Source organism: Hyperolius riggenbachi, chromosome 8 (genome assembly GCF_040937935.1).
Source record: "Hyperolius riggenbachi isolate aHypRig1 chromosome 8, aHypRig1.pri, whole genome shotgun sequence".
NCBI lineage: Eukaryota > Metazoa > Chordata > Amphibia > Anura > Hyperoliidae > Hyperolius > Hyperolius riggenbachi.
Genome location: NC_090653.1, coordinates 60420783 through 60555068, shown reverse-complemented (window position 1 = coordinate 60555068; position 134286 = coordinate 60420783). Strand labels below are relative to the sequence as shown.

The 134286-nt window shown below is 45.6% G+C and overlaps 1 protein-coding gene across 4 annotated transcripts; it reads left to right on the top strand.

The window, feature by feature from the left end:
* The first annotated feature begins 12880 nt into the window (after window positions 1-12880).
* Window positions 12881-78535, top strand: SUPT5H (SPT5 homolog, DSIF elongation factor subunit). 4 transcript variants are annotated; one of them, XM_068250459.1, is made up of 30 exons: window positions 12881-12966; window positions 21777-21873; window positions 24505-24670; window positions 25943-26008; window positions 32288-32299; window positions 36540-36609; window positions 36718-36786; window positions 36881-36946; window positions 38273-38303; window positions 38393-38461; window positions 39143-39394; window positions 39594-39683; window positions 41882-41952; window positions 42038-42143; window positions 45142-45235; window positions 45848-45984; window positions 46355-46510; window positions 48146-48292; window positions 48383-48529; window positions 48656-48781; window positions 48864-48945; window positions 50422-50535; window positions 56034-56136; window positions 62096-62226; window positions 63038-63143; window positions 64781-64939; window positions 71356-71524; window positions 72408-72611; window positions 72768-72863; window positions 78063-78535. In XM_068250459.1, exons 2-30 carry the CDS (start codon window positions 21793-21795, stop codon window positions 78201-78203), a joined length of 3261 nt encoding a protein of 1086 aa, XP_068106560.1. In that variant the 5' UTR covers window positions 12881-12966; window positions 21777-21792; the 3' UTR covers window positions 78204-78535. The 4 variants fall into 4 exon arrangements, with proteins under 4 accessions (XP_068106560.1, XP_068106558.1, XP_068106561.1 ...); XM_068250457.1 differs by having other exon boundaries at window positions 32285-32299; XM_068250458.1 differs by lacking the exon at window positions 12881-12966 and adding an exon at window positions 13071-13168 and having other exon boundaries at window positions 32285-32299.
* Window positions 78536-134286: the final 55751 nt, after the last annotated feature.

Genomic DNA, 134286 nt, shown 5'->3' with positions numbered 1-134286 from the left:
TTGTGCCTCCCCAGGGGACAGCCAAGTGACACGGCTGTCCCCAGTACAGCGTTGCCGTAGATTGTTTCGCCGTCTAACAGTCTCCTAGTGGCGATCGCTGCTGGGAAACGGATGAGGGAGCAGAGTGTGCGATCCCCCAGTAATCTCCGCCCCAGGACTTTACGCGTTAGGCGGTCCTGGGGGAGCTGCCACATTCACACCAATTGGTGTGAAGTGGTCGGCAACCAGTTAAAGGAAACCTGAGATAGTACACTGGGCCTGATTTCCATGTGGACCATGGGCTTCCTCACTGTCATCTCCGGCTGCTCCGTTGTCCCTAATTTTGGGCTAGTGAGTGCCCTCGTCACCCTCCCGTGGCCAGGAGTGCGCTGCACAGTAGTTCTGGCTGTGACTGGCCAAATTATTGGAGCTTTCCAAGGGAGAACAGAGCAGCCAAGGAGCATGACGAGTCCACATGGGGCTGGAGGAAGCCTCAAGCAAGTATAAATCAGACACTCCCCTTAGGGAGGCTTCCTAGTCCTCCACGTGGTGTGTGCAGTTGGATTATTACATTTAATTATAAATCAGGCACAGTGTACCATCCAAGGTGTGACATAGAAAAAGATAAAAAAAAACAGGTACTTACTTAAGTAGCGGGAAGCCTCTGGATTTTTCTTGACTCACTGCTGTTGCCTGGGACCCGCTTCTTGTTCGAAGCCACGCTCCCCTTTGAGTACGAGCATTGCCATACTGTGCCTATGCAAGTACAGCCCACATAAGCACAGTAACACAACGCCTCAGTGCACAAGTGTCTTCATGCTACTGTTAAAGCATGGGCCATACTCGTGTAGGCCCGTACTGGACCTAGTTTGGCCCATGATTTAACAGTAGCATGAAGATGTCACGCTCATACGCAGAGGGGAGAACAGCCATGAGAACATTTACAACAATGCTTTTGTTGGAGATATTTATAGGGGCCCTGCATGGGAAAGGTGGGTCTGGAGAGGATCCGGGAAGACTCTAGATTATCCAGAGGCTTCTCCCTACATAGGTACTTAATGTTGTTACAAGTTCCCTTTAAAACACTTTGCGAAGAGTCCAAGAGCTCCAAGAAAAAATACACAAATTTGTAGGCTCTGAGCTTGGTACATATCGTGGCACTTTTCTGTCCTGAAGAAGTTGGCCTACTCACAAAACAAGTTGTCCCAAATGTTTAATAAACTACTTTGTATTGTAATGTATTGTATGTACATTTGCCACAGGACCTGAAACAGTCCAGGTAAGAGAAGACACTAAAATTGATGATTTGCTGCTTCGTTCAGCATTGTCATGCAAGGGGAGTGGCTGATGAGGGGACTAACCAGGTGCACTGCCAACATTTAAAGCGGATCCGAGATGAAAAACTAACTATAACAAGTAACTTGTCTATATATCTTATTTAAAGTTTAGATAGTTTACACAGCATATCTAGCTGCAAACAGCTTTAATAGAAAATTATTATTTCTTCTTGTGATACAATAACAGCAGCCATGTTGTTTGTAAACATTACACAGAGGCAGGCTTATCTGCATCTTGAGCACTCAGCCCCTGTGAAAAAAACCTAAACCTCAGATCAGCTAGTTCTATAAACTTGGTCACTCCCAGAGTGCACCTCAAAAAATCGGGAGATAGAGCCTTCTGTCATGCTGCCCCTACTCTTTGGAACTCCCTGCCACACCCAGTAAAGACAGCACCATCCCTGGAGCTATTCAAATCCAGACTGAAAAGCCACCTGTTTAGCCTGGCATTTCCGGACTTATAAAATTCTTCCTCTGTACCACAATGGTCTGAGCCATGCTTATGCGCTTTGAGTCCTATGGGAGAAAAGCGCTCTACAAATGTTATTTGTTGTTGTTGTTGTAATCCACCTCCCCCACTCCCCTCTGCCTCTGAAATCAATGACTAGTAACACCTCCTCCTCCTCCTCCTGCCCAGACTGAACTCCCATGAGCCCTTGCTACTGCCAAGGCTCTCTGAAAACCTGTGGGCGTGGTTTATTTAGTTTATAGGGAATTAGAGTATTAAAACAAAAACAAAAAAGTATTTGGCTTGAGGAATGTCCTATAAACAATAGGAAAGGAACACAATTATGCAATGAGTAAAAGTTCACCTCGGATTAAGGCCTTTTTACACTGTCAGAATCAGAATCATCTTTATTCGGCAAATATGCAGGTTGACGTACCCGGAATTGGTTGCGGTACACATGGCTATGGCAGTAGTACATGAGACATGAGCCAGAGTAGAACATAAGACATATTTACATAGCATAGGGAAATGTGCATTGATGCAGATCAGGGGGCATTAAAATGTAGTGCGAAGGGGGCACACAGGAACTCAGAATAGAGGAGCAGATATTGCCCAGAGTGGGCGCCTGGGGACTTGAGCTGTACAGGTTATTACAATGCTGCCGGCACCTTTATTTCATGTATGCATGTGAAAGTCCCATAAGAATATTATATTGTATCATGTTGCAATTGGACTTGTAGTTTTTGAGAAAATCAATTTTTAAAAATTCAAAGAAAAAATGGCTTTTAAACTTGTATAAGCAGGTACAGAGGGCAGAGGTGACACAGAGGGGGACACTGGAGGCACAGAGGAGGTACAGGGGACAGAGATGGCACAGTGTTCCGACTTAAGAACAGATTCAGGTTAAGAACTAACCTACAGTCCCTATGACGTTCGTAAACTGGTGCCTACCTGTATTTAAATCTACTTTTTAATTTTTGACTCTTTTATTGGTTTTGCTCAATGACACATTCATTGAAGTATGCCAGAGCTAAAAATCTATGAACTATTGACCCTTTTATCTGTTTCCTGCTCTCAGAAGCCATTTTCTGCTAGGAAAGTGTTTTATAGTTGTAATTTCTTATCAGTGAGGGTCACAATGTAGTCTGACTCAGTCCTGACTCAGACAGGAGCTGCCACTTACATACCTGATGTTTAACTCTTTCAGGCAGAGAAAGAAAAAAAGGAACACAGCATAGATATCTGTGTGCTAGGCACTGTACATACACATGTCTATCTCATCATGCATGGTTGGACTGGGACACTAAGGACGCACCAGGAAAGTTTAAGCCTGGGGCCCACTACCCCCCCCCCCCCCTTCCAATTTGGGCTCACATACGCATGTACTCTAGAAATTTTGCGCAGATGTCAGTGCTATATAATCAATTTGGTAGGACATTAGACTATGGTAGGGAATAGATTGTGAGCACAGTCTGTAACAGGGAGATGGCTACATGCGGCACACAAAGCAAGAAAATGGGAGTGGCCATGCACTGGAACATGAGCGTGGCCATGATGGATCATGGGCAGACCAAAAAATACACAAAATAAGCAGCAATGGTATTCACAAAGAGCGGGTCTGACAAAATAAACTTTACATAAAATAATCAAGTAGTAATATGCCTCATGATAATTCATCAAGTAGTCAAATGCTGCTAGATAAAAATATTAAGTAGTCACACACCTCCAGATAAAATAATTAAGTAGCCAGGTGCCTTACAGTAAACAAAAAAAAATACCCAGGTGCATCAAAATAAAATAATTTAGTAACCAAATGGGCCATGTATACATAAATTAAGTAGCCATGTTCCCCAGAAAACAGAATTAAGTAGCCAGGTGCCCATATATATCAGTATTAGGCAACCAGGGCTGGCTGGGGAGGGCTGGGTGCTTTGCTGGGTGCTACTGCTTAGAGCATGCAGTACCTGAGCCAAGTGTTCTATGAAGAGCCTAGAGCCTGAGTATAGTAGCCCCAACTATAGGTAGCCAGCTATAGGTGTCCACAGTATAGGTAGTTAGATATAGGTGCTCCCGCTATAGGTAACAAGGTATAGGTGTCCCAATTATAGGTAGTTAGCTACAGGCACCCCCAGTATAGGTAGCAAGTTATAGGGGTCCCAAGTATAGGTAGTAAGCTATAGGTGTCCCCAGTATAGGTAGTTATTGGTATCCCCAGTATAGGTTATAGGTAGTTATCTATAGGTGTCCCCAGTATAGGTAGCAAGTTATAGGTGTTCCCAGTATAGGTAGTTGGCTATCGGTGTCCCAGTATAGGCAGTTATAGGTGTCCCCAGTATAGGTAGTTAGCTTTAGATGTCTCCAGTAGTTAGCTATAGGTATCCCCAGTATAGGTAGCTAGCTATAGGTGTCCCCAGTATAGGTACTTGGCTAGCGGTGTCCCAGTATAGGTAGTTAGCTTCAGGTGTCCCCATAGTTAGCTATAGGTGTTCCTAATAGCCTGGAAGGGGGAGCTTGCTGGCACACAGTGGTGGAGAGGGGGCCCAACTCTCCCTTTCCTCATCTGGGCCCCTCCTCCTTCTGTGCTCCCCCTCCAGTTTTTAGTGCAGTGGTGGGCTGGTGGCAGCGGGCGGAGAATGACTCACCTCATCCTGGATCCAGATGCCGGTTTTCTGCTGCAGAGTCTCTGCGTGTCACGTATCTTCCATCTCCAATGCTGCTCTCTGTACTTCACCTAATCAGGAAGTACAGTGAGAGGCATTGGAGACGGAGGACAAGTGACACGCAGTGACATAAATCCCCGGTGCCTGGAACGCAGGAGAAGTAAGTAGTACCCTGGGCGCTGCCATTGTGCGAAATTCTGGAGGGGGGGAGTGTGTAAAGGGGGATCCAGGTGAGGGAGAGACAAGACAAATAACATTTATATCGCGCTTTTTTCCTGGCGGACTCAAAGCGCCAAGGGGAGTTGGGCCCCCTCCCTGCCACTGTGTGCCCAAACCCACCTTTCCTGCCCCTCCTGCTGCTGGGTGCGGGGCCTGGGAGGGCCCATTTAAAGTTAAAGGGGCTAGGCCTACCAGGAAAATTCCTGTGTTCCTGGTGGCCCAGTCCAAGCCTGTCATCATGTCACATTAGTTATCCTTTAATATTAAATGCAGCAGCTCACACTGTTCCCATAGGCCCCAGAAGTGGGTGCTGGGGATTTAATGTAAGGGTGTGGGGGGGTCTGGATTTCCCCCTTTACAATTGTAACAATAGACATCCCACCTAATATCTTCCAATAAGTCCAGTGCCTTTACAATTGACCAGAATAGGAGAGAGGGGTTAATGGTGATTACATGATTGTGAGAAGCAGTCTTAGTGCTAGGAGTCAGAGGGACAGAATGTTTTTCGTTGAGATAAAACCTGTAAAATAAAAACCTGTTGAAATTTTGGCTAGTGTTTTGCTGGAAGCCAATGGGAAAAAAGCTAACGGGGCGCGTAAGGGTAATTTGGGGTTTCCGACAATCGCCGGACCGCGAGTTACTCCCCAAGTTAACACCGCCAGGACTTGAGTAGCAGCAGGGTGAGCTCGCCTCGTTCGGCTCGCCCTGCGCCCAGCTAACTGGCGGCTTACCAATACGTACGCATACCAGGGGACTTGCTTGCTATTTGCTTTCTTATTGGATGAAAAGTGTACTGGTTAAGGCCATCACCTCGGACACAGGAGATCAGGGTTCAAATCTTGGCTCTTCCTGTTCAGTAAGCCAGCACCTATTCAGTAAGGAGATCTTGGGCAAGACCTAACACTGCTACGGCCTATAGAGTGTGCCCTAGTGGCTGCAGCTCTAGCGCTTTGAGTTCACCAGGAGAAAAATGCAATATAAATGTTCTGTGCCTATTATTTGTCGTCTGTGGATTTCCTAATTACTAGTTTTGATCTTTCATAGGTGAACATGAACACGGAACTTCTGTGCCCCAAAGTTCCTTTCCTGATTGTATGCAAGAATGTCTTTTGGGTTCCCTTAAAGGCTTAAACATTTGTTCTCCTTCCAGTTGTCTCTTTTTTTTTTTCTTTACAGTGTCAATTTGAAACTGAAACAAATATGACTGGGTGTTATGGGCAAAGAGCAGAAATCATTTCAACAGCACTGTGCAGCAGTCTCATATATTACGACTGATACCCGATGTTAGAGGTATATGGAGGCTGCCATATTTATTTCCTTTAAGGCTGCTTACACACTAAGACGTTACAGGCGCACGTTAGTGCAGCCTGTAACGCTCCCCCAACGTACCACAATGTAAGGCCCGGTTCACACTTGCGGTTCTCTGCCAAACGGACCGGATGACCTGACCGGATCCGGATCGGAACTGTACGGTTCTGATCCGGATCCGATCCGGTCAGGTTGCATCAGGTGTTCATCAGGATGCGATCCGGATCCGTTTGGCAAAAGATAGTAGAAATAAAATTAAAATGTTGGGGTCTGGGAGGTCAGCAGAAGGTGGACCTGTGGAATCAGGCCCTCCGCTGTTTAGCACTCACCTCCACCTCCGACATACTGCCAACATCTCCAGCACGTTTAAAGTCACTGCTGCTCCACTCCAAAATGCTTGCCCATGTGTCCCCATCCAAAATCGCCGCTACAATACGCATAGGAAGTGGGGTAGAACATCCGGATTTTTAGCCAGTGTGTTGTGCGCTCTCCGGTTCTCATTGGTTTGTATTGGCCGGATGGTGCAGTCCGGCTCCGCTCCGGATACAGCTGCCGGAGGAGCCGGACCAAAAAATAGCGCATGTTGGGTCTTATGCCGGAGTCCGGATCCGGTCCGGACGAAACGGACGCATGTGAACGGACGCATAGGCTTTCATTGCTATGCCGTGCGTCCGTTCCGTCCGTTCTGCATGCGGTCCGGCTCGGCGATTCCGGACGGCGACCGCTAATGTGAACCGGGCCTAACACAAGTGGGCTGTTCACACTGCCCACGTTGCGTTACATGTAACGCTGCACGTTCTTTCGAAAGTGCAGCATGCTACGGCGTTACAGCGGCTTAAGCCGCGTTAGACTGTTTGCACATGCTCAGTCAGGTTGGGGAGGAGGGGAGAGTGGCCAGGCACATGGCTAATTAATATTCACTGCACATTGTGACGTGCAGTGTTTACTTCCTGGTGCGGCCGCTCTGTGCGGCGATTGGCCGGCGGGACCACGTGATGCCGCATGCGTCCAAGAGTACGCATCACGGACGCCAGAGTGAGCTGCACAACGCGGCTCACTCTGATGTCCACATCGAAGAGCACCAGGCCTTGCGTTAGGTGCACGTTATGCGACCTTCACGTAGCACCTAACGCAAAGTCTTGGTGTGCAAGTAGCCTTAAGCATTACCAGTTGCCGTGCAGCCCTGCTGATCCTCTGCCTCTTATGCTGGGAATACACGGTTCGTTTTTGCCTTCGTTTAAACCTTCGTTTCGATTGTGCCTTTTGTCCTTTTCGATCCCGAAATAATCAGTCATACGGTTAATATCACCACCCACGGTTTAGTTTTTTTTTCCGATTCTGATGGTTTCGTTTTTCCAATGATCGAAGGCTGCAAAGAAACGAAACGAAAATCCCTTTTTACAGGGACGGACTAGCATAAACGAATATATAATCGATCTGAACAGCCATCAAGCCTACCAATGGCTCGATTAGATGGATAAAGAGAGATAATATCAAACATGTTCGATCACTAGTCGTTCGTTTTTGGGGTCTATTAATCGAAACTATAATGAGATTATGACTATTTTCACATACGTTTTCAACACTCGATTCGTTTACCGAACGAATCGAAGGTTTAAACGAAGGCAAAAACGAACCGTGTATTCCCAGCATAATACTTTCAGCCATAGACCCTGAACAAGCATGCAGCAGATCAGGTGTTTCTGACAATGTTGTGAGATCTGACAAGATTAGCCGCATGCTTGTTTTTGGTGTTATTTAGACACTACTGCAACCAAATAGGTCAGCAGGACACTCTCACCTTGGGTTCACTTTAATCCTGTCACCGGCATCACACATATATAAGTAGATAAATACTTGCTCTGCTAACATATGTATGGCACTGTCCACGTTTTGATTTTAATGATTTTTCTACAGTAAAAAAAGAGAAAATCCTTCTTAGCATTTCCCATTTTAATTGTGGCTATTTTGAAGCCAATCCTGGTGTCATTTCCTCTCTTACTCTCCTCTGCCTGATCATGTATGCATTGACAGCCCTTTGCTATAGAAAGTGGATTGTCTCAGCATCAGAAATACTGCCCAATCAGAAAGGAACAGAAATGTAGGAGGGGATAACAGGAGGGAAAGTGGCTTCAGCTAATCAGGTTGCATTAGTTAAGTCTGAGGGGGAAGTAGAGAAGCAAAAAAGGACAACCCAGCATGCCCTGCAACTTCCTTTTTGCGTACCAAATTTTGTGTGTACCAAACAAGAGTCAGGTAAACTGGGGAATGATCATTTATCAACAAGAAAAGTGATAGTGATTTTAACTTCTGGATTACCTCATTAACATCCTTATTACTTGTTTACCAGATAAAAATAAAGAATTGATTTTTGATTTCATGTCTGACAGTTACAGTCCTGGCCAAAAGTTTTGAGACTGTCAAAAATATTGGAAATTAGAAAAGTTGGTGCCTACATTTTTATAATAGCAATTTGCATATACACCATATACTCCAGAATGTTATGGAGAGTGTTCAGATGAATTGCATAGGCCTTCATAGCCATGAAAATTAACTGAATCCCAAAAAAAACTTTCCACTGCATTTCACTGCTGTCATTAAAGGACCTGCTGATATCATTTCAGTAATCATATTATTAACTCAGGTGAGAATGTTGACGAGCACAAGGCTGGAGATCATTATGTCAGGCTGATTGGGTTAGAATGGCAGACTTGACATGTTAAAAGGAGGGTGATGCTTGAAATCATTGATAACCATGGTGACCAGCAAAGAAACGCATGCAGCCATCATTGCGTTGCATAAAAATGGCTTCACAGGCAAGGATATTGTGGCTACTAAGATTGCACCTAAATCAACAATTTATAGGATCATCAAGAACTTCAAGAAAACAGGTTCAATTCTTGTTACGAAGGCTTCAGGGCATCTAAGAAAGTCCAGCAAGCGACAAAATCGTCTCCTAAAGAGGATTCAGCTGCGGGATCGGAGTGCAACCAGTGCAGAGGTTGCTCAGGAATGGCAGCAGGCAGGTGTGGGCGCATTTGCACGCACAGTGAGGGGAAGACTTTTGAAAGATGGCCTGGTGTCAAGAAGGGCAGCAAAGAAGCCACTTCTCTCCCAAAAAAACATCAGGGACAGATTGATATTCTGCAGAAAGTATGGTGAATGGACTGCTGAGGACTGGGGCAAAGTCATATTCTCCGATGAAACCCCTTTCCGATTGTTTGGGGCATCTGGAAAAAGGCTTGTCAGGAGAAGAAAAGGTGAGCTCTACCATCAGTCCTGTGTCATGGCAACAGTAAAGCATCCTAAGACCATTCATGTGTGGTATTGCTTCTCATCCAAGGGAGTGGGCTCACTCACAATTTTGACAAAAAAACACAGCCATGAATAAAGAATGGTACCAAAACACTCTCCACCAGCAACTTCTTCCAACAATCCAACAACAGTTTGGTGAAGAACAATGCATTTTCCAGCACGATGGAGCACCGTGTCATGAGGCAAAAGTGATAACTAAGTGGCTTGAGGACCAAAACTTTGAAATTTTGGGTCCATGGCCTGGAAACTCCCCAGATCTTAATCCCATTGAGAACTTCTGGTCATTGTTCAAGTGGTGATTCCCCAAGAATGGGTTGCTATCAGTCAGGATTTGGCCCAGAAGTTGATTGAGAGCATGCCCAGTCGAATTGCAGAGGTCCAAAAAAAGAAGGGCCAACACTGCAAATACTGACTCTTTGTATAAATCTCATGTAATTGTCAATAAAAGCCTTTGAAACGTTTGAAGTGCTTATAATTATATTTCAATACATCACATAAACAACTGAAACAAAGATCTAAAAGCAGTTTAGAAGCAAACTTTTTGAAAACTAATATCTCAAAACCTTTGGCCAGGACTGTACACTTTAAGCTAAAAAAAAAAAGCTTACACTGAAGGCAAATATGGAGAAGATTGACACTGACTTTTAAGACACTCCTGGGAAAGGGTGCCAGAAGTATGGGGGTCTATAGGGTTGATTTGTTTGATCTCTAGACACAGAGAAGATGACAACCTGTAAATTCACAGGTTTTCTATAAAGCACACCTGAACTGAGAGGGTATGGAGGCTACCACATATATTTATTTTAAACATTGCCAATTGCCTGTCAGCTCTGCTGATCTCTTTGGCTGCAGTAGTGTCTGAATCACACCAGAGAAACCAGCATGGGGCTAATGGAGTCAGAAAAATCTTAATGCATGCTTGTTCAGGGTCTATGGCTAAAGATGCCCACTAATTATACAATCCTTGGACAAAAAAGTTTGTATCACAGAGGCTTAGTAGGACAGCCAGGCCATGTGCATTGTTTTAAAGTTAATTTGTATCTAGATAACTAGATTAAAAAAATTAGAAGTCAGACATTTACCTATGAAGAGGGAAAGCTCTGGATGTCAAAGCCTTCCCAGTCTTCTTCTGGTGTCCTTTCAGTGCTGTTCCCGGTTCATATTTGCCACCCCTGAGAGCCGTCAGAAGCCTTCAAAATCACTTGTGTCCCCAAGTACTTCTGAAGCTGGCCAGCTCTGTGTACCGTGCCCCGTCTTCAGAAACACTCGGGGACACGAGTGCTTCTGAAACTTTCCTAGCGTCCCCAAAGGTGTATTTGACCAGCTGAATACGCTTTTGGGGGTAACAGCACTGAAACGAGGGGACCGAGCGAAGACAGGGAATGCTCTATAAGAGCCAGTCTTCCCTCTTCATAGGCGAAATTATTTTTTATTCGCTTCACCTCTACCTTACAGGGAGTCTGAAGCGTAAATAATAAAACGATACTAACCTAAGAAGAGGGAAGGCTCTGGGTCCTACAGAACCTTCCCATTCTCCTCCTGATGTCCGCGTTCCAACGCAGGCTGCTCTGTAAGCAGTCCATGACCAATTAGTTGTGGACAGCTGTCTTCCGGGTTGAGGAGACTTCAGCAGTCTTCAGAAGCACTTGGGCACTCAATACTGCGCAAATATGAGCACCCTCTCTTGCATGTGCGCAGTACAGAGCTGCCGGTCTTCAAAAACCCAAGCACTTCCAAAGACTGCCAAAGTCTCCTGTGGTGGGAGATTAAAACGGAGTCACCTGCGGGGGAACGAGGAGATCGACAGGAGAACAGGAAGGCTCTGTACGACCCAGAGCCTTCCCTCTCCTTAGGTTTTTTCTTTTTATTAAGACTACAGAATCGCTTTAATGCAAACCTGAGCCAGTTAAAAACAAAAAATAGTTAGATATTAGATACTTACCTAAAAAAGAAAAGCCTCCTCCGACGTCCTCCTTGAGACCACCACTGAGGTGGCATATTTTGATTTTGCAACCTATCGGTATCTGCATCCAATAGGAGAAGGTTAGTCACCATACCACTGCTTATTAGAACCCTGAGAATGGGAACACACTAGGCAGCGCGGGAAAGGTAGCTCTTTGCAGCATATGCGTTTGTGCGTTTTCTGTGCTTTTGCGTTTTTTCCATGCACATGCGTTTTTCTTGCTTTTTGCGTGCATTTTAATGCGTTTGCAGTTCGCATATGCATTGTATGCGAGTCAACATGAAGCAAAAATACATAATCAAACTTGTTTTTTTACAAAAACACATACTAAATGCATAACAAAAAACTGCACTAAACCGCAATACCTCTTCATCCCCGTTGACTTTCAAAATGTGCATTTTAGATGCATTTTGTAAAAATATGCAGCAAGACCAGCGTTTTTAAAATTGCACATTGCAGAACGCAAACATGCGTTTTTTTTATGCGGCCTTTGACTTGCATTGTGCGTTTTCCACAACGCTATCGTTTCTGCCTGGTGTGTTCCAACCCTGACAGTTCGCAGATGTGTTCCTCTTTGTGTACGAGCACAGCTGTACCTTGCAAGCACGGCCATGCTCATATATGGCAGGGTGAGCAACCACAAGAACATTTTAAACAAAACTCTAGTCGGATATGTTAAGAGGGCCCCTGTGCAGCAATGGTGAGGTCAAGGGCAGCCTACGGAGGATCCAAAGGCTTCCTTCTACCTGGATATTTCACTTTTTTATTCCCCTCCGGTTCATTAAAAAAAGATATAAATATGTCAGCCTCCATATCATTCTCACTTCAGGTGTCATTTCATCCAGAGACCACAGACACTGGTTTAGTTTAACTTGTGACATTATTATTTAGTACCTATATAGCGCCAACATCTAAAGCAGCGCTATACAGAGAATATATTGTCTCGCCACTAACTGTCCCTCAGAGGGGCTCACAATCTAATCCCTACCATAGACATATGTCTATGTATGTATCGTGCAGTGTATGTATCCTAGTCTAGGGCCAGTTTCAGGGGAAAGACAACTAGCTTATCTGTATGTTTTTGGGATGTGGGAGGAAACCAGAGTGCCCGGAAGAAACCCACACAGACACAGGAAGAACATACAAACTCTTCGCAGATGTTGACCTGGCTGAGAATCAAACTGGGAACCCAGCGCTGCAAGGCTAACCATTACACCGCCATGTAACCAGAGATGAAGATGTAATGGGGCTCTAGGCAAGGTAGATTTGGGTGCCCTTGCTGTCTTTTTGGTAAGCTGAAATGGAGAGAGGTCAGACAAGGTGGCAGGTGGGCCCCTTGTCACCCACTAGGCCCCAAGCACCTGCCTAGGTTGCCTAGTGGATGATCCTGCTCTGCATGTAACAATAGCCCATAATAAGTGCAGCATGGTCAGTGCATCACATAGACAAAGCAGAGAATTCTCCAACTTCAACATTATCGGGATCGCGGCCGTTCTCAAAAATGATCACTCATAGGGAAGACTTGTTCTTGTGACCTAATTTTGTCTGCACTGCACTCTGCACGACCGACCTCTTCCGGGTTACGTGACGTCATTCTCAGCGGACCACTCTGCTGCATCCTTCTACTTCCGGAAAAACCTGGCCCCACGTCACTTCCGCTGCGGGCGAAGCGCTTCCGGTTGGGCTGTAGGCGGCTAGCTGTACTGCAGTTGTCGGTTGTTTTCTGCCGTGATAACGGTGAGTGGAGCGGTTCGTGCTTCTGCATTGCTTGCCTGTGTGCCCAGGCGGGGGAGCCGTGCCGGGGGCTGACACTACAGGGTAGCCAGGGGGGGAGAGGAAGGCCTCCACTGGGACCTGTATATGTCATACAGCCCTCCTGCCAGAGCAGAGGGAGGCTAGCACGTCCAGGCCCATTGGGAAGGGTGAGGGATTAGAACAGGTGAGTGGGTTTGGGTTGGAGGAGCAGCATGCAGCTGTATATGTGTGGGACAGGTGGGCGAGGGAAGTATTGCTGTGGAGCTGAGTAGGGCTGCACATATTGGGCAGGGCTGTGGAGTTGGTACAAAAATCCTCCAACTCTTCAGTTTATGAAACCTCCTACTTCAGGTACCCAATATTACTCCGACTCCTTAGTGTAATACTTACCAGGGCTGCGGAGTTGGTACAAAAATCCTCTGACTCCTCAGTTTATGAAACCTCCTACTTCAGGTACCCAATATTACTCCGACTCCTTAGTGTAATACTTACCAGGGCTGTGGAGTGGGTACAAAAATCACCTGATTCCCGTACCCAAAATTGCTTCAACTCCGACTACACAACCCTGATATTAGAGATGGGTCTTATAAGGAATCGGGGTGGTTGGAGCACATTGGGGATGGACCAGGTTAAAGTGGACCTGAACTCAGATCTTTCTCTCTACTCTAAAAGATAAACAACAGCATAAGCAATGTATTTGTTACAGATACACATCCTGCAATAAATTTGCAGTGTGTCTACTTCCTGCTTTCATGGATGCAGACATATTGTTAACCTCCTGTGTTTACCATTTAGCTATCTGCCGTGGCAGGCAGCTGATACAGCTGAGGGATCAAATAACATCTTCTATCTATTAGATACAGATGAAGAGAAATCAGACAGGCAATACTCTCTAAATACATACAGGGTGCATTTCTCTGTGTTCCTTCTGTCCTGTGCAAGAGTTCAGGTCCACTTTAAACAGAGCACAAGGTGGCAGGGGTTTTACAGGGTAGCAAAATGGGCGTGAGGGGTGACACTATGAGAATGGGGAGGACTGAGGGCAAGGCTTGAGGAAATACAAAGTTGGGATATGAGATAAGTACATAGCGGTGATGAAGACGACAGGGTACCAGGTGGGGTGGATAGGAGGTGGACAAACAGAGGGGCATACAGAGTGGAGAGGAGTAGGACAGGGGACCAGAGTGAGAGGAGCACATAAGAGTTGGAAGGAGAAGGGACTAAGGGCTGGTTTACACTAAGACACTTAAAAAGCATGCTTTTTGGCACTAGTATGGTTTTTGTGACCCAGCTGGAAACGTCATAGGGAAATTCCACGAAGGTGATTGGTTGAATAGCACCCCATAGGACTTTTTGCGCACACTATTTGGCACTAGTCTAGTTTACGGGACCCAGCAGAAAACCTCATAGGGAGCAGTTCTCCAATCACAGCACCCTCTTACAGCATGAAGCGTTGTGAATGGCTGAATAGTGTGGGTGTAGTTTATGACAGCCAATCTGAAACCTAGCAGTCACGCAATCACGTTAGCTGAATTTCCCTATAAGATTTCCTGTTGGGTCCCCTAAACCAGAATAGCTGAATTATGGAGGTGGTTGCAAAAATTGAGCTGATTTCCAGTATAATAAAACTTTGGCCTTCCATGGCTAGTCTGTGATTATTTTCTATTATCCTTTTCTGCACATACTGAATAAATTACAGCTTGCAAAGCTGCGCTATTTATTTATCTTGCTCTTTGGCAGTCACAATGCCATATATTTAGGGACAGTGTACAGGGAATGTCTACTTATTTTTACCACTCCTTAAAGTCAATGGGAACCGTGGGATAAAAAAAAGCCAGCTACTTACCTAAGGAGAGGGAAGGCTCTGTGTCCTGATGAGCCGTCCGTCTTCTCTCCCGGTGCCCTCGGTGCAGTGCTGTCCCCAGGAGCAGTGTTCGACCAATTCAGTCAAATACTGCTCGCTTCGCTGCCGAAGGAGGCTTTGGAAAGTCTTTGGGAGCCTGAGTGCTCCCAAAGACGTGCCGCTCCATACTGCGCACGTGCGAGCACCCACACTAGCTTGTGCACAGCATGAAGCCGCCTTTCTTCGGGAGTACTCAGCTCCGGAAGTCCCCCGCGGCGGGGGATTCAAACACTGGAGCCATCGCTGTACCAGGAGAGGAGAGGGAAGCCTCATTAGGATCCAGAGCCTTCCCCTTAGTAAGTATCTGGCTTTTTTTTTTTTTATCCCACGGTTCCCATTGACTTTAAAGGGACACTTAAGTCAAAAAAAAAAAATGAGTTTTACTCACCTAAGGCTTCCAATAGCCCCCTGCAGCTGTCCGGTGCCCTCGTCGTCTCCCTCCGATCCTCCTGGCCCCGCCAGCAGCCACTTCCTGTTTCGGTGACAGGAGCTGACAGGCTGGGGACGCGAGTGATTCTTCGCGTTCCCAGACACATTAGCACCCTCTATGCTGTTATATGGTGTATGATATATGCTATAGCAGCATAGATGGCGCTATTGTGGCCAGGAACGCGAAGAATCACTCGCGTCCCCAGCCTGTCAGCTCCTGTCACTGAAACAGGAAGTGGCTGCCGGCGGGGCCAGGAGGATCGGAGGGAGACGGCGAGGGCACCGGACAGCTGCAGGGGGCTATTGGAAGCCCCAGGCGAGTAAAACATTTTTTTTTTTTTTTTTACTTAAGTGTTCTTTTAAATCAGGGCTGGATGTCTTTCTGTATTATTCTGTTTTCGCATTATTCCATAATTGTAATAAATAGAATTACCTTCTCAGCTACCTTCCCAACACACTTCTGTGTGCAGCTTACCAAGTGGCACCAATCCAGCTGCTCCATACTTCTTGAGTTACGAGCCTGCATTGGGCATGTGACCACTTCTGCTGAATCTATATAAAAACACCTGTGCATTAGGGTCGGCCAATAAGATGCCAATGATATTGAACGCATACACATTTATGCAGCTTGAAAAGGGGAGAGCAGTGTACCACAACCAGATCGAGAGAATCTGCAAATGGTTCAAGGACAACCAACTGCACAGCAAAATCTATAAAACTAATACAGTATTAGACTTTAGAAAGAACAACCCCACATTTATCCCAGTCTCCATTGAATGCACTGAGGTCACCAAAGTACAACACGTCTGATTTCTGGGCACTACCATCACAAACAATCTGATCAAACAAAGATGAGGAGAGAACACCAGCAAAGTCTGTTTTTCCTGCCCCACCTGAAAACATTTGGAATGCCGTGGGAACTACCGAGCAGCTTCTACTCCTCCACCGTAGCATCAATCTTCTGCTCCTCCATCGCTTTGTGGCACGTTGGAGCTTCCACAAGGGATAGACACAAAGGGTCACTAATGCTGCAGAGAGGATAATTGGAACCTCCCTGTCCCCACTATATCTCCTGCACACGTTAAAGAGGACCTGTACTGTCCGATTTGTACAATAAAAAACATACCAATCAAGTCACTGTGATCTCCTGGATCCCTCTTTGCCGTTTCTGCTGCTCCCTGCCGTGATCCTGGCTTTTAAATTCACCTAATAAAAATGTGTGTGTGTGTGTATATATATGTATATGTGTGTATGTATGTGTATATATATATATATATATATATATATATATATATATATATTTTACATTACACACACACTATACTACGTTTTTATTACATAGTGAATTTTCTGCACTGCAGTCAGGAATTATCACAGTTTCTCTGCATGGGCAGCTCCCTCCCCCCTCAGACAAGCTGATATTGAGAGCAGAGACCTGTCTGTGAGGGATAAACAAAGCACACACACAGCCTTCAGGTGGCATGGAGGGGGCGTGCATAACTTCTCCCTATCACAGCAGAGGCAGCCCATTCCTCCCTGGGTCGACAAAGCTTGACAAAGAAAAGAAGGTTGGATATATTACAGAGACAGTGCAACTAAAAAAGGCTGCAGTAATACAGACCACATTAGAACAGGTATAGGAACTTGTAGGATAGAAGAAATAAGGCTGAAAATGTTGTTACAGAGTCTCTTTAACCTCCTGGGGGATACAATTATATCGCCCAGGAGGTGGCGCAGCACTATTTTTAAATTTTTTTTATTTTTTAAATCATGTAGCGAGCCCAGGGCTCGCTACATGATAGCCGCTGTGCAGCGGCATCCCCCCACCCCCTCCGATCGCCTCCGGCAATCAAAGCAAACAGGAAATCCCGTTCAGAACGGGATTTCCTGTTTGACTTCCCCCGTTGCCATGGCAACGATCGGGATGACGTCATCGACGTCGTGACGTCAGAGGGAGTCCCGATCCACCCCTCAGCGCTGCCTGGCACTGATTGGCCAGGGTGCGCACGGGGTCTTGGGGGGGGGGGGGGGGGGCGGCGCGGCACGTCGGGTAGCGGCGAATCAGCGTGGAGCGGCGGCGATCGGTATATACACGCAGCTAGCAAAGTGCTAGCTGCGTGCAACAAAAAAAAATTATGCAAATCGGCCCACCAGGGCCTGAGAAATCCTCTGTGGCGGCTTACCCCGAGCTCAGCTCGGGATTATCCCCCAGAGGGTTAAGAATGAGGACCAGGGCCATCAGAATAATGAATGACCCCTCCCACCCCAACTGGTGCTACTTCACTCTTGTCTCATCAGGCCCCTGTTACAAAGCTATCCCCAGCAAAACTTCCAGGCACAGGAATACCTTCTTTCCCCAAGCTGTTCAATTTCTAAACTCAGGCCCTCTTCCCACATTATTTCCCTGTATCTCTTGCTTCCCAATTCTCATGCTTGATTGTAAACAATGTCTGTAAATGTTTGTTGGCCCTGACTGTAAACAATATCTGTAAATGTGTAATTACCCTATGGCATTGTTTACAAGGAAATACATATGGCAGCCTCCATATCCCTCTCACCTCTAGTTCCCTTTAACCATCCTTACTCTGTATATCGGTCTGGGCTCAGGCACCATATGGATCTACACACCACCCACAATGAGCCAAAGGTATAGAAGTCCTGGACTGACCTGACTGCTGGGTAGGACACACAGAACTTTATCAGGAAGGCACAGGCAAAGTGGCATATAGACTTATAGAGATGGGCAAAGAGATGCAAGCAATTCCAGCTTGCAGGCAAATGTACAGTGAACCTGAAGGGAGGGCTGCTGCTGCTTTACATGATCAGATGAACATTTGGCTAGGTATTTGTAAAGCCTGGTACACACATCCAAACTTGATTGGCCAGTTTTACGACTTTCGTGAGGGCCAGCAGATTTTGTATTCTTTGAGCAGATTGTGTAGGTAAGCTCTCATACTACATGGTAACCTTTATTTGCCATACACGATTGGATGTGTGTATGCACCTTAATGCTCTGCTCACACTGGGTCTGCTGCTGGACCTGTGCATTCAGATGTCCAATGTATAGTGTCCGGTTTTGTCTATTACATGATCAGAATGAACAAACACAGCAGGTACGTTTTTTTTTTTTATCCAGTCCGTGGATAGAATGCCATCTACTCCTGAGTGTAGCAGACACAATAGAGGGCTACAGCATATCCATACTATACAGATAGGCTACTGGGATCCAAGGATCTGTATTGATGTAGGCTCTCTTATTACAACTGGGCTCAGAAGTATAACCTTGTTCACACTGTGTTAGCACATATGAGTGCACTGCCCACTTAAATAGGCATGTTCACTCTCCTGCATTGCTACAAATTACACCACTGCAGTACTAATGTCCTGCAGGTTCCCCTAATGCTGAAGGCATTGTTGAGGCTCTCATTGATCAAGGCCTGCTGTTCTTCCCCCCATTAACCTGCAATGGTGTAGAGCAGGGATCTCAAACTCGCCGCCCGCGGGCCATTTGCGGCCCTCGATACAATATTTTGTGGCCCTCGCTGGCAAAAACTTCCTTATAGTTCGCTTCAGTGCTCCCAAGTAATCCGCCGCGTCCCTGCCGCTAAACGAGGGCTGCAGAGCCCCCAAATCGCCCGGGGGGCAATCCGCCAGCATTTCCTGGAAGGGGCAGAGCTTTCAGCTTCAGCTCTGCCCCTCCTGACGTCAATCGCCGCCTCTCCTCGCCCCTCTCTGTGAAGGAAGAGTGAGAGGGGCGGGCAGAGGCGGCGATGTGCCACGATTGTGAAATTCCTTATGCGGCCCAGCCTCATCCTGACTTTGCCTCCTGCGGCCCCCCAGGTAAATTGAGTTTGAGACCCCTGGTGTAGAGGCTGGAAGATGGCTCCCCTTGGGATATGTGCACTTTCATGTCACCAGTGGCATGTGCAGCAAGAATGGGCTCCCACAAGGTACAGAGCTCAGGTCATTGTACTTCCTGTCACTATGAGTGAAGGGTGGCATCCCATGGGGGTATGTCTATTCTCGCATCACCCATGGCATGTGCAGCAAGACTGAGCACTGCGTGCAAGATGGCATCCCATGGGGGTATGTTCACATTCATGTCACTAGTGGCATGTGCAGCAAGCATGAGCACCCACACAGTACATAGCTCAGGTCTTTGTACCTACCTGCCACTATGAGTGGGGTATAGCATCCCATATTTACCCTCTCACATCACCCACGGCATGTGCAGCAACAATGGGCACCCACAAGGTACAGAGCTTGGGCCATTGTACCTACCTGCCTCTATGAGTGGGGTATAGCATCCCATGGGGGTATTTCCCCTCTCACATCACCAGTGGCATGTGCAACAAGAATGGGCCCCCATAAGGTACAGAGCTTGGCCATTGTACCAACCTGCCTCTATGAGCGGTGGAAATGGAATGTTAATACTTATATAGCACTTTTCTTCTGTTGTACTCAAAGTGCTTCGGAGCTGCAGCCACACAGGGTGCCCTTAGGTCACCCTGGAGCATTGGGGAGTGTTTCCCATGGACTTGAGTTTCAAAGGATGCATCTTTTTTTTTTTTTTTTTTTCCAACCCAAATAACTATTTAGCTATGACTTATTACTGAATAGGTATTAGCTCCAGCCTGTATTCAAACTTTCTAAGCAATTGTGTTCAACCCCCACACTTTTGGCTTAGGCCAATGGGACATAACAGATGTGCTTGAGCCAAAAGTTTCTGCTGACTAACCGCACCCCTCTATTAGTCTGTACAATACGGCAAGGCTGGAACTTCCTCAATTTTCATATACTTTACTCATGCAGACAGCCAATGTTTTGATACACACAGCTCCCTTCTTCAGGGCAAATAGATTTGTCAAGTACTTCAGTGTGACATTGATCAGGGCATAGCCAGTACACTCGCCAGAAAACAATGTGTTTGAAGTTGTGGAGAGAGGATGTCCCTGATTTGCAGGAGGAGGATTGGATGAACCTATTAGAGTATGGCAACGAGGTGTTGATTTCAGCCAGAGATAAACTGATCCAGACTAAATTTATCTTTAGGGTCTATTATACCCCTCTGAGACTGGCACAAATGTACCCTGGCAGAGTCGTACGATGCTCCCACTGTGCTGAGGCTGTTGGTTATTCTTTACATATGCTGTGGTTATGTCAGACACTAGTTACTTTCTGGTCGCAAGTCAGGGTGGTGCTAAGTAAAGTTTTTGGTGGTTGTCAATTGTTACACCAAAGGCTTGTCTATTGAGGGACACTTATATTATCTCAGGCCAGGGGTTCTTCGGGTTGCACTTTGGAACATACTGTGCTTTTATGCTAAACATCTTTTGATTCTACATTGGATACAAGTGCAACTCCTAATGGTCAATGAATGGGTCAAAATGTTGATTCACTTCATCTTTTTGAACTTACTTATCTAAATAGAAACTGTCCCCAAAAGTTCAGTTAGCTTTGAGGACCACGGCTTGCATAACTTGACTGATAAAGAGTCCTTGTAGCTAATCGATGCGATTGACCTAGGATGGATTGGAGCAGCCATTGGGGCAGGAGTAGCCCTTTGGGCGGGTGGAGGGGGTAGGGAGGGGAGTGTAGGAACTTGTTTCTATTGTATTTGTATGTTTTTCTTGTGGACAAAAATAGATAATAAAAAAGATTTATAAAAAGAAAATGTCAGTCCCGAATACAGTGCTGCAGCTTCCGGAACAAATACATCACTTGCTGGTGATCTAATAATCTAATCTAATCTGATTGATCTCCCACTGATAAACTTGACAGACCTGTTTCCCCTGAAGAAGACACCTGAGTGCCCGAAACAATGACTTTGTGTCTGCTTGAATAAATATATGAAAACTGGGGAAGTACCAGCCTTGTCTTATTTATAAGGATTTGAACCTTGGTCTCCTGTGTCACAGGTGGTCATTTAATCCAACCGGATTTATATTTTTAATTACAAAAGGGGATTTCCATTTTATATTTATTGCTGGATAGTGTACTGGTTAGGGCACTGGCTCTGACAGGTGACCAGGGTTTAAATCTTGTCTCTTCCTGTTCAGTAAGCCAGCACCTTATCAGTAGGGAACCTTGGGCAAGACTCCCTGAGGCCTGGTGTACACCAGTGGAGTTTTTCTGAGCGTTTTGAGTTTTTGAAACATCCTGCTAATGTTATCCTATGTGTCTATGCACACTGGAGCAATGAGGTTTTGTAAAAAACCCCATAGCATTACATTGGGAAGAGCTTTTGAAACCTCTAGCGTTTGGGGAGCTTTTCTGGTGAGTCTCAGCCCTAACACTGCTACTGCCTATAGAGTGCACCTTAGTGGCTGCAGCTCTGGCGCTTTGAGTCCGTCAGGAGAAAAGCGCAATATAAATGTTCTGTGTCCAACAACTGTCCGTTTGGAGCTAGTGTCCCTGTGAGTGATTAAACATTCATGTTGTTATCTTATTCCTGTTTCAGCACTTTGTAGAACAAAATGTCAGACAGCGAGGACAGCAATTTCTCCGAGGAGGAGAGCGAGAGGAGCAGTGAGGCTGAAGAAGCTGAGGACAATGAGGTGGGCAGACACACGAATGAAGTACACACATTTGATGATCTACCTTACCTTGCATTAGGAAAATCAAACATTGCATGTAAAATTGCAGGTTTCCTGAGTCCCAATACAGCAGGTTGACAGGCTTGGGCCTGTTACAAAGATTTGCTCTTTGGCTTCTCGATTTCACTTAAAGATACAGACTTTTTATAGCCTGCAACTTTTAGAGCAACCCTGAACTGAAAATAAACTTGAATTGATTGAATGTGTAATAGCAGTGGTCTATACAGTAGAACTGTCCTAAAGTCTTCCATTGTAATTTTCAATCCAAGGAGTTAAATTTTTACTGTGATGTGCACAGCAGACATGTCAGTGTGTCATAAAATCTGGTTTATTCAGCTCCCCACAAAATGAAATATACTGTAATTAGCTATCCTTTTTTCAGGATTGTTTGTACAGCCAGATAAGCCCTTTGTTTTTATATTCCTGTTCAGTAGAGCTGTCCTTGCATTCCTCTGCAGTTCAGCTGCTTTATTGGGTTTCATAAAGTATTGGTTTGTTAACTATTGCAACTAAAATAATATCTGATCTCAGGCAAATGCTGAAGTAAGCTTATTCCCATTATTATCTCATCATGTCTTGTGTCATTTCAGGTACAGAGGAAATATCTGGGATGTCCAGAGGCTTCCCACTAATGAGTTAAATGACACATCTGAGAAGATTTAAAATAAACAAAAAAATCCACTTACCTGGGGCTTCCTCCAGCCCCTGCCAGCCGTCCTGTGCCCTCGCCGCAGCTCTGCTCCCCGCTGGTGGTCCAGGGTCCTCTCTGGTGCAAGATGTCCACTGCGCAAGCGGCTCTCAGTCGCGCTGATGTCATCCAGACTGCACTGTGCAGGCGCAGTAGTTTTGTGCCTGTGCTGTACAGCCTGGATGACATCAGTGCGACTCAGTGAGCCGCACACTGGAGCGCAGGAAGATGCCAACCTGGCGAGGTCGGCATCTGCACCAGAGGGTACCGGGAACCACCACAGCTGTGGCGAGGGCACAGGTCGGCTGCCAAGGGCTGGAGGAAGCCCGATGTAAGTGAATTTCTTTTTATGGAGGCTGCCATATTTATTTCCTTTTAGGCAATACCAGTTCCCTGAATAATCCTCTGCCATTAATAGCCATAGACCCTGACCAAGCATATGCAGATCAGATTTTCTCACTTTAGATGTCCTTTAAAGCAGGGGTCCCCAACCTTTTCCGGCCCGGGGACCGCTTTCTGACCAAATTTTTCTCCGGGGCCTGCGGGGGAGGGGTGTTATAGGGGACAATGTCGTGCGCGGCGGGTTACGGGGGGGGGGGGGGGTGGTTGTGGAGGCTGGGGTGCGGCGGAATAGCTAGCATAGTTGCCCCAGCATATGGGGTTTAGTACACCCAGTATGGCTAGTTTAGTGCCCAGTATGGGTAGTATAGTGCCCAGTATGGGTAGTGTAGGGCCATGTACAGCTAGTATAGGGCTCAGTATGGCTAGTATAGTGCCCAGTATGGCTAGTATAGTGCCCAGTATGGCTAGTATAGTGCCCAGTATGGGTAGTATAGTGCCCAGTAAGGGTAGTATAGTGCCCAGTATAGCTAGTATAGGGCCCAGTATGGCTAGTATAGTGCCCAGTATGGCTAGTATAGTGCCCAGTATGGCTAGTATAGTGCCCAGTATGGCTAGTATAGTGCCCAGTATGGCTAGTATAGTGCCCAGTATAGCTAGTATAGTGCCCAGTATAGCTAGTATAGTGCCCAGTATAGCTAGTATAGTGCCCAGTATAGCTAGTATAGTGCCCAGTAAGGCTAGGTAGTGCCCCAGTATAGCTGCGGTCCCCGGCAGCGCTGTACGAGATCGCTATCCTCTCATAGGCAGATGCCTATGAGAGGCGAAACAGGACAGATCGCCGTCCTGTTCCAGTTCAGACCACGAAGGGGAGGGAGGGAAAGAGAGCCTATACAGGCTAGGAGAAAAAAAATCAAACGGCCACAGCGATCGGACCCCTCCGGCGGCATGTCCCCTTAGGGACAAAAAAAGAAGGCGAGTCCGATCGCTGGGCATTATAGCTGTGCAGGAGGCTGAAAAGCCTGTTAAACAAGGTGTGTATTGCTGGATACACACCATGAGTTTCCGCGTCGCACGCGGCCGTCGATACGCGTCGATTCGATTATTTCCGAACATTTCCGAACGAATTTCGATGATTTTTAGGTCGAATGCCATGTAAAGTATGTAAAAAAAAAAGTAGAGTAAAAAACGATCCATCGAAGCTGCAATCGGACAGGTCGGAAATAATCGAATCGACGCGTATCGATGGCCGCATCGAACGCGAAAACGCATGGTGTGTATCTAGCATAAGATGATCTGCAGATCTCATAGACTATGAATGCATTTTGCAGGAACGGATCTTTTGCAGATAATGATCTTTTGAATGTGTACGGGCATCTGTGTGTGCAGCATCTCGCAAAGATTTTATCTGATGGGGAGTTCAGCTCCATAGAATAGACTGTGTAGAGTGTGGCTCTCATACTACATGGAAGGGGGTAAAATTGGTCTGTGATCTTTCATTTTCCAAAGACTTTTATCTCAAGTGTGTATGAAGCATTAGTTTCATAATTTGTGTTTGGCTGCAGGAAGCAGAGGAGGAAAAACCCAGCCCACCTGCCAGTGAAAAGGGTGAGGAGGAAGAGGTGGAAGAAGAGGATGAGGAGGAGTATGACGAAGAGGAAGAAGAGGATGAAGATGACGACCGTCGTAGGAAAAAACCCAGACATGGGGGCTTTATCTTAGATGAAGCTGGTTAGTACCATTGATCTAGGGAACGTAAAAAGAAAGATTATCCCCTAGGCCCCTTCCCTACATTCGCATTTTACATGCAGTTTCGGCAACGTGATCCGCAGAAACAGCAGAGGTGCATAGACTCCGCTGCGCGGTGTCCCCATCCATGCGTTGCGATTCAACACAGAAGTCGCAAAGCATAGTTGCTGACAAATACCTGCAAACGCATTGCGATCATAATGATCCGTAACCAGGTCTCAGGACCTGTCCACATTCATGCGCTACATTGCAGCTTTCAGCAAACGCAAATTTGCACCATCTGTAAGGACATCAGGAAGTTTATAGAAAGCACTTTCTGATGTCTCCACCTTAGTGCATTGGAATATTGCACAGAAGGATACATGTACAAACACATGTAATGAAAGTCAGTGCAAGCACCAGAATGCATTGTACTTGTGTTTTGTTTTTTCTCCTAAAATGCATCAAACTCTTCTTTCTCAGTTATTAGGATAAAAAAAGCATCTAAAAACGCATAGAAATGTGTTTTTGTACGTGTTTTTTCTATGTTTTTGACAGCGTTTTTATGTGCTGTTTTTTTAATAAATGAGTGTTTTCAGGGCACTTAGGGTGCCTACACATCACTAGATGTTCAATGTTCTGATTCGATAATTTTATCGAAACGGAAAAGAATCACAACATGGCCGCCTGATCGATCTTCCGATTGATTACCGGCTGAAATGATGGAAAAATCTCGGCCACAAAAGCTTGGTCAGGTGCGCAGCAGTACCAGCTTTCAATATTGTGACGACCAACAGACACCCGGCCGGCGCCTAGACCCAAGTGTAAGGTGTCCTCTCTCCATGCCCGTGCTCTGTGTGTTAAAGTCTCACCTCTCCACCAGCACAACTCCTGGCCTCCTGCGGTGTCCACCATCACCAGGAGCATCTGTAACACGTGGCACTGTTGCATGTGTGGCATCACAATATGTGCTGAGTCACTTGGTACTGGCACTCTGTGACGGCGGACACTGGAGGAGGCCAAGAGTTGCATTGGCAGAGAGAAGAGACTTGAAAACACGGCACTTTACACTTGAGGGGCCACGGCAGGTAGTGTGTAGTGTGTGGGCAGGTGATAGATCCCTCTCTGATCAGATTCCACCAGAAAGGGGTCTCTCTAATGGTCAATCTGGCCATATATTGACTGATCTTTATGGCCCGTTTTAACTCTTATCACGTTACATAATATTGGACCTTATTGATCATTAATCCTTCATGTTCTCTCTCTCTCTCTCAGATGTGGACGATGAGTATGAAGATGAAGATCAGTGGGAGGACGGAGCAGAAGACATCCTGGAGAAAGGTAGTGTCATGCTTAAAGTGCCTCATTCGTCTCTCCTACTCTCTGCTTTGCATGCTTACTCTCCACTCAGACTCCTCTTCTATTAGCAAGTTAAGCTTTGCTTTACTTGGATCACCTGTACAACAAGAAAGCACTGAGATGGTGAAGACAGGATGTGTTCTTTGATGAGTAGGCGGAGTTGTCTAGTGTCTGTTGCTGATTGGATGGCCATGTCTGAGAGCTGTCACAGTGCCAGGGGGCTGTTTTGTTGTTTAGAGATGACTATTATAGGAAGACTCCAGAATGTGATAAATATAAGTATTTCCATAGTTATAGTCTGGCATAATTTACAGTTAAAAACCTTTATTGCCTTTTAGTTATTTTAACTAGCTTTGGCCCAAAATAATATTATCTCTTAAAGGACAACTGAAGCAAGAGGGATATGGCGGCTGCCATGTTTATTTCCTTTTAAGCAGTTTGTCTGACAGTCCTGCTGATCCTCTGCCTCTAATATTTTTGGCCATAGACCCTGAACAAGCATGCAACAGATCAGGTGTTTCTGACATCATTGTCAGATCTGACAAGATTACCTGCATGCTTGTTTCTGGTGCTATTCAGACACTTCTGCAGCCAAATAGATCAGCAGGGCTGCCATGCAACTGGAATTTGTTTAAAAGGAAATAAATATGACAGCCTCCATATTCCTCTCACTTCAGTTGTCCTTTAAATGTAGTAAGCCGTTACCTGTTTTTTATGTTTGAGTACTGGATGCTCCTTTCTGTCGGTCTTGTATACTATGTGACTTTGCTCTGAGTGCTGCCTTTGCCTCTTTCTGGTGCAGAACTTTGATATTATTAGTATTAGAGAGTATGATATGAAAGTTTGCTGACAATTTTTTTTTTCGTTGTACATTGATTGATTTATTTTGGATTCCCTGCATGCCTTCCCCAGCGTCTGGTAATGATCTCTTGTGTGTTGTTTTATCAATTATACGCATCTATTATGCTTTATTGATGTGTTTTGGTTCAAAAGCTGCATTAACTTCCCTTTCCAAACCCGATGTTTTGTGCAGCCCATACATGCGACACACAGACGATCCTGCAGCTATCTTTTTTTACTGTAAAGTCTATTTTTGCTTCATGTGGCTTTGCCTGGCTCTTTGTCCTAGATACGTTTAGGATTAAACTCCCTAAACCAGGGGTCTCAAACTCAATTTACATGGGGGCTGCAGGAGGCAAAGTCAGGATGAGGCTGGGCCGCATAAGGAATTTCACGTGTCCCCGCCGCAAAACGAGGGCTGCAGAGCCCCCAAATCGCCCGGGGGGCAATCCGCCGGCATTTCCTGGAAGAGACAGAGCTTTCAGCTTCCGCTCTGCCCCTCCTGACATCAGTCGCGGCGGATCGCCGCCTCTGCCCGCCCTTCTCACTCTTCCTTCACAGAGAGTGGCGGGGAGAGGCGGTGATCCGTGCGGCGATTGACGTCAGGAGGGGCAGAGCTACAGCTGGAAGCTCTGCCGCTCAGCGCAGTCGTGGATGTTTGCCCGGGGGATTTGGGGGCTCGGCAGCCCTCGTTTAGCGGCGGGGATGTGGCGGATTACTTGGGAGCACTGAAGCGAACTATAAGGTAAAGTAGGCAAAAATAGTTCGCTTCCGTGTCTCTTTTGCTTTTGCCGGCGGGGGCCACAAAATATTGTATCGAGGGCCGCAAATGGCCCGCGGGCCGCGAGTTTGAGACCCCTGCCCTAAACTAAAGCTGAAGTACATGTACCCTGTGTTTACGTTCCATGCAGAGAGCTGTAAAAGTGTGTACTGCTCTGCTAATTTATTCTAATGGGTAAAAGTTATCATTGCTGGCCAGGATAAGCTCTCTATCTGGCCTCTTCACTCTCAACCCCCTCCCGCATCTTTTTTTTCCGTTAGGAATAGGATTGCTCTCCTTGCTTCCGAACTCCTCTTCTCCAGTAGTGATGCTGTCACTCTGATGGATTGTCTGTCCCTCAGCTGCTGAACAGCTTATTGGTAGTTTGTTAGCTCCCCTGTCAATCAAGGCAGCTCCTGCTACTGTCCAATACTGCAGTTTATCAGAAGGGGCATTATACAGCAGCTATTTTGGAGTGGACAGCCTGAAGATGACAGCACTATCCGTGTAGAGGAGAGATTGCGAACAAACAAAAAAATAAGATTCCCACAGAGTTAGTTTGAACTCTGTATCAAGTTCATCTTTTTCTTTGCAGTGGAGTATAGCTAATGCAGTAAACTTGGCTGTCACCCACATTGCGGGACCACTGAACACAGCTCTGGCTCCTTCGAGTATAGCAGGTGGTGCCATGCCAAGGAATCCAGCAGGTGTCACTGCAGAGTCACACCTGTCAGTGTCAAACCAGACAGTAGCTTTGCGGAGGGAAGACGTTTTCCTTATGCTAGGAGGAAGTCGTATGGTCATCACAATTTGCTCTTTTAAGTATGAGGTTTTTTTTCTCTTTCCTAAAGGGAATGCTCTGCCTGGTAATATTCCATGAACGGGATACCATATTACTTTCCTTTTACAGTAAAAAAAAAAAGTCTTAAACATTACATGAGCAAAGTCCCCAGACTTGGGGACTGACAATTGGTTACCACTTTACTCTGTGGATCTGTTGTATTTTACTGCACTGCAGAAAAAGACCATTCTTCTACTCACAAAGCTTGAGGTCGGACCAGGAGCTGGTGGACATATCACATTTTTGTTTGACATTTAGTGATTTCCTGATTAAAGTCCTGCGTAATATAAATTAAAATGACAAAAGAAAACCACTATGCATTTTCCGTGCAAGTATAATCTAATATGATTGCAGTATCTGCCTGGGAGTTACAGCTGTACCTCTGGTGGCATATGTCACTGCTGGAGGAGGTAAGTGGCAGCATTGACTATAGTGACATTTCTGTGGTGGAACATTGCTGTGGTAGCAGACAGTTCTGTTCTGGCTATTTTGGCATTCAAAAACAACAAAGAGCTCTGCATTGTAGACATGTGTGCTGCAGTATATGGGTCTGCAGTAGGTCAGGATCTCTGTGTGCCCACCTTGTATGTGTGTCAGTCCCTATACAGGGGGTTTCCAGTTTAGACAGTCATCACGGAACACATTTGCTTAGTAGTCACTTATCCCGCTGTTCATTACCGGGCTTGGAGGATTGCCACAAAGAGACATTTTCACCTAGTCTGCTTTAACTTTAGAGCATTTTCTGAAGGATTTAATGCACACCTGATGTGAGAGGAATATGGAGGCTGACATAATTTTCTTTCAAAGCAAATGTGAAGAAAGCCTGAAAAGCTAGTCACCTAGGTTGAGGGAAAGGCTCTGGATCCTATCGAGCCTTCCCAGTCCTCTCTCGGTGACCTTGGTCCAGCACTGTTCCCTGTGAAAGGCAGCACGTTCGGGACTCCTCAGAAGGCTTCGGAAGCACTTGTGTCCTGAGCGCTTCAGAAGATGGGTGTATCCGTACTGCGCCTCAGAAGTGTTCGGTGATGAGAGCACTTCCAAGCAGGGCTGTGGAGGCAAGGCCTTCACAAGGACTACTGAAGGCGTGTTCGACCAGATGATCAAGTGACTTTCACAGGAGGTCCAAAGTTGGACTGAGGTTATGGCGAGAGAACTGGGAAGGCTTTATGGGATTCAGAGCTTTCCCTCTACATGCAGGTAGGCTTCAAATGTACTTTAAACAATGCATGTTTGCCTAGCTTTCCTTCCTGCAATGCTTTTAACTGTAGACCCTGAACAAGCATGCAGATCAGATGTTTGATTAGATTAGCTGCATGCTTGTTTCAGGTCTGTGATGCAGACCCTACTGATGCCAGAGAGATCAGCAAAACAGCCAGGTAACTAGTATTGCTTAAGGGATCCAGAGATAAAGGGTAGTTGAAAAATGAAAAAAGATTTTATACATATCTGGGGCTTCCTCCAGCCCCATAAGCCTGGATCGCTCCCACGCCGCACATCTCCACTGCCTCTATTGCTGGTACCGGATCCCGTCACTTCCGCCGGATGCGACCAGTTGTACGCATGCACAGGGGCTCCCTCCGGCTGTGTACGCATGCGCCTGCGCAGTACGGAGGGAGCGCACTGCGCTTGCATCGACTGTCTGAAATTAAGGGACCAGGTACCAGCGGACAGAGGCAGCGGAGGATGGTGGCGTGGGAGCGATCCAGGCTTATGGGGCTGGAGGAAGCCTCAGGTATGTATAAATTTAGTATCATCTTCATCTCTGGGTCTCTTTAAAGAGTACCTAAACCAAATGGAGAAAAAAGAGTGCAACTTACCTGTGGCTTCTACCAGCCCCCTGAAGCCGTCCTGTGCCCGCGCCGCTCCTCAACGATCCTCCGTTCCCCCGCCGTGCCGTGCCTACACGGACGGCAACGCTGACAAGTATACGGATGGCCAGGGCTGCGCAGGCGCAGTGGCCCGCCGACTCACGGTCGAACGAAGACGGAACTTAGCCACGGCGGGGGAACGGAGGATCGGTAGATGACGGCGTGGGCACATGACGGCTTCAGAGGGCTGGTAGAAGCCCCAGGTAAGTGAAAACATCTGGTTTAAGTTCACTTTAAAAGGAAATAAATATGGCAGCTTTCATGTCCCGCTCAGTACAGAGGTACTTTTACATTGAAAAAGTAACGTTTCTGGGTATTTTAAGTGAAAGTGGGCAAAGTGAAAATGTTTCTCTCTATAGCATTTGTCCCCACCCGGTATTGTGGATGCAGCACATTGCCAGATTTCACCAGCAGATGTCGCCACAAGTGAGATATGCAGATGAAATATGGGAGGAGGGGAATCCCTTTATTTTTGCACAAGAGTTCCAAGCAAATGACTGGAAATCCAATTTAAAAAGATTCTCCATTATATTTTTTGCGTGAATCAGAGCAGTGATAAAAACACATCCTTTACCCAGGACTTTTGCATATGAAGCTTTCATTAAAAAAATTGCACGTTCTGAAAAACAGAATCCATGAAGTAGCACAGCAGATTTTCCTAAACCAAGCTCCAGCTGCCTGCTCATGCTTCCAGTTTCTCAGAGATAGGCAGGATAAGCAAAAGAAGCTGTGAGAAGACCATGCCTGGCACACACGATGCAATTATCCGTCACATTGACACTTGAATGGATTTCCAACTGGTCCGATCTGATCTCCCATCGTTTTTCTGATAGATTTTCCGATTGCTTTCGTACAAAGTCAATCAGAAAAAACGATCAGAGTTCAGATCGGACCTGTCAGAAATAATCGATTTGACCGCCAATCTGACAGAAAATTGCATTGTGTACCAGGCATTAGTCACTTCCCCAGCATTGCTGGGGCACAGTGGTGTAAATTTATAGCATCCTGTCAAAGATTAAAAAAAAAAAAAAATTCCATGCTCACCTAAGAAAATGGAAGGCTCTGGATCCCTAAGAACCTTTTTTAGTCCTCTCCGTGTCTTCTCGTTCCATCACTGGGCCCCCATTGCAGTAATCTGACCTTTTTTCCCCAACTGGTCAGGTTGAGGCAGTGTTGAGGCACTGCTCCTGCTTTCCATGCAGAAGGTTGGGGGTTTGACTTCTCTGGACCCGACACACAGCAATCTGACTTTAATGTTGAAGAAGCCTTTGAGTCTCCTCTCAAGGCTTCAGATGAACTCGAGTCTCCCGAGTGCTTCGAAGACAAGCGGCTCTGTACTGTGCATGCTCCAACTCAGGACTTTGCCATTCATATTTTGAAGTACTTGGAGATTTGAGTACTTTTGAAACCTCCTGAGAAGATCCGAAGGAGAACCCGGCAGGGCATTTATATGACTAGATCTAGAGAGGACCAGGAAGGCTCTATAGGACTTTGTTATTTTTCTATGTAGCTATATGTATCCTTTAAGGGAGGACCTGCTTGCAGCTAGGTGTTTCCCTGATCAAAATAAATTGTCTGACAAATCTGATCAATAATGCAAAGGTGAAATTACATTCCAGAAATTATATTTGGAGAATCTTTTTAATGGCAGCTGCGAGTGTCCTCCTCCCTTGTATTTTGCCATATCATAGAGTGCGCAGTCTGTACCTTGTTGCTTTCTCACTTTCCCTTTCACCCTGACTACTGCAACCGCTGGTCACCTTCCCCTCTGCATCCTCTCCATTGTATCCCTGTCTTCTGCCTTCCTGCTTCCGTGACTCATGCTGCTTCTTGTACCACATATTATAATTTCTCCCTTTCCCCATTTCCGGTCCCTCATCTGCGCCTCGTGGTTGATTTTTGCCGCTATGTTTTGCACCATTGTGTCTTGGCATCACCTTGGCTCACAGCAGAAGAAATTGAAGGTAAGTTTATCATACTGTGTGCTCCCACCAATCTCTGGTCTAATCCATGAAATATAGGTTTGCATATTAAGCTCCTTGTAATAGATAAGATCTTCAGGAATTGAGATTGCCTGTAGTTCCCCACCATAAATGAGTCCTACAGACAGAGGTAGTGGGATGTGGGTGTCAAAAACACCCTCTAGTGAAAAGATACAGGAGACAAAAGTGGGAGCCCAATGGTGTAGTATGTCAAAAACAATAGAACGTAATAAAAGTAAGAAACTACTCACAAAGGTGGGTTGCAGAGGGGCAACCGACCACAGGAAGCAGGTGGAGACAACAAACCCGACTCCACTCGGGGTGGTCCTTGGGGACCTGGATGCGGTTGCTCTCCTTGGTAAAAGAAAAGGGACAGATATCCGCCGTGGTCGAAGCCACGTGTGGTCTGTACCCACCCCTCAGACAGGTGAGGTAAGGGGGTATGATTGCACAATAAGGGTATAAGAGGCGCCCTGGTGTAATAAAAGCATCTAAAAGCAGTTTAAAACGGGAAATAAATTTGAGGTAGCATACCTCAATGACGAATTTTTTTTTTTATTTAACAAAAGTTTTTATTAATAGCTATTAATAAAAACCTTTGTTAAATACAAATATTTTTTCGTCATTGAGGTATGCTACCTCAAATTTATTTCCCGTTTTAAACTGCTTTTAGATGCTTTTATTACACCAGGGCACTTCTTATACCCTTATCCTACAGACAGAGGTTATAAATGTTTCTGCTGTGCAGGAATCCTGATCCAGGCAAAGTAATAGAAGATTAGGATTATGGAAAAAGTTCTCTGCAGGCTACCTGAGATATATGTGCTGGAGGGAATATTGTTGTAACTTTAACTCATTATCAGCTTCAATCATTTGAGATAAGTGCACTGCCTGTGACCTCAGTCGGCAGAACTCGTTGCGCTGTACTTTTTTGGAGTGCTTTGATCTCTCTCTCCTAGTAGAGAATATAGAAACTGAAAGCAGAATTCCTTTGTTAATGTCCCACACTGCCCCCTAATGACAAGTGGCCATACATTTAAATTACTGCAGTACTAATTATAAGAAGGGAAATGTAACAACAAATAAGAAACCAAAAAATTGTGCTAAGATAAATTGGCCTGGAGCACTTGCAAGCCTCTAAATAAATTGGCTGCTAAAGGGTTAAAAAGGAGAAAGACCTATAGTAGAATGCAGTAAATTATTCTTATGTATATTAGTTCCCCATTATTTGTTTGTACTATGTACAGCGCCACGGAAGATGTTGGCGCTACATAAAAAAATAATAATAATAATCATTCAGGATACCCACTTTACATTAAATATCCTAGTGTCATCATCAGAACTACTTCTCATAGCCATATATTGCTATATATTGGTATGTACCCCCACCCTCCACTAAGGTTTACCCTAGACTGTTTATTATGCAGAATCCCCCCCAGCATTCCGGGAGACCAGTTATATTTTCTACTGGCTTAAAAACTCTCAGTAAATGAACATTTCGCAGAGATCACCTGCCAGTACTAAAGATATTGCCACCTGTGATAAGAGAGGAAAGCGTTTACAATGGCCAAGCGCTGTCTAAATAATTTATAAATGAACATTGTAAAAAAAAAAAACAAGCAATTTTATTCACTTTTATTTTGACTAGAGTTCCCCTTTACGTCATACTGTGCGTAATTCCCGGCATTTGGTGATGATTTGTCACAGCAATCTAAACTCCATTTTCTCAATAAGGAGAGTGCACACCATAAACCTAGGCCTAGTTCACACTGCAAAACGCTCCTTGGTCGTCTTCTTGGACCGCTTCAGTTGTCCTCTAGCCATCCTGGTAGATCTGGCCAATCGCCTTGCATGTGTGATGGAGCCGGACTGACCAGAAGTAGTGGGGTGGCTAGCGGATTACCGGAGCGGACCATGGAGGCGGCGAGGGAGCCCGCGGACGGAGGGTAAGTATAAATGTTTTGCAAACACTTATTTCAGGTTTCCTTTAAGTTTGCCAGAAAGACAACTTAAAGGATTTGTGAAGCAAGGGCAAAAATTCTGTTTAACATACCTAGGGCTTCTTCCAGCCCCCTGCTGTCTGTCAAGTCCCGCACTGTGGTTCAGATCCACTCCAGTGTCCCACTGCCACCCCCTGAAAGATCTGCACATCCAGGATGCATACCTTATCCATCTCACCCGCATGGCCTGGAGCATTGTGTGCAGTTTAAGTCTTTGTGAACTGCATGCGCAGAGCTCTCCCAGCCGCAGGGGCATGAGCGATTGAGCCCACAGTCAGGGGCGCACGTATGGAAGAAGCCTCGGATAATTTAAACTCCTTGCCCTCACCTCGGTTACCCTTAAAGAAAATCTGTAAGTAAAAAAGTTCCCCTGGGGGGTACTCTCCTCGGGCGGGGGAAGCCTCCGGATCCTATCGGGGTTTCCCCCATCCTCCTGTGTTCCACAGCGGTCTCGCTGTGCCCCTCCGAACAACGAGGATGTAAATACTTACCTTCCCGGCTCCAGCGCCGGCGCAGTATCAGCTCTCCGCTCGGAGATAGGTGGAAATAGCCGATCGCTGTTGGTCCGCTCTACTGCACAGGCGCAAGTCTCCTGTGCCTGCGTAGTAGAGCGGACCCGGCAGAAATCGGCTATTTCCGAGCTGAGAGACGCAACAGCGCCACCCGCTGGAGCCAGGGAAGGTAAATATATTAAGCCTTGTCAAGATTGCGGGGCGATTCAGGGGAGCCAGCGCTGGACTGCCTGCAGCTACAGGGGAGGGGGATGCCTCATTGGGACCCTGAGGCTTCCCTCTCCCGAGGTGAGTTTTTTTTTTTTTTTTTTTTTTACAGAGTCTCTTTAATAGGTAATAGAGTTACTACTGTTATGTTAAGATTTCAGCAGACTTTTTTAATTGGTTTTCTACAGAAGGGTGTCATTTGTTCGAAGGAAGTGGAGAAGGTTGCTTCTCGTTTCTCTGACAGGTGTACTTTAGTGGTTAATTCAGAGTGACATTTAGTTTGATCCTGATTAGTTTAAAGGACAACTATCACAAAAGTGTAACATTTAAAATAAATACATATAAATATACACTTCTCCCAGAGTAAAACGGACGAAGTGTTACTTTTTTCCTATGTCACTGCCACTTACAACAGGTAGCGAAAATTGGACTATTCTATCTCATGGGGGTTCTATGTTATTTCTTTATTTACAAAAGCACTGCAGTTGCTCCGTCTATCTGCCAAAACCGTGCGCAAGGAAGCAACGAGGCTGCCTGGTACCTTTTGTGTGGAGCCATTCCAGGGAGTTCTCTTGTAAAGAATAAACGTAATACTCAGAATCTCCCATGAGGAGATGGCCTGGTCCAAGATCTGTCAGCGTTTTACTACCTGCTTTAAGTGTCAGCAGTATTGGAAAAAGGTAATTTATAGTGCATTTTTCTCTAGGAGAAATGTACATTTTATATATGTATTTTAAATGTTAACCTTTTTTTGTGATAGCAGACCTTTTACCTTTTAGCAGACAAATAAAGTAAGATTTTATTTGGCTGCAGGGACACATTTATTCTACCGCTAGGCAAGTGTGCCTTCCCCAGCCTGGCAGGGTATGCAGAGCGGCGCAGGGAGCTGTTATAGTTACTTACTGTGGACGCTGGACTGACTTCCTCTCCATCCACGCACGGCGCTGCACTCCCAGCATCCTCTTCTGACTTCCAGTAACATATTATTACATGTGATCGGGGCACAGAAGATGTCAGCGGTGCAGCGCCACTCAGTGATGCAAGAGACTTTTCCATTACCCCTCTTCCACCACCGGGTGGTGATGCACCACTGGCACTATCCTCTGAGCCCCAATCACATGTAATAACATATGATCGGGAGTCAGAAGAAAATGCCGGCAGTGCAGTGCCACAGATGGAGGAAGAAGAGAAGCCGGGCCAGAATCAGGAAAAGGTGAGTATATTAAAAAAAAAATGCTCCCTGTGCTGCTCTGCATGACCTCAGTAGGCGGAACGAGTTCTGCCGGCTGAGGTTAAAATGAGTGCAGCATCTTCAAACTAAATATTTGATAGAGGTTAAGGGGTTAAGCTCTTAAAGGCCGAGGCTAGCTCTGTTGTCATCATCATCATGATCACAACATTTGCAGTGACTGCAGTGCTGCCTAGGCACACTCACATGCACACAGCAGAACATCCGTTATTGTAGGCTTGTTCCCACTCTGACATATGAATGTTTTCCCACAGCGTCAAATATCGATAATGTTGTGCTGGATGAGGATCGATCTGGAGCCAGGCGCCTGCAGAACTTGTGGCGGTAGGTGCCATGTGACATAAACCGCTACGGATGATTGTATAGCTCCCAAGATGGTGGCGGTCACCGCTCTGCTTCCGTGCTTCTGACATTGTTATTCTTCCTCAACAGAGACCAGAGAGAGGAGGAGCTGGGGGAATATTACATGAAGAAATACGCCAAGTCCTCTGTCGGCGAACAGTAAGAATGCTACTCGGGTTTCCTCCGGTTCAATTACCCATTGCCTTTCCCTACCTTACTGGACTTTTCACCTTATCCCCTTTTTTGTTTACAGTGTATATGGAGGAGTAGATGAGCTGTCAGATGACATCACCCAACAACAGTTGCTTCCTGGAGTCAAGTAAGTACCATTTCCCATAATCCTTTGCCTTTCATTGGCCACATGGATCATGGACTGTGCTGTGCCATCACCATCAGTGTATACTGAGGCCTGGGACCCACGTGTGTGATTTCAGTAGTGCTTTGGTATCACTGGCAATCCCAAAAATGGGTATGGTGATGGAAATAAATGCAGATGAACCCACTCCTGCAATTGTTGTTTGACGAAATCGCAATCACGGGTCCTGCAGCATTTTTTGAGCGCTTGCGCTCCAGTACAGAAGATAGGAGCGCTGAAAATGTGCTTTTCAAAAGCAAGCAGCATCAACTGTGGGCTATTTTTTTGTGGTTTTTCAGTAAAACTTAATATACTTTGCAGGTCTCCCGATGTCTGGCTTTCAGCATGTAGACCCGCTACTTTGCACAAGAAGTGATCTGTGCTTCTCTAATTGGAGATAGAGAAAGACCTATGACCTCTTTTGTTCTAGAAGGTGGGTCTGCGTGCTGAAAGCTGGCAAAAATGAGGTCTGGTAAGTATTTTACACTTTATTTCCCTAGGTTTAAAAAAAAAAAAAAATCAGAAAAAGTTACAGTTTATTGTTCAGTGATTCCAGATGCCCGCTAATCTCGCAACTCGCCCAGGGGATCGCTGCACAAAGTGCTTGCATGATTGCAAAGTGCAGCAGTGGACTTAACATATAGTTTAGGGAAAATCTACCAAGATGTCAGAGAGGAATCAGTCTTTTAGAAGAAGATTTTTTTTGTTATCCTATGTCCTGCGTCATCCTGTCCCTGTGACTGTGTGTTTGCGCTACTGCGCATGTGCAGCATGGACAGCGGTTGGGACAGGATAACGGGGCCAGGGAGCTGGGCGGGTGTGTGCGCGGATCGGTGCACTGACATGTGGTGGCGGTGTGACAGACCTGGAGCCTGTTTTTAAACGGGCTTAGGTCAACCAGTCCGTTTAATAAGATTCCCACTCTACCAGTCCTGTGTTTCACTTACTAAACTGAAAAGCTACTATGGCTAGGTACTCTCACACATGCCATGGTACTTGATGAATGAGCGCAGCCTTTCTAACGGAGTTCAAAAGTAAAAAGCTAACAGATCTGACAGGTTTTACATTAATCCATCTCTTCATGGGCGATTCTCAGTATTACCCTTTTTCTAAAAAAAAAAAAAAAAAAAAAAGCACTGGGAAAGCTGCCTAATTCATTTCAGATTGTGCTCTGTGAATGCATTCCTTTTTGTAATAATTTACAACTGTATGCTGGTACATGACTCGTTATTTGCGTATCAATGTGTATCAGTGTTGTTCCGAGCTCATACGCTTCTGTGCTCTTTGCAGAGATCCCAATCTGTGGACAGTGAAATGTAAGGTGAGTGTTAAGCCCGAGTTTGAGAAGAACAGAGATGTAGAAGATGTGGTTTTCCTCCATTCATAATGGTTTTCTTTGTATATCTGTAGATTGGAGAAGAGCGAGCCACTGCCATTGCCTTGATGAGAAAATTCATTGCCTACCAGTTCACTGATGCAGTAAGTGGAAATCTCTTCCTCTACGAGTCTAACCCTTCCCAGTCCAATTTTCAAGGGGGACATGGGTGATGAGCCAATGGAGGCTGTTGGGTTCTTTACCATCTTTTTCTAGTGGTAGGAGGCGACCCGACCATCAGAGGGCAGCACCAGCTCCCGTGCTGTAGCTCTGTCCTGCATTTACTGTATATTTTAGTACATCGTTGTAGTGTGGGGCTGGCAGTGATGAGTCCAACACTTTGATCTTAAGAGACTACCGCCATGTTGGATTATTTCCAACAACAGTATCCCTAGCTGCTGCCATTATGCCCCTTGCCCCAGACTATGGCATCTGAGCTGGAGGGGAATAATCCGAATCTGCTAATTTTAACGCAGTGCTTTGGACGCCACCATAGGCCGTAATGAGAATTACACCTATAGTGGCACTCAGTGACTCAAATTAGGAAAAGAAGAGGTAAATCAGCTGCCAACAATAGCTGGTGCCCGAATTACATATTCCACCAAGGCCAGGACCAAGTCCATCAGTGGATTGGAAAGGGCTACATTTTCACTGTATCCTTCTGTCTATGTACCAGCTTTTATTATAGCCTCTGTCCATCCACACATCAGTTGACCGTCTTTGTTTTAGCTATAATCTCATGCTGTTACATTTGCAATCCTCATTCTTTTTCTTCTGTCTTCCAGCCACTTCAGATAAAATCTGTGGTAGCACCAGAGCATGTCAAGGGATACATCTACATCGAGGCCTACAAGCAAACTCACGTCAAGCAAGCCATTGAAGGAGTGGGCAACCTGCGGATGGGCTTCTGGAACCAGCAAATGGTGCCCATCAAGGAAATGACAGATGTCTTGAAAGTGGTGAAAGAGGTCACAAATCTCAAGCCTAAATCCTGGGTCCGACTGAAGAGAGGCATCTACAAGGATGATATTGCTCAGGTGAGTGTGAAAATGTGTGTGTGTTAATGCAAGTTTTAAGTCCACCACAAATGATTGGTTTTACAAAAGGAGTGTAGTCTAATCGAGTGTCCGGAGCCTTTGTCCTATTTTTTTAGTTGAAAACTGGGGAGGTGGGATTATCCGCAGTGATATTGTTTGCTTTGGTATTATGGCATAATAAATTATTGTATTGTTCTAGGTGGATTACGTTGAGCCCAGCCAAAATACAATCTCTTTGAAAATGATTCCGCGAATTGATTACGACCGCATCAAAGCACGAATGAGTCTGGTAAGTCTAGTTACATAACCTTACTACCATGTATAATATTAATTATGGTGTGCAGTATGAAGCTGCCAGTTCTGAAAGACGGATGAGCAGCCAGATGACTGCTTCCGGGACAGCTTCTGTATTGTGACCCTTTTATCTCTGTTGACCACTGCAGCAGTCATGGACTTGCCACCCTTCTCAGCTCAGTATTTGCGAGTGGCCTTCCATTACTGTGATGTAATATTGGGGGGGGGGGGGTGTTGGGCTGAATTTTTCTCAGGAACTGTTCATTTTTGCTATAGTACACAAATAGTGCTCATTTCAAAGTCACATTGAGGGAAGGTTTCAATTGTGGAATGGGTTTAATGACACCTTCTTTAAAGTGACAAGCAATAATTGTTTTTAAATGTGCTAGATCGGCCCCCTAGCACTCTCAAGAACGGCGATATGGCCCCTGCTGCTGTAGATGCTTCCCGGTTTCTCCTCACTCCTGCCGCTGCTTGCCGAGACCCTCTTTAACATTGGGGGCTGTACAATCCTAGTCTGGTATGAGCGTGGCCACACCGCACCTATGTGAGTATGGAGCCACTTTGTCCTCGAGCGGCTCCAGGTTACTGCACAGGCTTGGCCGTGCTCATGGTTGAAGGGGAGCACAGCACTGATGTTAAAGTAAATGGGAACCGGGTATAGATATAAAAAAGCCAGATACTCACCTAGGAAGAGGGAAGGCTCTGGGTCCTATAGAGCCTTCCTGTTCCTCCCCTGGTGCTCTCAGTGCTGCGCTGTCCCCGGGAGCAGTATTTGACTAATTTGGTCGAATACTGCTCACTCCGCTGGTGAAGGAGGCTTCGTAAAGTCTTCAGGAGCCCGAGTGCTCCAGAAGACAGGCCTCTCCAAACTGCGCACGTGCGAGAGTGCCCTGCGTGTGCGCAGTATGGAGCCTCCTGTCTTCGGGAGGACTATGCTCCTGAAGACTTCTAAAGTCCCCGGCGGCGGGGGATTCAAACACTGGAGCCATCACTGCACGGGGGCATCGGGAGAGGAGAGGGAAGGCTCATTAACCTCCCTGGCGGTTAATTTTTTTTTTCAAATGATGAAAAAAAACTTTTTTTTTAATTTTTTTTTTTTGTTTCATGTAAAGCTACCAGAGTGGTAGCTACATGAAACACCACTAGAGGGCGCATGTGGCCCTCTAGTCCGATCGCCGCCGGCAACAATAGCAAACAGGGGAACGCGTATATAACGCGTTCCCCTGTTTGGCTTCTCCTGTCGCCATGGCGACCGGCATGACGTCATGGACGTCAGCCGACATCCTGACGTCAGGCGCACTCGATCCAGCCCATAGCGCTGCCCGGAACTCATTGGTCCGGGCAGCGCAGGGCTCTGGCGGGGGGGGGGGCCCTCTTCTGCCGCTGCGTGCGGGCGATCGCCGCAGAGCGGCGGCGATCAAGCTGTGCGCGCAGCTAGCAAAGTGCTAGCTGCGCGCACAGCACTTTACATGATGAAAATCGCCCCACCAGGGGCTGAGATATCTCCCTGTGCGGCATAGCGCCAGGGAGGTTAAGACCCAGAGCCTTCCCTCTCCTTAGGTAAGTATCTGGCTTTTTTTTTTTTTTTTTTTTTTTTTTTTATAGAGAGACTGATCCCATTTACTTTAAAGATTTTCTGATCTTTTTTTTTAAGAAAATTGAATGCTGCGGGATAAATTGTAAGTTTCTTTATTTATAAACCTTAAACCTGAACATTCCTACATAATAAAGTCCCAGGTTTCTGCGTACGTGCGCGTGTGTAATGCCGCATTGCACAAGCACAGGGGTAGGGGGAGCGTGTTGGTATTATATGCGCTCTGCTCTGCGACTGTTACCGAACGGGCTAACATTGCTAGTTTTTACCATAATTTTTTTTCATAATTGGGCACAAATTGAGCACATTTGTGTGATAAATTGGTCAGATTTTTCAAAAATGGCAATCAATTGGGAAAATGAATCATAATTCTTGAATCAAAAATATATAAAACAGTGTACTATGTGTTTGTACCTTCACACCAAGCTTTGTTCTGTTCATAAAGTACAGAAAGTTTATGCAAATGTTATTGCAGTTGGAAAATAAGTCGGATACAAAATGGCTTGTGTAGTGATAAACTTTTGTGCTAATACTTGAATTCTTCTGATTTTAATTATTTTCATAATACTTTCTTTTTGTATTTTTCTGCTCTGTAGAAAGATTGGTTTGCGAAGAGGAAGAGGTTCCGCAGACCCCCGCAGAGACTCTTCGATCCAGAGAAGATCAGGTCAGGACTTTACACTTTCTAGTTAGGGTATTAATATATATACTCAGCACAACACCGGCTCACGCAGGTCACTTTGTTCCTGCAGGTCGCTGGGAGGAGACGTTTCCTCCGATGGAGATTTCCTTATCTTTGAGGGAAACCGTTACAGTCGGAAAGGATTCCTCTTTAAGAGCTTCGCAATGTCTGCTGTGGTAAGTTACTTTTTTATTTTATCCCCTTTACTCCTAGAAAAGCCACCTACAGTGCCCAAACCCAATCGCATATGATGCACGTAATACTGGTGCCATGAGTAAATCCTGGTACACACATCCTATTTTGATTGGACAAGTTTACCAGCTCCACGTAGAGAGCTTGCCTACACAATCTGTTCATAGTATTATTCAAAGTGTGTTGGACTTCATGCCACATGGAGGTGGTAAAATTGGTCAGGGATTGGCCACTCAAAATTGAATGGGTGTATGTACCATTAGAATATTGCAGTCTTAACATTATACATAGTAATTTGCAGCTCTGTGTTGTGGAGGGCCAACACATAAAGGAAATAAGTGACAATTATTTTGCTTTTCTTTACTTAGATTTTGTACTTATTTTCAGATCAGATTTGTTATCAGAAAAATGGCCCACATAAAACTGTGATATTCATTTAGCACTCCACCTGCTGGTCTAATTGACAAGCAATGGAAATAGTACGGGGAGTATAGAGCCAGATAAGATGGCTCTTTATAGGACTATGGGGCTTAGCTATTAGTCACCTAGTCTGGAGACTTTGCTATTGTAATGTTAAGGTTTTGCTTTCTTAACCTCCTTGGCGGTATGAAAAATACCGCCAGGAGGGAGCGCAGCAGTTTTTTTTTAAATTTTTTTTTTTTTTATCATGTAGCGAGCCGAGGGCTCGCTACATGATAGCCGCTGCTGAGCGGCATCCCCCCGCCCGCTTCGATCGCCTTCGGCGATCTCCGATCAGGAAATCCCGTTCATAGAACGGGATTTCCTGGAGGGCTTCCCCCGTCGCCATGGCGACGGGGCGGGATGACGTCACCGACGTCACTGACGTCGGGACGTCATTGGGAGTCCCGGGCCACCCCTCGGCGCTGCCTGGCACTGATTGGCCAGGCAGCGCTGGGGTCTGGAGGGGGGGGGGGGGCCCGCGCCGCAGCAGATAGCGGCGATCGGGCAGGGGCCGGCGGCGATCAGAGTGCTGGCGCAGCTAGCAAAGTGCTAGCTGCGTCCAGCAAAGCAAAAATTATGAAAATCGGCCCAGCAGGGCCTGAGCGGCACCCTCCGGCGGCTTACCCCGTGTCACACACGGGGTTACCGCCAAGGAGGTTAAAGCGGCATATAACCCTGCATTTCAACTTTGCTCTAAAATATTATTTACAGCATATTATATGCAAAAAGCATTTTTTTTTTTTACTAGACCAGCATTGGAAGGGTTAAACACAGAGGTTTAAAGGTCCTGGAGAGATATGCAGAAGTTCAGATAGATACATTCTATTTAGTTACATGTATCTATTGATAAACAGTTACACACTCTTTGGCTGTCGTCCAAGCTCATTCTCAGTGAGAGAGATGAGTCACATTCAACACTTAGATACATTATGTAAACAAAATGTATCTATTTCAGCTTCCGATGCGTCTGCAAAAATCTAAAGGAACTTTAAAGCCCTGTGTAACCCTTCCAATGCTGGTCTAGTAAAAAAAAAATGCTGGTTGCATATAATATACTGTAAATAATGTTTTAGAGCAAAGTTGAAATGCAGGGTTATATTCCGCTTTAAAGAGTAGCTGTCGGGCATAATATCAAAAATCAATTCTTTATTTTTATCTGGTAAACAAGTAATACGGATGCTAACCAGGCAATCCAAAAGTTAAAATCTCTATTACTTTTCTTGTTTAGAAATGATCATTCCCCAGTTTACCTGGCTTTTATTTGGTACGTTGCCACAAAAAGGGAAGTTACAGAGCATGCTGGGTTGTCCTTTTTTTGCTTCTGTACATTAGTTAAGTCTGAGGGGATATAAAGAAGCAAAAAAAGACAACCCAGCATGCCCTGCAACTTCCTTTGTGCGGCAACGTACCAAATAAGAGTCAGGTAAACTGGGGAATGATCATTTATAATCAAGAAAAGTAAAAGAGATTTTAACTTTTGGATTGCCTGGTTAGCATTCTTATTACTTGTTTACCACATAAAAATAAAGAATTGATTTTATGCCCTGGCGTGTAAATCTTAAAATTTAAAACATATGCAAATAAGAAATACATTTCTTCCTGAGTATGAGCCATAAATTACTTCTCTCCTATGTTGTTGTCACTTACAGTAGGTAGTAGAAATCTGACATTACTGACAGGTTTTGGGTTAGTCCATCTCTTCATGGGGGATTCTCAGCATGGCCTTTATTCTTTATAAAGGCATTCCCTGAAAAAGATTTATACAAAGGTGCTGGCCAGCCTCCAAAATCTGTCGGTAATGTCCGATTTCTACTACTTACTGTAAGTGACAGCAACATAGGAGAAAAGTAATTTATGGCTCATTTTACTCTGAAAGAAACGTACTTCTTATTCCTATATGTTTACATGTATTTGAAATTTTAAGATTTTCAAAACAGAGGTCCTTTAAAACAAATGTGAGGCTAGCTAAAAATAAAAAAGTTAGATACCCATTTAGATGGAAGGCTCTGAATCCCATAGAGTCTTCACAGTACTCTTTCCCTGCCCTTGGCCCACCACTGTCCCTTGTTTAAATTGCATGCCTTCGGGACTCTTAGACTTTGAAAGCACTTGTCCCTGAGTGCTTTCAAAGATGGGCGTATCCATACTGCACATGCATGACCCTGGAATTGGCCATACGCATTATAGACCTTCTCATCTTCAGTATAGTCTGGGACACGAGTATTTCCAAAGAAGTCACAAGGATTCCCCCGAAGGCGTATTTGATCAAAGAACTTTAATGGGTTCCGGAAGTGGAACGAGGGGACAGAGTGAGAAACGGGAGGGCTCTATGGGATCCAGAACCATCCATCTCCATATTTAACTCATTTTTTTAGGTGGTTCAGTTTTACTTTACCAGTACATTGACACCCTCTTCCGCTCAGTAATCATTGCCAGTTGGAGGACCAAAATAGCTGAAAGGTTTATTTGTAATGAGATTTATTTTTTTTATTAATGGTGTCTGTTTATCTTTTTGCGCAGATCACAGACGGAGTGAAGCCAACGCTCTCAGAATTGGAAAAGTTTGAAGATCAGCCTGAAGGGGTTGACCTTGAGGTGGTAACAGAAACAACAGGTAATGGAGCATGATGATCTGGCCAGTCGCGGCTAGTCTTCTACACATGCAAGGCCCATCTCAGGTTGCCTTAAAGCCTGCTTGAATAAGTTGAAGATTGGGGATGATCCTGGATGATGGGGAAAGGGAGGGAGTTATATAGAGTAGGGGCTGCTCTGAAGAAGTCCTGAAACCTTGCAAGGGGTGCACATCCGCCCAGTATTAGATGGGCGGAGAAACAGGTTTGGGGAGTGTCTCTGGACGAGATTTGATCTGATGGGGAGGTATGGTGGGTGGATTTGTATGATTTGTATGCCAATCAGAGCAGTTTATATGTAGTTCGGAGGGGGACAGGGAGCCAGTAAAGGGACTTGAGAAGAGAGGCAGCTAAAGAGGAGCGATGGGAGGAGTGAATGAGCCTGGAAATCACCAACCTGCTTTAGTAGGGAAAGTAATGTCAGTATTCTACAGAAAGTAAATCAAGCAAAAGGTTTTCTCAGACTGCAGGGATAATAGCCACATTGCATGGAAGACACCATTGGGCAGAGCACATTATAGTTCTAATGTCTTGTTGTTTTCCTATGTTGAACTTTTCATTTTGTGATGTACAATAGTCTTCTGTGCTGTGTGCAGGGAAAGAGCGTGAGCACAGCCTGCAGCCCGGAGACAATGTGGAGGTCTGCGAGGGTGAGTTGATCAACCTGCAGGGTAAAATCCTCAGCGTGGACGGAAACAAGATCACCATCCTCCCCAAACACGAGGACCTCAAGGTAAGCATACAGTCAATAAAGTAAGTGTAAACGGCGGCGCGCATGCGCAGACCAGACCCGTTACAGTTATCTCGAGTTTTCTTTAAATCTTAAAGTATTTTTAATTTGTTTTTTTTTTTACTTTTAAAAACAAAAATATGAATTAGTAAACAATTATTTATCACATCAGTTTATTATCACTTCATCTTTGGAACTAATAGCATGTTAAGTAGGCTTGATGCCTATGAGCCCACAAGATTGCTCAGCTTTCCACTGTAGATTGCAGCGGTTTACAATCCATACAAACCATATATCCATTATTGACAATGCATGGACTCTTTCACATCTACGTTGTATAGTTCATCTGCCTTTGTACCTTCTCCAACAACAGGACATGCTGGAGTTCCCGGCTCAGGAGTTGAGGAAGTACTTCCGAATGGGGGATCACGTCAAAGTCATCGCAGGGCGATACGAAGGGGACACGGGCCTTATTGTGCGGGTGGAAGACAACTTTGTCATTTTATTCTCTGACCTCACTATGCACGAGGTGAGTCACCCCATGTAGACCATCAGTCATCTTAAAGAGAAACCGTAACCAAGAATTGAACTTCATCCCAATCAGTAGCCGATATCCCCTTTTACATGAGAAATCTTTTCCTTTTCTCAAACGGATCATCAGGGAGCTCTGTATGGCTGATATTGTGGTGAAACCCCTCCCACAGTGGGAGGTCATGGTCCTGACAGTTTCCTGTCTGTGAACCTCATTGCATTGTGGAAAATAAGCTGTTTACAGCTGTTTCCAACTGCCAAAAAAGCAAGTAGCATCTCCTTCCACTGACATCACCTGCCAGCAGTAATAATGTCACCATGTGTTAAATGTCAGAATGTAAATCAGGGAGCGGAAAGATTTTACAATGGGCAAACACTGAGTCTGTCTGTTGTATTCAAATTACCACTCTCAGTTTCCTGACTTTCTCAGGACTCTTATCGCGTTTTTAGCAGCCTTCACTTGTTAAAATGAAGGACTAAATAAAGTTAAACCTAAAGACAGCGCTTTACCATACAGACTTTGAGAAAAAGCAGAGTACCAGTTACATGAGCAGGAAAGTTTGATGGCTTACTTACTCTGTAAGGAAGCATAACTTCAATTTTGTAGCACTGTTAGAAAATCATAACAGTTTGCAGATTTAACCTCCTTGGTGGTTGAATTTTTCCGCCAAGGAGGCTGCATTGCACTTTTTTTTAAAAAAAATGTTTTTTGTTTCATGTAGCTACCTGAGTGGTAGCTACATAAAACACCACTAGAGGGCGCATGTGTCCCTCTAGTCCGATCGCCGCCGGCCACAAAAGTAAACAGGAGATTGCGTATAGAACGCGATCTCCTGTTTGGCTTCTCCTGTCGCCATGGCGACGATCGGAATGACGTCAGTTGACGTCAGACCCATCCGATCCAGCCCTTTGCGCTGCCCGGGACTGATTGGTCCGGGCTGCGCAGGGCTCTGGCGGGGGGCCCTCTTCCGCCGCTGCGTGCGGACAATCGCCGCAGAGCGGCGGCGATCGAGCTGGACGCGCAGCTAGCAAAGTGCTGGCTGTGCGTACAGCAATTTACAGAACAGGAATCACCCCACCAGGGGCTGAGATATCCTCCGGCGGCTTACCCCGAGCTCAGCTCGGGGTTACCGCTAAGGAGGTTAAATGACAAAATACGAAGGACATCTGTAAAGAAATAGTGGTTTTTTATCAGTTAAGTGAATATGACATTTATTTTAGACACACTGTATTTTCTACACTTAATCACCTCCTTTATTTAAGAATGTATAATATCTTTTTACAAGATTTTTCAATCCCTTTTGTTGTTGTAGCATCACACTCTTCCCCTATGGGTTGGGGGTGGGACTTCATGTTAATGCTGCTGAACAAACAGTTACCTGCATTCTGCAGTTAAATGACAAGCGGTGCAGAGAGAGACGAGATTAACCTTACAGTTGCAAGTTATGTTACACACAGAGAGTACCTTGTGTGGCAAATAAAATCAAACACATTTAACTATATCCTTTTCCAGAATTTTTCTTTCAAGTCAGGAATACATTCTCTCAAGTTTCTGTTGTTTTTCAAACACCTAATGAAATATTCTTGTATATAGTTTTTAGATGTAATTCCCTGATTTCTTCTCCTACTCCAGTTGAAGGTTTTGCCCCGGGACTTGCAGCTGTGCTCAGAGACGGCCTCTGGTGTGGATGTTGGGGGGCAGCATGAATGGGGAGAGCTGGTGCAGCTTGACCCACAGACGGTGGGGGTAATTGTACGTCTGGAGCGAGAGACCTTCCAGGTGAGTCTCATAGCCGGAGGCTAAAGGGAAAATAATCCTAGCCCAAAACAATTAGCTCAACCTTTTATTGACGTTACTTTTCACCTGTAGGTCCTTAACATGCACGGTAAGGTTGTCACAGTTCGGCACCAGTCTGTAAACCGGAAGAAGGACAATCGTTTTGCTGTTGCGTTAGACTCTGAAGAGAACAATATCCACGTGAAGGACATCGTCAAGGTCATCGATGGTCCCCATTCGGTGAGAGACTCACCAGTTGCTTTTTCTTCAACAGTCCTGTCTCAAGTGGCTCCTGCCCAGTATCTTTATCCTTATGATCCAGGTGTACAATCATTCACAGTTTCCTCCTTTTATTAATTTTTTCAGGGCCGCGAGGGAGAGATCCGCCACCTGTTCCGGAACTACGCCTTCCTGCACTGTAAGAAGCTGGTGGAGAACGGAGGCATGTTTGTGTGCAGGACCCGCTATCTGGTCCTTGCTGGAGGATCCAAGGTAAAGCTCATCATCAGTGTTTTGTAGCTACTTATACTTATTTGTCAGTTCCATTCCTCATTCTGCTTTACTTCCTCCTCAGCCTCGAGATGTCACAAATCTCACCTTTGGCTTTGCTCCAATGAGTCCTCGAATCAGTAGCCCCGCCCACCCTGCTGGCGGAGGTAAGTATCCTTTTAAGCCCCAGGCCAGCTACTTTTTATATGCATTTGATACGTTATTTTACATTTATTATACATAAAGAAACCCCCCCCCCCCCCCAAGGAAAAAAGTTCATATATCCTCAGCAACAGACAGCTGCCTCCTCACTCCCAGGCAGCCTGAATCTCTCCTTTTTAGTGCCCCGAAGCCATACCTCCCTAATGACAGAAGGCTTACCATGGCTTTAGACTGATTGGTAGGAGGGCAGAAGTGAGTTAGCAGGGAGCTGCTGATTACTGAGGTGAAATGAGAAGCCATGGATTTATGCAGCAGATTTTATTTTGCAAAAACAGTAAGGGCTTTTTGAGATTGCAAAGAATCTCTGGCAATTCCAAAAAGCGCTATTCTAATGAGTCAGTGCAGGAGAGCCCACAGGAGAAATTGTGATTTAGGCAAATTACATTTGCCGGTCCAGCAGCATGTTGGACTTGCGCCCACTGGGAACAGCGCTTGCGCTTCCTAAAGCGCACTTGCTTTGTGTGTCATTTTTGGCTGCGATTTGTGCCATGATTTGCTGATATTTGCAAGCGATGTACATGGGACTGTACAATGCTTACGATTTGCATTCTGCATTTTGAGTAAAGTTTTACCTACCTGCTGGGTGTGTGTGCGCGCACGCGAGGAGCAGGGCTACATGCGCAAAGATCCAGCATGTAGGTAGAACTTGATCCAAAACTCCACACAGGCATGCAAAATCGCTTTTGAACAGCTATTCAAAAGCAGTTACGCACCATTTAAAAAATGCTGCAGTACCTGTGATTGTGATATCCCTAATCGCAATCGCATCTGTGGGTTTGCAATCACTGACTTTTTCAGTAGCCTAGCAGTTTGGGAATCTCCTGCGATTTCAAAGTGTGGCTATGAGTGCACTAGCCGGCCGTAGCCTTTTTGGAGCAATTGCACTCCAATGTAAAAGATGGGAATGCTGCAAAATCGCCGTATAAAAGCTTTTGCAACAATTTTTAGGACCTGAACCTTGAAAAAAAAAATAGAAATTGCAATTGCTTCTAAACGTACCAAAAATTGCTGTACAACCCACTGGCAAAACCGCTGAGTTATTGCGATTAGTGATCTGTTCTAGGTGCCTGGCCTAACTATGTAATAAAAACAAACTCTATGCATAATTGTAAAGTTCTATCCCATGCGTATAAAAAAACTACCTCAACTCAGGTTTGAAAGGTTGTCTATGGTGTTGAGGAAAATTATCTCCTAACATTGAAATCTCAACTGATAAAAAAATTTAGCCAATAAGAGCCTGTAGCTGCCGATTTATCAACCAGCTACTTGATTATCCGCTACTGGCTTTGATTGGCCAGATTTCTCTCCGTCTCTGGTTTAGTAGAGATGTCCATTTTGGGAGATAGTTTTGTTCAATGTTGTCAGTCCTGGACTACAGTAGTATTACTTGTATTAATAGACATTGTCCATCATGCTGACAGGACAGCGTGGCGCTATGGCAGGCGGAGGAGCAGGAGGAGCAGGCAGAGGAAGAGGCCGAAGAGACAACGAGCTGATTGGCCAGACTGTACGGATTTCTCAAGGTCCATACAAAGGTGAGTGTGTTGTAGCTGGAATGCAGAAAAGGCATCATCATTTTTGTGGGGAAATGTGGAGAAGAAGAAATTTCAGTTTTTTTGAATACTATTTTTCTTTCTTAAAGATACTCTGAAGCAAACAAAAATGACTATTTTTACCTTCTAGTTCACTTCAGTATCTCATTTAGTGTAAACCGCCGCATCCCCACCGCAAAACAAGGGATAAACATCCACGTGCTGCCCTGAGAGGCAGAGCTTTCTGCTGTAGCTCTGCCTCTCCTGACGTCAATCGCCGTGCGGATCTCTGCCTCTCCCCGCCCCTCTCTGGAAAGGAAGAGTGAGAGGTGGCGATCCGCGGCGATTGACATCAATAGAGGCAAAGCTGCAGCTGAAAGCTCTGCATCTTTCAGGAAGCGCCGGCCGGATTGACCCCTGGGAATTGGGGGGGTGTAAAGCCCTCGTCTTGCGGTGGGGATGCGTCTGTTTACATCTAATGAGAGTACTGAAACGAACTAGAAGGTAAAAATAGCAATTTTTGTTCGCTTCAGTCTCTCTTTAAAGAGGAACTGTACAGACATATACAGCAGAATCCCTATTATCTGGCACAGACTGGGAATTGCCTAATGCCGGATATGTGTCCTTGACGGTTGCTTGACTAGTCGGCAACCAGTCCTAAAATAACACCTCATTATTTATTGAGAAAAGGGAGACCGAGAGCCCAATATAGTGTAGTATGTTGTATAAATAGAGAAAAATGTTAAAAGTAAGTATTATACTTACAAACCTGGGTTGCTCTAAGGCAACCACTGTATACGCAGGTGGGGAGATTAAGCCTGACCCCACTCAGGACTAAGATGTCGCTCTCTGTAGATAGGAAAAGAGGGTATATCACCCTTCCACCAAGGGTGGACAACTTAATATGCAAGGATACAGAGGCGCCAGTAGGATAAAACAAGATAAAAGGTTTAAAACAGTTTAGGTGGCGGTGGTGGACCGTCCACACACAAACAGACAAAAATCGCTGTTGATTGTAGAAAAAAAATTCACAATTTATTCACATACTCCTACATAAAAGTGCAACGCGTTTCACGGGCAAACATCCCGCTTCATCAGGCAATAAACGAACGGAGTATCTCACTGCAAAATGACAGAGATGTAAAGCATGTCAGGGAGCTGTATACAGACGTAGAAACTGTCAAAGAAAAACATCTCTTTTCTTGTTGGTGCAAAGTATGTCAACTATTATAATAGTATCTGTGGGGTAGTGGAAAGAATGAGGGGGGGAAAATACTATAGTGGGGGAATGTGAGCAGGGAGGGCAGGGTGGTGGGTTGTGACCAGGGGATGGAAAGTACTGGCATGGATAGGTAAATATAGCTGAATTGAGAACAAGCTATTGGGGATGTGTGTCCTGTGATATAATGAACTATGTGGAATGGGGATGGTGTAGCTTACAAGGCAATTTTCAACAACAAAACTAGCAAAGGTAAATACCCAGAGTGTCTGAAAAGGAGCTGTCTATGATTGAGGAAAAAGACAAAACTGACAAAAAAGACAGGCATGAAAACAATGATGATGATCAAACTTACCAGCTCTGAGTATATTGATAGCTTGGCACCTCTGTGCTATAGTAACTGTGTGTGGGGTTTAAATAGGGAGGCTAATTGTCTAATGAGTTGATTTGGATCAGGAGTGAGAGAGGGAGGGAGGGAGGGAGGGGCGTGTGTGATGGACTGAGGCTGTCACTAGCCGGGGTATATTATCGCCCCCTGGTGGTGCAGAAGTAAAATTCATTATGCACAAGTTATTATGTAGAATGTATACATATACAATTTAAAAAACAAAATAAAAACAAATTGCATACCTAAATACATACATATGTACATACATGTACCTTATTACACAAAAAGGCAAAAATATTTCGTATAAAAATATAGAAATCCATTATGTGCATGTATAGAAATAGAACAAGGCCTAAATTACAGTGCATGCCATTCCCAATCGCAGCAGTTGTCGACTGCTGGAATGGTCCCAATTGACCATGATAAAACTGGAAAGTAAGATTAAATCTCTTCTTATAGATATCCAGTACCATATAAATTATAACATTGTAATAAATATAAAAAAGCGCTGCGCTGCGTAATATGTTGGCGCTTTATAAATACAATAAATAAATAAATAATAAATAAAATTAAGTGTAAGCTACACCATCCCCATTCCACATAGTTCATTATATCACAGGACACACATCCCCAATAGCTTGTTCTCAATTCAGCTATATTTACCTATCCCTGCCAGTACTTTCCATCCCCTGGTCACAACCCACCACCCTGCCCTCCCTGCTCACATTCCCCCACTATAGTATTTTCCCCCCCTCATTCTTTCCACTACCCCACAGATACTATTATAATAGTTGACATACTTTGCACCAACAAGAAAAGAGATGTTTTTCTTTGACAGTTTCTACGTCTGTATACAGCTCCCTGACATGCTTTACATCTCTGTCATTTTGCAGTGAGATACTCCGTTCGTTTATTGCCTGATGAAGCGGGATGTTTGCCCGTGAAACGCGTTGCACTTTTATGTAGGAGTATGTGAATAAATTGTGAATTTTTTTTCTACAATCAACAGCGATTTTTGTCTGTTTGTGTGTGGACGGTCCACCACCGCCACCTAAACTGTTTTAAACCTTTTATCTTGTTTTATCCTACTGGCGCCTCTGTATCCTTGCATATCATTATTTATTGGTACACTGTCACTTTAAACCTTTTTAAAGAGAACCCGAGGTGTGTTTAAAGAATGTTATCTGCATACAGAGGCTGGATCTGCCTATACAGCCCAGCCTCTGTTGCTATCCCAAACCCCACTAAGGTCCCCCTGCACTCTGCAATCCCTCATAAATCACAGCAGTGCTGTGAGGCTGTGTTTACATCTGTAGTGCCAGTCTCAGCTGCTCCCCCACCTCCTGCATAGCTCCGGTCCCTGCCCCCGTCCCTTCCCTCCAATCAGCAGGGAGGGAAGGGATGCAGGCGGGGACTGGAGTTCTGCAGGAGGCGGGGAGAGCAGCAGACTGACACTTTAGAGATAAACACAGCCAGCTCTGACAAGCTGTTTGTCAGCAGCATGGCTGTGATTTATGAGGGATTGCAGAGTGCAGGGGTACCTTAGGGGGGTTTGGGATAGCAACAGAGGCTGGGCTGTATAGGCAGATCCAGCCTCTGTATGCAGATAATATTCTTCAAACCCACCTCGGGTTCTCTTTAAAGGTTTTTCATTTTCAGTGAACGTTTGATGCTATCGAGCAATCATTCATTTTTAAACTGGTGCACGAACGTGCTTGCGGGGGAACGACGAGCGCGCAGCAGCGGGATTGAGTGCAGGACGTGATTCTCATGTCCTGGAATTTTTAGGGAGGCAAATTAGGATGTGAGAGTTACGTCCAAGAATGGGAAGTGGTTGAAGGACATTGAAAAAAGAAAAAAAATATATTTTTATTATTTTAAAGCAGATACAGAAACTGACAACAAAATCATTTCCTGCGCAGGAGGGGTTGCTACTAACTGCTCCTTGTATACTCTAATAACCACCTTGCTGTTAGAAATCTCTACGGGTGGTGGGGAGGAGTTAACATTTCCAGCAGTGTGTGTTTATGGTCCTGACTCCACACATCGCACAAAGACATTTTCCTTTATCAGTGTGTCTCCCCCTCCCAGCATGGAGGCAGCAAGAGCCCAGGAAACAGGAGGTGCTGCAGACAGCCAGGAAAGTTTTATAACAAGTAGCCAGTCAGGATATCTCTCTGAGGCTGTGTTCTCAGAGATTGAACATTTTTTGTGTGTCAACAATTTTTTAAAGGACAACTGTAGTGAGAGGTATATGGAGGCTGCCATATTTTTTCCTTTTAAACAATGCACATTGCCTGGCAGCCCTTCCTTTCTATTTGGCTGCAGTAGTGTCTGAATCAGGCAAAAATCAAGCATGCAGCTCATCTTGTCAGATCTGATAATAATGTCAGATCCCTGATATGCTGCATGCTTGTTCAGGGTCTATGGCTAAAAAGTATTAGAGGCAGAGGATCAGCAGGACTGCCAGGCAACTGGTATTACAAGGAAATACATATGGCAGCATTCCTATCCCTCTCACTACAGTTGTCCTTTAAGTCCATGACATGCTTTGCCCCATCCCCAGACTATTAATATGAAAGCAGATTTTACCACTGTGCTACAACATAGCAGTCTGAATTATCAGACTGAATGCACTGTAAACTGGTCCTTATGCGATGTGAACTGGCCCTGAGATTGCCGACAGCTCTTCAGGGTGCTGTAGCTCTGGAGCGAGCAGCTACATACTATGGTACTGATAGACCAAGGATCCCCAGTACAGTGAGGGACCTAATTATTCCAGTCAGCCCAGATCATTGTTCAGTGTTGGGTAACAAAAGCAGGAAACTCTGTCATTTTGAGGCCTAAATATTACAGAGCTCTTTGCTCTGTGTCCATTCTCTGCTGCTTTGCAGTGTACTGTGTAATGGACATCTTCCATAGTCATATCAATAGAGCACCTTCTGAGGACAATATAGGCAGCAGCTAGCTACACTTGCATAGGAATCTGATGCAATGTTCATGGGAGGGACTGGGGCTGAGTTTGAACTGACACATTTCTGCATGGCTGAGACATTCTTTATTTAAAGGAACACTATCGATTGATATGTTTTTTTTTCAATTGAGATAGGAAATGTTTGGGAAATGCTGCTGAGTACTGGTGTATACATTTGAATCCTTATCTCTTTGTTTACCGTTATCTAATTCCTTTCACACTTTTCTGAAGGCAGTCTGCTGTAAACTGATGCCAGAATAAGCCATGTGGAGGGGGGGACACCATCATAGTGCAGTGTTCTCCCCAGAATTTTTTTCCAGCCGGGTGGCATGAAAAAATAGCCGGGTGGGGCAAGATGAGGGAATGCAGGGCCAGTGCTTCTGTGCGCAACTCTGCTTATAGCATAAGAGGAGATGGGACGATGACAGGGTGCTCATCAAAACTAGCCGGGTGGAGCACCCGGCTAAAAGAGCCTGGGGGAAAACTGTAGTGGACATCTGTTAACCCTGTGTGTGCAGAGAGCTCAGTCAGAGACAGGCAGAGCTTTCTCGCACAGAGAGCAGAGGAAATATGCAACATAAACGTGTGTGTGCGTGCGTGCGTGCGTGCGTGCGTGCGTGAAACCTGATACCTGAGAGGCTTTTCTTTTCATATAACTTTGCTTCAATTTTACACTGTTCTTAGCATGTCAGACTGCAGGGATTCTTACAGATTCATACCTCTGCAAATGAGACATTCCAAACGTAGCTAAAATCTACGTACAATGAATTAAAGCTTTTGCCTCTGATATTTACCATGAAAAGTAGGAAAATGTTTACACAGCTACTTAGACATTATTTGTACATGTTCATTTTAGAACACTTGGTTCAATAGCGTTCCTCTAATGTTCACTCTGCTGACCACAATGGTTTCTCTTCCAGGCTACATTGGAGTCGTGAAAGATGCCACAGAATCCACAGCCCGTGTTGAGCTGCATTCAACGTGTCAGACTATCTCTGTGGACCGACAGCGCCTCACTACAGTGTCAGTAACATACCTGGCCTATTCCATGAGCCCTGTTAAAGAGAACCAGAGACTAAGCACCCTCATGTATTTCACCATATACATCAATAGGAACATGACAGTAAACACCTACCCTGCTCTCTGTTTCATTCTTCTCTGCTAAATCTGCCAGTTATCAGCCCTGATAAGAATCCCCGACTGATCATTAAGTCTAGCTTTCACCGGAATGATTATAGCTGAGTCAGTCTTCAGTGATGTCTTTTCAAACCCAAGTCATGGCCTTATGGCTCTGCTTTCCTGCTATTTGTCCTCGAAACAGCAAAGCAGAGCCATAAGGGGTCAGGCTTGGGCTTGAAAAGACATCACAAAAGACTGACTCAGCTATAATCATTCCGGTGAAAGCTAGACCAGTGGTTACCAAACTTTTTTGGGTGAGGGCACCCTTGATGGCTTTGAAATTTTTCAAGGCACCCCTCGGCAAAAACAACTACAGAAATGCCGTTATGACCTTTAGCAGGCAACGACTCACTCCAAGTAGCTAGTAATGCTTATTAGGCACCACAATTACTCTCATGTTCAACTTCAACCATGGTTGGGGGGACTAAAGGTTAACTAGTAGGTAATGCAGCCAAATTATATATCAATGTGCAGTTGCATTACCTGATAGTATTGCATAAAGGATGGGGATGCATGCCGAGGCACCCCTGAAAGGTATCCGAGGCGCACCAGGGTGCCGCGGCACCCGGTTTGAGAACCCCTGAGCTAGACTGAATGCTCAGTCGGGGATTCTTATCATGGCTGATAACAGGCAGATTTAGCAGAGAAGGATGAAACGGAGAGCAGGGTAGGTATTTACTGTCATGTTCCCATTGATATATATGGTACAATACATGAGGGTGCTTAGTCTCTGGTTCCCTTTAAAGTGGATGCATGTTGTATTTTTTGGGGGGACAAGCTGACTAGGGGGAAATTAATGGTTGGACTTTATAGGGAAGGGATCTCGAATGCCTTTGCCAGACCCAGTAACCTTGGCCATATAGGTTGCTTTCACAGATCTCTCCCCTGGTGGTGCCTAACCCTGAGAGCCCCCCAACACCCCCCCCCCCCCTGCACCTTAATCAGACATGTTGCAAGATGTCAGGCCGACTTGCTGGATCAGCTGTGCAGCAGTAACGGTGAGCAATATTGGGGCGAGCGTTGAAAACCCTGGCGATGTTCCCCCAATTTGTGTGTGCATGTATGTCATGGATATGTGCTACAATGTGCAATTATACATTACCTGTCCTGTGTCGCGGTGCCCGTCCGTCTTTCGCCTCTCTTCTATTAGCTGCATATACGCTGCTGGCGCGTGGCATCACACGCACCACGCCGGCAGTATGTGATGTCCGTGCCATGCCGGACATAAACACACACACGGACATTGCGAGCTCAGCCAATTCCCCAGAGATTTCAAGCTGAAATCGGCCTGCGGTGTATGGACAGCCAACAGATCTCTAATAAGATTCAATTAACCCCCTTGGCGGTATGAAAAATACCGCCAGGGGGCAGCGCAGCAGTTTTTTTTTAATTATTATTTTTTTAAATCATGTAGCGAGCCGAGGGCTCGCTACATGATAGCCGCTGCTCAGCGGCATCCCCCCAGCCCCGCCGATCAGGAAATCCCGTTCAAAGAACGGGATTTCCTGGAGGGCTTCCCCCGTCGCCATGGCGACGGGGCGGAATGACGTCAGCGACGTCGGGACGTCATTGGGAGACCCGATCCACCCCTCGGCGCTGCCTGGCACTGATTGGCCAGGCAGCGCTCGGGGTCTGGGGGGGGGCCGCGCGCCGCACCGGATAGCGGCGATCGGGCGCGCGGCGGCGGCGATCGGGGTGCTGGCGCAGCTAGCAAAGTGCTAGCTGCGTCCAGCAAAAAAAAAAATTAAGTAAATCGGCCCAGCAGGGCCTGAGCGGCACCCTCCGGCGGCTTACCCCGTGTCACACACGGGGTTACCGCTAAGGAGGTTAAGAGAGAGATTTGTCTCTTGACCAAAAATGCTCATAATTGCTAGATGTATTGGCACCTTTAAGGGGCCCATACACCTAACGATTTTCCTGCCGATAGAATCTGCAGTGAAATTGTTGCGCAAAACGCGGACCGAACGATCGATTTCCGTCCAAAATTGATCGTACCCGTCGATCCCTCCGGAAGACTTAGCTCGTTCGCCCGCGGGTCGGGAGTGTGTCTATAGGGGCGTTCGAATGACCGACGCTAGCGACAATACATTACCTGTTCCGCCGGCGCGTGTCCCCGCTCTCTCACCTGTCCCTTTTCCGCTGGGCTCCGGCAGGCTTCACTCCTTCCTGGCCCGACAGGAAGTTTAAACAGTAGAGTGCCTTCCACTGTTGAAACTCCCCCCGGCAGGAAGTAAAGTGAAGCTTCAGCCCTGGAGCCCAGTGCGGAGAAGACAGCAGAGACCAGGAGACCCGCGCCGGCCGGATTAGGTAATGTATGCGCGGGGGGGAGGGCTTGGGGCGCGGCGGCAGCAGCTCCACAGATTGTGAATCAGTTTCATAGTGAAATCGATTCACAATCTGTTTGCAGTAAAGGCAGCCATCAGATTCGATCAGAGAGGGACCTATCTGTTGGTCGATCTGATGGCAAATCGACCAGTGTATGGCCACCTTAAGACTAGCCAGCAGAGTCTGCCCTGTGCTGAGTTATCTCACATAAGATAATGCGGGTGGGGTTGCTGAAAGGTTAAGGCTGTTTCCCACTTGCTTCCGGATCAGGTGCGACCAATGGGAGAGGACAGAATTATGTCTCCTTTGATGGCTATATGGGGAAGGCATCTGCCTGGCCCGGGATTGTCGCGGACTGCACAGAAGTTCGGCCTGCTTACTGAAAGGGTTTCCTGCAGATCCGTTGCAGCGTGCCAAGTGTGAATGACGCCTATGTATAACATAGGAGCCATTCACTCTCCACTTAGCAATGGCCGGAGAATGGACAAAAAAAATGTCCATTCTCAGCACTAGTGGGAACAGAGCCTAATTCAGTTATGTGGGGAATAAAGCCACAGGAGCTTTGCACAAGTTTTAGAAGTGGTATTTACCACTTTTTATTTCTACAACAGATTAGCACTAGTGTTTCACTATTTTACTAGTATGACATTTCTAGAAATTCATGCAAAACTAGTGCAAAAGTCTAAGTACATAATTTACTCTCAGAACCCATTCAGATTACAACTGTAATTAAAGTGAATCTAGCGAAGCTGAAAAAAAACAAAACAGAAATTTGCCGAAGGAGAGGGAAGGCTCTGAGCCTCCCTGTTCCTCTCTTTGTCCCCACGTTCCCCTGAAGGTTCCTCAGTTCTTATATCCTGCCGCGGAAGGCTTCCGAAGAGGGGCTGCTCCACGCTGCGCATGAGCGAGCGAGAGAGGGCGCTCACGCATGCTCAATACGGATCGACACGTCTTTGGGAGCACTCGGGCTCCTAAAGACTTCCAAAGCCTGGGGCAGCAGCAGGGAGCAGTGATTGCTAACGGAGAACGCGGGGACCAGGAGAGAAACGGGAAGGACCTAGAGCCTTCCCTCTCCTTAGGTGAGTATCTTTTTTTTTTTCTTCCCAGCTTTGCTTCAGATTCCCTTTAAATAGGTAGAAAATAGAAAGAAAAACATTGCTTTGATAAATGTAGCCCTGCCAGTTGTCATGTGATATGAAGAATGTTCTTATCTATATATATATATATATAATAGACTAAGTGCCTCAACCTTCAAACAAGAAGAAGTACTTTGCATGAGAAAATTTATGCGTGCTCAAACACCAAGTTTAAGGCCTCTTTTCCACGGACTGTTGAGCTGTGTGCTCAGCAAGCAGTTACCAGGCAGCAGTGAGCAGATACCAGGCAGCAGCAAGCAGTTACCAGGCAGCAGTGAGCAGTTACCAGGCAGCAGTGAGCAGTTACCAGGCAGCAGCGAGCAGTTACCAGGCAGCAGCGAGCAGTTACCAGGCATCAGTGAGCAGATACCAGGCAGCAGCGAGCAGTTACCAGGCAGCAGCGAGCAGTTACCAGGCAGCAGCGAGCAGTTACCAGGCAGCAGCGAGCAGTTACCAGGCAGCAGCGAGCAGTTACCAGGCAGCAGCGAGCAGTTACCAGGCAGCAGCGAGCAGTTACCAGGCAGCAGCGAGCAGTTACCAGGCAGCAGCGAGCAGTTACCAGGCAGCAGCGAGCAGTTACCAGGCAGCAGCGAGCAGTTACCAGGCAGCAGCGAGCAGTTACCAGGCAGCAGCGAGCAGTTACCAGGCAGCAGCGAGCAGTTACCAGGCAGCAGCGAGCAGTTACCAGGCAGCAGCGAGCAGTTACCAGGCAGCAGCGAGCAGTTACCAGGCAGCAGCGAGCAGTTACCAGGCAGCAGCGAGCAGTTACCAGGCAGCAGCGAGCAGTTGTGAGAGTTTGAGAGCTATTTCACTGCCTATTCACAGTCCATGGAAAAGAGGCCTTACCCTAGCAAGTCTGACAATGCAAATCTGGCCTAATTGGCTATTCATGAGGCAATGCTCATGCAAATGCATGCACAAACCAATACCACAAAGCAGTCACCCTGCTACATGCTACATTAGCACTATCCGGCTTAGTGCACACCAGAGCGGTTCGGCAGCGTTTTGCGATCCACTTGCGGCTGCGGATACGCTTGGGTAATGTATTTCAATGGGCTGGTGCACACCAGAGCGGGAGGCGTTTTGCTGAAACGCATACTCCCGAGGTGAGGCATTTTTTGGATTGCGGAGGCGTTTCTGCCTCCAATGTAAAGTATAGGAAAAACCCAAACCGCTCTGAAAAACGGCAGTTCAGAGCGGTTTTGCAGGCGTTTTTGTTACAAAAGCTGTTCAGTAACAGCTTTACTGTAACAATATATGAATTCTACAACACTAAAAACGCTTTACAAAACCGCAAAATGCTAGTTGAAATGCTACAGAAAAATAAGAAAAAGCATTTCAAAATCTGCTAGCATTTTGCGGATCTGTTAGCAGTTTTTGGTGTGCTCCAGGCCTCCAGGAGCGCCACGGGGAGGATTCCCAATGCCCCCTTTTTATACAACTGGGGGGACCGCAGGGTCCCAGGCTCTCTCACTGCCTGGAAACCACAGCGGCACCCCGGAGGGGGAGGTTGGGTGGCGTGGACGACCCCCCCCCCCCCCCCCAAGTGTGGCCAGCGCCGGGGATAGCCGTCTGCACCCACCTCCCAATATTAAAAACAGGCACTTACCTTAACGTCCATTGCGTTCTGCTACATGTGCATTAATTTGGGGGCACCACATGAGAAAGGAGAGAAGCATGGGTCACCCCGAGCTTTAGAGCTCAGGGCTGGCTCACATACAGCACTCCAGAGTGGGGGGGGGGGAGGACAGGCGCACTCACTCCAGGGTTCACACCACCGGAGCAAGCCATCCACCACCTGCCTCCAAAGGATACAAACTGCACAAAATGCTTTCCATGAGAAAATTAATGCGCATGTAGCAGAACCCAATGGACGTTAAGGTAAGTGGCTGTTTTTAATATTAGGAGGTGGGTGCGGACGGCTCTCCCCAGCGCTGGCCATGCTTGGGGGGGGGGGGGGGGGGGCGGCTGCGCCACCCAGCCTCCCACTCCGGGGTGCCGCTGTGGTTCCCAGGCAGCGAGAGAGCACTTTGCAGTATTGGTTTTTTGACCCTGCATAGTTTGGCATGCGAAAGCAAATGCATATTTGCATGAGCATTGCCTCATGAATAGCCAATTAGGCCGGATTTGCAAAGCCAGACTTGCTAGGGATAAACTTGGTGTTTGAGCACGCATACATTTTCTCATGGAAAGCCTACTTCTTGCTTCAAGGTTGAGGCACGTACTGTATTAGATAGATAGATGCGGCGTATGCTACGACGCGGGTTGGCTAGTAGTTTATATAGAGACAGTGACTAGCATGCTTATCCATGTAATTCATGATTCTTGTATTTCTTCCTCAGTGGTGCTCGTCGTGCAGGAGGAATGACCTCTACTCATGCCAGGACCCCTATCTACGGCTCTCAGACCCCCATGTATGGTACCGCCGGCTCCAGAACCCCCATGTATGGCTCACAGACTCCAGTACACGACGGTATGCTTATTCCTCATTGTCTTTCTCAAGGGTGAAGAGCTCAATGTCGAACCCAGAGCTTGATTTCAGTGGGCCGAAATTAAACTCTGGGACCAAGTTGCAGAGTGACATAACTGTCTAGTGGCCACCCCTCTCACTTATAAAGTTCCCCGCTGTCTGATAGCTCCCCTACACCCCCTATACATTTCCCAGATGTTTAGTGGTCCTCCCCATCCCCTATACATTTCTCTGATGGTTAGTGGTCCTCCCTCCCTTACACAGTTTCCTGGTGTCTAATAGCCCCCTCCTTCCCCTATACAGTTCCCTGATGTTAAGTGGCCCTCCCTACTCTATACAGTTTCCTGGTGTCTTGTGCCCCCCCCCCTCCTATACAGTTCCTTGATGTCTAGTGCTTTCATCCTCCCCATATGGCTTCCCTGGTGATCTAGGTCTTCACCTCCAGTATAGCTTCTCTGGTGATCTAGAGTGGGCCAAACATAATGCAAAGTGGGGAAACCACTCGGGGGGGCCAAATTTGATGGTTCCGAGGGCCAAATTTGGCCCACAGGCCTGAGTTTGACATGTATAGTCTATATTGTGCCATCACCCTACATCATGGTGTGTTAGTCCTCTGACCCTGATTACTTCTCTGCAGAGCCGGATCATCCACAAGGCAATTCTAGGCAGCTGCCTAGGAACTGGAGAGAGTCTAGGGGACTGGTGGATGCCCCCAACAAATCTAACTAAAAAAGCCAGATGATCATCAAGGGTGGACAACAAATGTTATCTTGCTTAGGGCCCCATTTCATCTGAATCCTTTTCTGTTTCTCAGGGAGTCGTACGCCCTACTATGGATCCCAAACTCCTGTACACGATGGAAGCCGGACTCCCGCACAGAGTGGCGCCTGGGATCCCAACAACCCAAACACCCCTTCAAGGTAACTTTATTTAGTTGAATTTTACTGACTCTTATATGCTGGTATCTCAGACCACTGGAGGGCGCACTCTGCTCAATAGTTTTTTTGCTCTTTCTGTTCACTGTGCGATTACATTCCAGGCTGTGTTTAACTAAGCAGAAGCCAGTACTTCCTGGACTGGATTAATTCACGGTTGTGATATTAGTAAATGTTATTGCCAGTTCTTACCTCTTTGGCCTCAATTCACTAAGGCCCGTTTCCACTACTACGGAAATCGGGCTGAATCAACAGAGTTTCTCCGCAGGCAAATCGCGCAGGGAAACTGCCACAGGGGATAATGCTGCCGCCTGCCGAATGGCTTGCCTTAGCGTTTCGGCCGACATTGCAGCATTTTGCCGTGCAGGTGCAGCGAATCCGTCGGCTGCGTACTCACTGAACAAGGAAGTGCCGCCACGTCTTGCAGGACGCATGGTGGCTACTGGAAACGGGCCCTAAGCATTACTGCATTCGGTAATGCTAAAAACGGCTGATGTTGCCGATCACCTTCCCAAATTCCAATTCATTAGCTAATGGGAACCCATATTTAAATAAAAAAAGTCAGATACTCACCTAAGGAGAGGGAAGGCTTGGTCCTAATGAGCCTTCCCTCTCCTCTCCCGGTGCCCCCGGTGCTGCGTTGGCTCCCCGCTCGCATCTCCCGCCGAGGGGACTTCGGAAGTTTTCGGGGCCTGAGTCCTCCCACACTCAGGCTCCCGAAGCATTTCCGAAGCCTCCCTTCGGCCGGGAAACAGCGGTATTTGACCGAAACAGTCGAATACCGATACGGGGGGAGCCAGCGCAACAGCGGGGACCGAGAGAGGAGAGGGGACGCTCTATGGGACCCAGAGCCTCCCTCTACTTAGGTGAGTATCTGACTTTTTATTTAAATATGGGTTCCCATTCACTTTAAACCTATTACCACACAGAAAATTAGAGTTACCGACTAGTGAGGTAAATCACCGACTTGTGTGGTAATTGCCTCGAGAAATGCCAAGAGATTGCAATTCACAAAGATTTATGCATTCGGTAAACCAAGCAAAAGTGTTTGATATTTTTCTCCCGCTCATAGCAGCCGATAACTCACACTTTCCATGCTTCCTCCATGCGGTAACTTTGACCGACAGCCTTTAGGAAGAGCCAGGTAGCCCTGCTTCTCAAACTGATTTAATAGATATGATGGAAGGCAAGTCTCTTAAATACAGCGCGTGCAGGGTAGTGCTACGTAGAGTGAACTCCTAAATTACGTGTGCTGCTTACTAAGTTCCGGCTGTTCCCTTTATCTGCCACGAAAGCAGAATGTGTAATTTAGGAGCAAATGCTACGCAGCACTATCACGCGTAGCGTGCTCTGATTAATGCACGCTGTGACTTTTAGGCTTAATGAATCAAGGTGTATGTGCCTTGATTCTGAGCATAAAATAGCCCCCCATGATCCTAACACAGTCTGTCAGGTGAGGAGTGTGCATTGTGCAGCTTGTTACTCATGCAGGAAAAGGGAATACCTGGGCAGTGTGTACTGAAACACAGTTATCAGATAAGTGCAGTCCATGCCATGGGAGATTAGCAGACTAAGCCACCGCTTGCATTGGTGTAAGAATGATCTACTTCTTCCATTCATAGGGCGGATGAAGAGTATGACTACAGATATGACGACGAACCATCTCCTTCTCCGCAAGCCTACGGAGGAACGCCCAACCCCCAGACTCCAGGTTATCCGGATGTGCCCTCTCCACAGGTCACTGCCCCATACCATCCGCAGACCCCTGGGACCCCTGCCATGTAAGTAACATTTACCTTTACTTTAAAGTCTTATACACATCTCAGTGTCCTTGGCTGACTCTTGTGTGTGTTCAGCGGTCCTGACGTGGCAGCAAGTGATCTGGAGTACCGGAGCAAGTTAGAGCCATTGCTCATCTCCTTGGCCCTCCTGCTTTGTCATTCGCCCACTTCCATAGCAACAGAACGTGTCACTGGGCTCTAGGCTAGTGACATAATTTGGCCCTACACTGTAGTCTCAGTGATCAAGGTCCAATGCCTGTGGGCAACAGCAGGTGTGCTTGTGCATGTAGCCTAAAATAAATCCGGGTGGGGAACCTCTGTTCAAAAATCATATCTTCCCAAGGCTGCCCATGCCGCCATCCGGCCGATCGCCACCTGGGACCCTCCTGCAGATCTCCTCCGCTCTTCTTTTCATGCATGAGCGAAATTACATGGAGATGTTCATGAATGAAGAAGAGCGCGGTTGAGGGAGAAAACGAACAAGCTCTTGTCAGATCTCTTTGTGGCGGGGTCCACGTGTGGCAACCATGGACCGGAGGATGGCATGGGAAGCCTCTGCAGGATCTAAACTTTAGATAAGATATATAGACAAGTTACTTGTTATAGTTAGTTTTTCATCTCGGATCCGCTTTAAGTCTGAAGCAAGAACTAGTTTCACAGCCTAAAGCAACCCGTCATAATCCTGCTTTTATTCACTGTATTGTAGGGCTATAAATGGCAGTGTCTGGTTGCTATGAGAAACAAGATAAGATCCAGTTAAATTAGCCATGGATCTTTATCCAGTTCTGCTCCTCAAACCAAACTAGTGTGAGGCCACATAACAAATATTAGATACTTGGATGTTTGGGGAAGCCCAGAACAATGTATTTAGCCAGATGCAGCAGGCAGATAAGTGGGGGACCATGTTATTTAGTCTCGCATGCCATCATGACTGAAGGTAGATCCGTAGAAGGTGGTTTGCTACGAGATTATTGAATTATGTGTTGCAGAGGGAACTGGAGTGCTGGATCGTCTTAGTCGTATGCAGGCCAAGTCCATTCTCTTCCTTACGTCTCTTTCTCGAATGTGTTGCATTGTGCATCACGTCATTGTTCCTCCTCTCCCCTCCATAGCAATAGAGCGCGTCACTAGCCTATAGGTTACAGCACTCAGCTCCGAACTGTTGCCTGAGCGATCAAGTCCCCAATCCTGCAGTGAGGGCTTGTTCACATCTATGGCTTTTTTGCCCTTTTTTTAAGCGCCGGCGATTTTGAAACTCGCCCTAAAAAGCTTGTGCAATGATTCCCTATGAGAGTGCTCACATCTGTTTGTTTCCGAGCGAAGCGCTGCCTGTACCATTTTCTGAGCGTTTTTGCTCAGTAGAAGGTACAGGGAAATTGCAAAGCGCTTGAAAAATTGCGTTGTATAGCGCTTTCCCCAGCGCTTTTAAGAATAAATACATTGTATTTATTATTTTCCGGGTCAGAGTTCACTTCCTGACTGACGGAACCAGGTAGACCAGCACCCAAATGGGGACAGATGTGTGCTAGAGTGGATAGACCCAGTAGCCCTGAATGGGGTTTTTTTTGCGTTTGTTTTACGCATACATTTTTACGCATACATAGATACTTGTACGCATATAGTAATGCGTATTTTTTTACGCGTATACTGACGTTTTACGCATGCGTACAGGCGTACGTCATGAGGTCACCATGACATTCCAGGAAGTGTATTTGGCATGACACACGGGAAAGGAGCTGTAGTTCCCCATCAGGTCCTCCATACTTTGTCAGTTAGAGGGAGGAGGTAAGAACTATTTCAAATTCTTAGGACTGAGTGTGATTGGTCTTGTGGCATAGTGGGTGTAACTTTCTAGGTTGCCTTGCAGTTCCCCATCAGGTCCTCCATGTCCTCTCTGCGTCCTGATTGGTTGTTGTGCACTGATGACTTGTATATATAAGAGTGGCAATTATGTTGTATTTCAGAGAGAGCCTGATACAGCTTGAGGAAGGACCTTGTCCGAAACAGCGTCTGTCGCTGTTATGGCTATCTCTTTGTCTTTTTAAACAATAAAAGAGCTATATATTACTGACGTGGTGCTGTGAACTCTTCGTGTTGGACTTTACTTGACCCATTCAGGGCTACTGGGTCTATCCACTCTAGCACACGTCTGTCCCCATTTGGGTGCTGGTCTACCTGGTTCCTGCATTTATAGCCCACGACGTTGGCACCATGGGTGACACAGAAGGAAGCCTTGCTGCTATTACCTTGGCTTACACCAATGATCAAGCTGTCCGTGTTATGTCTGAAGTTGCTGGAGGAGTGTCCTTTTTACAACAACCGGATCATCTTTTCTTGAAAAGAGAATTGGAACAGCTAAATCGCAGACGCATTGACTATGACATCCATGCGAAAACCTTGGCGGAATACCACCGCGTCGGACGCATTCCTAGACAAATGAGGGCCAATGTGCCTCCAACAATGTTTCCGAAGGATGGTGAGTTTTGTACCGGGTGGGAACATATCTGGAACAAGGCAGCATTTGATGCTATGGTACATCTGGTGATCAGAATACAACGTGAACTTTCCATCCTGGATGATAAGATCGCCAAAATGATTACAGATCTCCAAGCGTTGCTGTCATTGGAGGAATTCACCAGTTTTCAGGAGCAACTGAAGTCCAAATTAGAGATCTATCAATCCATGGCAGAGGTGGAGAAAAGAGATAAATTTCAAAGAGATAGTAATGACTACTCATCCGGCTTTGTATATGCATGGCAGAAAGTTTCGTTTGGTAGAGGCAGAAGGCCTCCCGTATCGAAATCAAGAAAGCCTCGGCAAACACCTAAACGGTCACCAAGATCTGGTGGGGGTAACAATTCCACTGATGTCCCAATATCATCTGATGATAGTGCTGCTAGTGGCTCCCAACGAAAAAACGAATCAAGCGGAAACAACAACGACAGGGTACGCGTACCTCTGTCCAACAAGATGAATTTGAGAGAACGAAGGAACCAGACTCCTCGTTAGTGGTGAATATATCCAGTTATCAATTGAATGACACAGAGTTACGAGTATTGAATCATGGCCTTGGATTCTGTCCAACCAACCCGCCTGACTTTTTCCTCATTGAACAAGAGTGTTTTCGCTTTTTACGTAATATCAAGCTTAAAGTTTTTTTCACCAATAATGCTTTTTTGTCCAGATCTCAATCTCCTGAGGAGGGACTTTTTACAGCTAAAGAGTTCGGTTTGAGAAAGAAAAGTTCTTTTTCTCTGCCAAGTAATCCTGCAATTGATATGTTTGCCTCAAGAATTTTGGAAGATGTTCGATCTTTGGAGAGTAATTTCCGTAGTGGACATTTACAGTATAGGTCCAACATGAATCAATCTGAGAGATTGGCTCTTAAGAGATTGCAGACAAACTTAAACATCACTATTAGGGCGGCTGATAAAGGGGGTGCAGTGGTGGTCCTTGATGCTAGCTATTATAAGGAAGACATTTTTTCTCAATTGAATCAACCTGATGTTTACAAGAGACTTACTGGCGATCCTATTCACCGTATACGCAAAAGGATACAGACTGTGTTAGATCAGGCTTATTCTAGAAACATCATAGACAAAGATATGCGTAGATTTTTGTCCTGTGACCACCCTGCTACCCCTCAATTTTACACACTACCGAAAATCCATAAGAACCTACTCTGGCCACCGGGGAGACACATTGTGGCCGGGGTAGGTTCGATTTTTGTCCCTTTGGCTCAATTTTTGGACAGGCTGTTACAGCCTTTTGTTGTATTGTTGGATTCATATTTAAATGATACAACTATGTTTCTTGATAAGTTGAACAATTTGGATGTCGGATCTTCTGACATTTATTTGGTCACTCTTGATGTGGAAAGCCTCTACACCTCCATCCCACATGATGGGGGTGTAGAGGCTGTAGATTGGTTCCTACTTACTCGATCGGATCTCTCTGAGGGGCAGAGGAAATTTGCTATTGCTTTACTTAGGATTATATTGGAGGAAAACTACTTTGTCTTTGAGGGCGTATACTATCAGCAGTGTAGGGGGACCGCCATGGGGTCAAATGTGGCCCCCTCCTACGCAAATCTTTATATGGGCCTATATGAAGAGGCATTTGTTTATACACACGAATATTATCGTAGGCATGTTGTATGCTGGCTACGGTATATCGATGATATTTTTTGCGTGTGGAGGGGGTCCCAGGAGGCCCTGGCGGTCTTCCTCACTGATTTACACGAGAGCTGTCCAAGTACTCGGTTGACGGCCCATGTACACTCTGACCGTGTTGCCTTCTTAGACACTGTGGTAATCCGATCTGGAACGACATTCCAAACAGATTTATTTGTTAAACCAACTGACCGAAATTCTTTACTGGAATTCACCAGTTTTCATCCTATCTCTACCCGGGAACATATTCCGGGCGGCCAGTTGGGTAGGGTTAGAAAGATTGTCACAGACCCTGCCGTCAGAGAGACCCGTATTGTAGAGATGAGGGAAAAGTTCAGGCGTAGAGGTTATCCAGAATACACCTTGGAACAATTACCTTCACGTAGGAAACGTGTCTGGGCCAAGACTCCCCTTTGTCTCCCGTTACAATACCTGCAGCAATCAGCTGGGATCTATTGTGAGGAGACATTGGGGCCTCTTGAAGGAATCCTTTCCTCATATTGAGGAGTTCCGCTATCCGCCCCTATTTTCATTCAAGCGGGCCCAGACAGTTAGAGACAAAATCAAACCCAAGTCTACTACCCCTGTGGTGACCTCTAGAAGAGGCACTTTTCCTTGTTTGGGCTGCCATTTATGCAGTCATATTGTGAGGGGTGATACGTTTGCGCATCCATCCAGGTGTGAGAGGTTTTCCATACGGGGCCTCTACACCTGTGACTCATCGTATGTCGTTTATTTACTTAGATGCCCTTGTGGGTTGGTTTATGTGGGTGAAACCACACAGCGGCTGCGCGACTGTATCTCCTCTCACAAATCTGCTATTAGGACACGTAGTACAGAACAAGCTGTTTCTCAGCATTTTACTTTGTGCCGTCACACGGTTTCACAATTAAGAGTCCAAGTCATAGATGGGGTTCCTGGGGATTTCAGGGGTGATAGAGCAAAGGAACTCCTCAGGAGGGAAGCTTTTTGGATCAAACGCCTAGGCGCATTGGGGAATAGTGGATTGAATAGGGACTATGATCTCTCATTTTGTATTTAGCTCTGTTGTCTTTTGATACATGGATTGGCTTGATTGTGGGTGGGGGTAGGGGAGTAGTATGCTAGTGATATCTTGAGATCCACATTCTTTTCCCCTGTTGGGGTCAGTAGTAGTTGGAGTATATCCAGGCTTTAATATATGTGATGTATGTCTCTTTTATGTAATTGGGACGCGGGGATGATATGGGTGGACCTGTGTTTTGAGTTTCACCACTTCAGATAGGCCAGCCCACAGCCATTAATTTTGGCCACTTTGTTGATGTTCTTATACTTTTGGTATTTTTTGATATCCCCATGTGTCGTGCCAATATTTCTTCCCAATAGAAAGTTTTTTATGCGTTTGAGGGGCCCTTTATGCGTCTTTTTCTGCATACATGTACTCTATGCTGTTTTTTTTGCGTTTGTTTTACGCGTACATTTTTACGCATATAGTAATGCGTATTTTTTTACGCGTATACTGACGTTTTACGCATGCGTACAGGCGTACGTCATGAGGTCACCATGACATTCCAGGAAGTGTATTTGGCATGACACACGGGAAAGGAGCTGTAGTTCCCCATCAGGTCCTCCATACTTGTCAGTTAGAGGGAGGAGGTAAGAACTATTTCAAATTCTTAGGACTGAGTGTGATTGGTCTTGTGGCATAGTGGGTGTAACTTTCTAGGTTGCCTTGCAGTTCCCCATCAGGTCCTCCATGTCCTCTCTGCGTCCTGATTGGTTGTTGTGCACTGATGACTTGTATATATAAGAGTGGCAATTATGTTGTATTTCAGAGAGAGCCTGATACAGCTTGAGGAAGGACCTTGTCCAAAACAGCGTCTGTCGCTGTTATGGCTATCTCTTTGTCTTTTTAAACAATAAAAGAGCTATATATTACTGACGTGGTGCTGTGGACTCTTCGTGTTGGACTTCCTGACTGACGCCAGGAAGTGAAAAAACAAATCGCTCTGCAAAAGTGCTTTAAAAAGCGCTTTATACAAAATCGCAGCGCGCAGCTAAGCGTCGGGAGGAGAAAAAAAACGCAAAATCGATGCCTTCATCGATTTTGATTTTAGCCAAATTGTAAATGTGTACGGACCTTTACTCTGTGCCTTTTTTGACGCATGTCCCTCTGACTTGTTTCAGTAAATTTGATTTTCCATGGATGAGACACCCGGCATATCCACAGTCTGCTCACCATCTTCCTCTTGTAACCCATAACAGGTACAACACAGACCAGTTCTCTCCGTATGCCGCTCCTTCACCGCAAGGCTCTTACCAGCCTAGTCCAAGCCCACAGAGCTACCATAATGTGGCACCGAGTCCTGTTGGCTATCAGAACACGCACTCTCCAGCCAGCTACCATCCAACCCCATCACCCATGGCTTATCAGGTAAGATCTCCGACACTAAGCATTGCATGTCAGACGGGTGTAGTCCTAACACTACTTCTGTGCAGGTCTCAACTAAGGTCCCTACTTGTTCTATGGGTCATCAGACCGATGCTCTTTTTCATAACTCTATTGCTGAGTCATTAAAGTGGAACCTTAATCGATCTGTGACATGATGATATAGACGTGTTTATACAGCCAACAATCCCAAAAAACTCTTTGCTAATGAAAGTCAATGCAGGAGAGCCTACAGGAGCGATTGCGATTAGGCAAATCTCTGGTCCTGCAGCACTTTTGGAGAGAATGCGCTCCAATGCAAAACATAGGAATGCTGCAAAATTGCTTTTCTGTCGCTGTACAAAAGCGATTTTGCACCGGTTTTGCTACACGAACCTTACAAAAAATGCTAATCGCAATCACTCTACAAATCAATAGCACTGAAATAAAATCACTTCTAAAAGCGTCGTACAAAAGACTAGCAAAGATGCTGACCGATTGCGATAGTCATTAGTGATTTGTAGTGGGCACCTGGCTGAAGGTTGTTTAAGGAACCATCATTTTACCACACTTCTGCTTGTAACGTTACTGGTGCATGCTTTACAAGCTTTGGTATATATTTTTGTCTTTATTTATTTTTTTCACATTTGTTCATGTGCTCCGTGTCTTCAGACTCCACCCACTTACATGCAGTGTGTTGGGCAGGGTGGAGTCTTCAGACTCCACCCACTTACATGCAGTGTGTTGGGCGTGGTTTGTGTTTGCACAAACCAAATCTTTTCTGTAATGGTGCTAAACTTACAGCTGACAGACATGCACAGTGCAGGTCACAGAAACCTCACGCAGTTTGTATATCACTTTACTTAGCATGTCCTCTCTTCTCTTCCAGGCAAGTCCGAGCCCCAGTCCCATGGGTTACAGCCCCATGACCCCTGGGGCGCCGTCACCTGGCGGGTACAACCCCCACACACCAGGATCCTCTATAGAACAGGTTTCCAGCGATTGGGTCACCACAGATATTCAGGTCAAAGTGAGAGACACCTTCCAGGACAACCAGGTTGTGGGGCAGACCGGGATCATTCGCAGCGTCACAGTAAGTACTGTCTGCATACAACATAAGGAAGACCTCTTGGTCATTTTGCAATGATAACCATGCCGTAGCATATGGTGGAATGCTGTGGATCATCAGGTGGTCACTCTGAAGCGTGATGTATGATGTTAATCCATTGATCTCTTCTGTGGTTTGCAGGGAGGTCTGTGCTCTGTGCTGCTGCAGGACAGTGAGAAGGTGATCAGCATCTCTGGAGAACACATAGAGCCCATCACCCCCACCAAGAACAGCCGGGTAAGCTGTAGTTCACCTTTGTGTTGTATGCCAGATTAAGGACTAGACATAACATTTATAATTTTATTTTCTCCTGGCGGACTCAAAGCTGCAACCACTAGGGTGAGCTCAGTTGACAGTAGCAGTGTTAGGGAGTCTAGCTCAAGGACTCCTTACTGAATAAATGTTGACTTATTGAACAGGAAGAGCCGAAATTTTAAACCTGGTCTCCTGTGTCAGAGGCAGAACCCTTTAACCAGTACACTATCCAGCCACTTTAATGTAAGTCTGAAGCAGAAAACAAAACAGATAAGGAGAGGCAAGGCTCTGGGTCCTATAGAGCCTCCCGTCATTCCTGCTCCGGCTCCCCTGTTAGCTCCCGAAGACTGCTAAAGCCTCCCACGGCGGGAGATTTAAACGGAAGTGCCTGCGGGCGGGGGAATGAGAGGATGAGGAGAGGAATGGGAAAGTTCTACAGGACCCCAGAGCCTTCCCTCTCCTTAGGTCAGTATCTGTTTTGTTTTAATTTTCTCTTCAGACTTGCTCAAAGAGAAACCGTGACCAAGAATTGAACTTCATCCCAATCAGTAGCCGATACCCCCTTTCCCATTAGGAATCTGTTCCTTTTAGGCCTGTTTCCACTACATGCAGAATGGATGCAGAAAAACTGACTCCAATGAATGCCTATGGGAAATCTGCATCAGAAAAATCGCGTGTAGTGGAAACAGGCCTATAGGCTTTCATTGGAGTCAGTTTTTCTGCATTTAGTCTGAGTGTAGTGGAAACAGGCCCTTTCTCAAACGGATCATCAGGGGCCTCTGTATGTCTGATTTTGCGGTGAAACCCCTCCCACAAATGTCAGCACCTCACAGCACTGAGCTACTGGCATCACACTGTGGGAGCCTTGTTGCATTGTGGGAAATAAAAGCTGTTTACAACTGCCCAAAAAAGCAAGCAGCATCTCCTTCCAGTGACATCACCTGCCAGCAGTAAAAATGTCACCATGTGATCAATGTCAGAATGTAAATCAGGGAGAGGAAAGATGTTACAATGAGCAAACACTGACTAAATCATTTATACATAATTATTGTAAAAAATAAGCACTTTTTTCCTTACATTATTTTCACTGGAGTTCCTCTTTAAAGCCAGATTAATCAGTCTCGTTTCTAAGCGTAACCCTCCTTTTTCTTGCTATGTGTTAGCTATGCTAACACATGCTATAGCTATGCTAACACATGCTATTGCTATGCTAACACATGCTATTGCTATGCCAACACATGCTATTGCTATGTGAGAGCTGTAGGTAGCAAGATTACTTCAGTGCTGTAGTGGATCTCTCCAAGCTTAAAAAATAAACCATACATATTTACACATAGTTATAGAATATACCGTACTTTGGTCCCAGAGTAAAATGCACTGTGCACAACTTATTTCCTATGTAGCTGTCACTTACAGTAGATCTAAATAATCTGACTGCTTTGAACCTCTTCCTAATGAATTTGCACTAATGTACCTCTTCATTCTGGATTCACAAGGTTTATTTTTACTTTCCAAAGCACCCCCTAAGGGTCTAAACAAGGATGCCGGCTGTGCTGCCTGCTTGTGTGCCAGTATTCTGGCAGTTGGACTGCGCCATGGCAGCTCAGGGAATGCTACTGAAAGCAATAAAGGAGACCTTTAGAATCCCCTCATGAGAAGATTGCCACTAAGAAGTCCGAAGTCATGAACTTAAAGTGAAGCTGTCAGCTATACTATCTCAGGAAAAAAAACAACACATTTGATAAATACTTGCTACTTACATAACAGATGTATTGCACTGTCCACATTTTTATTTTAGTGATTTTTCTATAGTAAAAAAATAGAAAACCCTTTTTAGGATTTTCCATTTTGTCTGTGTCTATCTTGAAGCCAATCCTGACATTTCCTCCCTTACACTGTCTGTGTATCATTGCCCGCCCCCCTCCCAGTCTTCTGCCACTCCCACCCAGCACTGCAATAGAAAGTGCATTGAGAAATATTGGCCAATCAGAGAGGAACAGTGATGTGGGAGGGGAAAATAGGAGGGAAAGAGGCTTCAGTCAACCGGGCTGCATTAGTTAAAGAGACTCTGAAGCGAGAATAAATCTCGCTTCAGAGCTCATAGTTAGCAGGGGCACGTGTGCCCCTGCTAAACCGCCGCAATAGCGCTGCTAAACAGGGGTCCCTTCACCCCCAAACCCCCCACTGCGACACTTGGTCGCAGACTTGGTCGCTCCTGGAGGCAGGGCTAACGGCTGCAGCCCTGCCTCCAGTCACGTCTATCAGCGGCGCATCGCCGCCTCTCCCCCACCCCTCTCAGTGAAGGAAGACTGAGAGGGGCGGGGGAGAGGCGGAGATACGCGCTGACAGACGCGCGTGGGGCAGGGCTGCGGCGGTTAGCCCTGCCCCAACCAGGAAGCGCTCCCCCGCTGAAACGAGGGGATTTGGGGGATCAGGGACCCCCGTTAAGCCGCGGGATAGCGGCGGTTTAGCAGGGGCACGCGTGCCCCTGCTATCTATGAGGTCTGAAGCGAGATTTATTCTCGCTTCAGACTCTCTTTAAGTCTGAGTAGAAAGTAAAGAAGGAAAAAAGAAAACCCAGCATGCCCTGCAACTTCCTTTGTGTGGCAGATGTACCAAATAAAAGCCAGGGAAACTGGGGAATGATGTTTTATGGAGAAGAAAAATAAGAGTGATTTTTAACTTTTGGATTGCCTGGTTAGCATCCCTATTACTTGTTTACCTTGATAAAAATAAAGAATTGATATTGATTTTATGCAGTTACTCTTTAAGACGGCCTACTGTAAGTCACATCAGCATGGGATAAAGCAATTTGCAATGCTGTTTAAAGTAAACCTGTAAGTTTGTAAAAGCAAAAGGTTAGATACTTACCTCAGGAGAGCTCCAGAGGCTTCTTCCGTTTTCCTCCACCTCACCTTTCCAGGGCTTTGGCCTCCTAAAGCTCACGGCTGTGCTTCTGTAAGAGAACGAGAGCGGCCGCGCTGCGGAGAAGCACAGACCTGCTCAGGCTTCAGTGCAAAAAGCTGAACCCGATCGCATCCGTGCTAACTTTTATGAGAACTGTAGACACTGCTTCTTCCCTTCAGGCTTGCTGTAACATATTAGAGGAGCACGAATTCCTTTTTCACAAAATGGTGGGATGCTACTGCCTTACGTAGATGGCATGAATGCCCTGATCCCTTCCAGAAAATTAGAAGTGTGTAAAATAGCAGGCAGTGAAAACAGCGATAAAGTAAAGAGAAAGGGTTCACTGTCAGCATCACTCCTTTACAAGTAGCCTCTAAAACTCCATACTCACATTACATGAAACTTAGCTGAGGAGGCTGATAAGGACCACCTCTATGTATCTACAGCAGCCCTCAACCACCTACAGAAGCCCCCTTTCAGCCAGCGATCCACCTTGCGGATCACTTCGACTTGACGGCTGAGAGCATTGTTCTCACCACTTATTCCACTGTGTGGCATCACTCCAGCTTCCACACACCCCTCCCCCTGCATAGGAACAGAATATGTCGTTAGCTTGTAGGCTATTAGCTTGTGCTTGTTCAGCCTCCGCTCATCAGTCATACTTGTGAATGATGCTTAAAGGGAAGGTTCAGGGAGTAGCAAAAAAAATAAAAATCCAAATCCACTTACCTGGGGCTTCCTCCAGCCCGTGGCATGCAGGACGTGCCCTCTGCGCCGCTCCGCAGGCTCCCGGTGGTCTCCGGTGGCGCGCCCAACCTGGCCAGGCCCTGCACTTCAATCTGCTTCTCACTGGTGTGCGCTGACGTCATCGGACGTCCTCCGGGCTGTACTGCGCAGGCTCAGTAGCCTGGCCAGGTCGGGCGCGCCTCCGGAGACCACCGGGAGCCTGCGGAGCGGCGTGGAGGGCACGTCCTGCCTGCCACGGGCTGGAGGAAGCCCCAGGTAAGTGGATTTGGATTTTTCTTTTTTTTTTGCTACTCCCTGAACCTTCCCTTTAAGGCAACGTCTCCTCTTCTGCAAGCAAAGAATAGACCTGCAATGCCGATGTAACACTTATTCTTTCTACAACCTCCTCTCCTTCTGACTATAACCACCTTAGCATCCTCCAGTCCAAAGCTAGGCATGCACACTAGATTTTCATCTACTGATTGGCTGCCAGGAAGACCATTTGGAAAGCTAATGTGAATGCCACTGTCCTCTAATGTTGACTTGATCATGGTGAATCATGGCCCATATCTGCTTTTCTTCTGTTGTAGTCCCTGCAGTGGGACTCCTCTCAGTTGTCCTCTTTCCTCCCCCTTCCAAAACACAGAGCAGGCTTCTTGTACAGCTGTACAAAGATTGTTTTCAGAATGATCTTTCAACATTAGTTATTGAAATGTGTGTATTATTAGCTTTGTGAAATGAGAGAAAAAGAGTCGGCACTACAGATAGCAGCAGCTTATTAGCAGAGGGGGTTTGAAATAGACCGACAGGATCAGGATCCAATCACTCTGGTGCAGTAGCATGCTCTAATGATGGCAGTCAATGCTGTGTGATACAGAGAAGGAAGAGATTCGGCACTGCTAAACTTTGCTTTTTAATCCAGGGTGAGACATACATGAAGTCAATTACATACAGTAATAGGCTGTGACATACCAGTGTATCAGGAGCGGTGCAGTATCGGTGGGTGCTGGGTACAAATAGCCTTACGGCCATCACAGCCTCCGTAGAAGCACGTTACCGCGCGAAACAGCCATAAGGCTATTTGCACCCACCGATATTGCACCGCTCCGGATACACATTAGCTTTGTGCTTGTAGAATGTGGACTCTATGAACTCTTTATGTGCTTCTCGGACCACAGTAATTGAAATCTGCACACTGATTAGGAGCTGTTATCCCTGCTAAGGTGTAGATTTCAACTACTGCGCCTCTCTCCCATCACTGCAGCCCACTCACTCTGCTGTCGTTATGACAGCAGAGCTCCATGTGCTGGTCAGGAGCCAATTTCATTGGCTGCTGACCCTGTGGTTGGCTTACAGTGATCACAGGGTCAGGAGCCAATGAAATAGTCTCCTACTGACAGCAGAGCAAGTGGGCTGCAGCGATGGAAGAGAGAAGCTAGAGAGACAGGTCCATGCGGTGGGATGTCGGTGAGACTTCTGGGGTATGTAAGTGGTTAATGTGTGTGCTGCATTATTTGCCCTTTCTGAGCCCATATATCTTCCTCACAGGTGAAGGTCATTTTAGGGGAGGACCGGGAAGCGATGGGAATCCTTCTCAGTATTGATAATGACGATGGCATTGTACGAATGGACCTGGATGACCAGCTGAAGATTCTGAATTTGCGCTTCCTGGGGAAGCTAGAGTCGTAAGCCTCCCCCGCCGCTCCTGTGCTGACACAATGAGCCTCGCATCAGCTGAATGGTTTCTAGGGAACCAGCATCGTAGCATGGCGACAAGTTCCAGCCTAATACCGACCAATGAGCCTCAGGAGGATAGATCTGCAGCAGACCTGGACTATCGATTTCTGTGCTTTCCTTCCTGTGTTTCAGCAGATGTAAATTTTGTGTATGTCACTTTTGTGTTTTTACTTTCCACATCACCTGTTTTCTTCGGGTTCAGCAGATGGTATTGTGTAATCTCTGGTGGCGATCCACTGTGTAATATTTATATAGTGCAGTCAATAAACCGGAGAAACAGTGAATGTGTGAGTCTGCCTTTTTTTTTTAATCTAGTACCATCGCATATACTAACAGAATGACGAGAGTCATTTAAGTGGTTCAGTGTACTTTAGCTTCAGTTTCAGTAATAATTTAATTTAACTACATCCCTGAAAATCTCACCTGAGCTCCCAGGGGCGTAGATCCTCATCCCTGTCTGTGCGCACCCCGCACCTGCATGCAGCTCCCTCCCCCCCCCCCCCTGCGGTTGTGCACAGATTCGGGAATAGGAAGATATGTTCCTAAACCCAATCGCAGTGTTTAACATTGAAATGATTGCTGTTGCAACAAGCAACACAATAATTTCCTGTAAAAATGTAATTTCCTGTTGGCTGAAATGCAGCTTGAACTGAGTTTTAACCAAACAGTAGAATGTGTGAAAGAAAAAAAGAATATTACATTAAAAAAAATAAAAACCATTTCCTATCCCTAAAATAATCCCAGAATTCGTTTTCTCCTATGTTGCTGTCACTTACAGTAGGTAGTAGAAATGTGATATTACCGACAGATTTTGGACTGGCCCATCTTCTCATAGGGGAGTTCTCAGGGTTTTCTTTATTTTTAAAAGAATTTAGTGAATGGCAGTTGCTCCGTCCAACTGCCAAAATAGTTTTAGCAGGGAGGCTGGCCGGCATCTTTGTATTAATCATTTTCAGAGAATGTCTTTATAAAGAATAAAGGCCATGCTGAGAATCCCCATGAAGAGATGGACTAGCCCAAAACCTGTTAGTTCTGTCAGATTTCTATTACCTCCTGCAAGTGACAGCATCATGGGATAAAAGTAATTTATTTAGCAATTTTTACTCTGGGAGAAATGTACTTCTTAATTGTATGAGTTTTACATTTTAAGATTTTCACGACAGTCCCTCTTTAACGAAATTTAAAAAACAATACATAAATTGTTACTTTAGGGACATAGCTAATTATGTATGCTATGAGGGTGTATTTCTGTTATTTTTTGCAAATAAGTGCTTACATTATTGTTAAAGTACCCAAAATCACATAATGGGAAAAAATGCACCTTTATTTGCAAATAGAATATGGTCGCCATACATTGTACTAAGGACATCATTTAAACTGTGTAATAACCGGGACAAATAGGCAAATAAAAAGTATGGGTTTTAATTACAGTAGCATGTTTTATTTTAAAACTACGGTATATTAGCAGAAAACTGAGAAATAATAATTTGTTTCTTCTTATTCACTTTAAAATGCATATAAAATAATTATTAGCAAAAAGTGCCACCCAAAGAAAGCCTAATTTGTGGCGCAAAAAAAAATGTATAGATTATTTCCGTGTCATAAGTAGTGTGAAATGTGAAAATTGCTCTGGTGTAGGGGAAAAACCCTTAGAGGTCGAGTTGTGTAGGTTATTAGCAAGGCAGCTGTGCAAATTTTTGGTCGACCTTTGGGTTACCCCAGTACTTTCTATACCTAGCCAGCATTCGTTGACCTGCCACCCTAGGAGGCTTGTGGGAGTCAGGCAACTTCACACAGTGTTTGCTTCACTTCAGCTATCGTGTTCAGAGTTCCTGTCAGTCCTTCATTGTACCAACAGGCTATCCCCTACTTGACGTTGCCCAGGTCCCACCATGAGAAGATAGCTATCTCAGAACCCACTTAGCTTATGTGTACTTAAAATGCAGATCTTGCATCATGGATATTCAGTTGTTTTTTTAAAAAGCCTCTCACTGCCACTATTTGCAATTAAAGGTGAGTACAGACACACCATAGAGGCTTTTTAAAAAAACAACTGAATACCCGAAGGGATCAAGACTTGTTTACTAGGGCAACAGTTCGGGCCACTTGCTCATACAGACGCATCCCTCAGCTTTAACCAGAGTGACACATACTGTTGCTATCGTGAGAGAAGGGATAACAGTGCAGTGCATTATGGAACTGCCTCCTGAAGGCTGGGTAAGAAGGGAGACTGGCTATCACTTACAGATTTGACATGCCAGATTTTTAAGTGACTTCAGGGGATACCTGTACACTCTAGCTCCTCAGCCAAGGGGGCCCCTGAACAGCCACCTGAAGAGAGGAAACTCACCTCAGGTTTATTACATACCTAAGTAGAGGGAAGACTCTGGTTGTTATCAGTCTTCCAGGTCCTTGGTCTGTCCCATCATTCCTACGCCGTCCTGAGTTGAACTTGTTGGGCCTGCATCAACTTCAGTACTCCTCAGGCAGCCTTCTAATAACTTCAACTAGGGACGGCAGAGGAGTGATGGTAAGGACTGAGGACCAGGAAGACTCTATGGTACCCAGAGCTTTTCCTCTACTTGGGTATGAATCAAACCTGAAATGAGTTTCCTCGCTTCAGGTTCCCGTTGCGAGAGGACTGCTCAGTAGCCTGTACTACTTTATTCTCTTTTATAAAGCAAAGTGTATAAAGCAAACACTTTATACACTATACCTCAGTGGGAGCATTGAAGCTAATACCATTATATCCATGGAGCTTACGAATCATGTTTGTAAGCCGATTTTCAGTTTCAAGTCTAGTGACACTGCTCGGTCTGGCATGACGCTTTTGCTCCCACTTCTTCCTGTTTTGCACAAGTGTTGTGAGTCAGTATACCGATTACTTCCTAAAAATTGGTTCAGGTTTGTGATGTGTGAACTCCCTTTGTAAAAGGATAAGAGCTTTAGGACCGGTTCAGTTTAAGGGAACCCTGTGCGAAAAATAAAAACGAAATTTGGACTTTACCTGGGGCTTCCCCCAGCCCCTGCGCCAACCTTCCTCTCCCCCCCCCCCGTAGCCCACAAGTCCCTCTCCTGGTCCAGCTGGCGGCTCCGGTAACCAACGACTTTGGGTGAACTTGCACGTGCGCAACCCCACCGCACGCCCGTCTTGTCATCACGCTGGTCGCCGGAAGCCTCCTGCGTATGCGTGACTGGACTGCACATGTGCAGAGGTCTTACAGTGACCGGCATGATGACACAGCGGGGGCGCGCATGTGCGACTTCACCGAAGTCGCTGCTTACTAGAGCAGCCTGCGGGACCAGGAGAGGGAAGAGGAGGATGCTGTAGGAAGCCGCAGGTAAGTATAAATTTCGTTTTTATTTACCACTCAGGGTCCCTTTAACTACTTCAGCCTTCAGTGTTTTTTCACCTTCTGCATCCGAGCAAATTTCACCTTCCATTCATTCGCCAATAAATTTATCACTAATTATCACAATGAATTGATCTATATCTTGTTTTTTCCACCACCAATTAGGCTTTCTTTGGGTGGTACATTTTGCTAAGAATTATTTGTCTCTAAATGCATTTTTAACAGGTATATTAACCATTTCAGCCCGCAGGGATTTTTCACCTTATGCATCAGAGCAATTTTCACCTCCCATTCATTCACTAATAACTTTATCACTACTTATTACAATTTATTGATCTATATCTTGTTTTTTTCTGCCACTAATTAGGCTTTCTTTGGGTGGTACATTTTGCTAATAATTATTTTTTTATAAATGCATTTTAACAGGATTAATAGGAAAAAAATCGAAACAAATTCATGATTTCTCAGTTTTCGGCCATTATAGCTTTAAAATAATCCACGCTACCATAATTAAAAGCTATGTATTTTATTTGCCCGTTTGTCTCGGTTATGACACCATTTAAATTTTGTCCCTATCACATTGTATGGCGCCAATATTTTATTTGGAAATAAAGGTGCATTTTTTGCGTCCATCACTATTTACAAGCTTATAATTTAAAAAATGTTCATAGTATACCCCCTTCAAATGCATATTTAAAAAGTTCAGACCCTTAGGTAACTATTTGTCTTTTTTTTTTTTATTGTAATTTTTTTTTCCGTTAAATTTTATTTGGGTAATATTTTGGTGTGGGAAATAAACAGTTAATTTTTAATGTTGTTATATGTGTAAATTGTAATGTAAAAAAAAATATGTAGATGTAGTTTTACTATTTGAACCTTGAATTTTTTTTTCCCTCCTTGTGCTTCTCGCTAAGCGGAAGCACAAGGGGGATTCGGAAATTTTTCCGGGCAGAAAGACTGTAGCCTCTAGTAAGAGCGCTTCGGTTTTTCTGCTGGGTAGACGGATCGGTAATCGGGAACCATGTTCCCGTTCACTGATCCCAGGGCTACCGGGGGACACCACGGGGCTGTGCCCGCGATCGCACGGCACCGCAGCAAAGCAGCCGCCCAGACGTGAGCTTTACGTCCGTGCAGCAGAAATAGTTAAGAAAAAAATTGAAAAATTCCATTATTTCTCAGTTTTTGCCAATTATAGCTTTAAAATAATACATGCTACCATAATTAAAACCCACTTATTTTACTTATTTACTTATTTTACTTTTACTTATTTGCCCGTTTGTCCCGGTTATTACACCATTTACATTATGTCACTATCACAATGTATGGCACCAATATTTTATTTGGAAATAAAGGTGCATTTTTTCAGTTTTGCTATTTACTATTTACAAACAATGCACATCGCTTGGCTGTCCTGCTGATTTTCTGCATCTAATACTTTTATGCTGGGTACAAACCATACGTTTTCCCTATCGATTGATGGATTCAATAGATAATTTCCGACATGTCTGATATTCCTTCCGATCGATTTTGCGCTCTATTTCTCATAGAAGTGAATGGAAAAAGATAAGAAAAACGTGCGGAAGATAAGAGAATCAAGAGCAGAATTGAGTGGAAAAAACAATCGGGTGGAAAATTGAGCGGAAAAATGCATAGTGTGTACCCAGCATTAGCTATAGACCCTGAACCCCATGCAGATCACATGTTGCTGACAAGAATCTGAATGGGTTAGCTGCATGCTTGTTTCAGGTGTGGGATTCGGACACTACAGAAAGATCAGTAGTATTCTTTAAAAGGAAATAAATATAGCAGCCTTCATATGTCTCTGACTTCTGCTTCCTTTTTAAAGTGAACCTTAACCTCCTTGCCGGTTATCCCGAACACAGTTCGGGGTAACCTGCGCAGGAGGATTTCTCAGGCCCCGCTGGGCCGATTTGCATAATTTTTTTTTGTTACAAGCAGCTAGCACTTTGCTAGCTGCTTGTAACTTGCGATCGCCGCCGATTCGCCGCTACCCGCCGCGCCGAGCCGCCCCCCCCCGCCCCAGACCCCTGCGCAGCCTGGCCAATCAGTGCCAGGCAGCGCTAAGGGGCGGATCGGGGTTCCCTCTGACGTCACGACGTCCATGACGTCGGTGACGTCATCCCGCCCGGTCGCCATGGCGACCGGGGAAGCCCTGCAAGAAATCCCGTTCTCAACGGGATTTCTTGCATACTCAGGTAGGGGGATGCCGCCGCTCAGCGGCTATCATGTAGCGAGCCCTTGGCTCGCTACATGATTTACAAAAAAAAAAAAAAAAAAAGTGCGGCGCTGCCTCCTTGCCGGATTTTTTAGACCGGCAAGGAGGTTAAAGAACACCCGAGCCGAAAATAAACTAATGAAATGAACAATTGTATCTATCTTCCTTCTCCTAAACATTACATTGTAAGATATTCCACAGTTTTGATTTATATTTAAATCTACCTTTTACGTTTTAACCTCCCTGGCGTTCTATTAAGATCGCCAGGGAGGCTGCGGGAGGGTTTTTTTTTTTATAAAAAAAAAACTATTTCATGCAGCCAACTGAAAGTTGGCTGCATGACAGCCCACTAGAGGGCGCTCCGGAGGCGTTCTTCTGATCGCCTCCGGCGGCCAGAAGTAACACGGAAGGCCGCAATGAGCGGCCTTCCGTGTTTCGCTTACCTCGTCGCCATGGCGACAAGCGGAGTGACGTCAGCTGACGTCAGCCGCCTCCGATCCAGCCCTTAGCGCTGGCCGGAACTTTTTGTTTCCGGCTACGCTGGGCTCAGGCGGCTGGGGGGACCCTCTTTCGCCGCTGCATGCGGCGGATCGCCGCGCTGCAGCGGCGATCAGGTAGCACACGCGGCTGGTAAAGTTCCGGCTGCGTGTGCTGCTTTTTATTTGAGGCAAATCGGCCTAGCAGGGCCTGAGCGGCAGGCTCCGGCGGTACTGGACGAGCTGAGCTCGTCCAGACCGCTCAGCAGGTTAACTGTTTTATTGTTTTTGCTCAATGACACATTCATTGAAGTATGCCAGAGCTAAAATCTATGAACTATTGATCCTTTTTATTTCTTTCCTGCTCTCAGAAGCCATTTTCTGCTAGGAAAGTGTTTTATAGTTGGAATTTCTTATCAGTGAGGGTCACACTGTAGTCACTTCCTGTCTGAGTCGGGACTGAGTCAGCCAGTTACATACCTGATATTTAACTCTTTCAGGCAGAGAAAAAAATAGTTATTTGTGTGCTAGGTACTGTAGATACACATGTCTATCTCATCATGTCACCTCGGGTATCCTTTAACCACTTGAGGACCACAGTGGTAAACCCCCCTAAGGACCAGGCACATTTTAACTAAAATGGCCACTGCAGCTTTAAGGCCAAGCTGCAGTACCGCACAACACAGCATCAGTGATTCCCCCCCACCACCACCAACAGAGCTCTCTGTTGGTGGGGTCTGATCGACCCCAAGTTTTTTTAATAAATATTTATCTCAGTTTTTTTAAACAAAATGTTTTTTTTTGTTTTGTGTTGTTATTCCCTCCCTCCCTCCCTGTACCCAGCCAATCACGCGATCGGCTGTCATAGGCTTCTGCCTATGAGAGCCGATTGCTCTCTTGTCCCCCAGGGGGACAGCCGTGTCACACGGCTGTCCCCAGCACAGCGCTGCTGCTGATCGCAGGGCTGTACAAGTAACAGTCTCCCGAGCGGCAATAGCCGCTCGGAGACTGAAAAGGGGGCGGAGCTCCGCCCTCCGAGCATGAGATGCGCGTGATCTCATGCAAATTAGAGCACCAGGACTTGACGCCAATTGGGATATCAGAGCCCAATGAATATGAGAAACGGGGGAAGCAGGCTTGTATGGTGAGCTGTCCTGATGCTGTCCCAGCTGCACGCGTTCTAAAGTACGCAGCAGCGTCCGGGAGCGCTCTGCGCATGACATCACGACACCATGAACAACAATCAAAAGGACAGACCCTGCTTCACATTCAGTAGAAAAAGTTTATTAAAGCATGAAAAACATCACTGCATAAGCACCATAGTGTTACTTTAAAATCATACTTCACTGCTGATGTAAACAAGCGCAGCCGGCTGGGCTCACACATGCACCTTCCACTTGTATCACATCAGTCACACCCGGGATCCCTTCACTCATCCACTGTATAGCAGGGGACTATCTATAAGTGCAGCAAGCCAGAGTTCAGCAAGATTCCAAGCAAGGAGATGTAAAAACCCCGCATAGGGCTTGGCAAAGCCAGTAGAAGCACATGCAGGTCACAGAGGGCGAGGGTAAAGCATGGATTCATAAAGCCTGAAGCATGGAATTGCAATAAACCAGCTTGAATCTGCCTCACTGAGGCTCTCACCAGTCAGGAACAATTTCTGGTCATCTCCCATCTACTGTATCAGGAACATGGCAGTCTCTTAGCAGGCAGCTTTCACTCCCCTGGGCAGTCCACATGCTCAGCAGGGCAGGCAGGGTCCTGGGTGTCTCATGCAGCTGATGGAAAGCGTGTGCACACGTGTTTTGCCAGCCAGTGATCTCTCCAGCCACACAGACCTTCTCTTGTATGTCCTCCCACACGGTCAGCCGGCGCCAGGCTCCGTGGTAGGCTTCATGCAGGGTGTGTGGTCGGGCAGCGCTTGGTAGTCAGTGAAGAACGCCTTCACCACGCGTATCGGCCGCTTCCGGCCTTAAACCTTAGCGGTATGGACGAGCTCAGCTCGTCCATTACCGCCAGAGGGTGCCGCTCAGGCCCTCCTGGGCCGATTTTAATGAAATAAAGTGCAGCACGCAGCCGGCACTTTGCCAGCCGCGTGTGCTGCCTGATCGCCGCCGCTCTGCGGCGATCCGCCGCGAGCAGCGGCAAAAGAGGGTCCCCCTAGCCGCCTGAGCCCTGCGCAGCCGGAACAAATAGTTCCGGCCAGCGCTAAGGGCTGGATCGGAGGCGGCTGACGTCAGGACGTCGGCTGACGTCCATGACGTCACTCCGCTCGTCGCCGTGGCGACGAAGTAAGCAAAACACGGAAGGCCGCTCATTGCGGCCTTCCGTGTTACTTTTGGCCGCCGGAGGCGATCAGAAGAACGCCTCCGGAGCGCCCTCTAGTGGGCTTTCATGCAGCCAACTTTCAGTTGGCTGCATTAAATAGTTTTTTTTTATTTTAAAAAAACCCTCCCGCAGCCACCCTGGCGATCTTCATAGAACGCCAGGGTGGTTAATCATGTTCCGGCCTCTTATCACGACACCATGCGCACGCCACTCCCGGCAGCAGTTGCGTACTTTAGAACGCTTGCAGTCGGGCCAGCGCTGGCGCACTGATGCCTGGCCAACCGGAAGAGGGTGCAGGGAGTGAGTCCTGCACTTGCAACAAATTCATTCATTAGCATATGACTTGAGCTAGGGGGCGTGCAGCCGGTTTTGGATTCTGTGGAAAACAGTCTATAAATACATATACATAAAGGCAGACCGGGCATCAGTCCCTTTAAGAGCTTTATTTCACCGTCTTGCCAAAGGATGAAGCAATTGTACATATCACAACATGCCACATATGAGTACATCAAACCTGCATTGATGAGAGGGTCAGTGGAGTGCGGGATTCGGGTGACCAGGGATGAATGGACGGAACTACAGCCGTTTCGCGCCCAGCTGGCGCTTGCTCACGTGCTTGTGTCCTTAGTGGTGTAACTAAGCTTGGGGCCCCAGAGTGAGTTTTACATGGGGCCTCTAGCACTCTATTAATATGGAGCCCCAAAACCTACCAAGGAAAGCTGCTTTATGAGAGAGGTAATTAGACTATGGAAACCGTTTAAGAGTAAGCACTATGCAATGCACATACTGTATAGAGGTGTTCATCGAACACTAAGAAGCCAGCGCAGGAGACTTGGGCGCAGCCGGGCGCTACCATAGACCGCAATAAGTATTATGGCTATAGCGGCGCACAGTGAGTAACTTCAGCGCCGTCAGAAGACGGTGCTGAAGTTACATTTAAAACACTGGCTTACAGCAATAGCTAGAAGCTGAATTACATAATTCCCCACTATCCATGGCGGCCTGGAGGGGGAATAGTAATTAACACGTCCGGGACTTGTGCAGAAGCAGGATCAGCCATATACCGACTGTATCCTGCACCCAAGTCTCCCGGCGAAGATTCTTCTCGTACGCGTGTTCATTACTAGCATAGCACCAATGAAAAGCTAAGAAGATGGATGAAGGTGGGCCCCTCTGTTCTAGAGGCCCCAATGCGGTCGCAACTTCTGCATTCCCTGATGCTACGCCACTGGGGGTTGGCTGTGATATCTGATTTTAATCAAACCATTAAGACTTCCCCCAGAAAATCACTATATAAAAAGACAGATGTATCTCCCTCACTGTTATTGCGCTCGTCAGTGCAAGTTTATTTTGGTGTGCGCAGGCTACGCACGGTCCTGGCAGCGCAGAGTGCACTCCTGAGTACGTTAATTCACGTAGTAGCGGCCGTGTTAGTAAAGTATTGCGGTTGTGCTACAAGTATAGCACATGGCATTGAGAACGATCACACGTTACTCAGGAGTGCACTGTACGCTGTCAGGACCGTGTATAGCCAGCGCACACTAAAATTAACTCGTGCTGACGAGCGCAATAATGTTTAGTGAATCAACCTCACTGTGAGTCAATCACATTGGCTCACAGTGATCACAGGGTCAGGAGCCAATAAAATTGGCTCCTCCTGACCGGCTCACGAAGCTCTGCTGTCATATCGACAGCAGAGCGAGAAGGCTTCATCAGCAGCTGGAGAGCAGCGCAATTATTTTTTGTACCCAGAAGTCTCTGGTCCTTAAATGGCTTTAAGTGATTTACGGTATACAGATTTATCCATCAGAAGTGACAGTAGGAGAGATGTGAAGAAGAAAGGGACAATCCCTGCATAACAGAGACAGACATGCCTTGGCAGGGGGTGGAGCTTGCTGTGTTTTTTTTTTTTCCCCTGACTTGTCATCCGATGTTACCTTGTGTCACCTGTGTGGAAAGGTAAAGTGAAAGCTGTCAGAAGTAACATAAGGAAATATGGGAAGGAGGAAGCGACAATTCCTGCATAGCAGAGGCAGACACGCCTTGGCAGGGGGTGGAGCTTGCTGTGTGAATTTTTTTTATCCTGACTTGTCATCTGTCGTCACCTTGTCACCTGTGTGGAAAGGTAAAGTGAAAGCGATTAGAAGTGACAGAAGGAGATATGGGAAGAATGAAGTGACAATCCCTGCATAGCAGAGCCTGAAACCTTAGCAGGAGGTGGAGCTTGCTTGGCAGGGGGTGGAGCTTGCTGTGTGATTTTTTTTTTTCTTGTCATCTGATGTCACCTTATCACCTGTGTGTAAAGTGAAAGCTGTGCAGAAGTTCCTAGTGGAAGCAGTTTACCTTCCCATCCCTCGTGTTTTCCCAACGATGGAGAAGAATGGAACATATAAAAGCAACAACATGGAGAGGCCCAACTTTATACTGCGAGCAGCAGCCTTGGAGAGACATAAGGAGCAGGTGAGAGGTCTCCCATTGTGTGTGTGCTGCAGATAGTGCTGGGTGTATACTGTACATTACCTGCGTCAAACAGGCTGTCTGCAGGTGGGATAGATGTGGCTCTGTAAAATGTAAAGCTATAGGAGTGCTATACACCAGCGGTTCTGGATGCAAGCCTGGCTGCAGGGGCATAAAGAGATAATTTGCATATTCAGCAGAAGTGCATTGTGGGTAATCACAGATGTTCACTTAAAAGAAGCGTCAGGCAAGCTATGCTACCCCCAGATATACTTACCTGGGGCTTTCTCTAGCCCCTTTTAGCCGACATGTCCCTAGTCGCAGGTCCAATATCAGTCACCGGCCCGGGGTCCCCGCCGGTGCAGAGTCCAACCTCGCCAGGTCGTCCTCTACTGCACCTGCGCGAGTACAGCTGTCAATCACTTGCACGGGGTGTGAAGTCTACTGTGCAGGTGTAGAACTACTGCGCATGCGCAGTACACTCCGGACAACGTGGACTTGATTGACAGCGGTACTCGTGCAGGCGCAGTAGAAGGTGACTAGGGACATGTCTGCTGCAAGGGGCTGGAGGAAGTCCCGTGTAAGTAGATCTGGGGGTAGCATAGCTTGCCTGACACTTGCCTGTAAAGCTGAATTATAGCAAATACCATCCGTTTTAAGAAGGCAAATCATACCAAGCATTGCTATGAGGTGTATTCCAGCATGTTATTCTATACATTCATTTACCTGCCTCTAATACTACTATATTGTCTTCTACTTTAGATATTTCTGCAGCAGACATGGATGCGGTTATCAAATTGGTGGCTGTCACATCACTGTGCAGCATCTTCCTGCAGCCCTCAGTGACGGCACACCCAGCCAAAGCACACTGTCACCTGACCAGATATAAATCTACTATCACCAGCGCTGTGACACTGGCCAGAGAGCTACAGAACCTGACAGTAAGTACACAACCGAGGGTGGTAGGTGGGCACCCAGGACCACTATAGTGAAATGCTGACATTCTGCTATCTTTAACGCTTTAGCAGTCAATTTCAAAATTAGAGGCTTGCAAGTGCCCCAGACTAATTTGTTTTAGCACTTTTTTTTATTTCTTATGTGTTACATTTCCCGTCTTCTAATTAGTACTGCTGTAATGTGTATTTGTGGCCACTTGTCACTAGGGGGCAGTGTGAGACACTAACAGAGGACTTCTGCTTTCAGTTTCTGTATTTTCTGCTAGCAGAGAGACATCCAAGCATTCCAAGAATTTACAGCAGAACGAGTTCTGCTGACTGAGGTTAAAAGCAGTGCAGTTAGCTGCTAATGGCTTAATATTATTATTATTATTTGAATTAATATAACAATAGAAGCAGACAATATGATTTGTACACTAAAAAGTGCTCAGTCATGGCACTTTTCAGTATCTATCAACTCCTTATGGGGACAGGGATCCAGGGCCATATAATTTACATGCCAACTTTTGGCAGGTGCCTAGAGCCTGATGGGCATCCAGGGGCCTGCATAGCACCTTCTGTGATCTCCATACCCCATTTCACTGTATCAAAGAAGTCAGGTGGCCAACAGGAGGAGCTAAATGTTTTATCTTGCCTATTGTCCCATTCTATCTTAATCCTTCTCAGCAGGGATCCCCGTCTTCACTTGGCGCTTACTTTTTACTTTGCCCCAGGAAAGCTCATGTCATGTGCACTCCCTCTATCACATACATGTCATGTGCACTCCCTCTATCACATACATGTCATACTCTGGCCCGCTGGCCAAATCTGGCCCTCAGTGCCATCAAATTTGGCCTGAAAGTGGCCACTAGACACCAGGGAACTGTATAGGGGAGGGAGGGGGACACTAGACACCAAGGAACTGTATAGGGAACGGAGGGGGCCACTAGACACCAGGGAACTGTATAGGGGAGGGGGGTGGCCACTAGACATTGAGGTTGGCCCGTGACTTGTTTCCAGTTTACAATTTTGGCCCACTGTTATACCCCTGCTCTATCAGATGCTTCATTATGCCTGTGAACAGCAGCCTAAAGCTGGCCACTACGGTCCAATTTCTAGTGAAAAATCGTTTGAGCGATCAGAAATTCTGATCGGACGAAAAATCGTTCACTACACCATCAACTAACCGATCATTGCTTCCTATCTATCACGGCCACCAAGAAAATCCAAATTTTCGTTCGACGAAAATTCATTCGGGCGACATTTTTTTCACTCGTTCATAATCGATTGTGTTCACCAATGGAGATTATTTACAACCAATCCGATCAGATTTTCTGATCGCTCTAACGATTTTTCGCTACAAATTGGACCATTAGTGGCCAGCTTAAAGCTTTGTAAACATGCCAGATAAAAGTCGTTTGGAATGTCAGATTTTGCTGTTTCAGATGACAATCATAAAATCTATATCTAAACGGTGAGTGATCTTGCCTATTCTGCCTGATCCAACTGGTGGATCAATGCGTATGTCGTGTGAAATGTTAATTTTTGCTTGCGTGTGCAGTTTATGTCATATGACATAATCATTTTGGAATATCGGTGTGTGTGTGGTTGACCTCGTTTAAGCTATTTGTTGATTTATTCCCGGGAAAAGTTGTTTTTGAGCAATGCTGCTTTTGTTGCTTGTGTGTGCCGACTTTTATCTGGCGTGTGAACGGACCTTACAAGTGGGACTTGGACAACTTTTGACAATGGCCTCAATTCACTAGGATCATGCTGGAGATAATAAGTCAAGAGAAGACTTACCTGCACACATCGCTCTTGCCTTATTTAGGTGTAGAGATAAGTTTTCATAGTGATAAAGTAATCTTATCATTTCATACCTTAAAGAGGAACTCCAGTGAAAATAATGTAATAAAAAATGCTTCATTTTTACAATAATTATGTATAAATGATTTAGTCAGTGTTTGCCCATTGTAAAATATTTTAAATCCCTGAGTTATATTCTGACATTTATTACATGGTGACATTTTTACTGCTGGCAAGTGATGTAGCTGCTGCTTGCTGTTTTGGCAGTTGGAAACAGCTGTAAACAGCTATTTCCCACAATGCAACAAGGTTTACAGACAGGAAACTGCCAGAAGTACCTCGGTACTCAGAGCTTTTTGTGGGAGGGGTTTCACCACAATATCAGTCATACAGCGCCCCCTGATGGTCTGTTTGTGAAAAGGAATAGATTTCTCATGTAAAAGCAGGTATCAGCTACTGATTGGGATAAAGTTCAATTCTTGGTCAGAGTTTCTCTTTAAGTTACATCATCTGTAGTTATTTTCACATGCAGCCTGTCTATAACTTTAGGATTCTGTAATTTTTTTAAGGATTGAAGAGTTAACTTTAGAGATCTTACCTTAACTTAAAGACAGAAGAGTTAACTTTAGGTTTGCCTAAAATGTAAAAGGTAAAATGTTTCCTGAATACGACATGCCGTATCACCATGGTGATAACTCTAGAAACGTTATGAAAGACAAGAAATAAGCTTAGTGAATTGAGGCCATTCTCATGCACTGAGGCATGCAGCAGAACCACAATATTGCATATAAATGACCGACTTTCATGAATCACTCTTTTGCTTTCTTGGGCCAGAAATGGCAGCCTCCATATTTTTCTCACTATAAGTTTTCTGCCATAGGGCACCACAAGAGCAATCAGAGGTAAATGCACAAGACAGATTGCCGTATCATTAGGGAAGACATTGTGATTCTCAATCACTCTTTCTCTGTTTATATATGTAATACCCAGATAGCTCATGGCGACCCAGAACCATTAGGAAAAGAGCCATATCAATCCATGCCATGCACTGATGAGGACAAGAAAGCCAAAACAGGCTGTCTGCATGTTGGATTGGATCGGCTCTGTAAAATGTATAAGCTATAGGATAACGATACACCAGCGGTTCTGGATATGAGCCTGGCTTTCAGGAACATAAAGAGATGATTTGTGTAATCAGGTATAATGCATCATTGCAAATCACAATCGCTCACTTAGAGTAGGTTCACACTTGTTCTAAAAACGTATCTGTGGCTCCGTTTTTTGGCCCGGATCAAAAACGGAACCACGGATACCAATGTTAAAAATAGCAGCCGTCTTCACTGAATAAAAAAACTGATCTGTGTGCTTTCCGGGGGATCCGTGCTGAAAAACTGAACGGACGGTCCGGACTTGTCGGGACTTCACGGACCCCGCATGGAGCCCAGATACACGGAGGGCAGGCAATGGAAAAACGGATCTCCCTCTACACAAACACAGAAATGGAGGGAGATCCGGTTTGCCTACTGCCTGCTCCTCTCCTCAGCATAGGTGTCCCCAGGTATAGGCTAGAGGGGGAAGTAGCTAGGACAGGGGGCAGCAGGCACAGCAGCGGGGTGGGGGGTCGCCCCCCCCCCCCCCCTCCCTCACCTGGGGCTCCCTCGTCCCTGCTCCCCCTTCAGCTATTTGCGCCCCCCGTCCTAGCTGCTTCCCCCTCCAGTTCAGCGCCCCCCACGGACAGGACGTATAAGTTTCCACGGACGTAAAACATATGCTGCAAAAAAGACAAAACGAGGAGACTTTTTTTACGGATCCGTTTGAAACCAATCCGATCTGCAAACGGACAAGTGTGGACCTAGCCTTAACCTAAACTGGGATTTTTTGCACAGACCCTAAAACCAGCAGAAAATCATGGTGCTTGTGAGATCTGCAGCAGCCCAGCACTTACGGTACTCACCTCCCTGGGATCCAGCAGTGCAATTATCCCTCCGTCCACCAGGTGGCGTACCCTGTAGTGAGATTGCCATCTGATGCCATCATGACAAACGGCTATCTCTCCAGAGGAACGCAGAGCCTCTGAGGACAGGAAGGGGAATGGCTGCCGGCGTCTGGATCTCTGGGGAGGTGAGTTGAAATGCCAGCTGTATGCTATGCTCTACATATGCCTCCCAGCTTCCACAACTCAGGCTCGGGGGTTACCACTCTGAGCTGTGGTTTTTTTCACCCCAAGCCTGACTCGGGGTTACCTCCAGGGAAGTTAAAGCTGAATTATTGCAAATAACTTCTGGCAAAATTACATTTAACTCTTTTTCTACAGGAAAATAAAGGAAGAAATCCTGACTGTCATCATGGACTTCAGCTGAAGAAGAAGTTCCCAAATTGTGATATCCAGGTAGGAGATTTCACCCTCCTGATTTGCACCAGCTGGACTGTATATTTCAAGACCTTTCCCAGCCTCCTTCCAAATATATATAAAAATATGTTTGTAAATCTTCCAATACTAGTAGCATCACTACTGTCATGTTCTGGTATCTCTGCTTCATGTAGTGCTTCATGCAATGTTGTCCACAATTTTATAGCTAGCCACACATGGGGGCGCCACTGCACACTTTTATGTACATTACAAGGAGGGTTGGAACCAGTGGCTGCGGGACAGCAGATGGAAGGGGGAATTTATGTTGGCCACAGGATTGACCTGGAGACAGGAATGGTGGTGGGTGGAACGGTACCTTTGTGTCATCTGAAGGGTTACTGGGGAATGAAGGTCCTCTCAGGTTATGATCGAGTAAACACATTTTGCCTGTTCCTCTGGTAAATAGGTGATGCTCAGCATATACTCTAGTATGTTTAGGTTTGAGTTTACACAAGAAGTCCACACTGGGCTATACCATGTGTTTATAACCTAGGATCTACATGTGGGTGATAGGTGGCTGCCATTGACCAGGTGTAGTGTCTCCTTGATTGACCACTTCTAGGTTCTTCTGATTGACATACATTCTCCTCTAACCACTAACCTCCCCTACTCTCTATAGGGGAAAGAGAGACTGAGTCTCACTCTTCAGCGAGTGTCCCTGACTGTAGAAGTCCTAGAAAAGATGAGAGCTACTCGTCTGGTGAGACAAAACCTGGACACCTTCCTGGCTCTGCAGAACGACCTCTCCAGATGTGTAAGTGTAACCATAGCAACCTTCCCACAACCCCTTTAGGAGGTCTCCTATGATGATCTACAAATATAAATTCTTTGTTCTGTACTACAGGAGGCGACAAAGTCCCGGGAGCTGGAATCCTGTCACCATCACCTAAAGAAACACACACAGAGGGTAAGCGACACAGAGATGTGGTGGTGGTGGGGGGCTAGTATCAAAAAATAAGTCCTTATGGTACAGATTTAATAATGGATGAGTAGATATATTATTATTGAATTGGATGGAAATCGGTGCCGCCAAGTGCATGGCCAATTGACGACGCAACCAATTTCGGGCCAAAATTGGTTGCATGTATCGATCATCCATGTCGGGCCGTCATAGTTGATCAGGTGTGCAACAGTAACGGCAAGGATATCAGGGCGACGAAACCCACGGCGCTGTCCCCCCAGGGTATGAATTTACATGTATGTGTGCATTTATATATTACCTGTCCTGTGTCGCGGTGCCCACCTGTCCTCCGAATCCGCAGCACTTCCATTAGCGGTATACACGCCGACGGCACAGGTGTGCCATCACAAGTGCGCCACGCCGGTGGCGTATATACCACTACTGGAAGAGCGGCAGAATTGGAAGACAGGTGGGCACCATGATACAGGACAGGTAATGTATAAATTTACAAATGCGGGGTACGTTTATACACTAGGGGGGGGAAGCAGCAAGGCAGCTGATGCGGCCGATTCCCGAGGGATGCTGAAACCGATCGGGAATCGGCCTATGGTGTATGGACAGCCAATAGAGCTCTCTTTAATCAGATTCGATTAGAGAGAGATTTGTCTCTTGTTCGAATCTGCCCATCATCGCTAGATGTATTGCTACTTTTAAAGAGAACCCGAGGTGGGGTTCTGACAATGCAATCCACATACAGAGGCTGGGTCTGCCTCTACTGCCCAGCCTCTATTGCTATTTCAATCCCCCCCTAAGCCCCCCCTGCGCTCTGCTATCCCTCATAAATCACAGCCGCGCTGCCGACACGTAGTGTGTCACAGTGGGCTGTGTTTATCTCTGTACTGTCAGTCTGCCGCTCCCCTGCCTCCTGCATAGCTTCGGTCCCCGCCCGCGTCTCTTCCCTCCCCGCTGATTGGAGGGAAGGGACGGGGGCGGGACCGGAGCTATGCAGGAGGCGGGGGAGAACGCAGAGTGACAGTACAGATGTAAACACAGCGTGGCTGTGATTTATGGGGGATTGCAGAGCGCAGGGGGAACTTAGGGGGGATTGAAATAGCAACAGAGGCTGGCAGTATAGGCAGACCCAGCCTCTGTACGTGGATTGCATTGTCAGAACCCCGCCTCGGGTTCTCTTTAAGCTGGGTACAGACATCAGATAAAAATGTTTGGCAGACAAGGAATGAATCTCCTGCATCGGTTTTCCATAAAGGTTTGAAAGACCGATCGTTCTAAAGATGTAAAAGATCAGTTCATGCAAAAGAACCAAGAACTGCTTATGTAGTCTTTTCACTTCCTTCTTTTTCATGTATCTGCTGTGCACATAATGGTTCAGAAATATCTGGTGATCTCATACACACCTTGTTTAACGAACAATTGTCTGCAGATCCAATCCAATGGGGTGGATTTGAGAGATTGCGAGACAAATAACTTTGGTCGTAATCTTAGGAGGTATCTTGTAAACTAAGAACATCTGACAGTCAGTCTTTGATCTTTTGTTTCCCAAAGACTTACATCTCACATGTGTTTGCAGCTTAAAGGCCCATACACACGTCTGATTTTTGTGAACGACGGATCGTTTGAACGTCCCATCATTCACTCGTTTGCAAGTCAAATTGGGCGTGTGTGCAGACTATCGTTCACGTGATAAGACTGAGTTTGAGCGATCCCCCGGGCGGATCGCTCAAACTCAGTCTTATCACGCGAACGATAGTCTGTACACACGCCCGATTTGACGGGCGAACAACTGAACGACGGGACGTTCAAACAACCCATCGTTCGCAAAAATCAGACGTGTGTATGGGCCTTAACAGTCACTTCTTAAAGGGAACTTCTGAGAGGGATATGGATGTTTACTTTTAAACAATACCAGTCACCTGGCAGTCCTGCTGATCTCTTTGTCTGCAGTAGTGGCTGAATCACACACCTGAAACAAGCATACAGCTAATCCAATCTGACTTCAGTCAGAGCACCTGATCTGCATGCTTGTTGAGGGGGTGTGGCTAAAAGTATTAGAGACTCAGGATCAGCAGGAGAGTCAGGCAACTGGTAATATTTTAAAAGGAAAAATCCATTTCCTTCTCAGTTTAGGTTCTGTTTAAGTTATTGTGTTGCTGATGTGGTTCAGATTTTGAACTTTTGACACCTAATATAAAGGTGCGTACTCACCTTTGACTAAAGATGCTCGTCGGGGATCGGGACCCAATCCCCTTGGGAGAGATTGCTGGGCTGTACAAAGGTGAAGTCAGCTGTGTAGCTGGCGAAGTGTTCTGTTGCTATTTGGGTAGGGGGGGGGGGGGGGGGCGGAGGAACGGCGGAGTAACACAACTGTGATGTCATGCGACGGGCAGTGGAGCTGCCTGTCACTCGCCTCAGCTGAGCCGTCGGGCGGATCAATTGCGGCGTGGCGGTCAGGGGCTACTGGACACACGCCTGGTTATCGGCTGAGGTGGCCGTTATCAACCGCCTCAGCTATCTTCAATCAAGTGTGCAAGGCTTAAGGCTAAATACTGTAATCTATTCCAAGTTTGATGGATTGGGTATGATCTCCAGTGTTCTTCACTGCTCTCCTACCTCAGTAAATTAATCAGTTCCTCTGTCACTATCCTGCCTCAAAGCACAACTTCTTGGCAAGCGTTCAGGCCAGCAGAGCTCAGCCATCAGTCTAGAATACAAGGGCTTTTGTTTTTCACACAATGGTGTTTTAGTTTCGATTTATGAGGCTGTAGATTTAAGGTGGCCATACATCAGGTGATTTGGTGGGCGATCGACCTTCCAATTCGATTATTACAATCGAACTGGATGAAAATCGGTGCAGCCAAGTGCATGCCTGATCGACAAAGCGACCAACGTTGGGACGGAAATTGGTCGCATGGTCGATCGTGCATGCCGCAAGATGTAGAGCCGAAGTTGGTTGGTCCGATGTGCGGTGGTACGGTGGCAATTTCCGGAACGAGCGATGAGACAACGAAACCCCTGCCGCTACCGCCGCAATGTATAAATGTGCCCCAATGTGTGTGCATTTATACGTTACCATTCCTGTAGCAGCCTCTGCACTGTGTCCGTAATCCTCCAGGCGGCACTCTGTACACGCTGCTGGTGCATAGTGTCTGACGTCGGCACATATGGATAGCCGCACTGAGGATTACGGACACTGCACGGAGGCTGCTACAGGACAGGTAACTTATAAATGCACACACCGGGCACACTATACATTGGGGCAGTGGCAGTGTGGACTCAGCCAATTCCTTGAACATTTCATGATGAAATCGGACGTGAATCGACCTGTAGCGTATGGGCAGAATCAACAAAAAACAAATTTATCTCTAATCAGACTCGATTAGAGATACATTTGTCTCTTTGTCGAATCTGCCCATAATCGTCAGGTCTAGGGTTATCTTAGGTTTCTTCTGGCCACACTTCCAGCTGTGGATGAGTGCATCTGGACTGAGCATGTGCGAGTTTGTGCCTGAGAGCTAGCCCAGTAGGGATGAGATTGTCCCTGGCCAGGAGTGTGGCCAGAAGAAACTTATTCAACTGGCTCGAGTCAAATAATTTCAGAGGGACTGTACATTGAAATGATGGGGTGTAAGAATATACAAAAAGCGTTTGGAATTATTTGGAGCACCTTATTGACCGTTACTACTGGCTTTATCCAGCAGCGACATGTCTCCTTGAGAAGTCCATTAATTTTGAAACCAATTCTCCATTCCCAACAGATGTCTGTAGAGTGCCTTCAAGAGGAGGTCCTGATGAACCTGGTGTGGATCTTGGTGGAAGACCTGGATTCCCTCATTCATGGGAAGTCAGATGGAAGCAGAACAGAGGCACGAGACCCTCAGCCCCTTCCTTTAAAACCCACCCAGAAGAAAAAAAAAGAGAAAGAAAAACACAACAAAGCCAAACGAAAACCAAGACGGGGTGCCTAATAGGAGAACCAAATATTACTGCACTGCCCCCCACAGGAACTCCCTGGGAACTACCTCTTTTTATTATTAATATTATTATGTATTTATATTATATAAATATTAGTATGTATTTATATTATATAATGTTATATTGATCTTTAAAAATTTATATTTAATGCTTGCTTGTTGAGCTGTGGTAAACAACACCAGGACTATGACTTTTAATGTACTATTTTCGATGCATATATTTTTTTATACATATTTATTGCAATAAAGATGTAAAGAACCTGTAAAAAATTGCCTTTGGTCTGTAATTCTTTATTTTAACCACTTCCTGCAATAAGGACATTTTAAAACGTCGTATTTTTACACGTTTTATAAACGTCCATTTTGCTGCAATGCCTCTGGACCCACATGCACATGTAGGCAGGGCTGGCGCTTCCACAGAGGCAAAAGGGGCAATTGCCCAGGGCCCCAAAGTTTGTAGGGGCCCCCATGGTGTCTCCTCACCCCCAACTTAACTGGGTTCCCCGGGGCCCCTGCAATTCTTTGACAGAGTTTTGTCTCACCAGTCCCAGCGGGAGAATTGCAGGGTCCCTGGGGAACACAACAATTAAGTTGGGGCGGTGATCTGGGGGGCAGCCGGCTCAGGGCCCCTGGGGGGGAACTTGAATGCAACAAAGGGCCCTTAATGGCCATGTAGCCTAGGGACGGATCTAGGGGGGGGGGGGGGGGGGGGCGAGCGGGTCTCTTGCCCCAGGCGCAGTTTGTTGAATTCTTAAAAAGGCGTCAAAACTGGATAGGGAAAGGCAGTTTAAGCGCCAAAACCTGTCCTTTAGGCACCAAAACCTGACCTTTAGGCACCAAAACTGGATGGGGAATGGTAGTTTAGGCGCCAAAACCTGACCTTGCCCCAGGCGCAATTTGGTCTAGATCCGTCCCTGCATGTAGGTGTCCCATTGTTCCTAGAACCGGCCTTGGGCACAGGAGGGCGCACAGATGCCATTTTAATAAGTCTATAGGCGGGCAGTAAATGGTTAACAATGAAATCCTTCCTAACTCTTTCCACTTAAAGTGGACTCAAACTAAAAATACAAGATTTCAGAAATAAAATCTATTTTCTAAATTATAATAATAAATAGCAGCCTTTTTTCAGCTGCATGATGACAAATATAAAATATTTTACATTTATTGGAGAAACCCCTCCCTTCCTTTCATATTGCCGGGACAGAATCCGGCAGACTGGTGGAGTAGATGGTGTCCAGCAAAGGAGGAATTGCTAATGGCTGCCACCTGTATAACCCTAGTTATGCAAAGAGGAGGGTAAAAAGCATGCACTGAAATACTCATAGGCTTGAAGGAGTGTTTATTTAGCTTTGTATGTGTCAGAGTGGTGCAACTAAATATGTTGAATTAAAAAAATGTTTGGTTTGGGTCCGCTTTAACTTTTCACCTCTGTTGCATTATGATGATCTTGTTTTTACAGGAAACACACTGCCCCACTGTGAACCTAGCATTACTGTCCAGTAAAAAAAAAAAAACACTGCATGTCACGTGTAACGGGCAGCTGCTGCTCATTGGGATGTGCATGCATGAGACGACCGCCAGAGCTGGAAGCTTGCAAACAGCTGCAAGTGCCCAGCATATAACCAGCGGCTGCTGACAGACAGGTAAGTGTGCTGCCGTCAGCGGTGAGTGTGAAAGATCCCTTGTGCATTTCTCCTGGTGGATTCAAAGCTCCAGAGCTGCAGCCACTAGGGAGCGCTCTATAGGCAGTAGCAGTGTTAGGGAGTCTTGCCCAAGGTCTCCTACTGAATAGTTGAAGGCTTACTGGAAAGACAGAGCCGAGATTTGAACCCTGGTCGCCTGTGTCAGAGGCAAAGCCCTTAAAGGGGAACTGAAGAGAGAGAGCTATATGGAGGCTGTCATGTTTATTTCCTTTTAATCAATACCAGTTGCCTGGCAGCCCTGCTGGTCTATTTCTCAGCAGTAGTATCTGCAGTATCTGAATAAAACCAGAAACAAGCATGCAGCTAGTCTTGTCAGATCTGACTTTAAAGTCTGAACCACTGAAACACCTGATCTGCTGAATGCTTGTTCAGGGGCTATGGTTAATAGTATTAGAGGCAGAGGATCAGCAGGGCTGCCAGGCAACTGGTATTGCTTAAAAGGAAATAAACATGACAGCCTCCATATACCTCTCTCTTCAGTTCCCCTTTAACCATTACACTACAGGAGATGATGGCAGTATAAAAATACACAACAATTCTATTGGCATGCGGTAGATAGTATTTCTCAGCGCTGGTGTGAGGTAACCTCCAGTCATAGTCAGCAATTGCTTTGTGCTCACACAAGACTTGCAGCTGGGGGAGGGGCTTGCTGCAAGTGACAGCCGGGGAAGCACCTGCCAGGTTACCTCACCTGAATGGAAAGTGAAAACCAGAGAGAAGTTTCCAGGTGCTGCCTGTTTCACTTAATTCTCCCGTGCAGCTTTGCAAACATAATAATGAACGTGTTTGGGCTGGTTCACACCAAAGAGCTTTTTTAAGGGCTTGTGATTTTAAAAGCTCTTGCTGATGTAATGTTATGTGTTTGTTCTCACTTGAGCGATGTAATTGTCTAATAATCACCCATAGCATTGCATTAGCTAGAGCTTTTCAAATCACTAGAGCTAAAACAGGGGCGTAACTAGACATCACTGGGCCCCCCTGCGAAACTTTGGATGCCCCCCCCCCCCCGCAAAACTTTGGATGGGTTCCCCCCACCCCCCCCCTCTTTCGGCACAGGAAAACTGAGGACAAATGTGTTTTCCCCATGCAGATAAAAACACTTAGAACTGAATAAAGAGGTATATGGAGGCTGCCATGTTTATTTCCTTTTAAGCAATACCAGTTGCCTGGCAGCCCTGCTGATCCTCTGCCTCTGATACTATTAGCCATAGCCCCTGAACAAGCATGCAGTATATCAGGTGTTTCAGACTTTAAAGTCAGATCTGACAAGACTAGCTGCATGCTTGTTTCTGGTGTTATTCAGATACTACTGCAGAGAAATAGACCAGCAGGGCTGCCAGGCAACTGGTATTGCTTAAAAGGAAATAAATATGGCAGTCTCCATATACCTCTTTATTCAGTTCTCCTTTAAAGGAAGCGTCAGGCAATCTATGCTACCCCTAGATCTACTTACCCGGGGCTTCCTCCAGCCCCTTGCAGCCGACAAGTCCCTCTCTGTTCCCAGTACATACATACACACACACACAGCCTTATTATTTTACTACATGAGAGCACATGCTATATGGAGGAACAACAATGACATGCTGAACATAAGCTATAATATCAATGTAACGTTGGCAAAACATTCATAATGTCACTGGTTGATACTGCTATTATGGGATCTTATGAGACAACAAGCTCTCAATGAGGCAGTGACAGTCAGACACCAATCTCCACTTCATTGTGTTGTAAAAGTATTCAGAGGCCATAAAGTCATTAGCCCCTGTGATAAGGATCTAGGAATCTTTCTGCTGAAAGGGAAAGTCTACAAACAAAGGAGTCACATTTTGAAAAAAGTTGTAATGTCTTTGTCAAGTCTTTAGAACTTTGCTACAGTGAGAGTCAGATGTTTTTTTACGAACCCTAGGGAGCAGGGACAGTGTACAAATTCCAAAGTGTGTAGGAGTCCTTATCTGTGTGGTGGACACATGCAGTCAATATAACAATGCTGTGAGAGCAGAATACGTTTTTTTTCTCCATGCCCTTAGCTGTCAGTCTCTCAAACTTTCCCCCCCACGGGCACCCTGTGGCGTCTGGGCCCCCCTGCGGAGGCATCCCTTGCAAGGTCTATTGTTACGCCCCTGAGCTAAAAAAGCTCTTGCAGTGTGAACCAGTCTGCTGCAGCCTGCTGGAACATAAACGGGGCAACATGGCAAACCAAGCAGAGACCTCAGAGAAGCTCTGGAGGGAAATATATATCAGTGGAGAGACCAGAGAGGCACAACACAATACAAGTGAGTGTCCATTCTTTGTTCTACGTGTACGTGAGTTTTGGGCGCCATGGAAAATCGGGCGCAGGGACAGTGCCGATAGTAGAATATCAGTAAATTTACCAATACTCTACCATTTAAAGTGTTCATTTTTGTTAGTAAAATATCGGTAATTGTTGCCGATATTTTGCTATAGCTAAACCTAACCCTACTCTCACACAGAACCCTCCACTACCAATGCCTAATCCTAAGAGCATCCCTGGTGGTGCCTAACCTTAAAGAGACTCCGTAACAAAAATTGCATCCTGTTTTTTATCATTCTACAAGTTCCAAAAGCTATTCTAATGTGTTCTGGCTAACTGCAGCACTTTCTACTATCACAGTCTCTGTAATAAATCAATGTATCTTTCCCCTGTCAGACTTGTCAGCCTGTGTCTGGAAGGCTGCCAAGTTCTTCAGTGTTGTGCTTCTGCTATGAACTCCCCCTTCCAGGCCCCTCTATGCACACTGCCTGTGTATTATTTAGATTAGGGCAGCTTCTCTCTTCTCTCTTATCTTTTACAAGCTGGATAAATCGTCCTCTGAGCTGGCTGGGCTTTCACATACTGAGGAATTACAGACAAAGGCAAAGCTGTTTGCAGGAAGAAAGGAGCAGCCTGAAACTTCAGTGCATGAGAGATGCAGGGGGAAAGAAACACACAAATGATCTCTTGAGATTCAAAAGGAAGGGTGTATACAGCCTGCTTGTGTATGGATGTATTTTCTATGTGTGGACATACTGTACATCAACCTACTTCCTGTTTTGGTGGCCATTTTGTTTGTTTATAAACAAACTTTTTAAAACTGTTTTTAACCACTTTTAATGCGGCGAGGAGCAGCGAAATTGTGACAGAGGGTAATAGGAGATGTCCCCTAACGCACTGGTATGTTTACTTTTGTGCGATTTTAACAATACAGATTCTCTTTAAGACCCATCCCCAGTGGTGCCTAACCTGAATACCCCCCTGGTAATGCCTAGGCCTAATGCTGGGAATACACGGTACGTTTTCGCCGCTCGATTGAGCCATTTAGATGGCTCGATTGATAATTTCCGACATGTCTGATCACCTGCCCGATTGATTCCACGCTCGATACCGCATAGGGGGCAATGGAAAAAGATAAGGAAAACGAGCAGAAGATAAGAGAATCGCCCGTGGTATCGAGCGGGGAATCGATCGGGCGGCATAATCGAGCCGCGGAAACACACCATGTATTCCCGGCATACTGTGCAAATTTGGACAGAGGTGCCAGGCAGGTTTAAATGATCTAAAAACAACTAAAAAGGAGGAGTACAGGTGGACTTACCTCCTGAAATGATGGACAATCGAGATTGTTCAAATCGCAAATAATTTATTTTGGCACTCCGCAACGCGTTTCGCAGGTATAACCCGCTTCATCAGGCAAGGAGTGCAAGCTAAAAATCAAGCATACAAACCATAAACAATATACAATAAACAAAACACGACCCAATGGGACTGTTTCCACTTGTCAGGATTCCTTTGCGTTTTTCTGTGCAGAAAAAATTCGCATGGCAGAGCCATCAGAATTCGCATATCGCATACCGCTATGCGAATAGCATACAATGTATTTAATAGGAAATTCGCATGAGGTTTGGGTATGCAAATTTTCATGCGAATTCGCCTGAAAATTCGCATAGACCCGCATGCGAAATTCGCATCCGCATGCGGATTTTTACCGCGGCGATTCGCACCGCACAAGTGGAAATGCAGCCTAAGAGTTTGCCATCATAATACAAAATGCAAAATGACATATTGTGTCTGTCACAGAAGGGGCGATCTGCTGTGACTGGAGACGTGCAAACAACAAGGGCCTGATTTACAGAAGGGCGATAAGCCCCTTTACATGTCTAATTGTTTGTTTGCTCCTCCAAACATCCACTGGAGGAGCAAACAAACAATTAGACATTTTGCATTTTGTATTATGATGGCAATCTCTTAGGGTCGTGTTTTGTTTATTGTATATTGTTTATGGTTTGTATGCTTGATTTTTAGCTTGCACTCCTTGCCTGATGAAGCGGGTTATACCTGCGAAACGTGTTGCGGAGTGCCAAAATAAATTGTTATTTGCTATTTGAACAATCTCATTTGTCCATCATTTCAGGAGGTAAGTCCACCTGTACTCCTCCTGTTATGATCGCTTCTGCAGCGTTTACTGCTGACTGCACTGGTATTGCAAACCAAGCAGTTCTAATGTCATTACATGCATTTGCTTGCATAGTTTGGTTTGCACTTAAACTAGTTGCTGATTCCATCTGCAGTCGCTCTGAAGTTTATGACAGTTTAATATGCTTTTGTGTAAACAAACATTGTCTGCTGCAGTGGAGGGGCGGTCCCTTTCCTGCAGGCTGCATATCATTGTCTGCCTTTTCCTGCTATCAGCCTGTGATTAATTACCATTCACTTGTGTGGGAATCTGCAGGTCTGCTCCCATTGGATGACCTCAGTATAAAGAACTGCTTCCTGCAATGCCTCATGGGCTATCATAGTTTCAGACTCTATCTGTTACTCTGCTCGTGCCCCACCTCGTTCCTGGTCCGTGTGGACTGCGCTGACTCCTGCGAAGGGGTCAGCGAGTCCTCCTAGTTCTGCTCTTGTTCTAGAAGTTGCTACTTGCTTGTCTTGTGTCATATATTGGTTCATCGCCAATATATACGCATACTTGCGCATTTTGTTATTTTCCTTGTATTCGTGTTACGTTAATATATCAGTGTCGCTGATATATACGTACACGAACTGTTTATTTCCTGTGTTCAGTTAGTCAGTTTTCCAGCACGTTTTGGTAGTTTGCGCGTATCGTGAACACCCGTGCTGAGCTAGTTATCCTGTTCCTGGTCCTGTTTGTGGATTGCGTTCATCTCTGCGAAGAGATAACGAATCCTTCTGAATCCTGTTCCTGGTCCTGTTTGTGGATTGCGTTCATCTCTGCGAAGAGATAGCGAATCCTTCTGAGTCCTGTTCCCTGTATTACTTCAGTCTTAGTCAGAGTTCCTGCTTATGTCATATATCGGTTCATTGCCAATATATACATATGTTAGTCAGACGTTACGAATAGTTTCATTGATAGCTGTAATTGTAATACGCTAGGAAAACATACTTATTGTATATTTATCTGTGTTACGTTCATCTATCTCGATCCTGCTATTTCCTGTCTCTCCTGTCCTGTCTTTGTGAGGCACGCCATCGCCGCAACGCATTGGCTGCCTCATTCCAGTCTGTCTGGTTTTGGACGCTTGCTGTCGCTAAGTAATCGCTAGCTAGCAAGCGTTCATTCTGTCTACCTGTCCTGATCTCCTCAGTCCTGGTTTATGCGCTCAGCGCTACCTTGCGCTGAGACGTTATTACGAAAGTGTTTGTGGCTGTTCAGATCTGCACCGGCTCTGTGCACCACAATCTCCTATTGGAGTCAGTCCTCTCCTCCACTAAACTGGGGATATCCTGATCCCTTGTGCTGGTGTGTGTACCTCCTTCACGTCAGCTTATGTGTTGTATGCTGACTGTGGAGATTACACCCCCAAGCTTAACATTATGATAGCCCCTTTACCAATCCCCATTGTGGGGGGGGTTCCCAGCAAAAATGACACTGTTTGTTATGGTTCCTGTTCCTTTAAGAAATTTGAGAAGCTCAATTCTGAAACAGAAAATGAGTTTTTTTCTGAATGTGCCAGGTTCCTGGCCAATCCTGAGCTCCAGGCTACTCCTGTTTCAACGTGGGCCCCCCAGCTAGTTTATGTTTTATTTAAGGGAAGATTGTTTCAGTGGGCCTACGATGTCTTGGATCATACCAATTTAAAAGAAAGACCACTGGAATTTCTAGCGTTTGTGATCCATAACTGGCTGCGCAAAACCGATTTGCCTAGCCCTTTTGATAAGCTCCTGGCAGCTTGTCAATCAGCTGCTCCTTCTACTGCCTACAAAAATAATCAGCAAGCAGATAATTGTTCTGATAACTTTTCTTCTGCTAAGGCAGCAGGGTCTAAAGCCAAACGTAAACGCTCCAAAAGAAAAGCGTTACAATCAGCGGAGTCGTTGCCCTTGGCGACTGCGCATCAGATCTGTAACGAGACTCCACCATTAGCAGATAATGAAATTCAGTCACCATTCAGGGGAGTCAAATGGACCTATGAAACTACTAATGAACTTTCATTGCTAGCCAGGGAAAATAAAGGTTCTTGTTTAAATGAATTATCTGAATATGATTATGAAGATATATTACAGAGTATTGAACAGATCAATTTATTCGTGCAGCAAGGGAAATTTGCATACACTACAGTTCAATACTTGCTACAGGTATTGGAGATCCTTAGGAATAAGAAATCGGCCAATCACCTGCTAAATAACCCAATGTATGTTTCTGCCACTAACACATTTGCAAACTATGATCAGCCGGAATGCTCAGCTGTTAAATATGCATGGGATCCTCCATTTGAGAAAGGAGAGATGGAAGCTCTGGTCTATGAATGGAAGAAAGATGCAAGTTCATTTTGTCAGTTTTACAGTGCAAAAAGTGAATTAGTATTGAATGCATGCATTAAGTCTGCTTATAACCTAATAAAAACTGGTGTGTGTGGGTATGACTTTGTGGCTCCATTGATCGATGTGTGGAGAATGATTCTGGACGATTTTTATGCAATTCAATCAGTTGATACCAGGGAAGACACACTGTCAAGTGGAGATTGTTCCACTTCCTCAGTTCCTGAGGACTCGCCTGCTTCAGCACCTTTGGCTGATTCAGCGAGTGATTCTGAGCTCCTTTTGTGTGAAATTGAAGTTCCTGTAATTCCACCCTGTACCATGGATAACTCAGTGTTACTTCCCAGTAAGACAGAAATTACTAATACTTCCTTAATCTTGCCCTGCACAAATTTCTCAGAAGAGGACCCAGAGGTCCTGCTGACTTTCGAGTCCAGCCTAGCCAGTACTCATGACTCTTTGTTTAGTGAAACAGACACCAGAAAAATCTTGCCTGTCTCTGCAAACACTTCTGCAGAAATTACCTGTGTTAATAAAGTTCAACTCCTGTCTGATCCAGCAGATGCCAATAGATGCACTACATCAGTTTCCGAGTCCCAGCAATCCTGTCTAGTAAACTCAGAACCCCAGCATCTGAATTTTCCAATTTTACAAATGAATGGTGATTCAGATGCGCAAACATTGTGTCTTGATCTTCCTGTTTCTACACCTCGCTCTAGTTTCGTGAATAGCTCAGAGCATCTGCTATGTGAACCTGAAATCGCAGAATTATTACCTTGTTCAGAAAATTTTCCAATAAATTTGCCCTGTACCATGAATTGTGCAGTAGATCTCTCCAATGAAACTCAGGTCACAGAATCATTATGCTGTCCAGCAGGTGCTTCCATGGTTTTGCCCTGCAATATGGACTGTTCAGTGATCCTGTCCAGTGAAGCTGTGGTCGCAGAGTCTTATGCTTCACCCAGTACTTTGGATACTTTAAACCCTTTAGCAGAGGAGGCTGAAGCACTGCTTACCTCAGTTGGTGTTGCAGTAATATTCACTTGTCTAGCAGCTGTTTTGGAATTACAGTCTGCTCTAATAAAACTTGATGAATTTCTGCCCAGCGAAGCAGAAGCCATTGAAATATTGTCCTCGTCAGCAAGTGTGTTAGATACCTTGCCCTGTACACAGTCTGATTTAACCAATGTTGTTGAGTCCCTCTCCAGTGTTGTAACAGCCGAGGAACTCCAGCCCTGTCCTCTGAATGTTTCAAAAGTCTTGCCCTGTAACATGGATAATTCTGACTCGCTGGAAAAAATAATAGAAATCTCAGAATTTCAGTCCGGGTTAATGAGTGTTTCTGAAACCCAGCCCTGTATCCTGGAAAATTCTGGTTCTCTGGCCGGTGTGGCAGAAGTTCCAGAGCCCCCTTCCTGTCCAGTGAGTTACTCAGTTTTGCCTAGTTCAGTGGGGATTGCTGCAATATTGACTTGTTTTGCAGCCCTTCATGAGCTCCAGTCCAGTGTATTTGATGAGTCTCTGTCTAGTCCAGAAGAAGCTATGGGAACCCTGTCTAGTTCAGTGCATACATCAGAAGATTTGCCCTGTCTTGTAAATGCCCCTGAACATGATTTGTTAATAACCCTGCTGGAATCAGCGACATCTAAGTCTGATCCTGCAGTTTTTAGTGAGAATCCAGTAACTATGAAGTCTAGTCATGATGAATTTTTTTTGCCCAGTTCTGGTTTCGGTCCTGTCTTGACTGACTTTGAGGTTCGCAGTTCCTTGACATGCCCAGAGGTTTCTCTTGTGCCGGTGTGCCCAGATGTGCTTCGTATGCCAGACTGCCCAGATGTGTCTGTGTTAGCGTGCTCACGTGCTTCCCTAGTGGAGACATGTTCTGATGTTGCCGGTTGGCCTGCATGCCCGGAGATGGTTCTGGTCCCTAAAAGCCCTGATCTTGATGTTTGTCCTTGTGACCCTGACTCTGGAGTTGCCCTGGGTTCCATAGGGGTTCTTGATAGTTCTCCATGTGAGCCTAAGGGGCGTTCTGACCTGTGGGGATCTCTTTGGAGCTTCCAAGTGTTCTGGGAGATCTCTGAGGAAACTTGTCCTGGTACCTTGGACTGGTTCAACGGTGGGTTTTGTGTTGGTAGGGACAGTTCCGGTGGGCATTGCAAAGGCTTTGGCGTTTTTGGACAGTCCTTGGAAGGCGGTGGGTATCGCGCAGAGAGTTTCTTGGGGTTGTTTTCTGGAAGTCGTGGTTCTGATGGGTGTCACACTGAGGCTTGTAGTGCTGACGGGCATGGTTCGGTAGGTTCTGGTTCCAATTGGTCTAGTTTTGGTGAGACTGATTCGGGAATTTGGTTTTGTCGGACGGATCCGACCTTCATGAATTTTCAGTCAGATCAGTTTGCTGGATTTCCCACTTCTGATTTTTTGGTTTGGGTGGTTCAGGAGAAATATGTCAGTTTTCATAGGCGTCCAGAGGCCGCGTTTAAGGGAGGGGGTACTGTTATGATCGCTTCTGCAGCGTTTACTGCTGACTGCACTGGTATTGCAAACCAAGCAGTTCTAATGTCATTACATGCATTTGCTTGCATAGTTTGGTTTGCACTTAAACTAGTTGCTGATTCCATCTGCAGTCGCTCTGAAGTTTATGACAGTTTAATATGCTTTTGTGTAAACAAACATTGTCTGCTGCAGTGGAGGGGCGGTCCCTTTCCTGCAGGCTGCATATCATTGTCTGCCTTTTCCTGCTATCAGCCTGTGATTAATTACCATTCACTTGTGTGGGAATCTGCAGGTCTGCTCCCATTGGATGACCTCAGTATAAAGAACTGCTTCCTGCAATGCCTCATGGGCTATCATAGTTTCAGACTCTATCTGTTACTCTGCTCGTGCCCCACCTCGTTCCTGGTCCGTGTGGACTGCGCTGACTCCTGCGAAGGGGTCAGCGAGTCCTCCTAGTTCTGCTCTTGTTCTAGAAGTTGCTACTTGCTTGTCTTGTGTCATATATTGGTTCATCGCCAATATATACGCATACTTGCGCATTTTGTTATTTTCCTTGTATTCGTGTTACGTTAATATATCAGTGTCGCTGATATATACGTACACGAACTGTTTATTTCCTGTGTTCAGTTAGTCAGTTTTCCAGCACGTTTTGGTAGTTTGCGCGTATCGTGAACACCCGTGCTGAGCTAGTTATCCTGTTCCTGGTCCTGTTTGTGGATTGCGTTCATCTCTGCGAAGAGATAACGAATCCTTCTGAATCCTGTTCCTGGTCCTGTTTGTGGATTGCGTTCATCTCTGCGAAGAGATAGCGAATCCTTCTGAGTCCTGTTCCCTGTATTACTTCAGTCTTAGTCAGAGTTCCTGCTTATGTCATATATCGGTTCATTGCCAATATATACATATGTTAGTCAGACGTTACGAATAGTTTCATTGATAGCTGTAATTGTAATACGCTAGGAAAACATACTTATTGTATATTTATCTGTGTTACGTTCATCTATCTCGATCCTGCTATTTCCTGTCTCTCCTGTCCTGTCTTTGTGAGGCACGCCATCGCCGCAACGCATTGGCTGCCTCATTCCAGTCTGTCTGGTTTTGGACGCTTGCTGTCGCTAAGTAATCGCTAGCTAGCAAGCGTTCATTCTGTCTACCTGTCCTGATCTCCTCAGTCCTGGTTTATGCGCTCAGCGCTACCTTGCGCTGAGACGTTATTACGAAAGTGTTTGTGGCTGTTCAGATCTGCACCGGCTCTGTGCACCACAATCTCCTATTGGAGTCAGTCCTCTCCTCCACTAAACTGGGGATATCCTGATCCCTTGTGCTGGTGTGTGTACCTCCTTCACGTCAGCTTATGTGTTGTATGCTGACTGTGGAGATTACACCCCCAAGCTTAACACCTCCTTTCTAGTTGTTTTTAGATCCTCTTAACCTGCCTGGCGCCTCTGTCCAAATTTGCACAGTATATAGTCCACCTTGGGTGGAGGGGACTTTCCCCTTCTTTCTATCTACAGAGAGCGACTTCTTAAACCTGAGTGGGGTCAGGTTCTAATGCTCCCCACCTGCATTTCAAGTGGTTGCCTATATGGTAACCCGTGTTTGTGAGTATATCCACATCTGTTAATTATTTTGCCAACAATTGCTAGACTTACTGCACCATATTGGGCTCTCTGTTTTTCTTTTTTGTTGCAAGTGCATTTTCGGCATAAGACCCCTCCTGTTGGTGCCTAACCCTAAGACCCACCCTTGTGAGTCTTAACCCTAAGACCTCCCGGGCGGTGCCTAATCCTGAGACTCCCCCCTGGTGATCCCTAACCTTAAGACCGCCCCTGGTAGTCTTAAGGCCCCCCTAGTGGTGCCTAACCTTAAGATCCCCCCTGGTGGTGCCTAATCCTAAAACCACCCCCGGTGGTGCCTATTACCCTAAGACACAAACCCCTGTGCCTTACACCCCTGCACAAACCCCCTTCCTGACCCCTAGCCCTAACCATTCCCCCCTGCACCAAAAAAATAATAATCATCAGGCGTTGCCAGGCGCACAGATTTCCCTTTTTGGCGCTGGATTGACAATATTTTCAATTGTTGTCTATGGCTGCACCCGATTTGCCTAAAAGGAAAGGTTAGTAGTTGGGTCTCCCCTTCACACCTCTGACCCCCCCCCCCCCCCCGGTTACTCCCCTGGTAAGATGCCCCTGGTAAGGTACCTCAGTAGTATGAAGCCTGCGGGTAGTTCAGAGGAATCCTGTAACTCCCCATAGTTCCAGCAAAGGGTTCTTCTAACCTTACTCAACTTGAGGCAGTCAAACAAGTTTTTTCTTGTTTCACTCCTGGGTGTGGACAAGTGCATCCCGACTGGGCATGTGCAAGTCCGTGCAGAGATTGCGTATGAGAGCTAGCCCAGTAGGGATGTGATTGTCCATGGCCAGGAGTGTGGCCAGAAGAAACTTCTTCAAATGGTTCGAGTCAAATAAGTTCAGAGGGAGTATACGTTAAAGCGATGGGGGTGTAATATTATTCAAGTCTCAGGACTATCCAGTGCCATCCCACATCCGAGACAAATGTTAACATTTTTATTTTTAGAACGCTTCAGGGGCATCTTAATGAGAATTGTATGGAGGTTGCCAGATGGGTCAATGAAATGGGCAAGAAGTGCATTTAATTGCCCCAATTCAAAGCTGCATGCAATTTGCATAAGATTTGGAATTATTAATAGCTCCTTATTTATTGCCCATTACTACTGGCTTTAGACAGCGACATGTCTCCTTGAGACGTCCATTAATTTTTTAAAACTAATTCATCATCTCCCCAACAAATGTCTCTAGAGTGCATGCAAGAGAAGGTCCTGGTGAGTCTGGCAGCACCTTATTGACCGTCGCTAGAGATGGGCCGAACCTCTGATTTTAGGTTCGTGAACCCTGTTCGCGAACTTCCGCGAAAGGTTCGGTTCGCGAACAAGTTCGCGAACCGCAATAGACTTCAATGGGGAGGCGAAAAATGATAGAAAACATGTTTCAAAAGCTCTAATACCTGGAGCCACATCTAATTGAGTGAAATACACATAACTGCTGGAGGACCCACCCTCCCTCCTCCAAGCAAGGTCCTTTATACCATTTGCCTACCTACACTAATTAGTTATGGGACAGCTGCTACACACTCTGCTAGGGAGATTTTAATTGGTCTCCCTCCTCCCTCCACCCTCCTCCCTCCACCCTCCTCCCTCCTCTCACCCTAAGCACTGTACCACTACAGTAGTAAGTGAAGCTAGCCTAAAATGTACCATTAATGCTCAATGCAATAGAACCATTAGGTTGCTTAAAGGAGAACTGTAGTGAGAGGTATATGGAGGCTGCCATATTGATTTCCTTTTAAGCTATACCAGTTGCCTGGCAGCCCTGCTGATCTATTTGGCTGCAGTAATAATAATAATAATCCAAACATTTGTATAGCGCTTTTCTCCTGTCAGACTCAAAGCGCTCAAGAGCTGCAGCCACACGCTCAAGAGGCCACCCTGCAGTGTTAGGGAGTCTTGCTTTGAACTCCTTAATGAATAGGTACTTGACCTAGCCAGGATTTGAACCCTGGTCTCCCATGTCAAAGGCAGAACCCTTAACCAGTACACTATCCAGCCACTGTCGTGTGAATCCCACCACAAACAAGCATGCAGCTAATCTTGTCAGATCTTACAAAAATGTCAAACACCAGATCTGCTGCATGCTTGTACAGGGTCTAGGGCTAAAAGTATTGGAGGCAGAGGATCTGCAGGATAGCCAGGTAACTGGTATTGCTTAAAAGGAAATCAATATGGTAGCCTCCATATACCTTTCACTACAGTTCTCCTTTAAAGGGAACCTTAACTGAGAGTGATATGGATGTTTCCTGTAAACAATACCAGTTGCCTGGCAGTCCAGCTGATCTTTGTGCAATAGTGGCTGAATCACACCCTGAAACAAGCATGCAGCTTGTTTTCAGGCCAGCAATTTCAGGCCAGCAATTTCAGGCCAGCAATTTCAGGCCAGCAATTTCAGGCCAGCTTCAGTTGGTATAGTGGATAGTGTGCTTGTCCACCATACAGTGAGACCCAGGTTCAAATCCCAGCCAATGTGAGTTGGCTTTTATGCTACAAATCCTTAAAGGGAACCTAAACGGAGAAGGATATGGATTTTTCCTTTTAAAATAATACCAGTTGCCTGAATCGCCTGCTGATCCTGTGTCTCTAATACTTTTAGCCACAGCCCCTGAACAAGCATGCAGATCAGGTGCTCTGACTGAAGTCAGACTGGATTAGCTGCATGCTTGTTTCAGGGTGTGATTCAGCCACTATTGCAGTCACAAAGATCAGCTGGACTGCCAGGCAACTGGTATTGTTTACAGGAAACAGCCATATCACTCTCAGTTAAGGTTCCCTTTAAAGGAGAACTGTAGTGAAAGGTATATGGAGGCTACCATATTGATTTCCTTTTAAGCAATACCAGTTACCTGGCTATCCTGCAGATCCTCTGCCTCCAATACTTTTAGCCCTAGACCCTGAACAAGCATGCAGCAGATCTGGTGTTTGACATTTTTGTAAGATCTGACAAGATTAGCTGCATGCTTGTTTGTGGTGGGATTCACATGACAGTGGCTGGATAGTGTACTGGTTAAGGGTTCTGCCTTCGACATGGGAGACCAGGGTTTGAATCCTGGCTAGGTCAAGTACCTATTCAGTAAGGAGTTCAAAGCAAGACTCCCTAACACTGCAGGGTGGCCTCTTGAGCGTGTCCCTGTGGCTGCAGCTCTTGAGCGCTTTGAGTCTGACAGGAGAAAAGCGCTATACAAATGTTTGGATTATTATTATTATTACTGCAGCCAAATAGATCAGCAGGGCTGCCAGGCAACTGGTATAGCTTAAAAGGAAATCAATATGGCAGCCTCCATATACCTCTCACTACAGTTCTCCTTTAAGCAACCTAATGGTTCTATTGCATTGAGCATTAAAGGGAAGGTCCAAGCAAAATAAAAAAATGAGTTTCACTTACCTGGGGCTTCTACCAGCCCCATGCAGCCATCCTGTGCCCTCATAGTCACTCACTGCTGCTCCAGTCCCCCGCTGGCAGCATGCCGACCTCGGAGGTCGGCGGGCCGCATTGCGTACATTTTTACGCATTCCCGCTAGTGCAGGAACATTATCGCATACATTCTTACGCGTTAGTGGTTCAATGCGTAAAAATGTACGCATTGAACCACTAACGTGTATAAATGTATTTGTTAATGTTCCTGCACTAGCGGGAATGCGTAAAAATGTACGCAATGCGGCCCGCCGACCTCCGAGGTCGGCATGCTGCCAGCGGGGGACTGGAGCAGCAGTGAGTGACTACAAGGGCACAGGATGGCTGCATGGGGCAGGTAGAAGCCCCAGGTAAGTGAAACTCATTTTTTTATTTTGCTTGGACCTTCCCTTTAATGGTACATTTTAGGCTAGCTTCACTTACTACTGTAGTGGTACAGTGCTTAGGGTGACGTGTCCACTGCACAGTGAGATCTGGGTTCGATTCCCAGCTATGGTATGATGTATACTGGCTTTTAAAATAGTATAATTCCCTGCCAGAAGAGGGAATGAGGTGGAGGGTCGAGGGAGGAGGGAGACGAATTAAAATCTCCCTAGCAGAGTGTGTAGCAGCTGTTCCAGGAAACAGTAAATTCAGGCGCCTGAGGCTAGTGGACAAATCGGGCGCCGCCATTCACTCCTATAATAAATATCGTTTAATGGGCGCCCGATAGGAAAAAAGGGCGCCGGTGAAAAATAACGTTTTAAAAGCGGCGCCCGGAGACTTAATGTTTTATTACTGCTTCTCATGATTACACATTATTTAATGATTTATACATTTTTAAATATTATTTTTAAACGAAAAACAGTACAATACTTTTTTTCAAACATTATTTTTAAACGAAAAACAGTACATTTTTTTTTTTACATTATTTTTAAACGAAAAAAACAACAGGGGGGTCTTAGGTTTAGGCACCAACAGGGGGGTCTTAGGTTTAGGCACCAACAGGGGGGGTCTTAGGTTTAGGCACCAAAAGGGGGGTCTTAGGTTTAGGCACCAACAGGGGGGTCTTAGGTTTAGGCACCAACAGGGGGGTCTTAGGTTTAGGCACCAACAGGGGGGTCTTAGGTTTAGGCACCAACAGGGGGGGTCTTAGGTTTAGGCACTAACAGGGGGGTCTAGGGGTTAGGGGTAGGTACAGGGAGGGTTACTTAGGCACCAACAGGGGGGGTCTTAGGTTTAGGCATCAACAGGGGGGTCTAGGGGTTAGGGGTAGGTACAGGGAGGGTTACTTAGTAATTTTTTTTTTTTTTAACGTTATTATACGTTTCAGTATTTAAACGAAAGATTAACATTTTTACAATTGCCGATTTAATGCACATTATTTAATGATTTATAACTTTAAAAAACATTAATTTTAAACGAAATACAGTACAATACATTTTTAAACGTTATCCATGCTTATCGTTAAAAACCCGGCGCCCTTTTTTCCCAGCGCCCCTTTTTAACGTACGCGCTGTCCCATAACTAATTAGTGTAGGCAGACAACTGAGTCAAATGGTATAAAGGACCTAGCTTGAAGGGAGGGTGAGCGGGTTCTCTAACACTGAAAGCAGTGTGTTTGACAATAACATGTCTGCTGACAGTGAAATGGAGGGTAAAAATTTTGCTTTATAAAGCGAACCAAGCGAACCAAGCGAACCAGGCGAAGCGAACTTCCGCAAACGTTCGCCTGCGGCACCCGCACGCGAACCACCGAAGTTCGCACGAACCCCGTTCGCCGGCGAACCGTTCGGCCCAACTCTAACCGTCGCTACTGGCTTTATCCAGCAACATGTCTCCTTGAGAAATCCATTAATTTTGAAACCAATTCTCCATCTCCCCAACAGATGTCTGTAGAGCACCTTCAAGAGGAGTTCTTGATGAACCTGGTGTGGATCTTGATGGAAGACTTGAGTTCTCTCATTCATGGGAAGTCAGATGGAAGCAGAACAGAGTCAGGAGACCCTCAGCCCCTTCCTGTAAAACCCAAACAGAAGAAAGAAACTGAAGCCAAAACCACGCCGGGATTCCAAATATTACTAGCGTGCCCTTCACAGGAACTCCCTGGATCCGACCTCATTATTATTATTATTATTATTATTATGTATTTACATGACATAATGATATATACATTATTAGTTTCAATGTATTTTTATTGAAATGGTTGAAGAGAAAAAGATACAAACTTTATATAGTCAGTTCATAGTCGGAGTAAGGGGGATCAGCGGTGACTGCCAGTGCCAGGGGAGCACAGATGGGGGCCCTGGTGGAAGAGGGAGGGAAGAAGCCTGGGCCCCCTTCCCAGTGAATACAGAATTGAATCTGACGAAGGCTTAATAGCTGAAAGCTTACTCATATATTTTTAAGTTAGCCAAAAAATTGTATCATCCTGATTCAAAACTTCTTGCTTTCACTGATGGTTAACATAGTACAATATTCTACTGCTGCTATTATACTAACATGTGATTAAAATACTTATTAAAAACAGTACTAGCATTACTGATTTAAAACCATTGTCTTCAGGGCCGGGCCGAGGCATAGGCGAGAGAGGTTCCAGCCTCAGGGCGCAGTGTAGGAGGGGGCGCACAACTCACTCAGCTATTATTCCCCTATTGTGTTTGAAGCAGAGAGAAATAAGAAAAGGGGATTCATGGCAGTGACTGCAAGCCAGATAATTAAGGTATTGGGGACCCTGGGGCGCCTCTTAGTCTAACAGCAATCAGTGTGTGACGGCCGGTGGGAGGGATGGAGGGGCGCACTTTGGTGTCTCTACCTTGGGTGCTGGAGGACCTTGTCCCGGCTCTGATTGTCTTAGAAAACTGGTAAAAATACAGTCATGTGACTCACTGTTCAGACTAAAAATAAACAATTATTCCTCATTACTTGTGTTATAATTCAGGAACACTCTTTCCTGCAAGCAATCCGTCAGACACTGAGTCATAATAATTGTATTGAAGTAAATATTTATCATCAAATGCAATTACAAAGGAATGTTATTAACAGGTTCATGCATGAAATATATAACTAATATACATCAGCCCAAGGATTGCGCTAACTTGGATTCTTCAGTGAGAATTCCCTTGAGCTGTGAATTAAAATGTTATTCGCCTAAATAAATACAACAAAAATATAATTAACCTTATACCATAAAATTGAAATTCATATTTCAATATACTCTTGCTAATATTACAGTGGGAAAAATTTCATGCGCTCTGTATTGGATTCACCCATCAAGATGACCTTCCCTGAGTGCTGTGATAACTAACAGTCTTCAGTCCCTTGCAAAAGTTTGAACTAATTGACTCAGTGAGGGCTAAATATAAAGGGGCAGTCCGCTCATGACGCCGCCTGAATCGCGCGTGTCAGGTGGCATCATCCGTGGAGCGGCATCCTGCCCCCTCCCTCCACACGGCCGCCATTCGTTTTACCTTCTAAGTCAGTGGCCGCCTCCTCTGTGACAGTTCCTGGTCCCCCTCTCTGCTACTGGACCTCATATCGGCAGTGACCCGCTGCACCGTGTGATGAAGAAACAGAAGAGTGGCTCCCATAGCTGCGAATATACACAGCTGATCTGCGGTCTAGTAGCAGAGAAGGGGACCGGGACCGTAATAGAGGAGACGGCTGTCGACTTAGATGGGAAAATGAGCAGCGGGGGGGGGGGGGGGGGGGTAGGTAGAAAGACTGGCTACCTACTGGGGACACCAACCTGGCTAACCTATACTAAGGGGAACTATACTAGCTACCTATACTGGGGCAACTATATTGGCAACTATACTAGCTACCTATACTGGAGGCAACTATACTGGCTTTCTATACTGGGGCAACTATACTGGTGTAAGGCTTGGTGGTGTATTCTCCACAGTCAGCATGCAACGCATGAGCTGACGTGGAGGAGGTACACACACTAGCACAAGGAAACAGGCTATCCCTAGTATAGTGGAGGGGAGGACTGACTCCAAAAGGAGATTGTGGCGCACAGGGACGGTGCAGATCCGACAGCCACAAACAATGCTTTCTCTATAACGTCTCAGCGCAAAGTAGCGCTGAGCGCATAAACCAGAACTGAGGAGATCAGGACAGGTAGACAGAATGAACGCTTGCTAGCTAGCCGCTACTTAGTGACAGCAAGCGTCCACAACAAGACAGACTGGAATGAGGCAGCCAAAGCGTAGCAGCGATGGCGTGCCTCACAAAGACAGGACAGGATAGTCAGGAATTAGCAGGATCAAGATAGATGAACGTAACACAGATAAATATACAATAAGTATGTTTTCCTAGCGTATTACAATTACAGCTATCAATGAAACTATTTGTAACGTCTGACTAACATATGTATATATCGGCAATGAACCGATATATGACATAAGCAGGAACGCTGACTAGGACTAGAGTAATACAGGGAACAGGACTCAGAAGGATTCGCTATCTCTTCGCAGAGATGAACGCAATCCACAAACGGTAACAGGACAGGATTCAGAGGGATTCGTTATCTCCTCGCAGAGATGAACGCAATCCACAAACAGGACCAGGAACAGGATAACTAGCTCAGCACGGGTGATCAACGTGCTAGAACTGACTAGCTGAACACAGGATATAAACAGTTCGTGTACGTATATATCAGCGTCACTGATGTATCAACGTAACACGAATACAAGGAAAATAATAAACGTGCTGGTATGCATATATATGGGCAATGAACCAATATATGATGCAAAACCAGCAAAGTATCTTTAGAACAAGAAACACGATCGGGGGCTGAAGCGACAGCAAGACAGGCTTAAACTGAAGCTATGAAAACCCGAGGAGTCCTGCAGGAAGCAGATCTTTATACTGAGGTCATCCAATGGGAGCAGACATGCAGATTCCCACACAGGTGAATGATAATCAGTCACAAGCTGACAGCAGGGAAAGGCAGACAAAGCTATGCAGCTTGCATGGAAAGAGATCAGAACTACCTGAGCTGCAGCACTACTACTTCCAGCAATACCTGCTGCAGCAGCGATCATGACAACTGGATACCTATACTGGGGGCAACTATACTGGCTATCTATACTGGGGGCAACTATACTGGCTATCTATACAGGGGCAACTATACTGGATACCTATACTGGGGGCACCTACCTGGCTAACCTATACTGGGGGCAACTATATTGGCTATCTATACTGAAGACACCTATGTCTGGCTATCCATCCTGGGAGCAACTATGCTTGGCAAACCTATACTGGGCGCACCTATGCCTGGCTACCTACAGTGGGGGCACCTATGCCTGGCTAACCTATACTGGAGGCACCTATGCCTGGCTACCTATACTGGGGGCACCTATTCCTGGCTACCTATACTGAAGACACCTATGCTTAGCTACCTACACTGGGGGAACCTATACCTGGCTATCTATACTGGGTGAAACTATACCTGGCTAACCTATACTGGGGCTACTATGCCTGGCTACCTATAGAATTATTGAGGGCCACCTATGCCTGAGCTAATCTATACTGGGGCTCCTATGATTGGCTATCTATACTGGGGGCACATATACTTGGCTGCCTATACAGAGGGTACCTATATCTGAATACCTATACTGGGGCACCTACACCTGGCTACCTACCAACTGGGGGCAACTATACTGGATACCTATACTGGGGGCACCTACCTGGCTAACCTATACTGGGGGCAACTATATTGGCTATGTATACCGAAGACACCTATGCCTGGCTATCTATCCTAGGAGCACCTATGCTTGGCAAACCTATACTGGGCGCACCTATGCCTGGCTACCTATAGCGGGGGCACCTATGCCTGGCTAACCTATACTGGAGGCACCTATGCCTGGCTACCTATACTGGGGGCACCTATTCTTGGCTCCCTATACTGAAGACACCTATGCTTAGCTACCTACACTAGGGGAACCTATACCTGGCTATCTATACTGCGTGAAACTATATCTAGCTAACCTATACTGGGACAACTATGCATGGCTACCTATAGAATTATTGAGGGCCACCTATGCCTGAGCTAACCTATACTGGGGGCTCCTATGCTTGGCTATCTATACTGGGGGCACATATACTTGGCTGCCTATACAGAGGGTACCTATATCTGAATACCTATACTGGGGCACCTACACCTGGCTACCTACCAACTGGGGGCAACTATACTGGATACCTATACTGGGGGCACCTACCTGGCTAACCTATACTGGGGGCAACTATATTGGCTATGTATACCGATGACACCTATGCCTGGCTATCTATCCTAGGAGCACCTATGCTTGGCAAACCTATACTGGGCGCACCTATGCCTGGCTACCTATAGCGGGGGCACCTATGCCTGGCTAACCTATACTGGAGGCACCTATGCCTGGCTACCTATACTGGGTGCACCTATTCTTGGCTACCTATACTGAAGACACCTATGCTTAGCTACCTACACTGGGGGAACCTATACCTGGCTATCTATACTGGGTGAAACTGTATCTAGCTAACCTATACTGGGGCAACTAGGCATGGCTACCTATAGAATTATTGTGGGCCACCTATGCCTGAGCTAACCTATACTGGGGGCTCCTATGCTGGGCTATCTATACTGGGGGCACATATACTTGGCTGCCTATACAGGGGTTACCTATATCTGAATACCTATACTGGGGCACCTACACCTGGCTACCTACTGACTTATACTGAGGGCATTTGTTTTTTGGAGGGTCACACCGCAGCTATAATGTGTGGTGCAAATTGTCCGGTGCTGTGCGATCATTCCAAATCTGGGGGTAGCGCAGCCTCTGGCAGCAAAAAGTCTACAACCGGCCCTGTAAATATGTATTTTACTTTGTCTTGACTAGTACTGACTGGATGATTAAGATGATAGCAATTGGCAAAGTATTCAGACTTTACAATCATCTAATAAATCCACAGTCAGATAACATGCACTGTACATGCGTTGGCTAACTGCTGACACTTCAATTTGTAATCCAAACTAGATTATTATAGTAGAGGCATGTGGCAAATTTCTTTTCTTCTTTAATCCCTTATTAGGCAAGATGAACTTTACTTCTCTGACAGAACTAGGTAGTAAATATTAATATTAACAATAGGTGCTGCTGTGCATGAAATAATACATTCACTCAGCTTCTCTTCTTCACTAGGCCCTTGTTTAAACCAGCTGTAAAAGACGAAAGCTAGTGCTGCTATTGAATGACATTCAGAATTTACTTTATACCAGCAAGCATCCCCCTCAGAACTTGCAGCTCTAGTCAAGTGTCTGATAAGTGCCTTCATGTGCTTCATGGAAGGACTCCCCCTGGTGGGGCCCCAGAAACCCCTGGACCCCATACACCAGTCCTCCTACTGATGGTTTATCTGCGGCCCTGGTAAGAGTATACAGTGAGGAATATAAGTATTTGAATACCCTACGATTCTGCAAGTTCTCCCAATTAGAGATGTTGGCGAACTGTTCGCCAGTGAATCTCTATGGGGCGCTACTACTTCCGGGTCGCTATGACCCGGAGTAATACGGCTGCGCTGGTCCAGCGGTGCGCGTCTTTGATCGCGTCCCTGTTGCCGGGCACTCTCTGCGCATGAGTGTGACGTCACTCATGACGTCACGCACATGCGCAGAAAGTGCCTGGCAACAGGCGCGCGATCAAGGACGCGCACCGACGACCCAGTGCAGCCGTACTACTCTGGGTCATAGCGACCCGGAAGTAGTACAGGGTGAGGGGTTCGCCGCGAACGGTTCCCGAACCGTTCGCTGACATCTCTACTCCCAATTAAATCATGGAGGGGTCTGAAATTCACATTGGTGGTGCCCTCTGTTCCATTCCCTGTTTCAAAATATACCACACGCGATAGGTGTATTTGGTATACAGTATATGTACATACTGTATAGTCTGGTGCCTTATTTGTACAGTTTTACTATTTTTTAAGTTTATTCATACATTTAATTACTTCAACAATTTTGTGTTCTAGTCTTTTATTATATGCGGGATGTCTACAAGACCTTTGTTCTGACTTATTTTGGTAAATTATTACTTAAAAATTGAGACCTAAAATTCTTGGAAAAAATGTACCGCTTTTAGACCCATAAATCCAGACAGAAATGCACCGCCAGGGAGGTTAAAAAGGCACTGAAACAACATACAGTGAATGCAGTAAATTATGCAGGATATCTACTTTTACAGTAATTTTCCTGGTTTTACTATCAAAAACATTTCCTATATCTATGTATTGCTGTATATTTAATGTAGCTCCGTCCTCTCAGGCCTTGTTCACATTGCGTTCCGCTCGCGTGGCTGTTCGCGTTGGCCATTTTTGGAGGCGTTTTTTTTCCTCCTCCCAGCGCTTGGGTGGGCAATTCGTTTTTGTGCAAAACGCTTTTCCCAAGCGTTTTTTCAATGCACTCCCTGATGCAAGTCAGGAAGTGAACTATTTGACCCGGAGAAGAATAAATACAATGTATTTATTCTTAAAAATGTGAACGTAATCGCTGCACAAAGCGATTTTGTGATCATTTTGTGTTTCTCCTATACTTTCCATTGAGGCGGAATCGCCTCAAAAATGGTCCACGCAACACTTTGCTGCCCGCACAGCGCACGACCAGCGCTGATTTGAACCCCCTCATAGATATTCATTGCACAAGCGTTTGGGGGGGCGTTTTTAAAAAAGTTAGTGCTTATTTGACCTAGGCTGATTTGCTATGGGGAATTTCCCCTCCCGAACCCCCAGAGCATTCTGGAGGATTAGGAATATTTTGTGCTGGCTTCAGAATTCTCGGTGACCAGCCATTCCTCAGCGATGCACCAGACAGGACCAAAGACGTCACCACCTGTGACAAATTTAAGAATGTAAATCAGGGAAAGGAAAGATTTGACAATGGGCAAACACTGACTAAAAAAAAATCTATAAATGAATATTGTAAAAAAAAAAAAAAAAAAAAAAAAAAAAAAAGCTACTTTTTCCTCATGCTATTTTTACTTTAGTTCTTCATTAAGTGTGCTCCTGTCAGCCGTTTGTGTGAAAGAGCCCTCAGTGACATGACCATAGACTCTGTAAGTCTAGGGAGAGGTCAGCACTCTATAAATACATATTAATGATGCAATAGCTAGTTCACAGTGCTGGTGTGAGGTAACCTCCAGTCAAAGCCAGCAGTTCCTCGGTGCTCAGGCAGCTGGGGGCGGGGCTTGCTGTGAGTGACAGCCGGGGAAGCACCTGCCAGGTTACCTCACCTGAACGGAAAGTGAAAGCCAAAGAGAAGTTCCCACAGTGCTGCCTGTTTCACTTCATTTCCAAACATCATGAAAATGAACGTGTTTTTCTGCTGCAGCCGGCTGGAATATAAACTGGGCAACATGGCAAACCAAGCAGAGATTTCAGAGAAGCTCTGGAGAGAAATATATCAGTGCAGAGACCAGAGAGGCACAACACAATACAGGTGAGGGCTATTCACTATACATCTGGCTTATATTTACCTAGACCACCAGTAATGTCAATTATATTAAGAATTGCATTATGCTGATTTTAGATTTACTCGTTTTCCTAATTTATTTCATCTTCTTGTTGCAGGAATGGGTGCAGTTATGAAGATGGTGGCGGCGGCAGTGCTGTGCGGCGTGTTCCTGCAGAACGCAGTGGTGGGGCATCCTATGCGCGCCTCCTGTCATCTGCCCATGCTTAATAGAATACTCCTGAATGCTGTACCACACGTCAGAGAGCTGCAGCACAAATATGTGAGTACCGGACACAATTTCGTTGTCAATTTCTCTCCTCGTTACGTCATATTTTGAGAAGAGTACTGCAAACTAACAATGTGGCGTAATAGATCTCAGGGGCAAACCCAGGATTTTCAAGGGGAGGATTCCTGAAAGGTCTCCCTCAGCCATGCACAATACAGTATAATAATATGGTAGGGCATCATGCTGGGTACACATAATGCAATTTCCAGTCCAGCTGACAGGATCTAACAATTATTTCCAACATGTCCAATCTGCTCCTGATCGACAACAGGATCGATCAGGAGCAGTTTGGATACAGATAATAATGAGGACAGCCAACATTGCTAATAAAGGGGAAAGTTAAGCATTCACACAGCAGGGGCACAGGGCTGTGCTCATACCTGTCTCTGTGCTCTATTGACTTCCCCAGAGCTGCTCCATGCTCTGTACACATGTTGCTGCACCATCCAAAGTAAACTGTAGCAGAGAAAGAAAAAAGGCAGTGCTGTGAGCTGCAGGATACCTGCAGATAATCTGGTTTCTCAACTCGTGCCTGTCCCCAGATACTGCACCGGCCTTGGTCTGAGGGGGATTCTGGGCAGCTGTAATCCCCCCCTGCGTTTGCCTATGGATCTACTGTATATAGAGGCAGTGGTGTAGCCAGCGACAGTGACAATGTTACCCTCACCCTCCACTGTGCCCCAGGAAAATAAATAACAATCAGACTATATGACTATATGAACCAGCACAACTTGATTACTGAGGACAGCCACAGTTTGTGGCGGGGAATGCCTTGTTTAAAGGAAACCTGAGACAAAATAAGTTCAGGTTCCATACTTACCTGGGGCTTCCTCAAGCCCCCTTAAGGTCGCTCGGTCTCATGCCGTCTCCAGGGGTGGCTCCTGTCCCCGGCTAGATGGCCCAATAGCCTAGCCGAGTTGCGCTTTATCACACATGCGCGTCCCAGCTATGCACCTGCACCGTAACTACTGCGCAGGCTCAGTACGCTCCCGGGCGACCGGAGCACAATGATACATGACTCGGACAGGCTATTGGGCCATCCAGTGGGGACAGGAGCTACCCAGGGAGATTGCGTGGCCTTAAGGGCGCTAAATGAAACCGTAAGTATGGAACCTGAGGCCGCTTCCACACTGGCGTGTTGTGTTACCCTGCTTTGTTGCAGGATAACATTATGCGGAGCATTTTATACCTGCCGTGGTGCCACGCGATATGGCGCAAAAGCAACGGCAGGTTGGTTGGCAACATGTGCGGTGAACTGGAAGTCACATAAGTCCATGACGACGACTAAGCTTTTTTTTCTATTTCTTTGGTGTTTGCCTTGCGGTGCGCATGCGCGTAAGAATTTTTTTAATACACTTCCACGCAATTCGATATTTGGCCACAGGAAGTGAGTGCTAGAGAGCCTCACTTCCTGCCCAGCTTGCAGCCAGAAGGGGATTATCGCGCATTGTCCAATGCTCTTATACCGCTGGTTAGCAGTGTGAAACCGGTCTCAGGCTTCTTTCGTCTCAGTTTCCATTAAACAAGAGGTTCCCCTGCAACAAATTGTGGCTGTCCTCAGTAATCAGGTTGTGCTGGTTCATAAAGTATGGTTGTCATTTATACAGTCCTATACAGTAAAGCTGCAATTCAAAAAAATAAAAAAAAGCTTCCTCATCCATAATAACTTACAACAATGTTCTATTATATACATTAAAAAACGTTTCCTGAACTTGGGTTTTAAAGCAAATCTGAACCAAAAATAAACTTGTGAGATAATGAATTGTATGTGTAATACAGATAATAAATAGAACATTAGTAGCAAAGAAACAGCCTCATGTTGTTTTCCAGTACAGGAAGAGTTAAAACACTTGAGTTGTTATCTATGTACAAGAGCTTATCTGAGCTATTCAACCAACTGTTTTCTAAATAGCTTAAACAGCCAAGAAACAGTGAGAGACAGCTTCAGATAAGGTTTTACTGCAGGAAAGTTCAAAGGGTCATTATCTCTGCTCTGTTTTACAGTTTAAAATAAAGAGTGTACTTTCTATACTGCAAATATGACAGAATGATACAATGTTATAAAGAAAGCTATGTAACTGAAAATAAAAATGTGAGATTTTTTTTTCCTACTACTGTTCTATCAATTATCTGTACTACACACTAGTTTTTTTTTTGCTTCAGTGTCACTTTAAGGCTGCTTCAGAGTGCTTTTATACAAAGTTAATTTGCATGGTTTGTCTTTTCTTGCAGGAACTGGAGGGAAATAAACCCAGTTGCGAGCGGCAGCGTGGGCTCCGGTTGTCAACGTTTCCTGAATGCAACTTACAGGTACGAATCATCATTGTCTCCTGTTTGTTAAATCATTACTTAGACGTGTCAAAAAGTTGTATGTGCAAATAATAATGAGGGGTAATAGGAAGTTGCTCTTTGTGTGTTTTTCCCTCCCTTTTATAATTTGTGTACTAAATCCCTGGTTGTCGCATGTGGGCACAGGAAGTCTGCCCCTTGCATTTGTCCCCCTCAATGAACATGAGAAGCATAGTCCCTTTTTTGGAATACAGTCCCTCTTTGGAAACTCTTTTTTGGAGGACAGTCCCTCTTTGGAAACCAAATTTCTCTGTACCTCTTTCTTCCTCGTTGGTCCCTCTTTCAGGACTGATGTACAGATATGTGTATATATGCATTTTTCTACTGAGAAATGTGGTTATTTGACTCCAAACTTCATTCCCAGACATTAACTACTTCAGTCTATCTGGACGGATATATCCGTCCAGATAGGCTGAACTAATTGCCACTGGCCCAGCGCACTCCTGCGCGTGCTCCCACCACCTTCCGCTGCCCCAGAGATCAATGAATGGGAACACATTTCCCATTATTTGATCTGTGTCTCCGTATAAAAAAAACAACTGCTTCTCTGAAAAGCCACGATTTTTCTAAGTGTCACGTCATCCCTTCGGTTCCTGTAAGCGAGAGCTCTCGCTTACAGGATGAATAGCAGAAAAAAAAACACTGTGGCCATACATTCAATTACATTTAAAAGTATCTGTTTACCTCCCCACTCCAAAAAACCCCAAATAACATTTTTAATTAAAAAAAGTAATAAAAAAATTACAATAAGAAAACAAACAACATAAATAGTTACCTAAGTGTCTGACCTTTTTTAATATGCATGTGAAGAGAGTATATTACTATAATGTTTTTATATTATTATCTTGTAAATAGTGATGGACGCAAATTGAAAAAATGCACCTTTATTTTCAAATAAAATAAAATATTGATGCCATACATTGTTATAGGGACATCATTTAAATGATGTAATAACCCGGGACAAATGGGCAAATAAAATAAGTGGGTTTTAATTATGGTAGCATGTATTATTTTAAAGCTATAATGGCTGAAAACTAAGCAATAATGATTTTTTTTCCATTTTTTTTCTTAATATTCCCATTCAAATGCATTTAGAAAAAAAGAATTCTTAGCAAAATGTACCACCCAAAGAAAGCCTAATTGGTGGCGGAAAAAACAAAATATAGATCAATTCGTTCGTGATAAGTAGTGATAAAGTTATTGGATGAAGGGGTTAAACTGATATATTTCTTAATTTCAAATGTTAATATAAAGAAAAACTAATGTTGATAGAAAAAACCACTGTAGTTTAAATTCTAAAATTATACATTTTCTTGTGAATTTTTACTGGTATGCAAGGCTAGGGGTGTGGTGGTGGTGGTGTGAAGGGGGAGGGGCTTGTTAGGGGCATGGCAGGGGTGTGTCATAAAGTGTCCTTATTTTTCATCTCAAAATGTTGGGAGGTATGGTGAGAAGGACTGTAGGTTCCCTAATAGGTTTCCTGCTTCCAAGGGTCATCTGGACCAGCTGGTTTGCAAATGAAAGTACCGTACTTTCCACACATGAGGCCAATGGATGCAGTTTTATTTCTCCGATGGGAAAGATGTTCTAGGTGAATTGAAATTGGTCACCAATATCACATGACTAGAGATGGTGACAGCTGGCCAATGGAAGAAGCTTGGTGAGGGAGAAAGGGGCGTGCCCAATTTTTGACACACTTTATGCACTTGCAAGAAAAAAAATCTCAGTTTAGCAAAGAAACATGACATCCAATCAGGGTTGCTTTACGTCACAGGATTTGTACACCAATTGGCCCATATGCAATTAACATTTTCTCCTGAGTTTTCTCCTTAGTTATATTTTCACACCTTGTAAATAAAATGATGTTTAAACCACCAGCCAGCAAGAAAATATTTAAAATAATTTTGATAATACTTTTTCCTCTACTTTTTGGCACTCATAAAAAGAAGTTGAAAAATTATCTCCAAGGAGAAAACTCAGGCGAAAAAGGGAATTGCATATGGGCCATTCTCTTCAAAAAGGAATGCATTGCATTTGTTATATACCGTATATCTATTTTATGTATTTATTATGTTTCATACTAATATATATTCTACTTTCCAGGGAATGGAGAGGCTGGCCCTGTCGCTGCGCAGACTGTCCCTGACCGTCACAGTGCTGGAGAATATGACGATGGACGCCCTGATAAGGAAGAACCTGGAAACGTTCCTCATAATGCAGACTGAGCTGTCCAAATGTGTAAGTTCAGGAATGTTCCTCAGCTTTTTTCTCACACTGAGCCTCGTCATCTGTTTGCTAAGGTGTTACTACAGGCAGCAAAGAGGGGGTATCTGTGTGCGCAAGTCTATCAAGGAGAATTATAATGGCCGCTCCATCTCATTATACACCATTTTTTTTCTCCCTTAAAAGACCTTACTTAGTTACCCTTCATGGTGGCTGCTTGCTAAAATCCTAGCCTGCTGCTCCTCAAATAGCAGGTAGTTGAAGAGTTTCATCAATTCTGTCCCAGCCCCCTACTTTCTCAACTGTGCTCTGGCCTCTGTATTGCTGCAGAGGTTGGAGGATGAGATCAGAGCGGGGGAGTGCTTGTAGTGTGACTGTGACCCACCAGGGCTCAATAAGGGGCCATTATAGAATGGAAAGCAGCCAGCCAACAACACAGACGAATATTCATAACTGATCTCTATACAGAATGCTAGAAGTAGTTGTTCTAGATGTGTGTGACATAATGTTGTATCCCTGACTTTTTACATTTCTTGCAGGAGGCAAAAAATTCCCCAGAAATTGAGGCCTGCCAGAAACACCTGAAGAAGTACACAAAGAAGGTACTTTATAGAATCTATGCTTCATTTATTTAGCATTATCTGTAGAAGAGAAGGAAGCTGCTAAGTATCACTAAACGGATGGCTCAGAAGCAGTTTGGGCATTTCCATGGAAATTCCTGATCCCCTGTATGGTTTTTGGTCAGGACCATTTTATAAAGATGTGCAAATCCCAGGTCAAGCATTTCAAATCCATCCTAGAAAAATAAGAGATGGACACGTGGGAGGAGCAATTCACAGGAAGTGCCTACTAGAAAAATTGTCAGGCGCTGCTGTGGCCATTATTCGGGACCCTGACCCTGTCTGTTGGATTCCAGTGGTTACCAAACTTTTTGGGGTGACGGCACTCTTGGTGGTTTTGAAATGTTTTCTCACGGCACCCCTCGACAAAAACAACTACCGAAATGCCGTTAGGACCCTTATCAGGTGACGACCCACTCCAAGTAGCTAGTGATGCTTATTAGGCACCGCGATTCCTCTCATGTTCAACTTCAACCATGGTTGCGGGACTAAAGGTTAACTAGCAGGTAATGCAGCCACATTGTATATCAATGCGCGGTTGCATTACCTGATGGTATTGCATACAGGATCGGGATGCATGCTGAGGCACCCCTGAAAGGTGCCCGAGGCGCACCAGGGTGCCGCGGCACCCAGTTTGAGAACCCCTGGATTATATAATAGAGCATGCTCTAGTAAGAGAAAGACTCTATGGCCCCTATTCAATTAACTTTTCTCCTCAGTCACAGAAGATATCTATGTTTGGTCACCCCGAGCTACTTCGGTATTCAGAATGTATCTTCATCAAACCTTTTGACTTTGAAATCCATCGTAAGCCAGACAATACTCAATATAAGTTAGGTAAGATGAATAATTATCTCCTGGGCGAAAGCTCAGAAGAAAAGATGATTGAATGGGGTCTATGAGAGGTGGCCATCAAAGCTCAGAGTCAGAACATCTGCAAGAATCTCTAGCTGCATGAGACATTAAAACACCCAAGAAGCCATTGGTTATTTAGCGAGCCAATCTCAACTCATACTTAAAATATTAGTTCTCAGTAGACTTTCCTTTTTATTTTCTGGTTCCCAACTCAAGCTATCTACTAAGGTTGCATGTTCCTTCATGCAGAGAGAAAAGGTGGAGTGATATTTTTTTCCCCATTGAGTAGACAGATATGAATGTGAAGCTTAGGGTCAGTGCTAGATGGTGATAGAATCTGTATTATTGCTCTTGGCATCTTGGCAATATCAGTGGTCAGAACGTTCTTGATTAGTCACGTGTATTTACAGATCACACAGGTTCATACCACTCTTCTCTCATCTGTCTTTATAGGTCTCTACACAATGTCTACAGGATGAAGTTCTATTAAATCTCATATTGACTCTAATTGAGGATGTGGGCTTTGTGCTTTCTGGGAACCGTCATGGACAAGCTGTGCAGAAGGGGGGTCTGCCTGTCACCCCCAAAGTCCGTGCTTCAAAAAAACGCAAAGGGAAGAGAAGACACAAAGGCGGGAAAGGCAAAGCAAAGGCGGCGGGAAAGCCAACCCTTCAATAAACCAAGTGACCTCAGCTTCACCTTAGATAGAGGTGCATTACCTAAAACCCCCCCCCAATAAACTGCCTTCCTGAACAAAGCGCTTATGAGGAGCCATGTTGGAGCATCCCAGCTGGCTCCTCCTCCTCAGAGACTTACATGACTTGACGTCTCTTTTACCCACTTTGATCTCATGTTGTTACATTTATATGGAGTATTGTCATAAGCTTTGGACTTATTTATAATTATTTAATATGTATTTTTATGTCCGTGCCGCATATTTGTATTTATTATGTTATTATAATAATTTATGTGTTTTTATCCTAACTAAAGAATGTTATGAGAATATATTTTTCTAGAAAACGTTGAGCTTCTTACCAATAATAAAGAACATTTAAAAAAAAAATTGTCGATTGTATGCGTGTGATTTCAACTTTAAGCGCAGTGATTTCAACTGAATCTTAAAGGACACCCAAGGTGAAAATAAAAGAATGAAATAAACAATTGTATCTATCTTCCTTCTCCTAAAAATGACTTTTTAAGATATTCCACAGTTTTATTAAATCTACTTTTTAAGTTACAACTGTTTTATTGTTTTTGCTCAATGACACATTCATTGAAGTATGCCAGAGCTAAAATCTATGAGCTATTGACCCTTTTTATCACTTTCCTGCTCTCAAAAGCCCTTTTCTGCTAGGAAAGTCCGAAAATTTGTACTTACCTCTGTTATTTTCCTTTCCTGATACAACTCCACGTCGACATACTTCCTACGTTAGCTCCTCCCCCCTAACCCCTACAGGACCCGTACAAAACTATAAATAAAGGTCATGACCCCACACACCTCATTCTTGTTCATAGTACTCAGACACAACAAAAAATAAGGGAGGGTCATATGTCGACGTTGAGTTGTATCAGGAAAGGAAAATTACAGAGGTAAGTACACATTTTCTGACTTTCCTGATACCTCCACGTCTCCATACTTCCTGGGATATAACTAGTACAAAATAATCCAGACGGGTGGGTATAATGCAAAAAAGATAATATTTATATAAAGTAGAATAGCAGATTATTTATCTACAGCAGACAACACTCTTTTACCAAAATTTACAGAGGTTAATAAAGATGGATCGATTCTGTAATGTTTTATGAATGTATTTGGAGATGACCAGTTAGCTGCCTTGCATATTGTTGTAAGAGAGACCCCAGCAGAGGCTGCCCAGGAGGTAGACACACTCCTGGTTGAATGAGCTGAAGTTGCCGGAATCTCTATTGCTCCTTTTACTCTGTATGCTGCTTTTATGAGCCTAACTATCCAAGTGGCTATTGTCTTAGCCGAAACTTACTTGCCCTTCCTCAGTCCTGAAGGACAAATGAACAAGTGATCAGAGTCTCTGAATGATTCTGTAGCATCTATATAGAATCTCAGGGTTCTAGCAATATGCAACTGATGGCTTGTCGATCCTTCTTCCGCATTAGGAAAGGCTGGTAAAGTCCATTCCTGATTTAGATGTTTCGCTGAAACCACTTTTGGCAGGAAATCCATTACTGGTCTGAGGACTACCCTATCAGGATAGAAGACTATATATGGATCATATACTCCTAGTGCTTGGATTTCTGAAACTCTTAGACCAGAAGAAATTGCCACCAAAAAGATTGTTTTCAGAGTTAGATTCCAGATGGAGCAGGCTTCAATTGGCTCAAATGGTTCTGCTGACAGATAATCTAACATGAGAGGTAAATCCCCAGACGGAAGAATCTTTTTAACCTGCTGGGCGGTCTGGACGAGCTGAGCTCGTCCAGTACCGCCGGAGCCTGCCGCTCAGGCCCTGCTGGGCCGATTTGGCTGAAATAAAAAGCAGCACACGCAGCCGGCACTTTGCCAGCCGCGTGTGCTGCCTGATCGCCGCCGCTCTGCGGCGATCCGCCGCGAGCAGCGGCGAAAGAGGGTCCCCCCAGCCGCCTGAGCCCAGCGTAGCCGGAACAAAAAGTTCCGGCCAGCGCTAAGGGCTGGATCGGAGGCGGCTGACGTCAGGACGTCGGCTGACGTCGATGACGTCACTCCGCTCGTCGCTATGGCGACGATGTAAGCAAAACAAGGAAGGCCGCTCATTGCGGCCTTCCTTGTTTATTCTGGGCGCCGGAGGCGATCGGAAGAACGCCTCCGGAGCGCCCTCTAGTGGGCTTTCATGCAGCCAACTTTCAGTTGGCTGCATGAAATAGTTTTTTTTTTATTAAAAAAAAACCCTCCCGCAGCCTGCCTGGCGATCTTAATAGAACGCCAGGCAGGTTAACAGGAGGTCTGATCTTCATTAGAGCTTGGAAAAATAATTGAATTAATCTATCAGCTCAAAGTCTCTGACCTGTTAGGCTTGATATGGCTGAAACTTGACCTCGCAGGGTACTAACACCCAAGCCAAGATCCACTCCTGTTTGCAAAAAGTCCAATACATGAGGAATGGATGGAGACAGAAAGTCCACTTTCTTTAGAGATGATGATTGTATAAACCTTTTTCATACTCTATGATATGATCTGTTAGTGGATACCTTTCTAGCTTTTAATAACGTATTCACCACAGGTTGAGAAAAACCAGCTTCTGTTAGAATCCTCCTTTCAATTTCCATACAGTTAGGGACAATATTTCCGGATTCTGATGAAACATTTCCCTCTG

What these genes read in the sequence shown, in the direction of transcription:
- SUPT5H (XM_068250457.1), top strand. Translation starts at nt 21,793, where the DNA reads ATGTCAGACAGCGAGGACAGCAATTTCTCCGAGGAGGAGAGCGAGAGG. An exon ending in TCAAAGCACGAATGAGTCTG is followed by an intron (nt 39,684 to 41,881) that starts GTAAGTCTAGTT and finishes TCTGCTCTGTAG; the next exon opens with AAAGATTGGTTTGCGAAGAG. An exon ending in ACAGACTCCAGTACACGACG is followed by an intron (nt 62,227 to 63,037) that starts GTATGCTTATTC and finishes TCTGTTTCTCAG; the next exon opens with GGAGTCGTACGCCCTACTAT.